At 43.4% G+C, this 121,896-nt stretch overlaps 1 protein-coding gene across 2 annotated transcripts; it reads right to left on the reverse strand.

The window, feature by feature from the left end:
* Positions 1-54,204: 54,204 nt before the first annotated feature.
* On the reverse strand, positions 54,205-118,672 carry epha4l (eph receptor A4, like). 2 transcript variants are annotated; one of them, XM_033631287.2, is made up of 17 exons: positions 118,437-118,672; positions 116,635-116,702; positions 113,472-114,135; positions 90,068-90,223; positions 80,784-81,119; positions 73,891-74,015; positions 73,598-73,757; positions 71,771-71,882; positions 66,724-66,779; positions 66,130-66,243; positions 65,311-65,496; positions 61,684-61,745; positions 59,722-59,931; positions 59,454-59,603; positions 58,821-59,017; positions 56,246-56,404; positions 54,205-54,480 (listed from the first exon to the last, which is right to left on the reverse strand). In XM_033631287.2, the coding sequence occupies exons 1-17, from the start codon at positions 118,531-118,533 to the stop codon at positions 54,366-54,368; spliced, it is 2,967 nt and encodes a 988-aa protein (XP_033487178.1). In that variant the 5' UTR covers positions 118,534-118,672; the 3' UTR covers positions 54,205-54,365. The 2 variants fall into 2 exon arrangements, with proteins under 2 accessions (XP_033487178.1, XP_033487177.1); XM_033631286.2 differs by having other exon boundaries at positions 66,724-66,782; positions 118,437-118,630.
* Positions 118,673-121,896: the final 3,224 nt, after the last annotated feature.

The raw sequence follows: 121,896 nt of genomic DNA on the forward strand, positions 1-121,896 counted from the left end.
CAAAATCATGACTGTCGCATGAAAGAATGTGACGTCACCTTTGTCCGACTCAGCCTTCAAACTGGTGAGAAGAGCTCAGACAAAACACAGTTATGTGAAGTAACCAAACTGTTCTAACTTTCTTATATCAGGACCAAATTCCTGGTTTGTGTTACAGTCGCTCTGTCACAGCTCACAGCAAGAAAACACTCTTTGAAGCACAGCTTTGGAAGATATCCACTTGTTTTGTCTAGCTTTGAAGCCTCGTATTAGCTCCAGCTGAACTTTGAATTCATTTTTAATCAGAATGAGAACTGTATACTTGTGAAAAAAAATCTCAGTGAAAAAGATCCAAAGTTTACTGAGCTCCTCTTCTTCCTGCTATCTCAAGCAAACCTGGAAAAACATAACCTGCAGATGACCTCTTCCTTGAAAAGGAAAAAAAAGTTGAGCCCACACTGCAGCATTGTTTTTCCTGACCTGGGACACACATTGTTGGTTGTAAATCTGTAGGCTTTGACTACCAAAGTTGAATACTGAAATCACAATGCAAGGGTCTGTGATCCAAGATTTTTATAGTTAAGTAAAACTTAAGTGGTTGCCTCACAGCAAAAGGGAGCCCTTCTGTGTGGAGTTTGCATGTTCTCCCCGTGTCAGCGTGGGTTTCCTCCAGGTGCTCCAGCTTCCTCCCACAGTCCAAAGACATGCAGGTTAATTGGTGACTCTAAATTGTCCCTAGGTGTGAATGTGAATGTGAATGGTTGTCTGTCTCCATGTGTCAGCCCTGTGATAGTCTGGCCACCTGTCCAACATGTTTGTATTGTAAAAGCCTACCTATTCTGAACTTCTTAAATCATGCCAGTGACAAATACCCCTCACTGTAGCTGTCTCAATTTTAGTGGGTTTTTTTTCCAATTCAAAAAAAGTCTTGTTAAGCATTTGGATGTACTGAAAGACACTCTGAGACATCTGATGTTCAGCTTTTCTGGTAAGTACATTTTGTTTTACTGGTTTTAAGCCTGTTTATTGCAACCAAAAATTAGCATTTGCATGATCACAGGTAACTATAAGCTGTACATGCACGGTGCTAACCAAACTAGCAGCTAGCATTAGGGTTAGCTACACTCTTTCGTCTAAATATGGTCACTCCTGGCTCCAAAAAAAATCCAAGATGGCGACAGCCAAAATGCAAAATCCAAAGCTTCAGAACAGAAGTCCACAAAACCAATGTGTGACGTCACAGTGGCTGTATCCATTATTTCATAGCATCTAAGGTGACAGAAAGGGAAAGGAGACCAAGTTTAGAGCTGAAATGATTAGTCAATTAATTAATCAGTCAATCAAAAGAAAAACACATGGCAACAATTTTGACTGTTTAATGGTTTAAGTCAAATGCATGAGGAAAAAAAAACAAGAAAAGAAAGAAAGAAACAAGAAAAAAATCAATACTGAAACTAATAAAAACTAAACATTTTTTAAACACTAAAGCACCTGGTCAGGGGATTAACCAACAATACTACAGCTTGCTATCAAAAGTCAAGAATCTAACTGTCCCAGGAGTGTGTCACTGATATCTTGCCATAGCTCAGTGTGTATGTGTTCACTACATATGTTCAAAAAGTTATTGCATGCCTCTTAACATCCTCCGTGCTTGCAGTGTAGACACTGATAACTTGGCCCATTAGCATTAGCCTCGACCAGCTTCCTCAGGGAGTACACAGTATGGGGGACGATCCTTCTTGTTCTACCAACTCTGCCGCCCACAACTTGGCTCTTTAGTGTTTACCTATATATTTTACTCTGACGGAAGGAACAAATTAATCAGCAAGTGCTCTCTGTAGCACAGTGCAAATGTGCTGTTTGTGACTAATGATAGTTTGAGGTTAATTTGTACACCTCCAAATGTGCCTCCTGTGGAATGAGAATGTGTGTGTGTGTGTGTGTGCGTGTGTGTGTGTGTGTGTGTGTGTGTGGGTACACACACTTGCTTATGTTACATTTACTGCACTCCCCTGGGCTAAGAAAGTGCCGTTCCTCTGGAGGTATTAATGAATCACTTAGCTAGCAGTTACAGCTGCTTTAGCCCATATAAATAGATACTGCAGCCTGTTTTACATTTTAATACGCATCATTTACCCTTCTTTTACCTTCCTCACGCTCACATGAAAGCACATAAGGGCCCTTATCCCCCCATATTAGTTGCAAATGATTGAGGATCAAACATCTTTTTACTACAACTACTCTTTTTGGCTTCATGACTCAGCATGTGTGTGTGCGTGTGTGTGTGTGTGTGTGTGTGTAGTGTGTCAGAAAAAGTGGGTTGCATGAAGAGTAAATTGCTGCATGGAAAGGTCACTCAAGTTACTTTATTTCACAAGTATGAGACAAGGAAAGAATAAAATGGATAAAAGACAAGAAGAGAAAATATTCGAAAAATACATGTTTACACATAAAGATACAAATATTTACAAACTCGCAAATAAAAAATGATAAAAAACGAAGGAATAGTTTGATATTTTGGGAAAGTTAGATAAGAAAACAATACCACTCTCATATCTGTATGGTAAATATGAAGCTAGAGGCAACAGTCGGTTAGCATAGCTTAGCATAAAGACTCAGGGGGGAACTGTGCTAGCCTAGCTTCACCAAAAGTTAACATTATCTGCGTTCCAGCATCTCACCAAAGCTCACTTACTAACTTGTTATCCCTTTTCTTTGACCCATAAACACATTAATTACAGTGGGCAATGTGCTACTATTATTTTAACACTATTCCGTGTATTAAAGGTCCAGTGTGTGAGATTTAGTGGGGTTAAGTGACATCTAGCTTCTCCTGGTTAGAATTCCTTCAGTGTTCACAGGAGGTTTTTACTGGGAGCTGAATTATCCACAGAGGTCTCTTCTTCTCCAAAACAAACTGACTAGGTGATTAAAACTAGTAGAAATACTAAATAAAGCAGTTTCATGTTATGAATCAGTTGTTTTCCTATGATGTTTGGCACATAGCAGATGGGACTCTAGCCCAGCACCTTTCTCAGATGACGTAAGATCAGACGTTCAGGAGGTTTTTACAGTAAGACAATGTATCAGCAGAGGTCTCCTCCACTCCAACACAAATGGACCTGCGAATTTAGACAGGTAAAAACACTGGATCTAATTGCTTTAAGTGAGAAAAAAAGTAAAAATTCTGTCTTTTTCCAAGGACTGTTAACTAAGGTGACAGACATGAAGACGTCAATGGCTCTATCTAGAGTCAGTAGCCCCTTTTACTCTGCCAGATTTTCCGTGAATGTTGGGCCGATTTGCCGGCCAGCTGCAAGCGTTTAGACACACAGAGCCAGATTGGCGAGTTGATCCGAGGTGCCCAATTTTCCGCCTTGTAGGGTAGTCATATTGGCGGAACCCTTTAAGATTCAGCAGATCGAGATGGCCTCCTGCAACGGGAGGGGCTGTTGATGACGTGGCACGTATGACCCACTCGCGGTGGATAAACAGGAAACAGCTGATAGCAGGAATTAGCGAGCAGCTAGTAGCAAGAGGGAAACGCAAACCTGACAGACACTGTAAAGATGAGCAACTGGGGAGACAAGGAATTGCATGACCTCCTTGTCCTCGCAAACAAAGAGGCCATTAACCGTCAGATGATGGGGACAGTGAAGAACAGGACGATTTATGAGAGAATCGCCGCCTGACCAGCCGCAGCTTCCCTCCCATGTCACTGTTTCCGTCACATGCTGAGCTACACGTTTTGTTACTTGCTCACGCCCCCCATTGCCCCGAAAAAAGGCACATTCTGTATGAACAAAAGTAGGTAGGCGGCATTTTGCTGCACTCCCCGATTTTGGTTTTATACTGCCAATGCTGAAAAAAGACTGATTGGGCTTTCCTGCAAATTTGCACAAATCCTATCTAAAAAGGGCTAATGTTTGGTTAATCTGCTCTGGGCTACTGCAGAAACATGGCAGTGCAACACTGCAATCTCCATGGACAAGGGCCAGCTCCCTATTTAGGTATAAACCACTAAGGAAGTGTTTCTCAAATGGTGTGCCACGGTGTGCTGCAATGCCAATCCAGGGGTGCTGTGGGATTTTGTGATAACCACACATTAGCCTATTACTGCAGTGTTCAACTGGGCCTATACAAAAAGTTATGGATGTATTTTTAATTGACTGTATCCGTATGTTGTGCACACACATTTCCTAATAAAAAGGCAAAGACTACCTAAAAAATGTAATTTGATTTAAGTTAATTTAAAAAACCTTCACAGGGAACCTATTTGTGGCCGTTTGCACATGGGAATTATAAGTGTGTGACACATCAGAGGCCCTGATTGGCAGCCAGTGTGAGGGATGATAACATTTAAAAGGTGAAAGCTGTATGTGGGACAATGGATCGCTTTATTGTGTGGAGCAAATTACAACCAAGCACCAGCAAAGATGACCTACCACCAAAGAAAAGAGAAAAAACTGTCTCATTTATAATAAGAGTGATAACAGATTATATTCCATTTCTGCCAATATATCCTCCTCCTACACACTTGACCTTTGATTAATGCTAACTAGCTGCTAGCTCCGGCTATGTTCACTTACAGACACCGGGGTGGCATCTATTGCCTTACTGGCAAATAAGTGAATAAGCATAAGATGTCAAAACAAAATGTGAAACTGCTCCTTTAAAATTCTGCAGCCTTCTGTTTGTATATGTGTGTTTGCATTTTAGTATGCAAGGTGGGGTTCAAAGCTCAGCATTAGATCATCACCTCTCCTTGAAAGTGGCACGGTGGCACAGTGGTTTGCATTTTAGAGCGGCGCTAGATTTATGACGGCAGATCCCGGCACCCAGCGTGACACACCGCTGAGCTCATTATGCAGGCAAAGCTCCATTTAATAAGCATAAATCTGCATACGAGTTAAAGGAAACTTTCACTTGTGTGACCTCATCGTATATCACCTTTCCAGGAGCGTCTGACTGGATTTAGTCAGCTGAATGACATTATGTGTGCCTCTGTAAAATAGTCATCGTTATGTCATATGATCTTGACCGGTACAGTGGGACGGTGTTAAAAGTCTGTAGGCGTTTTATGGCAGGACAATGACGTAGCGCTACTGTACCGAAAAGTCACGCTGAGTGCATCTGTCGCAAACTTTAAAAGAATCAAGCAGAAAGAGAGAGACAAGTAAACGTCTAAGCCGCTTATTTTCACAGACAAAGAAAAGACATTTGAGAAATGATACATTATGAAGGATTTGATTTTCTCCCTGAACAATTCCAGCCCAGATTGCTGAAACTAACCAGAAGAAAATAAAGTGGTCTCGTGGTTGTCTCTGAGACATTTCCCACAGCTTTGTTGTCTTTCCAGACGTTTTCCCCCAAAATGATTTTCCCCATTATAATGCACCCCTGGGTTCTGCTGTGGATTCAGTGCGTAAGATGTTTTCATGTGTCCCCTGCCAAACGCTCGCTCTCCGCTGAGCATGTTAACGACCACCCCAGATGGACTGCATCACTTCCTCTGAAGGCAGCCTGTGACTGCTCAAAGTGAGAGAGAAGGACGGGTAGACAGACAGAAAAGTGAGAGCAGTGCCTGCCAGGGGGAAAGAAGAGAGAAGATCACTGGAGAGTTTTCCATTTTACATCACAGCGCTGCAGGATGTTGACGAAAAGTGACGTGCGGGAGGTGGCCAAGTTCAACACCAACCCTCCAGAAAGTAAATTTTCAGAATAATGACATTATGACATTAACACATACTGCCAAACACGGCAACCAGCGGAAGAAACAGTGATGAACTGATATCAGTGAGAAAGACATGACTGGGTGCTCTGTATCCTCAAACGCTGATCAAAACATAAGGCTGGGTGCTCATGGGAAACCGAGAACAACAGGATACACAGGACAGCAATCCAAGCACTCCAAAATATATAAAAGGAGGAAGGAAATATAAAAAGCCTTAATTAGAGTGGCTAAATCTATGCCCATAGGCTGAGGCACAAAAACCAGTTGGTTGTGGTCTGGACAAGTTCATGTTTGTGCTTCAAAACCCAGATCTGGCTGTAGAAGTAGAAGATAAGTAGTCAAAGAAACTGTTAGTGGCTAGAAAGCCACAGGAAACACAGAGATGACTCCCTAAAAACCAGCCGTGTTTTTTTGTTTGTTGGTCTTGAGCAGTACTCTGCAGTGGTCTGCAGCTTGGCAGGTGTCTTACCTTGGTATCACGCCATCCATCATTCCATTACCCCAATGACAAAGTCAGTTCATATACTGCGTAACTTTAGAAACGTTGATATATAGATAGATGCCAGTGCCAACATTTTCTTCTGGCAACCGGCTGGGTATTTCTTCAACTGGACTGATCAGAGCTGGTGAAAGTGTTCTGCAGGGAGGCAGACTGAAACATAGCCTGGAAATCCAGGCCCAAATCTAGAAAGATTTAGGGTCTGGCTATGACTAATGAAAATGTCCCAACTCGAGGGGCGGCACCAAGCATGCATTTGAAAATATCACTGCACACAATTGGATAACACCTCTCAGTGGAGACACGGCGGTTGAGAGGGCAGAACGAGAGGACGTTCCTGTAAAGTTCCTGCCCCCCAAATAGTATCAGTGGAAACGGGCCTATTGACAACCCCATATAGGGTCCATTTTTCAGCCAATTTACTACCCACGAGGGCCCAACATACAAATGTTGGCTGAATGCTAATGTCAGAATGCTAACATGCTCCCAAGGACAGTGCTAAAATGTCAGTGTTTAGCAGATAAGTGTTTCGTTTCGTTTCGTTTCGTTTCGAAGGGACAGTGCAAATTAATAATTACACTTGGTATAAAAATGCCAGAATTAGCCAAATTGCTCTTTTTCATCTGTTGTTCCTTGGCCAAGATGTTACACAAGGCTACCTAAAATACAACAAAGCGCAAATGAACAAATGAAAAAACAGCACAAAAAGAAAAACATCACTTTGAACACATCAACACAAAGGGATTTTAACATGATATTTTTGGTCACAAGAATGAAATGATCATCAAATTTGTGATTCAGTGCTGAAACTTGAGGCAAAATTGATGCAACATATAAGAGCATACAATTACATTTTTTAACCATGTTCACCATCTTAATTAAGTGTGTTAGCATGCTAATATTAGCTAATTAGCACTAAATACAAAGTACAGCTGAGACTAATGGGAATATCTTTAGTTTTGCAGGTGTTTTGGTCCCAAACCAAAGTATTGGAGGAGTGAAAGTTTGACCTGATGATGGCGCTATATAAAAAGTTAGGGCATCACTAAGTTATTACAGTTCATCCAGTGGGGAGCAAGAATCTCTGACGTCGTAGTGATGCTATAAGTTCGGTACAGTCAGTGGAAGAGGATTTGCTGCTTTTCTTTGAATTTTGGACCTTAAATTAGAAGTTGAGGGTGGCACGGTGGTGTGGTGGTTAGCACTGTCGCCTCAGAGCAAGAGGGTTGCTGGTTCGATCCCGGGTGTGGGAGCCCTTCTGTGTGGAGTTTGCATGTTCTCTCCGTGTCTGCGTGGGTTTCCTCCAGGTACTCCAGCTTCCTTCCACAGTCCAAAGACACGCAGGTTAATTGGTGACTCTAAATTGTCCGTAGGTGTGAATGTGAGTGTGAATGGTTGTCTGTCTCTATGTGTCAGCCCTGTGATAGTCTGGTGACCTGTCCAGGGTTAACCCTGCCTCTTGCCCAATGTCAGATGGGATAGGCTCCAACCCCCCTGTGACCCCAACAGGATCAGCAGTTACGGAAAATGAATGACTTAATGAATCCAATGAACCATATGGATTGTGCTAAAGTCCACTGTTGCTAGGCAGAATACAACATAGCCCCTGCAGATCAGACTAGGACACCCCGCCTACTAACGGAGTGAAACTTGTCACCCTTTCTTTAGTAGTTATTAGATTTATGTCAACTGGGGAAACATTACTCAGAATTTATGTTTAAGCCAGTGTGTAATTTGATATCATTTCTGTACATTATTTCACTAAATCCTGTATGTTGTTTGTAATTTCTGTTTATTTCAGACCACTGGTAACACTACTCATTCCACCATCAGTAAAAAGACATTACTGCATCAGACGCCTCGACCTAGGTTGTTTCCTAAGTCTCCACCATACTCTCTAACCAGAGTGATATCTAAAGGGTTACTCAGCCAGCCAAAGTAACATCCAGGAGGCAGCCTTTCCCTCTGTTACATGGATGCAACCCAAACATTGCAAGAAGCATGCACGTACATCAGTTTCCTCAAATATGCTGAACTGCTTCATTTAGAAACAGATGAGTTTTCAGTCTGCGATAGAAGATGTGTAGAGTTTCTGCTGTTCTGATGTCATAGGGGAGCTTGTTCCAACATTAAAGGAGCCAGGACAGCAAACAGTCATGACGACTCTGTTGAGCAGTAGCTGAACCTCCCATGTAGGGAGGGAATATCAAGCCAGCGGCAGTAGCAGAGTGTAGCTGACAAGCTGGGGTGGACGGTTCGACTACGCTCTGGATGTAGGATGGACCTGAGTCATTCACAGCATGATAGGGAAGTACCAGTGTCTTGGATTGGGTTCAAGCAACTTGGGTTGGTTGAAGACCAGCCGGGCTGCTGCGATCTCAATGAGCTGCAGAGGCTTTTTGCATGCGCAGGCACACCAGCCAAGAACGCATCGCAGTAGTCTTGAACTTCCTGGTTCCTGGAGCTTTTCTGTCCAATTAGGACACACTACAACATTTTGGGTGAGCTCATGTTTACTTTACCAGGAAATAACGTGGTTTAGATCATCTAGATTTTGGCTTAATGTTGGAGTGTTTACAGCCTCACTGATCACCTCACCGCTTGTATCTTGGCCTGTCAGACTTTATTGTAGTGATGCATCAGTGTCCCAGATCTCAGCACGTATTGTGGTGTGTGTAATGGAAAAGTAGCTAAAACTATGGAAACAAGACCAAAGCTGCAATAAACCGGAATAAACTTTTAATTTTGGCATCACATTCTGTGTATAGAACATGCTCCCATACACTTACATAAACACACCCTCGTCATTGTTCTGCCTCCCTAGAACCCCTGAGAGTAAAAGTGAACAGTGTAGAACCAGACCCTCTCTGAACCATCATCAACTCACCTCCACCTCCAGACACTCCTATTGTTCCCAGCTGTCGCACCCAGAGGGACAGACCTAAATTTGGCCCCGCACACTCAGGCCTGAGTCCTTGCCTGTGGGCCTCCGACCTTACTTATCACTCTGATGTCCAAGCCAGGGTGCAGTTGGATGTCTGTCAAGGTGGAGGAAGGCCAGCCTCCAACTCCCTGCTCCTCTCTTATGTCCCAGGAACTTTCTGGATGGATATCCGCCCCCAAACAACTCCCTCTTCCTCATCCTCCTTCGTCCCGGTCCTCATATTTCGCTTCTCACATGTGGGAAACCCCTCCATCTCTCACCCAGAAACCTCATCTCTATAGGACCTGCTCTCTCCTGTTAGCGTTGCGGTGGTTGCGGTCCATTTTGTCTAAATCAATAATTGTAAAATGGAGAATAGATTGGATCATTTTGACATTTGGATCTGTTTTTTGTTTTTTTCAGGATGGCTCTCCAGAAGGTCAGAGAGAGAAAGAGAGATGTGGTTCCATGTTTAGTTTGGATCCGCTCTGACAGTGATTTGCTCGGCTTCTGCTCAATCTCACATTGTTGTAAGGTAATGGGATGTGAGTCACAAGGTCAGTTTGTTCAGCACATGTGTGTATGTTTTCTCTATTTTTGTGTATCCTTGTATGTGTATGTGTTTATGTTTTTACATGTTTGCGTTGCTTTCTCACTTTGCCTCCCCGTCCCTGTGTGTCTGTTACTGTGTTAGAGCGCTCGTGTTTGTGTGTGGTTAGTTGAGGTTGATGAGAAACCCAGCGTTTGGCAGGGGAGCCATTGTGGCCGCTGCTCTGTTTATACAAGTTTCTGGCACGGTCTTTGTGTAAAGCATACCGTCCTCCTCTGGCCTTACAAACAGCAGCATACACACACACACACTCCTCTGTAGCTTTCATTTTCACATCATTCACCATTGTACGAATCTGCTGTAAAACCAGAGTTAAAAGCCAGTCGGATCAGGGTGAAGGAATTAGAATTAATCAATCTTGTAAAACCGCTTATGCTTCACACAGCCGCAGGCCTTACTCAGCGAATGAGTCACTCAATTGTTTGTTTGATTCCACGTAAGCTTTACTGAAAGACCGAAGCTGGAGAACAATTTAACATCTCCTACATAATAAATTACAGTATACCTAGCTAATTAAGTAATGGTAAAGTTTGAGTTGTGCAGGAATCAGCGTGACTCACTTGAAAGATTTTAAAGACCCACTTTGAGTTTTGGACGAAGAGGAATGTTTGGCCTCAGATGAAGTGGGGATCAAAAAATAAAAACTTTGCTATTATGTTTTCCATAAAAAATGATTGCTGTGCTTTCCATAGTAATGTAAGTGAATCGAAAAAAGAAATAAATGTTAGGTAAACAGCACTAACCTGACTTAACCCTCTACTGTAGTTATTATGTCCAGTAAATGCAGTACGGCTGTGGCTCAGGAGATAGAGTGGTTTGATCCCCGACTTCTTCAGTCCGCACATCTTGCACAGGCAGGATACAGAACCCTAAATTCTTCCGATCTGTGTGTCAGTTTCTAAAAACTGAGCAGCTGGCACCTTGTATGGTAGCCTCAGCCACCAGTGTGTGAATGGGTAAATGTGACTGTTATACTGTTTTCTGTGTTGGATTGGGATCTTCTGATATTGTATCAATCACGAAAATGGATCATTCCTACCCTCCACTCAAGCGGGGTAGGAATGATTTTTTTAGCATAGCAATATGTTTATAAAAGCACCAAAAAAGAAGAAAGAAGATGGTTTCTGTAGAATATTTATTCAATAAAAACAAGTCACATATACATGATAAAAATTCGAACATGTATACAGTCCTTTGTCTCGTCTGTACAGTTCCAGATCATTAATTACAAATATGGTTCACGGTGAGCTCCACCATCTTTTTAGGAGCATATTTTAATCAGGAGAGACTCATCCTGATATTATTTAAATGTGCACAAAAGCACTTTGGCGATTAGACCCCATCGTGATGTCATATATTTTAATGGGGATGATGAAGCCGTCGAAGAACAGGGAACCCCGCAATTAAATGTAGACACGGCTGGTGGTGATGGTGGTGGTGATGAAATGAAGAGGGTGCTGAAGATCTGGATGTAATGAAGAGTGGACTTCTGATGAGCTCGACCTGGGCACTGGATGTGATTAATGGAGGTGAATGGGGTGAAGGAGAGCGTGACGATTAAAATGACCAGCTGATGGCAGAGAGGAGAGCGGGGGTGCGTTCAGAATCTCATAATTTTTCTTTTTACTGTACTGCAGCTGGCCCTAAAAAGCATGTACTGTTGCACGCAGTATGGACACAATCAAGACATATTACTTTCTTATAACATTACACCCTAAACTTTGACCCTCTCGCTCATATATCTGTTACCTTGGATATAAAACAAAATACTGTTCACTCGCTCAGCTCACTAGAGATGGAGATCAACCCAGAGAGGTCTGCAGCTGTTACTTTGCAATGTATGGAGTTTTACTTTTAGGTTATGCCTGCAGACACTGTAGATTCTTACATATTATATTCAGTGAAATTACATATGCATTTCTGTCATTGTTATCTTTATAGTTTTGTCTTTTTGTTTTTGGTTATATAAGATTATTTTGTTCATTTAAAGGAGCAATAAGCGAAATTCATCATTTCTAGATTGAAGGAATTAAAAAATTGCTATGTGAAGAACTAGAGGTGTAATTTCATCTGGAGTATAGCATGACCTCACACACCCTCTCTCTGTGTTGATCTCCAGCCCATTGTTTACAAGCCAGTCCGGCTGCGCGTTCATGTACGTTCATGTGAATCCCCAGTGAATAACCGGTGCTTCCTCCTCAGGCTCCACTTCACTCAGCTGCCCCACAGATCCGCTGCCTCTCCCACTTTAACCTCAATAACAATCCGGAGCTAACTGGGAGCGGCTGGCGAGGCATTAGCCGCAGCATGACCAGAGGGAAGCACAGCCAGTTAGCCTCCGCTAGCTTCCCAAATAGCCCCGGCTCTCTGTTTGGATCCAACCGGAGCACCAGTGTTGCCAACTTAGCGACTTTGTTGCTATATTTAGCGACTTTTCAGACCCCTCTAGCGACTCTTTTTCAAAAAAAGCGACTAGCGACAAATCTAGCGACTTTTTCTGATGTTATTGAAGACTTCTGGAGACTCTGTTGTGAGAGCACATATCATTCTTATTCTTCTCAACGGGCAGCGGATGCTACCGCGGGCTCCTCTCTCGACCCAAAGCACTCACAGACGGCCCAGTCCTCCCTCCCAGCAGAAGCAGTCAGAGCAGGAGACGTTAACCCCTCCATGTCCAGACTGCAAGTGAATCGCGCATGCGCGGAACCACCGCTGGCTGATCTATCGCTCTGATCCCGACCTGGTTTACAGTCAGGGCGAGATGTAAATGTAAAATTTTCTTTGTCTAATATAAATCACTGAAAGACGGTTCATTTGTTGTTCTAAACATATTCAGGGTGTTTTTTTACTCAGTTTTTGTCTCTCCCACGACGTTATTCCTCTCTCCTACAGCAGCCATTACAATCACATGCATATGGACAGTTATGCAAATTAGGCGATGACATCATTTAGCGACTTCTAGCGACTTTTAGGACAGCCAATAGCTACTTTTCTTACTGAGGAGTTGGCAACAGTGTGGAGCACCGAGCCCTGGTTTGTTATTGAGGTTAATGTGGGAAGAAGCAGCGGGTTTATTGGGCAGCTGAGTGAAGCTGGGTGAAGTGGAGGTTGTGGAGGAAACACCGGGATGGGTTAATGTCTGGAGCTTGAGTTATTAGCGGCTCGGTCCCAGCAATGGGTCAGGCCTTACGGTTGTGTTAAGTGAGTAAGTTAGCCCGGCAGCCCAGCTAACATTTTCAATTAGCATTGTACTGGTGAGCCAGGTGTGCAGTCCTTGAGGCTACATTTTTGTAATATATTTGCTGAGATGGAGGCGAGGCTCAGACATCGCTTCAGGTTAAAGTGGGAAGAAGCAGCGGGTTTATCGGGCAGCTGCAGCTGGGTGAAGTGGAGGCTGCGGAGGAAACACCGGGATGGGTTAATTTCCGGAGCTTGAGCAGCCCGCGAGCCAGGCAGCTCAAGCTCCAGACATTAAAACATCGCTCTCACTCACGGAGAAGAGGAGGAACGTTAGCGTTAGCTCCCGGTGTTAGCACTAGCCGAGTCGGCTGCCACCGGCTACTGGAGTAACTTACAGCTATGGATCGCTTCTACCAGCTCTTCTAGTCACTGAGCCTCGCCTCCATCTCAGCAAATATATTACATTTATTACAGGTACCATCATCATTGAAGTAGGCAGGGGAATAGCTAAACACAGCAGAGACCGAGACATCGCTAACTGCTAGACGAGGCGAGTGGGGGTGGGGGGTGGAGAGCAGAGGTAGAGGGAGGAGTGGCTCATGACACACTTTGTTTTGGTCTACAGGCAGTGCACAACAGCAAACCTAGCGGTGAAACGATTTCGCTTTTTGCCCCTTTAAACAATTAATATTATTACTATTCAACTATTTATCAGTCACTTTAAATGCTGTCATCCATCATTGTGACTTCTGAGAGCTGTCAATCTGTTGTCCAGCTGTCATTCGTTTGCTGCTCAGTCGATGTGACGCATCTTCTGCTGCGATTGTGGGTCTGAATAATTAGGAAAGCATGCTGGCGTGCATACTGCAAAATACAACTGGATGTAGTAGAACTTCCTGGTATTTTTGGGATATTTAATTTGACATACTATGCATTGGGACATAAATCCTTTTTTGTCGTACTATATAATATGGTAGTATGGGTACTGGAACGCACAGCACATTTAAATGTTTGACAGCAGCAACATGATTGACTGATAGAGATCTTAACAAAATTTGAGGGGGCACAAACAAGACAAGATGTCCCCCCATCCTCAGTGAAATTATACCCCTGCTTATAGAGCTACGCTGTTCTCTGTCTGCATCATGGATGTTAGACTGTAATATACTGCCTTCACATATGTGAATCGACTGAACTCTTGCTCCTGATTCAGAACACTTCAGGTTCCTTCCTGAGAGTTGGCTCCCTCTCCATCTGGCGTGAACACACATCTTGCACTGTATCTGGTTAGTGTCTAGCTAAGCTGAATTACATTTTCATTTGACATTCAAATCTGCCTCCAACATAGTCCGATTGGATTTTCTCTTCCTTTGCCAAAACACAGATTGCTGTTTATGTCTTTCCCTCTTCTGATATTTACATGCTGTACAAGCGCCAGTAAACGCCCTGTCTTGATTGTTGCATTATCCCAACAATCCATTACTGACGAGGATGTTTTGCTTACTAAGCTGCCTGTCACCTGGTCGGATCCACACGACAAAGCTTATTTCCATTTACACCATGACACCAAATGCATCAATGTTGTGCTCAGCAGCTGATTTGGTTGATGAGATGTTGGGTGCATCTTACGTTTGGATTTCATGTCATGTTTGTCTTGAGGTCTGAACGCAGTCCAAAACCAAAATAAACTGTTTTTCCATTCTTTAGCAGTAAATGTCTCGTTCCTGGCTGGGAGCGCTGAGAGGAATATGATGTACATCTTTCTTCAGCTTACTGCCCCAATTTGGCCATCACAAACAATTTCCTAGATTAGACAATGATGGTGCTAGTTTGACCCGGTTACAGTTAACATTTGGAAGCACTGGTTATGATAAAGAGATTGTTCAGAAATTTTGAAGTGAGGCACTTATCTATAGTCAGTGTATTACCTACAGTAGATGGTAATAGGCATGCCCCACTTTGGTGGATGGGATCAGCAACAAAACGTATTTAAGCCGCCTAAAAAACATCAATAATAGCTTATGTGTACTCTATATTAAGAGTGTTTTTAAGGTTTTACCTTGCCCATCTATGCTCTTGTCATAGCCACCAGACTCCACTGACAAACACAGTAATTTTGGCTTGCTAAACACTGGAGCTGGTGGGCTTTTTCAAATGCCAAAGTCACAAAATGACAAACAAACTAACTGATTGAGGCTGCACTAGACCAGCAGCTTCAGTGGTGTTAAATCACTGTTTTTGTTAATGGAGTCTGGCTTTGAAGAGAGTGATATAACGGTTTCAGTTACGTCGGAAATTGTTGTCTGACACTAAAGTTAAGTGGTAAAAAATGTTCTAAATATAGTGTACATTTAAATTACTTTTCAATTTTTCAGATGGGACTTTTTAAGGCAACCCGGTCTCACTCCAAAGTCAACGAAAACCAGCGCTTGGTCAGTGACTTCTGGCATCAGACACTAACAAAAAAAGCCGTCCTTTCATGTCAGTATGCTGGTCGCCATTATTGTTTGATGGTTCCTGGCAGCATCAGGGGGAAATGCAGCGGGACGATGACGAAAGTTAAGGCGTAAGAAGTACAAATAGAGTGGGAGGGAAGTTGGAAGGGTGACAGATGGATCCAACAACCACCGACTTTTACCCAGGAGGCCGGTGTTTGCTTCCTGTAGGAGTGTAAAGCCAAATCCTGTCAATGTCAATTTGTGGTTTTGTTCCAACGAAGTTCATTTATTTTGAAAGAGACTGCATGCAAACTGTACATTTCCTGTGAAAACTGAAGTGTATTTTGAAAACAACACATGTAACAGGCTGAAGTTGACACAGCATCCCAACACACCCAGTGTACGTTGCACATCATATCTGGATGTTGAAAGTCCATGACCAAACATTGATATGTGACAAGGTCGGAGTGAAAATGTGTTTTTAAGGTGACTAAAATATATTTTGCTGCCGACCGTCCACAGCAGTACACTCCTTAGCTTTCATGGCGGTACTCCTGATTCTCGAATCTGGAGGGCATGCCAACTGACATCTACTGTATGTGATATACTGATTATGGATAAGCACTTCATACAACCACATTTGATCCAAATTGTCCCTTTGAAATAATTCATATTTGATTTGTACAATGTCTGACATCTCTGTGCCTCTCAGTGACCCAAGTCCCAACACGAGACTAGCAACAGTCAATGAGAATACAGCTTAATAAGTAGACGTGTGAGGAGAGAGAAATGCTTGTTTTGCATGTTACACCAACATAAAGATTGGTGTTTTCAAAATGATGGACATTTGTGTCATGTGTCAGTTCAAGGAGGACCCAAATGCAGGCTAACAGGCTGATGGAGGTTTTAACATAAAGTGAGCTTTAATAGAGCTGATACATAACACCCAGATACAGCAGGTAACTGAAAGTCCAAATGAAAGCAGAACAAAAAATAAACAGAAAACCAATGGGGCAAAATATGATGAACTCAGGTTAAAAAAACCCAAACACAAGACATCAGGCAGGATATGGAGCGCGGACGACATCAAGAACACAAGGACAAGCACAGAGACGGACACAGACAAACTGACCAGCAACAAAGGGAAACACACAGGTATATACACAGAAAACTAATCACAAGAACGAGACACAGCTGGAGTAGGAAGACACCGGCAAGAGGAGGGAAATGGAGACTGGCTAACAACAAGGGTGTGGTGAGAACACTAGGGTGGAGCAAACAAGACTAACACAGAACAGGTGTGAAGGGAAGACTCTGGGAACAGGGAAGGACTAACTAGACAGGTGTGACAGAAAACACACAAAGACAGGAAGTAAAAGCAGACATGACACATGAGGAGAGAATCTACAAAATAAAACAGGAAGCAGATTAAACATGAATGAATAACATGAAACAAGGGACACAAACAGAACACTCCTGACTCTTACTTTGTTAAACTGTCAGACAGTCATTGTCAGTCTTAATATTTTGTGATTGGTGAGTGAACTCTTTGGCCTCTACCTCTTTCCTCTGCATTATGATGTTGTACAACACAAAGAAGAACAGAGAGGACGGCTGAGGAAGGCCTTCTAATTCAAAGTGGAGGGTACGAGAGACACACTGATGAAAGTCGAGTCTTCTACAGTTTAATGCTGATGTAATGTGCTACTGCAATTTGAAAGCTCACAGCAGGAATACATCATTCAAATCATCAGTGACACAAACTGCCAAAAGCACACATTGTCACCTTAATGACTGCAGAACAAATGAACTGATAATGCAGTTTCATAAATATTCCACAACCAAGAACGACAGATGCATTATATCTTAATCAACAGGAAGCAGCCTGACAGTCAGTTGTCGAATACTGTACATCAAATCAGACGGCAGGCTTAGGCTACACACTAAGGCAGCATTTGCTGAAAAGGAACGATCTGATTAGGCTGCGAGACAGAGTGCCGACTCCACTGTATGTAAATAAATGTGTCTCCATCCACCTGTTTTTATGTGCGTGTTCGACTTCCGCCTAAAAATAACAGTGGAAATGTGGAAGGACTGGATGGAAGTCAAAATATTGAGAAAAGTTTTCACACTTGACTGTGATGGAAAAGTTGGTGCATAAAGATATAAAACAAAATGAGAGAGATTTCAAAAGAAACAGAGAAATAAATCATCAAAGATGTGACTTAATTATCTACTAAAGCTTCTACTGAAGAGACAAAGAATAGCAGCAGACAAAAACATCAGTCCTGGTCACAAGCCTGTAATCTTTCTCCATATATGAAACAAACATAAATCCCATATTTCCGTCATTTCTTCCACATAATTTTTATTTGTTTGAGGTTTGACTGGCACTCCTTTAACTGCAACATTTTATTGCACGCTCTTCCTTTGCGATGGTTCATTGGCACCTGATTTTATATTCATGCATTCCACTCCCAATATTCACATTACAGGTTGTAAATGTGGATTAAATCGAATTTTCTTCTTGCAGATTCCTGGAAATTTGATAAAAAATTGTGCAACACTTGGAAACCTGACTTGTGTTATCAGTATACATTTTGACACCTAAGATTAATTTTAGTCGTTCAGTGCAAATGCATGTAGTGTTTTTTTTTTTTACTCACAACATTGTGATCAGTGTATTTTCGTTCTTCTTTTGTCGATATTCAGTATCATTTATGTAAACCCATTATTTCCATACTGTGAACATTCTAAGTGGGAGTACAGAGATATTTGTTGTGTAGTATCACTGTGGTTGCAGGTGGCCTCATGAAAGGCATTGTTTAATTTTTTAATTGCATCATTTTACAGTGCTATTTTAACATGTTTAGTTCATAGATTTGTCACTTTTTTCTTTCTATATATTACATATATTACGAGTTCCCTTCATTTGAAAGTAATAAGTTACTTACAATATTATTCTCAGTGTAGAGTAATACGTTACTTATTACACTTCTTTCGCGTAACTTTCACCTCAGAGGAGCTAATGTTGATTATAAATGGATGAGGCTCATGTTCACAGCAGCTCCAGTTTATTACAGTTCATTTCAAATCCAGTGCTGCAGGTCCGACCCATTCATGCATTCACATACAGTGGTTACACCTTTGAATAAGAATCCTCTGCTTATATTTATTATAGCATAATTAAATATAGCAATATGATGATATAGAATAATTAGATGGCCTATTCCTTTTAAAATGAATGAATAACCTTGGACAGAGGGAGGGTCAGACAGAAAATTATGAGATATGTACAAATATGTTTGGCCCTAAAATATAAAAACACAATTAACAAATATTGAAGCTAGCACAAACAGAATGGTGTGCGATTAAGTCACAATGATGAGTGCAAATTAATACACCTGAGCTGGAAGACCGACCTTAGTGTACCGGTCAGCTACAGCAGCACCAGCGTGAGAGCTATGCATAAGAACGGGACTGTGTGCTGGTGTTGCTCTGCAGTTGTAGGTGTGAATGGAAACACATCCAACATACTAACATCACCCAGATGTGCCGATCACCAGGACAAGCGAAAAATAAACCGGAGGCCAGCTTCTTTATCCCTGCCGCAGAACGGGATACATTGTAGACGTTGCAGGTTTATTAATAGAAACACACTGAACATGATAACGCAGCATATGGCTTTACCCAGATGTGCCAATCACCAACACTATTCTATAATGTAGCGTATAATGACACACAACAACCTTTGGGGGATAGTTTTTCTGTTGCCGCACTGGTGGAAGCGAGGCAGTGTGGATCAGTGTGGATGAATGAAAAAGGAAAAAACGATAAACAGTTTATTTTGGTTGGTAACACGTTACTTGACATTGTAAATGTCACAATATTTCCCAAAATCCTGTTGGTAATGTGTTATATTTGTTCGTTACTGCTAAAACGTAATATATTATGTTACTTTTGTGACGTGTTACCCCCAACAGACTAAAACAGCTAATACAGAGGAATCACAATAATGCAGGTTCATGTCCAGTTTGAGACCTCTGTTGCAATAAGGAAAGACAGAAATATCTGAACTGAAATATACCTGACGTGTCCTTGTCTTCACAGATCTCTAGCTACATTATTCACCACAGTTGAAAGGTTCAAACGTGTTCATGAATTAAAGAAAAACAAGCACATTTGCAATGTGACTGATGTTGAGCTGACAGGACCAATCAGTTGCCTTTAATTCCTCATTAATGATGTTGAGTTGCAGCAACAGCAAAGTGACTCCGCCACCTAAAATCTGACCCCGACCACTTTTAGATTAAAGCAGAAGTTACAGTGGTAATTGAACTGGCGTCCACCCAGCCTTGCTTTGTAAAAGGGAAATAAGCTGAACTTATTAAAATGAGTCAGTTCGCTCCATGAAACACCCCCATGTGTGCTCAGTCATGTAACGATCCCCTGCCTCAGAAGCTGCTGGCTCCTTTTTTTTTTTTTTTTTTTTTAGAAAGTCACCTTTCCTGCCCATGCTGCTGACACACCTGTTTGTAATTGGCTCTTATTAGGGGAGTAATGTTTTGCACCTGTGCCACTCAGCGACACTCACTCATCCAGCCAATGAGCAGCAAAAGTTGTAAAAGTCAGCCTATGAGGGACGGGGCTTGTAAAAGTCGATTAGACATGAAAGAGGAGCTGGGATTGATGCCGGCCCTTCAGGGGAGGATTTCGGTGAAAGGCTCTCGGAGCAGAACAGCTTGGATTTATTCTAGTGGTGAAAAAGATACGCAAGATGGGACAGATAAGTGTTTTGTCAGATGGATGTAGCTGAAAACATGATACTTGGCTGATATAATATTTCATATCAGAGAGTTCATGTTTATTTCTCTCTTTTTCTGTGAGTAACTTTCAGATACTGGCGGCTTCTGTGTCTGTCCTTTCTTTCTTTCCTTTGTGTGTGTGTGTGTGTGTGTGTGTGTGTCTGTGCGTGTTATTGTCTGAAGCAATGACAGCTTGGTGACAAGACTCAGTTTGACTCATCCAACTCTCACTGTGATCAGCAGACATTGTAAAATACACACACAGAACAGATACTTTATCATCATACTTCAATGGACCTTCACCCACACAGATAAAAAGGGAATGTCTCCCACACACACACACACACACACACACACACACTCCCTCCCTTGATACCATGCAGAGTTCTAGCCCCTTCCCTCCCCCTCTTTTCTCTTCTTTCCTCCCTTTCCTATTCCTCCCTCGTTCCCAGTCTTCCCCCTCAGGACAGGTTCAGGGTAAGGGCAGCAGAGAGAGGGGCGAGGATGGAGGGATGGAGGAAGTGAAAGTATGGAAGGAGGTGCAGCAGCAGCAGCAGCAGCTGTCTGCTAATGAAGTGCCTGGCTCCCACTATAAACCAGTACCGACAGATATAGCCAGAGGACGGCCGCGCTGCCTGTGAGTTTGATAGTGGAGCTGCATCAGTGTGTGTGTGTAGGGAAGAGTTTACATGTGCATGAGTGGATGCATCAGCAGAGAGGGAGGAACATGGGGAACTGCACAGTAACAGTGTGGTCGAATGTTCTGGGTTAGAGAAACGTGTGTTGTCATGCAAGTATTTTCTGCTCTAATGATGATAACATGTCGAGCGTGAAGGTTCATTCTTGACCTCGGCATCAGTACTTCATGTCACTTATATCCTTTTATTTTATCCTTTTTCAGAACCATGTTTCACAGTCGTCATCAGCTCCGATGTCTAAATCATAAAATGCTGCCGGCAGACTGATGAACAATAATATCTCAGTAATAACTGATAATTCAAGGATTCTTCAACTTTTAAGATTTTTGTGTTCCTGTCAGAAATAAGAAAAACAACACATTTTCTAATTTTTATTTTTGTCACACTCATTTGTCACCAAAAGAAACTTACAAAAAATTAAATAATAGATCAACCACTGCCCTTATCATATAAAAAGAGGCCTTTAATATTTGGTTTTTGATTTACTTTTTTGCCCAGATTTGGGACATTCAACCCTGCTTAATTTTTTTATATAATATATATCTAATAAACTTTTAAAACAAATGACACATAAATAGCCATTTTAATGAAATGTATTTTGTTTTGTAAGATATATGAATACTTTGTGTTTTTTCTTAATAAGAACACCTGTCCCTTGAGGTTACTGTCATTTCCACCACACGCTACAAAATGTAAATTCAAGGAATTTTTGTTTTATTTTATTTTATTTTATGTTGTTTTATTTTATTTTATTTCAGGTTGAATTTGAGTTTGTGTACTTGGTGCATAGATTTTTCATAACACCTAGATACCAGATGCCAAGATGGTGCCTGTTCATTCTAAAGGAGTTGCTCGCCTGGCGCATACACCAAAAAAGTTTCTAACTTCTGTGTTTACTTAAGTGGTATGCGGCCCACTGAATATGCGCAGTAGTGCAAGTTTCCACTCGGTCAATAGACTTTAAATTATGCTAACGTTATTGATTTTTAAAAACCTTTTCTCGGATCAAGGAAATTTTTACAAATATAAAACCTCAATGGATCAAAAGTTCATAATAGAAAGAGTCATAGTTGACCTTGTTTGCAATTTGAGGTGTCCTGTCAACAGTGTAACCGATGTCTCTTTTATAGTGGTGGCCAATGGGGAAAATGCTTTTTGGGCCATAGATTTTTTTTTGTTGCAATACCGTGAATGAGCACTGGGAAAAATTGTCCGCAAGGCTGAGCAGCGATCCTGGGGCCTCACATGGTGACCACAGCAACAGTCCTTCAGCACATGGCTGAAGGACAGTAAGCTCCATGAAGGGAACTGAAATAAGAAGAAATCAGGGTAAATTTTGTTAAATCAAGAATATGTTTATTGCCTGTCATTTCCAAACTGCTCATATTTCCTTTAAATGTATAAATAATACAAAAAACAACATTTTTTATCATGTAGTTTGTGTATATTTAATGCTAATGCTAAAGCTGATGTTAACAAGCTCATATATCATGAGATTTCTTTAAAAATGTGTCAAAATGTCATTCCATAACATCCATTTCTGTCACTGTGATAAAATACATATGGTAATGGAAATAACAATGGCAGTGTTATATTACTAAAAGTATCAAGACATTTCTCTAAAGCTGTGTTATATTATCCTAAAGTACTCTGACCAACCAATTCAACCATAAAGAAACTTTTATATTTAATGTGTTGTCTTGAATTTCTGTTTATTTGTGTGAAACCTGCCAGTGGGACCACACACACACACACACACACACACACACACACACACACACACAAAAAAAAAATCCTGGGCAGTTGGACTGAAATCGTTATCTTTCTAACAGTGAACAGATGCAGAGACAGAGGATAGAGGGCAGAGAGCAGAGGCACTGTTCTTACATTTGTGATTTCACTTCTTATCGTATCCTGGCAAAATTGAAGGCTAATGGAACAGGCCCGGAACAAAAAATTTGGACCACTTGAAGCGCGTTTGACTTGCCAGATGCCTGAATGGCCTCCAAAGTGGACCCACAGTTTGAAAGATTTGTTCTTCTTGTGTGTTCAAGAATGAAATAGATTCATTTTCTCAGGCCTGCTCCTGATCAGAGAAGAAAGGGGGGAAGTCTCGTTGGAAACATGACCACAGAAACAGAAAATTTAATTTTAGGTCTTTACACGACTGATGTTTTTTAAAACTGTTCCAGGGAAGAAAAGGTCACACGGAGAGTCAAGGAGTTGAACAAAATAAATAACAAAAAAGATCATCTGCTCCTGTGTAAATAAAGAGAAGCACAGGAGCTGATTCTGCATATTTTCTCCCCTCACAACGTGAAGGAAAAGACCCAGAAGGGAGGTGATGGAAGGCAGAGTGAGGCAGACGGAGAAAGGGGAGTCACATACTAGTGGAAGGGTGTATCTCACAGCACTAGGTGCACTTGAAATTTACAGCGTGTGGTCTCCGGCTCTAAATGCAGATATTAAAATCATTACCGCTGTGTGTTAGCATAAGCTCTCCTTTGCTAGAGCCAAAGGGCTGTGTTTTATGGCTCTTTTATTTAGTAATCCACAGCGGTTTCTATGAGACGCAGTTTCCCCTCTCAGCCTCCTGTTCTGACTGCATTCCTCTTATCAAAGAAGGCCACTGTGTACTTATTATTGAGCCTCTAATCCAGTTATCAATCCTGGCAGCAAGGGAAAAAGTACATACAGCTAGTTGTGAAGGTCGGCTCACATGTGAATTGATTTAGAGACAATAGCAGACAGAAAGAGATAAAGATAAAGGTTAAAACAAATATTTCCAGAGAAGCAGGCAAAGTTACAGACATATACAATATGTACAGAGCAAAAACACACCCATATGTACACTCACATGCCCAGACTACTTGTCCTCCATTTAACAGCCTTGTAAAGATTATAAATAAAATGTGACAAATTTAAAAGCTCTTATTGCCGTGTGTGTGTGTGTGTGTGCTGGTGTGAGATGGCAGTCATCCGATATAAGCAGCGGCACAGACTCAGGGAGAGAGCGGCTCTGTGTATCTGGCATTCCAGCGCAGGGTAAACACTGAGTCAATGCTATGTTTTATGTCAGGCCAGAGAAATTCATTACGTCTTATCACACATTCAGGTTTCAGGGTCAGTAGCAGAGCATAAACCCACACATGTACTCAATGTTTATTATTGTGCACTTACATTTATTACACTCCTACGTTTTCATAACTCGCGTACGGGGCAAAGGCCCAGGCTGAAATTCAGTGTTTATTAAATGGGCTGCTATGCTGGAGTCTGCATGGAAAACTCATTGCTGACATTTTCGGTGCATAAACAGAAGTAAAGCAGAGCAGGGAGAGAAGAGAGAAAAGGCAGAGGAAAGTAGTAGTAAAAATGAAAAGGGTCTTTTTTTTACCAAACTACATGAAAAATAACACGGCACACATATTGTCTCTTTCCATTAGTGGTATCGACTGAAGCCCTGCACATCAGTTTGGGCTCTTTTCCACAGGTTTTTAGATATCCATCTCAGAAAATTCAGCCTCCACCCTGACATGAGGTGGGATGAAGGGAATTGCCAGCAACTGTCAATCAGTAAGATAGGGTGAAACCAGCGGTGGGTCATGTATTGCATTACCTGTGTGCTCACACAGATACAGAATGTACACTCTCTTGCGCATTCAAGAAGCAAACAAAACAGTGACTCACTCTTAGAAACACGGCTCTGTAGCACTACTAGCAGTAAAAACTTCTGCTGGGTACCTCCAGTGTTTGGTTAGGGTTAAGGAAAGATGCTGGTTTGGATTAAAATAACTCTTTGGATAAGATTAGGGAGCGATCATGTTCAAGGTTTTTGGAAACCAACATTGGGCCTCACATATTAATTGTTCACACGTGAAGACATGATCTGAAATTGTGTTTGCAAACAATACTTTTGTGGCATTCGTCAGTACTTGTGTACTTCCTGCTTGTTCTTGGGTAAGATAAAATTTAAGGGTTCCTCAGACCAGTACTGCCCTGGACCACATCTAATCTGTAAGGCACCCTATGGCCAGACTCTGATGCGCACTTCTTTTCATTTATTGTCTGATGCTGTGTCTCAAATCGCGTACTTCTGTACTTACACTTAATATTTTGAGTGCATAAGTGCGTTCAAACTGAGAAGTATGGAAAAATGCAGTGCACTATGAGTACCCGGATGGTGCACTCAAAACGGTCAAGAAGATGAGTGTGGAACTATGGACACTTCTCTTCCTCAATGGTCGCCATCTTGGCTACGTAGCGGAAGGGGAGGGGCCACTTTTCAAACTGGAAATGGCGGCTGAGGGCTGTGTGACCGTGAACGTTGCTGCATTTTACAAATACATGTGTTTTTTGCGCTAAGAACCACTATACTGTTATTGGGTATAAGCCAGCAGTATGTTTGTTGGGTTAATTTAGCAGTCTGTAATGATTTGGTACCGCAAACGATAACACGAATGCTAATGCTAGTTTGCTAACTAGCTAATTTGCAGTCATTCGGTGAGTGCACAACGGCCGTGTTTGGTTTGAGACACTACCCTATTGAAATTGAAATTCGCGCACTATGCCAATAGTGCACAGAGTATACTACATGGAAGTGTACTGACGGAAGTATGTGATTTGAGACACACCATGAGTTTAATGGTATCTGTCAAATGTCTGTAGCTTCTTGGTTTGTGGTTTACACACAGCACTTAAATCTGCTGCTGTTATTGGGTTTATTTGGGTGTTTTCTTATGCAAGTTGCCTGCCACGCACATCCAATTTACTGTTAGATCAAACACAATTCATCAACGTTCTCAGGTGGGTTGGTTGTCGACGCATGTTAAATGACTCTAGCATAGGATTTTCTAATTTTCCTCTTGTTGCTTAGTGCAAGGCCCATTGACTTTCGGTGGGAAACAAACAGTTGACTCCTTTGCAGCTTTGTCGTAACTTCCATGATGGACATGGAAGGCACCAACAAGAATCATAAGACCTACCCCTGCTAGACATTTTTGTCCTTAGAACATAAAATGTCGGCACTCACTGGAACAGCTGATACCTGGCAGGCTAAAGCGACACATTTGCCAAGCTATGTCTTGATTTCCCTCTTCCTCTGGGCATTGTGTACCCACCACTTGCAACTTATGAAAAACATGGGCGATCAGTGGAGTCTGAGAGAAACTGAAAACAAGTGAAACTTGTCCCAAAACCTGATACTTTGATGACCTTTCAGGATAGAGTTGAGCAGTAGAACTCCTGCAGGGACAACAATTCTGGAATAAACCTGCTGCTTTTGGAGGTCTTACATGTTTTGTTTTCAATGTTGTGGACACCACAAACTAAGTTCCAGTAACTCCTATCGCAAGGCAACAGAGGCAGATCTTACAGAGATGGATATCTCAAAACCTCGGCAAATAAATCAAAAACTATCTGCATGAGTGGACTCCACTCCATGTAAGTAAGAAAATAGTTTTGTAATTTGGGTTCCCTGAGCCTTCAGGGAAGGAAAAAAGAGAGAGTGGGAATGTGAGATGTTGAGAATGTAAAAGACAGAGATCGTTTACAGAGAGTTTATTTCCCAGAGCATTCCAGACGTACCTATCTGCTACCGTCTGCCCTGCTTCTCTTTATTGTTGCCTACAAATGGTATGCTTTTGATAATGGCGAGGCTTTCAAGGCCACCGGAAGAAAAGACAATCCTCAGACTACATCTCCCTTCCATTCGGCCTTAGCATTTTTTATTTGCTTTAATGATCAAAGGATGCCTGCGAGCTCCTTGACCGGTTGGTTTAGCACAGCCTTGTCTTCTCTGGGTTGAAATACTTTTGAGATATCCTGCATTGATGTAATGGATTCAGGCCTTGGAAGTTTGAAGGCCAAGGAAAAATAATGTATATTCAGATTTACTGCATTATTTGTTTGGACTGGCTGTTGCATGAGCTAATTACCCCTCAAACCACACATTACAACCTTCCCACCCTCGCACTAACACACACATTATTGATATAAACTCTTTACCTTTCTGTCTCACTGCCTGCACGCCAAAGCTTCCTCTGTTTCAATTTCCCTTGCACACACCGATAACTTTCTTGACCTAGAAATTAGTTTGCTCTTCTGCGCATAGAGGCTCCCTTGTGTACAGGATGGCTTTTCATCTGACTGTAGCAGATACCCTTGGCCCAGTTCATCCGCAGCTCATCACACGCACGTCAACATGGCAGTTGTGTCGGCCATTTCACGTGCTGTTGAACATTACTGACTCACTCGCTCGCCGGAAAAAAGACCAACGTTTCAGACTGTTAAATCACTCTGTAGTAGTGGTGTTGAATGAAAAGCTTGATAACTTGCACAGTTCAATGCTAGTGACCTCCTTGATGTATTCGTTAGCTGCTAATTAGTCGTTATGCATTTTACACTGCAGTGCATCAGTTACTAGAAGAGCTGAGTGTTACAGGGAGTGGAATTGGCAGAGATCTGAAGCCGCAGAGGAAGACAGAGATGAGGTAGGGAGTATTTCTGTGAGAGTGCATGACTGTGCATGTGTGCACATGCTCCTCAATGTGTGTAACTGTGTGTTCGGTGTGCTGCGTTGTGCGGTTTGCAGCTTCGGTGACTGATGTTCTGTTCTTCCTGTCTGCCGGCATGGATTGATGTGCCCGACTGCACCATACTCAAGGCCGACACTGCTCTCCCCCAAGCCCCTCCCTGACCCTCCCTCAGCCTGGCTCAGCTCTCATTAGCCCGACCTGACCCTCCTCCGCTCTGGTTGACACTTGCCGGCCTGGTTTGGCTCTCCTCAGCCGAACCCGACCCTCCTCAACCTGGCCAGGAACAATGCAGCTTTCCTCGGCCCGGCAGCTCTCACGGAGGGGAACAGGGGAAGGCTGGACCTTGGGGGGCCAGCAGATATACGAGCCCTAACTGCATTTTCATTAAGCTGACTGTCAGTATGAAAAAGCTCTTTCTTTTACCTTGTTTTCTTTCTCCCATCTTCTCTCCTCCTCCTCCTCCTCCTCCTCCTCCTCCTACTCCCATGACCTGTCTGTCTCCCTAATACTTTTACGTTCAAGGACGGAGCAGTCGTTTGATGCTTTATGGAGGAGAGGAGCCGGGCTGAAATGAAGGTTTGTTCTACTTTGTGTGTGTGTTCGTGTGATAAAGTGCACTTCGTGCGGAGGAGTCGCAGAGCTTGAGGAGATAGATGACGAGAGGGGGATGGCCATTGTGAGGTGATGACCTCAGTGGTGTGGAGATTTAGTGAAGTTTATAAGGGCAACGCGCTCTTTTGACAAATGGAGCGGTGTGCATTTCAAGTCATTAGACAGCACCCGCTCCACCACCACAGAGGTAGAACAGAGTGTGTATTGTGTTGAAAGGAGACTCCTTGATTCATACTTTGCTCTTTTTCAAAAGTGCACAAGCAGCCTTGCTTCACTTTCAGTAACTCCATCCTCTGCATTCCCCATTCCAGCAAAGCTGATGATTTTCAGCTCAAATATTTGATTCAGAGTCGTGTGCATGTGTGTTTGCTTGATTTATTCATCGATCTAATTGGATGTAATGATGGTTTGATGAAAACCACACACGTGCAACGGCATCCGCCGCAAACGCACACCTCCTCATCTCCGGTCAGTCCCCTCTAAATTCACCACACATGCGAGGCAGACAATCCTCCTTGACATTTCTGACATGCTGCGGCTGTATAGCATTTTTATTTTCCTTCTGTCCCAAACAAAGCCCATAACTCAAGAACCCTTTCCACTCCAGATCGTAAAGGCGGGGTGGAGGGAATGAAAGGCGAGTGGCTGTTTTACAGCGGGAAGCGGGATGTAAATCCTTTGGGTCGTCAAAGCGGGGGCGGCTAGGCAAAAGAAGGCCTCCACAACTCTGGGGTACAACTCTGAACAAAAGACGTCTAGCCGTCATTAAGACCCCCGCAGGTACACCTTTATTAAAGGGCGGATCACACCCACATATGGTGCACAAGCAAGCATCTGCACCGAATGTGAATGTACGCAGTCTAGTGGCGACACAGCAAAAACATTATATCATCCTAATCTTTGCTTCAAGTGCATCTTCTCTTCCTCCTCATCCCAGCTTCTCCCCACTTCCTCTGCTAACTAGCCGTGTTGGGTGACCGTAAGTGCTGAGAGTGTGCTATGCTGACGAGCAGAGTGACTGTATTTATGGCTCTTTCATAGGTCCCGCATGAATTATGCATGAGGTCTCATTGTGGCGCACAGAGGAGCGCTGGATGTAAATCGATAGGTGTTCACTTCGACTGACACAAATGATATCTCCCCTAAGCAGCTCCCTCATCTCTCTCTTTCCCTGTGTCTCGCTGTCATTTTACACCTCGTCCTGGGATAATAATGTTTACCAATGCAACATCACTCGCGCTTACAAAAACACATGTGAGCAAAACACAGGATTAGGGTGGCTTTGATGAATGCATTCATGTGTCGCTTGGAACGGATAAACAGATGAATAAGTAAATTCTATTCATTGCTTGAAAGGGAAAGAAGGGAACAAGCAGTGACTGGAGCTCTCTCTCACTATGAAAGTGGAGTGTCTCTTCTGAAAGGGGCAAAACTGATGTAATGGCATGTAACAACACTACAATCTCTGGATGACAACAAAGACTAAACGTTGTGCCTCAGAAGCTAATAACAGTTAAAAGCACTCACACGTTATCATTTATAGAATATTTTTTTAAAGACGTTGTCTCTTATATCTTGACCTCTGGTATTCTCCACAGGCCTACAGCTCGTGGCAACATCTAAAGTGACTTGATGTCTTCTTCCTGCTCCACAGTCTTCCTCTCATGCACATAGGCTATAAACTTGTTTGAGTCTCTTATAACACTTAAAGCCACGTGTCAATTTTTAATGTGATTTATGTAGTGTCTTTCAAAGTGCTCTGATTCAGAACAAACAGTTCTGGAGACTCCCAGAGGAGCGCTGAAGGGACGTACTTGTAAGCCAACTGACGGCTGGTGTAGCAATGTTACTTTTGCTTTGATGAGTCAAAATCGCAGATATGCTCAGTTGGGCCTGGACCTCACTGTCGGTCTATTTTCTTCAGGGTTTTTTTCATTACAAGCTGTTTGTTTTACTATTTTGTGTTGTCTGTTGTTTACCCCACTAATGTTGTGCACATGTAAAGTCAAAGTAAAGACATGATTAGATGTGAATTCCTGCTGGGCAGCACGATGGATGCCAATGACGTGACACGAATGATGCAAAATACAGGAACTGACCTATGGCTAAGCCCCGCCCTCAAATGCAATGAGCCAATCACAGTACGTATAGCCATTCCAATATACTCAGACATTCTCTGCCTGGACGTCCATTGAAATGCATTCCAGAAAGTCAGTTTTGTTCGGTTTTATGTGCTTTTTCTGAGATTTGAATAAGATTAGATGCCGTTAGATTAAGACGTGAATAAGATTAACAATGATGTCTACATCTGTTCTAAGGTAAGTCAACATTGTGTTTGAGGCAACATATTGTCACTTTGCTGGAAAGAAATATAAAGTTATCTTTAACATCTCTAGCTAACGTTAGCTAAAGTTAGCCTAACGTTAGCTCCTAGCTGCGTTGTTCATCATGTCACCTTGTTTGCTGGGAGTTCATTAGCCTATTTTGTTCTAGTTTTGTACTTTGGTGATCGTACATCATTGTTAGCTGTTGTCCAAAGGGCTCTAGTTAAGCTAACGTTAACTTCTGGAGCTTAGCTTCATTAACTTATCTGTAATGGCAGAGATAACAAAGGTTGGCAAACGTTATGCTGAATGATTCAGTGTAAATACTGTAGCACCAAACTAACGGAGAGACACTCTTGGTAAAGATGGTAAAAAGGCCGTTATCCTTTTCTCATATTCTGAGCCAAAAACCTTAACTTCAGTGGCACTTTAACTTGTTGTCTTTGATGGTAACAGCAATGAGATGCGGTTCACAAGCGTACACTGTGACGTGTAAATTTTGTCTTGTGATTTAAGCTTTTTCTCTTCTTTTTTTCTCAACAATAAAATGATGAATATATCCCTCCAATGTGTAGTTTAGGCCCTTTTGGTGACATCTGATCATTATGTCCCCAAAAATCATCAGTTGCCTCCTGTGAAATGCCGTGTACTGTGACACCTGCCATAGCGCCGGTCACTGAATGTTGATAGTTTGTCTGAGTGAGTGCAGGGGGGTGTGGCTTAGCCATAGGTCAATTAAGTGGCACGAATGAAGCAAGTAGCGCAATTTTGTGTTATTCCCATTTTCACAAGAGATAAAACTTCTGAACTTCAGCGACCAATTGCACCACGATAGCCAATCAGCATTGAGATCCTCCGGGGACATATGACGCAGAGGACGGGCCGGCGGAAGTTTATTCACATGTATTTAAAAAAAAAATGGCGGTTACAGGTGCTGCATTGGCTCATATGTTTTCTTGTGCTGTGGACACAATAAACAGGGTGGTTCGAAAATGCCTTCTGATCCAACTGTGTTGAGTGTGCTGACCTTTAAGGGAATGTAGACCCAATGAATATCCATCTTTATATAACAGTTTAAATACTGCACTTTTGGGGAGCAGTTTATATTGTATGGTTTGTAGACCAAACTCTCAAGTGAACTGTGTTAACCTCCTGATTTTCTCTCCCCAGGATGACAAAGCATGACCTGCCCTTTTCTGCCTGTGACTGGCTAGTCATTGCCTTCGTTGGTTGTGTTTGTTATGTTTTGGCAAAAGGGATGAGATTGGTTAGGGTTTGGGTAAGAATGTTAAGGTAAGCCAATCAGAATTAGAGTACAGCAGATCATGCATTCTTCATCCTATGAAAAATAAGTTTGCATCCAGTTAGCTACCGAATTAGTTAGCCTGCTCATTTAGCAAGCTATTTTCTTTTCACAGTAGCTTGCCAAAAAGCCACACAACTTGCTATGTTAGCAAGCTTCCAACACCACCCATATAAAGAGGACGCATACATGAATCAGTGTCACATGTTAGTGTGACCAGGGCTTTTGGCTGTCCAAGTAATTTCCAAGTATTTCTTTCAAGATCAGAGAAACATTTTCTATTCTATTTTAAATGTGATGTTGTTTAGGACCTAGATCTTTCAGCAGTTTCTTCTACTGGCAAGGAGATTGTTAATAAACTAATGCACTTATTCAATTGCTGAACAAGACTTAGGGTATGTTTAAAGGGCCTGTTGGAATTTAAATGAATACTGCTGGATTTCTCAACATGTTTACAGCATGTCCCCACTGCCCAAGCATCGGACTGGGGTGGTGCCTCTTGTGATTGGTCTTAGATTATTGACTATAGCAACAATTCAACAGTGTTTGCACAACAAAAAAAGTAGGAGTCAGGAAATGTTCAGTTAGCAGGTCTACTGTAGTTCATGGGATTACATAAAGTAATCCTCCGCTGAATGTTCTCAGGTCAATCTTTCTTCAGTTTACTCAATGGAAACTTCTTTTCCACTCCACTGCCATTAGCGTCCTGTCCTTTTCTTGAGATTGCAGTATGTGTTTCTTAGTGTCATCTGCCTCTACCACACAAAGGAACTCTGTAAGGCCTTGCTGACACACCTGTTTTGGAGGTCAGATAGGTCATGACCTCAGTGAAGGGGCAGAGGAAGTGTGTATCTGTGAGTTTAGTGCCTCAAACCAGACCTCAGACCGTGTAGCCACTGTTTAGTTCCTCTGGGTTCGTTTTTCTCAGGATGATTGAGTCACATTTTATTTTTCACGTTTTATTTTCCGTGCAGTGCCAGTGGTTTGCCGTCTTTATTTTTCTTTCTTTTGTTTAAGGCGGCTTTTTTATAACTCTGCTTTTGTTGTGTATTTCTATTCTGCCTCACACACACACACACACACACAGACACTCCTACTTCCTTAAACCCATTTTGAGCATTCTCACAGAGGCGAGTTGTCCTAATCCACCTGGCTTTGGCTCTCAACTTCCCAAATGCCGACATGAGAGCTGGTCATAACTCATCATACACACACACACACACACACACACACACAGTCACACAGCGGCTGCTACTCCAGAGGCTTTCTTTGGTGAGCCATCGGCGCCGTATTACATTAAAGGTCAGTTACTGAGTTTCCATTTCAGCTTTGCCTTCCGCCGGTAGCACGCTGTGAGCCAAATAAATTGGAGGATTGTCTGTCAGGCTGCCTGTTTGATTTCCTCAGATGACTCCGATTGTTTGGCTTGGAGGTAACCACTTCTGCCACCACCCACCCCCCTCCCGCTGAAGTTACATTTTAACGCCTGGCATGGAGAAAGTGTCATTATGTACGGCAGCTTAGCTTTTAAGTGTGATCGTGTCAGTGAGTATGTGAGGAGTGAAATATGGCCACACTGATGAGATGCTGTGTCTACATACAGTATGTGGTGCTGGTTACAAATGAAACATCCGCTGCGTAGTAGCTACTTTCCATCTGCGACATCAGGGATGCCGTTAACTTGAAAAATACTTTTGCCGTAGAATTAATCAACACTTGGCTGGTTGTCTACGAGTCAGCATCAAGATGAATTCATTAGGATTTATTATGAGGCAGATTTTAATGGAATTATGCTAAAAATGGTCCAAAAATACTTAAGTTATTTAGTACTTGAAATTAATTATGATAATGCAGAATGCAGTTATTGCAGAAATCATTAGTTGATTAGCCGAGGCTACAGTAATGCTAGCAGCTGTGTGAAGCTGTACTGCACAACACCAGCCAACATTTGTATGTGGAGCCTATGTGGGTAGTACATGGGCTGAAAATGGTCCCTATATGAGACTGTCCACAGGTTCCATAGTGGCCCATGCCAATTGCCCACAAGGGTCAGGTTTACCAAAGTGGGCCACATATAGGTTATACTAGGGCTACCTTAGTATGGGCCCAAAATGGGCATCTTATCTGGGGCCCACTTGGGTAAAACGACCCCATGTGGGCAACTGGCATGAAGCCATTCTGCAACCCATGAGGCCCATTTCCACTGCATGAACTTCGGGGTAATTTTATGGGGCCGGGGCCATTGGTGCGTGTCTCCACTGCAGGAACCACCCCCGAAGGAACTTTTACAGGGGCTAAACAAGTCCCTGCCTCGGAGTAGGTACTCAGAACAGCCCCGATAAACTCCTGGGTGGGGCTTGGGGTTTACTTGGTGCTGATTGGATATACTCAAGGCGGGATGTGACGTCAACAGAAAGCGACAAAATAGCCAGCATATTTAAAACTCAGCAGATGAGGAGTCGCATTTTTAAAAGGAGTCATAAGAAGATTCCACCCTCTCAGTGGAGACACGGCGGTTGAGAGGGCAGAACAAGAGGACGTTCCTGTAAAGTTCCTGCCCCCCAAATAGTACCAGGAACTTCTTCAGTGGAAACGGGCCTATTGACAACCCCATATAGGGTCCATTTTTCAGCCAATTTACTATCCACGAGGGCCCAACATACAAATGTTGGCTGAATGCTAATGTCAGAATGCTAACATGCTCCCAAGGACAGTGCTAAAATGCCAGTGTTTAGCAGATAAGTGTTTCGTTTCGTTTTGTTTTGTTTCGTTTCGTTTCGTTTCGAAGGGACAGTGCAAATTAATAATTACACTTGGTATAAAAATGCCAGAATTAGCCAAATTGCTATTTTTCATCTGTTGTTCCTTGGCCAAGATGTTACACAAGGCTACCTAAAATACAACAAAGCACAAAAGAACAAATGAAAAAACAGCACAAAAAGAAAAACATCACTTTGAACACATCAACACAAAGGGATTTTAACATGATATTTTTGGTCACAAGAATGAAATGATCATCAAATTTGTGATTCAGTGCTGAAACTTGAGGCAAAATTGATGCAACATATAAGAGCATACATTTACATACATACATACATTTTTTAGCCATGTTCACCATCTTAATTAAGTGTGTTAGCATGCTAATATTAGCTAATTAGCAGTAAATACAAAGTACAGCTGAGACTAATGGGAAAATCTTTAGTTTTGCAGGTGTTTTGGTCCCAAACCAAAGTATTGGAGGAGTGAAAGTTTGACCTGATGATGGCGCTATATAAAAAGTTAGGGCATCACTAAGTTATTACAGTTCATCCAGTGGGGAGCAAGAATCTCTGACGTCGTAGTGATGCTATAAGTTCGGTACAGTCAGTGGAAGAGGATTTGCTGCTTTTCTTTGAATTTTGGACCTTAAATTAGAAGTTGAGGGTGGCACGGTGGTGTGGTGGTTAGCACTGTCGCCTCACAGCAAGAGGGTTGCTGGTTCGATCCCGGGTGTGGGAGCCCTTCTGTGCGGAGTTTGCATGTTTTCCCCGTGTCAGCGTGGGTTCTCTCCGGGCACTCTGGCTTCCTCCCGCAGTCCAAAGACATGCAGATTGGGGACTAGGTTAATTGATAACTCTAAATTGTCCGTTGGTGTGAATGTGAGCGTGAATGGTTGTCTGTCTCTATGTGTCAGCCCTGCGATAGTCTGGCGACCTGTCCAGGGTGTACCCTGCCTCTCGCCCGATGTCAGCTGGGATAGGCTCCAGCCCCCCCGCGACCCTCAAGAGGATGAAGCGGTTAGAAGATGAATGAATGAATGAATGAAATTAGAAGTTGGCTCTGGCAATATAAATACTTACTTTCAGTCTGACTTTTTTGACTTAATAATTTACTAGATAATAAAAAAGGTAGTAGCAAAAACATTATGGATTGATAGTTTCATTGTTGGGATGCAGTCGTAGTTCTTAAACCACAGGGCTGCTCTGTTTTGCCCCTCAACTGAAAATGTTGACAGAAAAGCCAGAGGTCTATTTTTAAGTGAACTGAATTCCACACAGTGAGCACACTCTCTTCTTCTCTTTCTCCCTCTACTCACTGTTGTCCCCAACGGCCATGTTAATCTCCACTGTTTCGGGGACTGAGTTACCCCTGCAGACACTTTATTTAGACTGGAGAGGGAGGGAGAGGGAATAAGCGAGGAGGTTGAAGGGAGGAGGGCGTTGTGAGTGGGGGAGGTGAATGTGAACTAAAATTTGCTTAAAATTCATCACACTGATTGATCGATGTATGTCAGGTGTCGGCAAGTTTTTAACAACTTCAGAAAAACATGTTTGTTTTAGTCAAGTGTATCCAACATGGTTTTTTGTGTGTGTGTGTGTGTTTCATCAGCTGAAAGGTCAGAGACTGTTCTTGACCCACAGAGGAACCACGTAATCCTTCAGATGAAGTGAAAACCTGAGAATCACCAGAGCCTCAGCGACAAGGTTTTCACATGACAACAGAAACATACACAACCTTACACAGTGAGCCATTAACAGTTTTACTGTAGATCCAGCCTGTTACCCCGGCTGAACCCAGGCCTGATTGTAAATTAACATGTAAAGTCAACATTAACTGTTGTGTGGTAACTAGTGGTGGTAACACTCTAAACATGCCACTGAATAGAATTTTAAAAAGAAAAAAAAAACTATGCAGGAGTATTTGGAGACAAAATTGCAAATATGGTTTTAAATAGTAAAAACCTTGGCAACAGTCTGTGGAAAACTTCCATCTTGGGGAAAACATTCTGCTGAACTCAACACCACAACAGTACAGCATGATTCTTTTACAGGCAACAAAGTGGTGTCAGCAGCAATTCCCATCTCAAGTGAATGCAGCAAAATTATTCTTGCACACTGTCTACTCCAGCCAAAGCACAACAGGGAGCATGCATGTCAGGGTCATCATATAACCCTGACATGCATAAAGGGATGTAGTCTGTCACAGGTAATGTAATGCCAGTGTAAATAAGGTGATGTAGATATGATTTCTTCTATGATGAGTCTCTACTGTCTTTCCAACCATTCTGACCTGACAACAGGAATTATTTCCACTTGCTCAGGGAGGTGTAAATATTAAGTCGCATCTTAACTCTATATTGGAACCAATTTGTATGGTGCAGCCTGTTTTTGCTGGCTGAGGTACATTTGAATTTACAAATTTATATTCAGAAGTGTGTGATGGATGTGTGTTTGCAGCCCATTCTCATTCAGAACTCATCAAATAACACCACATTGGGTGCGGTTACATGATGGCTTCTCATTCAGAATGAAATAAATCTGAATGAAATCACTCGGAATTAAAGTTTTTCCAGGTAGTTTACATGGGAAATATTCATTCTGAATGAGGGTTTACACAGGAGATCAGTTTAATCGCCTTTTAATTGCCTTTATTTGGGTCCACGCAAGGTTTGGGGCAGGGAAGGTTTCTGATTGGATAGGGGGCGGGGTGGATGTTACGTGTTTACGTTTACCAGAAGAAAACACTGTAGTCTTCGCTCCGGATAACAAGATGCTTGACGACGCTGTTCTTAGAGCCTTTTTCGGTAACAACCATACTTATCTTACGCCAAGCCATGATGGGTTTTTTTCTAAAGCGAACCATGTGCTTTTGTTGCCTAAACTTCAGGAAACAAACGTAAAACGAGCTAGTTTACCTACGTCATGAGTATATTTAGAAAAACGAGCAGAAAGTGTTTATTTCCTATGAAAATGGAAGTGTATTTTGGAAAGACACGATGCATGCAACAAGTGGAACGAGTGGAACACCAACAACAGACACAGGAGGGTACCTTGCACGTTATTTTAAGACGTGGAAGTCCACTGACAAAATGGCGATATTTGACAAATTGGGATGAGAACATATTAGTGTGTGTGTGTGTGTGTGTGTGCATTTGTTGGAGGTAAAAAAGTACGTGTGAAGGGCCTCCAGACTGGAGTGATGCTGTTTTTGACTCCCATTAATTTGCAACATCCTTTAGTTTATCTGTCCTCTGTAATGAAGGATCTGGAATACTGTGTGTGCGTGTGAGAAAGAGACGGGTTGGGTTGGGTAAAATTCTGATTTATATTTTTTCTACCATCTTTCTGTCCCCACTTGAACCCTTCCTCAGAGTTTTCGTTTGAAATCCAACCCTCGTCCTCACACTTCATTGGCAAGCTGCAGTTAACTAGCCTGTTCTTTAGGAAACATCATGAATGTCCCTGAGACAGAGCGTGGCCTTTGGATGAGAAGGAAATCTGTTATTGAACCTCCATGATTTGTTAAAACAGGTTCCTTGACCCAGTTTAATTGCCAATTAATAAGAGGCAAGACTTGGGTTTCCATGGTGATAGTCTAGCCATATGTTCCCCAGATAGGTCCATCCAGTAATGATGGTCGAGATACAGCAATAATAGTTATTAATAGGTACTGAGCTTCGGGGTTAACAAGGACCGAAGATGAAGGATTCCCTTCTGATAATCAAACTTTAAATCTTCAGGGATGGTGGATTTCACTTGGACTGATTTGGCTCCATATATTTTGAGGTAAAGCTTTTTTTTTCTGTACTTGTTGTGTAACCCATGCCATGTTTGCTGTTGGCCTTTTATAGCTACTTAATGGACTGTACGATTAGGTCAGGGGTTCAAAATACGTTAGCGGGCTGACCGGTGAACCGAAGCACGCAGCACTTCATTCAATTAGCATAACTGTAACCTTATTAGGACCAAGCCCTGACTCGGTCAGTACGTGCTGTGTGGTCCCACTCAATTTCAGTCAACCGGTCAAATTTATATGCAAAAACACACACACATATTCCCACACTAAAAAGCTCATGTAATGTACTGTCGGGATTTGAGGGCAAACATGAAAGCAATGCTGAGCTAAGCCTTACATAAACACACACTCACTGGAAATACACAAACACACACTCCCCAGTATGTACACCTTAACTACTCAAAAGGCTTGCTATTTTAAACTTTTATACCTGCAAGCACATTTTCTCACAAACATACACAAACACACTCTGAGTCATTCCTGCACACATATTTTTACTGAGTCTCCTGGGCTGATTATACATGCGCACACACACACACGCACACACACGCTGCAGCCGACTGGCCAGTCAGCCTGAGTTGTTTTTGGACTCAGGAGTCTAGTTAGCAAAGGCTAGTATCAATCATTTAGCCAGTGGAGAGCGGCTCAGTCGATGGGGTCGTGTATGGGTGAGGAACCCGGACCAGCCCCAGAATCCCTCACTCCGAGGGGGGCTGAGGAGCCGGGGCGGTGGGGGCCGGAGTTCAGAGATTGAATGATGTCTTAAATAGCATGTAAGGAGGCACGCTGAGCAAGGCTGGATGAAAGGGCTGCAAATAAATATGCAGGGAAATACCAGCCCTGCTTATTACACGGCTTTATTAAGTACTCAATTTTCACTGTCCAAAGAATGCATGCTGAGCTTTGTTATTTCTGAAAAACACACTCCTGTTTCACATCGAATTATATCACTCTGTGTGATCTCTACTTCAGTGGTTCTTGTTGATTTCTAATCAGCAGAAAATGGTGAGGAACATGGCAGGAAATGCCAATTTATTAAGCCATTAATTTCCAATCATTTCACATGCTAATTTAGAACCGCTAAGGAGCTGGAGCCAATCCCAGCATGCATTGTGCAGCTGGAATGAAAACACCCTTGAGAGGTCAGCAGTTTGTCACATAGTTTAGACAGACACTGTAAAAATGAGTTATTTAGACTCCCTAGTTAATGTAACCTGCACATTTTTTGGATTGCCGAGGGGCCTGACAGCAGCAGAATCCAAACCCCAGTAAAATGGATTGGTAACCACATTAAAAGCTCCATTAAAATATAGGCTTTATTGGTAATGATTCAGCCAACACTGGTCTGCCTCAGGCAAAACTTTTTGCTTAAGGGCGACCAGTAGTTTCAAAGCTAACACTCAGCATCGTTTCGTAGGAGGAGAGAAAATGCTAATTGATTGACCTGAATATGGCCTCTGATGAACATGTAGGAAAGCTCGGCCTAATATGGAAAAGCAAGACGAGCTGATTTTGTATACAGCGCATTTCATACACACAGGCAATTAAAGTGCTTTATGTGTTTAATATGCAGTTAAAAACAATGGAGACACAAAAGGTTTTAACCTGCTTTTAATATGTGGTTGAAAATGGAAAAGCATATTGTATTATCTATTGATGTGAAGCACTGAAGTACATGGAGTAAAATAGCTGCCAAAATATAACACTGGTCCACAGCTGTGACAATATATGACCAACAGGACAGTGGCCATGTAGCAGAGGTAGATTCAGACGGTCAAAAGTAATAATAAATAACAGAAAAGCCTTAAAGTGTGAGAGAGTGGAGTCGTCACAGTGGGTGGTGGTGGTCAGGAGCTTGTGCAGATGGCAGTCTACTTGGTGTGGAGGTTAGTTCCACATGGGATAGGAGGAGGGGGCTGGGATCAGACTGGAGTTTAGTAGTCAAACAGTCTAATATATGAAGTTGGCCCCAGCTGCAGGGCACTGCAGGCACCTGCCAGAGGGCAGCCATTCAAAGGCGCTATATAGGACATGGGTGGAGTCCTTTAAAATGGATTAAGCTTTGGTGATCGTACAGAGAGCTCAAAGACTGGAGGGGTGTCATATGATTTTAGAGCAGGTGTTCACTGTGTTCTGGGGGGCTTATTTTCATTGTTTGTGATAGAATTGAACCAGCAGACGATTGAGAGGGTTATTGTGCTTTAGATGAAGTTCATTTGCCCCCTCAGTGCGGTTCGTTTGGGCAGGTGTGAACACAGCAATCACACTCAGGTGTGCACCAAAACAACCGGACCAAGACCTCCTTGAAGAGGTGGTCTCGGTCCGGTTACAAACAAACTCTGTGTGGTGAGAAGGTGTTCCGACCTGGATCTGAACCAACTGCAGTCACATGACACATTGTTTGGGTTAAACATGAGCATGTTACAGTCCTGGAGGATTATTAATGTGCACCTCCTCCTGTACTGCCTTGCAACTGTACTCTTCTTCAACGTTTGCTTTACTTCCTGGATTTTTCCCACATGGAAATTCGGACCAATCAAGAGCAGCTTTCTCACACAAGACGTTTAATCTGGTCCGCTTGTAAATGCTGCCGTGAGAACATGAACTAACTCTAGGCAATTATACAACTTCAATTCAGACCAAAGGAGACGACTCTAGGGCTGAAAGCACCCTAAGAAACATTTTCCACCAAGAAACAAACAAGTGACTTTATACTGCCACCTTTAAGTGAACCTCCCACCTGTTTTTATGCTATTTTAGTTCATTTTGTTTTTTCATTTTATATTTTGTTGTCATTTATTTATGTCCTATAGCAAGTGGGTTATGTGTATTTTGCTTAAAGACTCAATAAAACCAAACATATCCAATAGTAGTATTAGTATCGGAATTTCCAGTCATATTAATGTAGTAGTTGTAATACATTTTAATGTGAAATACAAGACCGCATTATCTCTTGTTAACAAAACTCAGCCAGGCATGAAATGTTACATACAGCCGAGCTGGGCTGCTTCATACTGTATTCCTCTATTCATGATCTTATCACACAATGTTGAACTATGATCCCCCGGCATGGGCGCTATTTTGATTCCATTCTCCGACCTGCTGAAAACTGAGGATTAGGATTGTGTGGATGGTGTGTGCATATACATGTCCACATGAGTGCGTGCGCTGGCTTTCATGTGTTGTAGCCCACATGTGAGCAGCGATAGGAATCTTATTGCTGTCAACAGTCCAAAGGCCAAAGCTGCTCTGAACAGAGAAAATCCCCGCGCTCGAATCTCTCCACGGCGTTACCGAGCTCTCTGTCTCCTTTAATCTACACTCCTTTTTCTCACCGTTGGGCTCAAACCAGCAGATGATGGATGGCCGTTGTGTCACAGGGTGCCTTTTGTTTCTTTCTTTCACTCAATCATTCCCTCTTTTTACTTTTTCTGTTCCAACTTTTTAAATAATATAAGGTTAAAAAAGGGCTTTTGGGGCCAATTGCAAAAAGTTTGAATTGAATCACCTGGCCGTCCCCCAACTTCTGCTTTCATCTACAGGTTTCTTTTCGTTTCTCTTTTCCACTTTTCCCCTCTGTCTCTCTATATATACATAGCTGTCCGTCCATCTCAGCCCATCAGGCAGTTATCAAGGGGATTTTGAACATTGCTTTCAGTGTGATAACCAGGTTTCTGCTTGAGCTGATAGCCTGCCGGACCTTCATCAGGCTGCCATCCAGACAGAGGGGGAGGAAGAGGAAGAAGAGGATGGGGGCTGACTCGATTTAACCTTCATCTTGCTGGCAGAGATGGAAGCCAAATCCACATCACCCACTCGCGCATGCACTTTCACTGCTTAACCTTCCAGTGTGTGAGCAGAGGAGTCCAAGACCTGGTGGCTCGGGAGAGTGGTTTGCACTAGAGATTAGCATGTTTGTGTTTGTGAGTGTGGATTTGGCTCTGGTGTGCATGAGTGTGCTCAGTGAGATCAAAGGTCAGCCTATCAGGTGGGACCAGCAGTGTGGTCGGCGAATCTGGATAAGGAGCAATTGAGTGGTCAAGTAGGTGACCTCCCATCGCCTTCATTTGGGAACGGGCCACCCGCCGGCACCCTTTGGCCCCGAGGTGAGATTAGTCTGGTGGGGCTGATAAAGCTCCACGTTCTCCCAACAGACCAACAGTCACTGGGGATTATGGTCCTGGAGAGGGATGGTTTCCAACACAAAGCAGGTGGGGAGAGATGCAAAGGCTTACTTAAAGGCTCTTCATGTTGTTGCTTTGGTGTCTACAGCCTTGAGCAGAAAAAAAACATAGCAATTTAGGTTTGCTGCAGTCGTCACTGTCAAACAATGGATTTTGTTTTTCCAGAGATGCAGCTGCAGAATGCGTTGAGTGTTCAACCAGCGCATAGTTTGGCTTCACCGCAAATGTCTTTCAGTTTTGTCCTCCTAACCTTTAGACAGATGTTCAGGACCATGACATGTTTGAAAACAGCCATGCTTTATGAGGTGTCGAATAGTCAGTCCATAAACAGAGGAAACCTCTCCAACACTTCATCCAGATCTCCCCCGAAATCCTTTTATCATCCCTCCATGTCCAACTTGCCATTGCAGAACAAGATGAAGAATCTGCAGCCATGGTAGCAGCTGTGAGGTCGTACACAGCTGTGTTTTGAGAAATACGGTCATAACCAAAATACTGAGCAAAATAAGAATTTGACCTGATGATGGTGGTACATGAAAGATCAGAGGATCACAAGGATTTTTTTTTAGATAATTTAGATTCATCCTCTGGGGACCATAGAATTCTGTTCAACATTTTTCAAATCCATTCAACAGTTTTAAGCCTATTTCAATTTCTTTTTAATTCAAGAAAAGTCAGTGTCTAACCAAATTCAGTAGGATTCATCCTGTTGAAAAAACAAATACTAAGTACTGAATTTAATGGCAGACATTCCCATAGTTGTCCCGACATCTCACTCAGCACCACAATTGTCACTAGTGGCATAAGAAGGAAAATCAGTGGATCACTTAAATCATGAGGACACATCATCTGGAAGCCATGAACATCAGTGCCAAAACTCATTGCACTCTATCTATGAGACCAAATCACACATTTGTTGACAATAAATTCTGGGTAGGAAGCTACCATGTCATGTACAATACCTCGTCTACAGCCAGATTTTGAAGCAGTATCAGATAAAGTACTCTATCATGTTGTTTTATTCTAGCAATCCTCACTGACTGCTATTCTACTTTTTTCCAAAGCCCCTTTTACACTGCCAGATTTTCGGTGGATGTTGGGCCATTTTGCCGGCAAGCTGCGAGCGTTTAGACACACAGAGCTGGATTGGCGAGTTGATCCGAGGTGCCCAATTTTCCACCTCGTTGGGTAGTCATATTGGCGGAACCTTTTTGGTTTAAACAGACCGAGGCGGCCTTCCGCAACAGGATGGGCTGTTGATGACTTGTGGGAGGGGCTGTTGATGACGCTGCATGTGCGAGCCACTGGCGGTGGATAAACAGGAAACAGCTGATAGCAGAAATTAGTGAGCATTAACTGACAGACACTGTAAAGATGAGCATCTGGGGAGACAAAGAATTGCGCGCCCTCCTTGTCCTCACAAACGAAGAGGCCATTAACCGTCAGATGACGAGGACGGTGAAGAACGGCCCGACTTATGAGAGAATCGCCGAAGGACTGACCAGCCGCAGCTTCCCTCTCACATCAATGTTTACGTCACACGCTGAGCTACAAGTTTTGTTACTTGCTCACGCCCCCCATTGCCCCGAAAAAGGCGCATTCTGTATTAACAAAAGTAGGTAGGCGGCATTTTGCTGCACTTCCAGATTTTGTTTTTATACTGCCAATGCTGAAAAAAGACTGATTGGGCTTTCCTGCAAATTTGCACAATTCCTGTTTAAAAATGTCTCAAGTTTCCTCATGGCATATTTTTCAAAGCTTTTATATATACACTTTATCTCTCCTAAAATGTACAAAATTCTTAAAATAAATATATAGAAATAAAGAAAGAAAAATCTAAACAGCAAGGGAAATTATACCATGTCTGTCCTGATGTATGTTTTGTAATATAAACTGTCGTACAAAACATAAAGAATTAAAAAAAGACACCTAAAAAGAGGTCCTACAATGAATAAATAAATAAATTTAAAATAAAGTAAATTTAGATTTAAATTTAGAGGATTTTCACAGCTTTACCTTGCCATTGTACAGCCTTTTCCAACTGGGAAGTGAACCTATGTCAAAGCCAGACTCCATTGACAAAATCCCTAATTTTACTCCAGCTTCTGATCTACTGCTGCCTCAATTGGTTAGGCTGTAAAGTAAAGCAGAGAAAATTCTCCCAATATAGCATACACTAAAAATTATCCTTTCTTTCTTTCTTCATTTTTCTAAGGTGGCTAAAATGTCCAAAGAAAAACACAGCAGAGACTTTAGATAGGTCAGACCTCTGTGTGTAACAATATATCTTTTTACATATGGCTGAACATCAACAGAAATAAACAAGGTTGCAAATTACACGACTCCGCAATTGAAATGAATTGCCAGTTGTTGAACTGGAAATTATTATTGTTGGTAGCGCAGTGTCACAGTGATTCACTCTATAGTTATTTCTGTCTGGACAAAAAGGATAGACAGACTAACTGACCAACCATCAGGCCTATGTTGTTATTCAAAGTGCTATGCTGCTAGTGTGAGTAGAAAAGTTTGAAAGGCAAGAAATAAAAAAAAAAAAAAAATCTTGACTTATCAATACCAAAAAATCCTGGAGGACATATTTGCTTCTGTCTTTTATTTATTTCTCAAAGTTACCCTTGTAAAAGAAAACAGAATCTCCTCCGCTTTCTTTGAAAATTTTTCACTGAAGATTCTCATATAGACATCTGTTAGGTATGTATTTTTATTACTTTCAAGCATCCTCGGGTAAATGCTCTCAGATCTGCTGCCAATTACTTGTGAAAAATCTCAACTCAAACACGTTCTCGGCTTTGTCTCTAAAGTTGCCACCCATCAATCTTCACTCCCCTTCCTCTCTCCTTTATCTCCCTTTTCTCCTTCTCTTTGTCACGCCGACTCAGAGCTCTGTTTTCTTGTGTTTGTTTTGTTCTCTGATTCTCATTCGTCTCCCGTTTACTTCCATTACTCACAGGAGACTTGGAGGGGAGAGAAAAAGTTGCCTTTAGGCCGGGTTGCAACCAAGAGAGGGTGCTTCTCCCATAAGTGCTTTTTCATGTTGTCGGGTGTTTGGTCTGCGATAGTTTCTGCCTCTGGTGTTTGCTAAACCAAAGCTGCGTTTGACGGCTACACAAACGGCATTTGACTGTGAACTGATGGATTTCAAACACGGCTAAATTAAGACACATTCTGTCATGCTGCCAGAATTTGCTCCTGTTTTCTTCAGACGTAGGCATTTTAAAGGCCCTTTATGGGTATCGGTGCATACGTGTTGTCCATCAGAAGTCCTCAGAAGCAATACCTCGCAGAGCAGACACAAGGTCAACTCTATGCTGGAAGCCTCTCGATCAATATGCTCAGACGTTTGAGAGGCTCGGCCCAGTTATTTTCCCACTGATGCTTTCAGCTCTCGTTGTTTTCTTCCCCCAACTTTTCTTTTATTCCCCCCGTCAGATATTTCCCTGTACGTCATGACAGCACTCAGTTTTCCTCTTGAATTGGCCTTCACCACAACAAAAATGCCAACCAATCACCTGGAGACTCAAGAAAAGAAAACTCTAGACTCAGAATTTGCTTGAAGCATCTGGGGATTAAGATTGAAGTGTTTGGATTATGGATTATCATATTGTTTCGATTTAAGGACGTACTTAAGAACGACAACACAAAGGACAGAGTAATCATGATGTCAGTGTGAAGGGTGGCGCCCCATTGTGATTGACTTAGCGGACGGGCCAGGAGGGGTCTTATCTCTCGAATCAGGAAATTGAATTATGAAACAAAGTGACCCAATGAAAAGGGTTGCAGTGACAGTATGGAGCTGCGGGGGTTAAGCCAGTTTGAAGGGCTGGCACTTCACCTAAAGGTTTCTTAATTAGATTGGCTGACAAAAGCACCGAGGCTGCTTGCGGTGCATGTGAGTGTGTGAGAAAGAGAAAGTGGACGTGTAGTGGTAAGATCGCCCCATTTTGTGGCTATGAGAGAGTTAGTTTTGAAGTTATCTTAAAAAATGCTTCAAAAATGACCATTTCAATAACTTACTGCCTGTCAACTTGAATTCGGGGTTACAACTTTGTTGTTCTTGCACGTCTCCTCGGTGAATGGAAAATCAGAAAAAGACAAACATTCCTCATCAACTACATCAAAACATCCGTTTACAAACTCGCACACAACTCGTGCAGTATGATCCAAGTCTCATTTATCAAGTCATATGCTCAGCACTTCCCAAGTTCTTCCCCCAACAATTTTCACGAAACCATGACAATTTAAAACACATCAGTAGAAACAGTCTCAACCAGTGTGCCTGGGCACATTCCCAGGCACACTCAGGGCACGCCACACGTAGGTGGAAGTGTTTTATATTGTAACATTTGGCAAAACTGCATGTGTTAGGGAAGCTGAGCATACGGCTGGATAAATGAGACTTGGATTACACTGCACAAGTTGTGTGTGAGTTCGTAAACAGATGTTTTGATGTAGTTTTGCTGTTGTTAAATGTGGAGCCTGATCACTTCAAATCATGACGAACGTTTATTGGATTCTCTATCGCGGAGGCATGCAGGAAAAAAGTGTTCTTGACGAATTCAAGGTAACACACAGTGAGTAACAGATATACAAGTGGTTTTTCTGCAAGTGAAGGGTTCTTTTTAGGAGGCCACAAGTGCAAAAGTTTGTTCATTTCTACAAATAATAAGCACAAAGTTTTGGATGATTCTGTAAAACCTTGGATCGTGTTCACGGTCAGCGCCAATCTTTTTGAAAATCATGTTTTCTTGTACTTGGCAACTGTGGAATGGTTAAGGCTTGGGAAAAACTGCGGCAGCAGCAAATAAACTAGGGCTGAGGTGTGGTTAGAAGGGAATCCAATCAAATTTTGGGCCTTGATTACGACCCAAGTCTTATAATATTGGCTGTTTGCATGTGCTGAGTCCAGTCTCATTGCTGCCCAATGCATGTTTAAGCTACAACCTGAAAATATTATCAAATAGAACTTCATCCTGAAAGTTATTTTGATGATTTTATATGTGATTTTGCATCAAGATGCATGTAAAAATCTGAAATATATTCATTTCAGTGCCTATGTGTACATTTATTCTGCTTTTTCTTACTTTAAGAAAATTTTAAAAGCCTTCAGTTTGATCTCAAAAGTATGCAGATAACTTGTACATGAAGGACAAACTGCTTTCAGCACTAACTGTGAATGTTGGCACTGAAACTAAAATGGTCCAATATGGCTGTAATTCCTACAGTACCAGGCTAACATTACAAACATTTCTGTGGATCTGATTGTAGATCTGAAGCTTCACATTAATGGCAAGCTCAGCAATTATCCACATGCTGGAAAGTCTTTTTTTTCCACCATCTGTGCTGCATTTTGACCCCTACAAAGGATCGTGGGCTGGAATGCCTGCGAGACCACTTTCTTGGGCCATCTACCCGAGCAGTCGAAGTCAGAGGAGAGGCTTTACTGACAGAGGTGTTGGATTGTGCTGATTTTGTTAATAGAGAGGCCGCATTCCAGACAAATCGTGGCCACTACCTGAACTTTCAACGTGACTCTGCTTACATAGGTGAGCCAAGTCCAGCAGACAGCCAGCTTTTCTTTTCCGTGTGACCTGCGCTCTCACACTCCCCCAGTCTGGCTTTCTTCTTCACACTTTTCTGTCCTCCTTTTTGCTTGAAGTCACAGCTGCATTCAGTTATTTGTCCTACTCACCCTCCCTGTTTATTTCAGCAACACACCCTCTTCTTTCACGCCATTTTAGCAGCGTCCACAGATGATGAATCCCAGCGGCTTTTGATCCCTTCCTTGATTTTCCTTTTAGCACCGCCATGAGGATGACATTTGTGAAATATCTTGAAAAGCTTAAGTTGTTTCCCGGGTCAAGAGTAAACATACATGCTTAAATAACACTTGTGTATATGTAAATGCATTATTTTTTAATATTCAAATACCATACCAAGTTTCAAAAATCTAAAAGAAACCCAACCGTTCTCAGACTGGGGCAAATTTATCAGACTTGTCCTCAGTAATCTTTTTTCATCTTCCCTTCTAAGCTTGCCAAAAATCTGCGAAGGAGGCACACTTTCCCTCTGAGGCCGATAAACATCTCCCACTGCAAACTTCAGAGCTTTAATGTATGCACGCCTTGTGCTGGTGATTTCTCAGGAAATGTGTAAAACGCCATTTGGCTTCAACATTGAGCTACAGCTCCGTTTCTAAAACTGTCCTTTCTCCCTCCCCTCTCTCCTGGGCCCTTATCAAAGACTCAGGACAATCAGTGGTTTATCGCTGCTGGAAGTGAGTGCAGGAAGCAGATGTTGTTCTGATTAAACACACACACACACACACATCCACACACACAACACAACGCGCCAAGTGAGCAGTGCTCGCTGCTGCTCCAAGGCCTGAGAGGAGTTGCGGGGCCAAGTGTTGGAGTCCACAGTCATGATATCTGCTGAGCATGTGCTGCAGAGGGGACACGCTGCCAACAGACTGGATTTAAAAAAAAAAAAAAATCATGTGTGTTTAGGGTACACAGAGCGACAGTGAAAGATAGAAAGCAAAAACGAGGCCAAGAAAGTGCTGGATGTGCTACCTTGGCCTCCTCCTTCTGTTACATAACCCCTCCATTATGTGCAATCATATAATGTAGTAATCAATGCATGATAGTTTGGTAATCAGCTCTCCTCTGCAGACATAATGACCGCAGTAACTGATGACAATGCCGATGGCCTTTGCATCAGACGCTGCCAGCGTCCGTGTGTGTGTGTGTGTGAATGAGAGGCGGGGAGATTTTCATATGGTTTCTACTTTATTAAGAATGCACTTTGGCACCCCTTTATTTTCTTCACTTTAGGCTATTATTTTACAAACTAGATATAAAAGGACATAAATAAATGACATAAGTTACATGTACCTAGAGCTCCTTGACATAAACAAAATAAAACAAGGCCAAAAAACAAGAAAAAAAAAACATGATCATGTCAAAAAAAAAATGTACAAAAGAAGATTGGGAGAATGTTAGATCTACATGGCTAGATCATATGGCATCGGAAGGCATACAATGACAAACATTAACTCTTGCGTTTTGTTAATTTTTTTTTTTTCTTTTTCTTTTCAAATCGTCCAACATTTAAGTAAAGGAAAAAAGTATTTTACAGTACATTCTGGTTTCCTTCTCCTTCCCAACATGTCTTGCATATTTCCAAACAGGTCCTTTTTTTCGATAGATAAAACCCAAAAGAACATTGCCAAAAAAGGAAAGAGCAGAAGAGCTGTATTAAGGACGGAGGTGTTTTTGTAGTATATGAAGCGTCATTTAGGAGTTCAAAAACATTCGCATAAGTATAGTTTAAAGAGATAAAGGAACAAAAGGAATATAGTCCATTGGGTTAAACCTGTAGCTGTATGATGTGCTCTGGAAAAAATAAAAATAATCAGTTTTCCCTTCTTAAACACCTTTTTCCTCACTTCTCTGATCCTTTGTAGTGTACAGGCGCGTCATTTCAAACTGCTCCCATTTCCACAGAGAGAGACGGTTCCCACATGTTCTCCTTAAATTGTCACAAGCTCGGAGAGTCCAAACTCTCGGCGTGTTTCTATGCACAGGAAGGTTTTAGTCACACTTGTCTGTGTCACCGTGTGTCCATTTTGCAGGCCGCTGTTACTGCCAAAGCAGAATTGCGTTGCATTCCAGAAAGCTGTTTAATAAATGCTGTTGCTGAGTAGCGGGGTCGCACAACGGGAGCAACACACCTCACATCGTTTTTTTAGACGACACAAAAGCAAAGAACAAAAATAAAAACAGGCTTTTTTCTTTTTCCATGTCAAAAACAATACATCTCTGTTATCTTCTCTTCCTCCACAGTGGCATGAAAACAGACACAATTACTGATAGTACTTCAAAGACGTCACTCATACAGCAACACACACACACACACACATTTGTGCACACACATCATCACATTCGCACGCTCAAATCAAACGTTTGTTACTTTACATGCAAACAAAACAATGATAAACCCCCCTCCAAAAAAAAAAAAAAAAAAAAAAAAAATCACAAAAGAAAAACAACTTTCAAAATAAAAGTACATTATCCGCTGGAGCAGGGCTTCTCGATTATATTACATTCTTCTTATTGTCTCTTTTGTGAGCTGTTAAATCATTCATAGTAATTCCAGTACATCGCTGGACGGCCACAAGAGCGTGGTGGCTAGTTTGTCAAGTTGACACGTCGTGACAGTGGACGTCCCAGACGCTCGGGGATGGACTTGTCGTCTCGGTGTTGGAGGAGACTCCAAGGAGAGGAGGGAAAAAGGAGGAGGAAGACAAAGAGGAAGAATTCTGGCTGTGGCGAGCAAGACCGGGATCCTGTTTGTGATGGACGGCAGCAGCTGGGGAGAAAGGAAAGGGGGAGGGAGAGAGGGGGCTGCATCAGTCATGGTGGTTTTGAATATAAACAATTTCTGCTTGGCATCCAGTCCTGACCAACAATACTGCTCTGCAGCTCCAGTCCCGATGGAACATTCGACTCATCTGCTAAACAAAGTCGAATGCCAGAGCCGGAGCATCCAGAGACTGCGAGCGGCCGCCCTACAGGGGGAAAATATGGATTCTGTGGCAACGATGTATTAACTTGTGTGCACCACATGCTGCTGCGTGTACAGAATATATGAAACATGCCCTTGACTTAATGGCACACATCAAACACACACCAACACACAGTTAACTAGCTTTTGTGTTGAGGAATGCTCTATGTATAGATTCAACAGCCAGTGTGACCGCACAGTGCTTTGTTATAATGCAGAAATATGACAGGAATATGATTAACTGTAGCACAGACACATGCAATATTCAATAAATCTATTGTTTCGTGTAAAAAAAAAAAAGAAAAAAAAACTGCATTTTTTAAATCTATTTTTGCATTAAAGGAAGACAATGCTTTATATACTGAAATATGTTCTGCTTTATATTGCTTTTATACTGTTTTATAATACTTATTCTGCCCACATTTATCAGAAAAAACATCAGAAACAACTCTCAGTATGATGAAAGGCTGCTTCATTAATTAGTCGATCAACAGAAAATTAATCTGCAACTATTTTGCTCATTGCGCCTTCCAAATAAGTTAAAAAATAGCTGCCCACAGATGGCAGAACGGGAGATATGATGAACTCATTGTCTTTGGTTTAGTTGCAAGATGACGCAATGAACTGATTGTCTCAACTGTCGCGTTAATAAAAAATTCAAACAAAAATCCCCAAACTAACATTCCCCAAATGAACAGGCCTTTACAAAAACAAAGTTCAAATCAATGGGGTAATAAACGACTTCATCAAACAATAAAAACTAAGATTAACCAAAAACACGGTGGTTAAAGACTGTAACCCTGTGGTGTCTAAAAAATAATGGGAAACTAGGACTTATAAGAAATGCCTCGAACATGATGGGCAACTATTTGTGTCGTTTGCAAGCTTCTTTAATGTGAGGATGTTATGCCTTTAGTTAAATCCGCCAATGTACATGATAAAGAAAAGTAGGCACAGATGGTGTAGGGTGCTACCCTGGTCCCCCTATTAATGTTAAAAAAAATAAAATACAATAAAACATTTGGGAAATGGTGGAATGGAGTACAGGTGAAGAGCATTAGAGCAGAAGAACATTAAAAGCCAAAAGCCATCCAGGACACAGTACAGAAAGATGGCAGCTAAATTTCTAAATTTGCATGTACCATATTCTCTAATTATTTGTTTTTTATCATCAGTTTGTTAGCTAAGTTGTATTTGTGTTATCATTAGCTCTTGTTGGGGGAGTTACCTTGGGCTCTAAATATGCTAGATCTAGCACTGATCATATTTGATAGTAAATTTATTATCTTTGGGTTTGGGACTCTTGGTCGGATCAAAAAAGCTAAGCCGTGGCTCCGGGATGTTACAGTGGGGGATTTCTTTTCACTATTTTCAGACATTTTGTGGAGGAAACAATGAAACAAGAGCATAATTAATAAGGCAGATTAATTTGGATAATTGTTAGTTGCAGCACTATTCAACACAGTCATAAACTAACAAATTACAGCCTCCAAAATAACACTCACATTCAATTTGAACCTCTGTAAACAACAGAAAAATAACCCTCATCAAGGTAGGATTCATTGCAAGTCTGCTGTAGACTGCATTAGCTGGTTATACAGAACCTAACTGCTGAAAATGTGCATAAAATAAATCAAATAAATCAGTGCCGTCACATAAATCAAACCAAAACTGTGTGTGTTAACTGAGAAACCTAAATCCACACTTTATTTACTTGTGATCATGTGTTCATTTGTGCACATCTTCTACTCGGGATATCCAAAAATGGAAATCCTATCCAATCTAAGAGAATATTAGTGTCTGATTTAATTTAAATAAATTAACATGAGAGCGTGCCTTCTACCATGTCAACATATTGGTGTCTTGGCTCAAGAGAAAGCGCCACCCCACAGCACCTTCCCCTCGTTCCTGGAAAGCGTTCCCGAGCTCTGGTGGGCTCTGTTTGGCTGATTGGGAGTCGGTGGCTGATTAATTCTTCTCATTAACATGCCAGCAGCATCAGGCCCGCAGACTGATCACAGACCAGTGGCTATTGATCTGCTCTGGCTGCCTGAGGTGGCGCGACCCACTTGTTAATTAACACAGCTTCTGGAGCTGAGGGGCCAATGATGAGAGAGATGGGGGGGTTTAATGGATCTTTTAGGCACTCTGTGGCGAGACATAGATGATATTAGCAGCATGCTGCAATAATAAATGGGGCTTTAATCCAATATCTTTATTTGTTTTATTTAATAGGGCTGTTTCTGCTGAGTCTTAGTGAGACAAAAAAAACAAGAACACTATCGATCCTCACCTTGATGACGGTTTGAGTAATCCTCCGTGTAGGCATTTGTTTGTTTTCTTGGCGATGATGATGCTGATGATTCTGATTCATTCTGCATCCATATTGCCTTTGTTACATCCTTTTGTCCAAATAGATCCTGGCAATGAGTTCCTTTATTCTCACATCCAATTTAACAAGCCAATTCAACTGGTCCAAACAGCTGTCCATCAGAAGTGGTGAGGAAGAGTCGGAGGCTCCGGCAGTAGCGGGGGGGCCCGGGGCTTTGATTAAGATGGGGAGATGAATGGAAGAATTCAAATTGTGTGTTTATCTGAGGTGTAGGAGGGCATTTTTGGGAAGACAGGGGAGTGGGAAGGCTCCTCTGGAACATCAAAGACATTCTCAGCAACGTCCTGAGGGCAACAAAATACAGCGTTCTGGGAGAAAAACAAGGCCAGAACAGAGCAAGAAACACAAAAAGCGCTCCGATATAAGCCCTCCCCTGCACCACCATCTCCCCTCGGAATCCAACCCTCAACCTCTCAGAGATTCACTGTTTACACATGATGGTCAGGATCTTCCATTTTGTCTGTGAGATACCAAACAGATCCAGCTGAGAGAGAACAATGGTGGCCGGGGCAGCCTGCGAGTCCCACAGAAACAATTCATGTACAATAAACACAGTCACAGGAAATCAAAAAAATCTGCTCCGCGGATTATTCCAGAAAGAAAGTTCCAGAAACAACACTCTGCCCAAGAGGAGGAAGAAAGGTACGGTTCCCCCTTCCCTCGCTTTTCCTTCCAGACCATTAAAGGCACTCCAGATTAGCCTCTCGGAAGCACTTTTCCAGCCGTCCCTCCATCTATCCGTAAATGCTGCAGACAGAAGCATTCTCCAAACAAACAAAAAAAGGGCAAGGTAAAGGTCTGATTTTTAAAAAAGTGCCATTTTCACCACTTTTTTTCTTCTTCATCAACATCTTTTCTTTTAGATCCAATTTAAAGTGCATGGATGAGGTAAACTATTTTTTCATAGTTTGTCTTTTTTTTTATATTTAATCTTTTTTGTTATTTATTTATTTTTTTCATAAGAAACGAAGTCGCTTTGCCTCCTTTTTCCATATTCTTTGTCTCAATCTCTCTCAGACGGGAACCATTCTGCCTTGCATCTGTTGCATTTGGGACAGCATTCCCTGGACGCTGGTCAGGATCTTGTTCTGGTGCGCTGCCGAGGAGATGCCTATGCGAGCCATGTCCCTGAAAAGGATGAGGGGAAAGAGGCCTTTTAGGACCGGGGACAACAATAACAAACACACGTAGGCCTGATCCACATGATGGATTTTACAGCCTTCCAGTGGAAACTGGCCTGACAGTTTAACTGCTGTATAAGGAATTACACTTGCCAACACAGCAATCCTAATCCTGTAATCTCAACGGCTGAAAAATGAAAACAGTACAGACAAGTGACAGAGACTGAGAAACATTTAACACATGTAGACTTGGGGAACGAGGTCACAGATTGATTCTGCTGGAATCATAAAGGAATAGTTTGACATTTTGGGGAATACACTGAGCCTAGTTGCTTTCTTGCTGACAGTTAGATCAGGAGATTGGTCCCACTCTCATATCTGTACTCTGAATATGAAGCTACATCCAGCAGAATAGAATAGAGTGCTCCAGGAATGCGCATTTTACAACTGCTGGTTCCCTCGTCTTGAAATCAATGGGGTTTTTTTTAATTCTTTTTTGCCTGAAGAAAGTCTGTGGTTAACACAAGTTTAAGAGACTTTTACGCTTTGTTCTACGAGACAAAGTACATCAGTAAATACCCATCTCCTGAATTTTGAAGCTTTTACATATCTTAAAAAGACGGTTACTAACAAGTGGCTAAGAACTTCATCATGCCGAACATGGCATTACAGCCTCGTTGTGGTGGCGACGTTAAGACATGTGACTGTAGTGTAGTTTGTTTGTAGCCTAATGTTAGCTTTTCACTTCTAGCGGTTGCATTTACGCTTCAAAAATAATCAAAGTGGTGATCATTTGTGAAGATTATCCTGCTGAACAAAATGTGAAGGTGTCAAATTTGTTTGCCACCGAGTTTATTTTCTGTAATCAACCAAAATTCAATGGAAAAATCCCACATGGCTTTTTGACAAGGGAGCCAGGGCGACGCTAACTTCCGTGTCAGCCTACAGAAATACATCATACCAGCAACACTGTAGCGTAGCTTGACTAAAGATTTGAAGCAGGGGTAAGCAGCTAGCTTCATGCTACAACCTCATGTATAAACAAAACTTGATGTTTTTACCTTTTTATTTGTGTATGATTTAAACAAATGAGATTAAAATATGTTCTTTTGTTAAAAATTAGAGAGCTGCTGATGCAGATTATTTACCACAGGACAGAGCCAGGCTAGCTTTTTCCTTCTGTTTCTAGTTTTAATGCTAAGCTAAGCTAACCTGCAGCAGGATGTAGCCTTATATTGAACAACCAGAGTGGTATCAATGTTCTCATCTACGTTTCTGCAAGACAATAAATGTGTATTCCTCAAAATACTCCTTTAATGAGTTTCAATTTATTCAAAATTCAAAATGGTGTTGTTTTAAAATTGAATTACTAATTGTCTTGAAAAAGTCAAGAATCAAGTGTTACCCACTATTATTTTCAAACATGTAAGTAAAATTTTATTGTAACTCTTTGTTCATAGCTGGAATATTATTTTAGCTACTGAGTCATATTCTTCGAGTAGGTGTAAAAAATCAGCCTATAAATTATGACAAACGTTAAATAGATACAGATATAGACATACTCATCAATTTTCTGGACTCAGAGAGAACTAGAGCCCAATTCTTTCTTTAACTGACACTTGTTAAAGTTTTAAGTGAGACTACAGTAAAGAAAATGTTCAACTCTATTCAATGAAATTCACTTTTTGAGAAAAGTTTCTTGTTGCCTAGCTTGCACCTTCTCTCTGTTTACTTCTTGTTTCTGTCTCTCATCTTCTCCCCTCCCTACTCACTCTTGTGTCATGTGGACCACGGCCTCTGGAGTGGTGTAGCCGGCGGCGGTGAAGTTGTCGCTGTATCTCTCCATGCCAATGGCCTGCAGCCAATCCTCCACTGTGCCCATGGCCGAAGATGCCTCGGGGCTCCCTGGCTCCAGCAGGGTGGTGTTAGGCCTGGTGGTGGGTGGAAGGGAGGAAGAGGAAAATTAGTTTCACGAGCTCAAGTTCTTTTAGTATCTACAGATGTTGTCTTTACTGTCAGTGCAGTTCTGCATTTACAGTCAGTGTTTGATGCTGCTGTACTTCAGTCCAACATGTAAGCTGTAGCCTAAAATCATGATGTGTGCAACTGTGTGTGCAGACAGACAATAAAAGTTACATTCTGTTTAAGTGCTTTTGACTTGAAAGGTAATGATAAGCTTTCTTACACAGCCTGGAACGCCACTGATTCATGACAACAGGAGCATCAGCATTACAGGAATTGGAGTTTCCTTAATCCTGTCCATGATGCTGTTGTATCAAAAGGCGTGACGCATTAACCTTGTGCGATGACAGCGAGCTACTCACACGCTGTAAAATGCACCATGCTACATTTCTCCTGAGCTCGTCTGTTGGGTTCAGATCTGTTTTGTTTCCCTGTTTTGTGGGTCCTACCCGAAACAGAGCCAAGCCAAACACGGTTCCTCCTGGGTGTGACCGACACACTTAGTTAATCCTTATTTTACAGAAAACACACACCCCCGGCACACCTCGGTGAATTTTACCACACGGTGGAATTCCCTCTCACATTCAGATATTCATCAGTGGAATTACCTCCTTCTTTTTTCACCTCTTACTCTCCCTGTTTTTCCTATCTTTCCTTTCTGTTGAGCGTTGCAGCAGCGCCGTCGGCCATGAAACATTTACATGGGACCGGTGAGTCGGTGGCGGTCTCGTCACGCTCTGGTAACTCTCTTACGCAAACACACACACACACACACACACACACCATCTGTCTTTATCACTCTCTTCTTTAAAAAGGATGCTGAGTTGAAGTGTGAGAACAGGATGTCAGACTCTTTAATAAGTCATCTCTACTCAGTAGATGGAAAAGATTATGCATAGGGATCCCCTTTCAAACACACACACACACACACACACACACACTCTATTTTCCCCTTCCCTCTTGTAACTGTAAAAGCTGCATTTATAGGATTCTGTACCGCTAATTACTCCACGAGGACTCCCCTCTCACTCTCGCTGTGTCCCATTAGGTGATTGTGTGTGTGTGTGTGTGTGTGTGAGAGACTCGCTTGCACGAGCTCACACACTCATTAAACTCAAACAGACTCCCAGCGACCTGCGTCGAGTCTGTAAACACACGTAGGTCATTCTTAACACATTTAGCCGCTCAAGAGTAATGGTGTTGGAGCTGAGGGGTCATGTTTGTTTTTAACTCGCCGTTACATCGTAATTCCCCCCCCCCGTTAGAGCGCCTACATTCCTGAGTGTACAGCACCATTAAAACTAGTTTGCAGAGAAATCCATTACGGAGGGTGTTTGCGGTGAAAAGAGCCACACGTTGCTGGTAGATAATGTTTAATGGTGAATGTAAACACCGGCTAGAGAATAGGAGAGTACGTGTGTGTGGGTGTGTGTGTGTGTGTGTGTGTGTGTGTGGGTGTTTTCATGCTGGTGTGAGAGGTAGAAAACTGCAGGTGATGCATTGTGCATTAAATTAAATAGGCTGCATATGTTTTTTTTAATGCACATTAGTGTTTTTTAACACAACATATTTGTGGTTGCTGCTGTGAGCTTAATGTGAAATTCCACAACTTTTCCATACTTTTAAAGACAGGTGGAGCGTTCAGTGGTGGAGCCGTGCAGCGGTTATGAAGTGTTATTTTTAGTTTAGTTTACAGTAGTTCAGTCAGGCTAAAATCACACATAGTGATGCAAAGAATGTGTGAAATAAATTTGTGTAATAGTCATAATCCTGAATAATGTGACCCCTCATATGATGAAAATACTCAGAGAATTTATCACATTAATAAAGTGTCACAAATTGGCTCAGTAAATGTGACAACTTGGGAGTCCACACCAAATATTTACTTAAAACAAGCAGAATTTATCAAACTAAACTCAACCAATGGAGTGTGCCGGTCAGCAAAGTCAGTTAGCTGCAGGAAGGGAGAGACCGAGTGAACACATGAGGCAGCTTTTATAGCCTGGAGGACCAGGTGAGCCTAATCAATGCAACGACCCTCCCCTGCAGCCAATTACCTGATGAGGCTGGCTGGAGCATTCTCAGAGACAGTGGGAGGGACGTCACAAATGTTTGTCACAGTTGCAACACAAGATATTTTCCTGTGTTATTAACTGTAGTGGTATAACCAGTTTTATAGACACAATTTCTTCAGTCAAAAGTATTTTTTAATAAAATATTTATAGTGTTTTCTGTGGGCTGCGACTGGAATTTGGCGCTGGGATGCAGCAAATAGAAACCAAAGCTTTATGCATGTGAAGTGAGACAATATGTTTCCATGATCTGTGTGAACCAACCCTTTAACACCACATCTATCTGGCGTCTGTGTGCGTCATGCCCTCTCACCTGACAGCGGTCTCTCCCCCAGTCCTCTTCAGAGTGTTTGGGTTGCGGATCAGCTTATCCAGCATGTTGACGATCTGTCCAAACTTTGGCCGGTCGGCCCTCTCTCGCTGCCAGCAGTCCAGCATGAGCTGGTGGAGCGCCACAGGGCAGTCCATGGGTGGGGGCAGCCGATAGCCCTCGTCAATAGCCTTGATCACCTAGACAGTGGATCAATGGTGCTTTAAGTCACTTTGTGTGGAAAGAGTTGAACTGACTTAAAAACTGGAGGCAGTTTGATTACAGCAATGTTGTTTTCCCCCCTAATTTTATACCCATAGCAGTTTTTAGTCACCTTAATTTAAGCACCTACGCCAGACATTTGGTTACGAATAAATTAAATTCTTTATCATCATTAGTGCCACTAGAATTGTGAATTTAACACGTAATGAGAAAAGGGAATATACTGCTGCTGTTCTATCACCCCAGCAGGTAATTTGATTATATAACCAAGTTAAAATGATGAAGTGTCTTTTAAAAATATTTGACAGTACGCATGCAACTGGGAATTATTGCTCAGCCTCCAATATTCACACAAATCATTCAAGCTGTATATTATTGATGTTTCACTGCATTTAATTAAATTTCTTCACTTACATCTTGGTTGCTCATGTCCCAGTATGGTCGCTCGCCGTATGACATCACCTCCCACATGACGATGCCATAGCTCCACACGTCGCTGGCCGAGGTGAACTTCCTGTAAGCGATGGCCTCGGGGGCCGTCCAGCGGATGGGGATCTTCCCTCCCTGTAATTGAAAGATGGGCTGATTAATGAAAGCTGACAAAGCAGACAAGCAAGGTGACACACGGGCAGACCACCGAGTCAGTCGGACACATGCTCGCCCACGCACACACACGACTCACCCTGGTGGTGTACGCAGCCTCGGGGTCGTCCTCCAGCACTCGGGACATGCCGAAGTCGGACACCTTGCACACCAGGTTGCTGTTGACCAGGATGTTGCGAGCCGCCAGGTCGCGGTGGACGTAGCTCATGTCTGACAGGTACTTCATGCCTGATGCGATGCCGCGCAGGATGCCGACCAGCTGGATCACGGTGAAGCGGCCGTCGTTCTTCTGCAGAGTAAGAAAGGGAAAATGTTTCAACATTGTGTCTCATTTCATTTCACTGACATCTTAAATGTTTTTGAATGTGTTTAACATTTAACTGAGCCTTTTTCCAGTGGCAATAATGCCCAATACTGCTCAGTTATGCATGAGCAAATTCAGTCTCATATTAATAAATGGTTTTATAACACACTATAAAACACTACAATGGGGCTATAAAAAAATATGGAGACATTTCTTCACTTATATTACAGCTTAGGTTGTTTTGTTTCATACAGGTCGAAGTGTTTATTAATGTATTTTTAAATAATTATATAAAATGTTAAAGAACGTTTGATAACACAGTATAACTGAGCCATATGGATACACAAACACATCCTTATAATGTGCTGTGAGACATTTACTAATATTGTAGTTGGTAATTTTCATAACTAAATAACTTTTGTCATATTTTCTGAAACTGATGCTATATTCACACAGCACTTAAGGGTCCACACGGTGTTTTTTCTCTCAGCGTTGCCGTCTTTTTTCAATTGTTCTCAATAAAGAGCGATCGTATGGGCTGCATGGGGCCATCGAGAGAAAGCGTTGCGGCCAGCGTCTGCGGCTGCTCTGAGCACTTCAACTTGAAATTAACCGGCAATGTCTCTGCTGTTTCTTTAGCAAGGTTACTGTCTCCATAAGTTGACTGTGTAGTCAACCCTCTGTGTAGTCAAAAAAGTGCCCAAAACAGCCAATCTGAGCCGTGGAGTCTCTATCACAGCTGTCAATTATGTCAATCACTCGTGACCTGCGGTTGGAGTGTCAAACTAGGCAGCGCTGATCAAATGTGAAGTAAGATTCTGTTACTGCATAACCTATTTCTCTCCTCAGATGTTTTCAGAAACATATTTTAGTGCACTGTTTAGCTGTAAAATGAGAAAAACAGTTTCCAACATGGCTGCTGTCACAGTCACAGTCCTTCTCAAAGTATGTTTCTGAAAACACTTGAGGGGAAAAACAGGCAATGCGATAACATAATCTTATCTTTTAAAGATTATTTTTTGACAGTTTCCCTTTATTGATAGTGCAACTCAAGATAGATAGGAAATGTGTGTGTATGTGTGTGTGTGTGTGTGTGTGTGTGTGAGTGGGTGGATAGGTTGGTGGCAGGGGGGCATGCGGTAAAGGCCCACCGGTTGGAATCGAGCTCAAGCCACTGCAAAAGCCTCGATCTACATGAGACGTACACTCTACCAGGGGAGCTAAAAGTCACTCGACAGTAACAGAATCTATACTGTAAATGCGTTTGGAACTCAAGACATATTGTTATGTAAGATTAAAACTATATTACAGTGTGTTATTAAGCATTTGTTAACTGTTTATACACCAGTGATGAATGTGTCATAAATGGACGTATGGTCACTGGTACAAACACTTGTATACAAACTACTATTGTGCAACATAATTTAGCACCACATGTTCCCTTTTAACGTTCCTGTGTTGCTCTAACACTGCGTAGATTCCCTGGATAAAGTCGCTAAGCGTCATCTAAAACCCAAAGTGTAGTGAACCCTGGAAACACCGAGGTAAAACCTGCGCCAACCTCCTTGTCGGAAAAACAGTAAGTCGATCGAGGGGGGGATAAAGATTAGGGCGAATGTTTGTGAGTGAACGCTTGTAATTTTGGGGGATGACATTACACAGATAAGATGGGATCAGCACGCTACGGTCGTATCGCACGCTCACACACACGTGTGCAGACAGAAACGCATGACTGACCCTCAGGAATGCATCCAGCGATCCGTTCTCCATGTACTCCGTGATAATCATCACTGGCTTACCTAGAGAGAGAGAGAACGAGAGAGAGAATGAAAGTCAGATGATTATAGAGGTAAACGATGCACATCACAGCCCGATACAGCTGGGGGGGGGGGGGGGTCTCGAGGGAATGTGTGTATGTGTGTGTGAGTGTGTATTAGGCCATCCATCTCTGTCCCGTAGTGATTTAATTAGCTCAGTGTTACGGTTGCCCCGACGTTCCCCTTCTTTCCCTGCACATGCAAAGGCATCTCCACTGAAACACAACACCCCGACACACACACACACACACACACACACACACACACACACCATCTTGTGTTTATGCAAATATGAACTGACGTTGGACACATTATCCAAAGTCTCATCACAGCCACTCACCCAGAATCCCTCTGACTAGCTATTTATGTCACTCACTGTCCCTTTGCCCTCTTTCTCCTCTGCCAACTTTCGACGCATCTGTCACTCTCCTGCTAGCTCCTCTCTGTTGCTTTCTTTTTTCCTCCCTCTGTCTCACTCTCTTTCCCCCCGATCCCTGCCACTCCTCTCTGGCCTTTTTCACCTCATCCCTCTGTCTTCCTCTCTCCGTCTCTCTTGGGGGAGCGTCTGTGTCTTTATCTGAGCCGGGGCAGGCGGTGGGGAGGGTGGACATTCCCTGGTGGGTCTCTGTCTGTCTTTGTCTCTCAGGATGAGGGGGGATAGCGGTCATGAGGAGAGGAGAGGAGAGGAGAGGAGAGAAAGAGAGAGGGGGAAAAAAGGAATGGAAGGGAGGGTGGCTTGTTTTTGTCCCGAAATGGCAGCAAGCTGGTGCCTAACCAGCCATGGCAACAACACATGCTGAAAAGTGCTGCCACGAATTCCTCCAAGAACGGCGCTGCTCTTTGCGTTCCATTTCAAGTGGCACAGTTAAGGTGGACTTAAAAGCTTATTGCGTTGAAGAGAAGTGCTGACTTAAAGCTAATGCCTAGCGGGGAGGTTGTGTGAAATCTCTTGTGCGCTCCAGCAGAATGCCGAAAGCAGCAGAGAGCCGGCCGAGTGGTTGGCAGCTGAGGTCTTGAAGGTGAAGTTCCTCCACTCCACAGCAGGCCTCTCAGGCTGCCAAGAGGCCGTCAGTCACCGCCTTACCCGCCGCGTGATTGGCACTCCATTAATTACGGGGCGCTCCGGCAATGCCCCAAAAAGAGGAAGTGGAGTTAAAGTTGGGGGAGAGCGGGGGCCTTCTTTGTCAGCCATCTTTGTTCCCTTTGTTGCTTGCCTCTGCCCTGGGGCCGCCGGTGATTGACAGCTCCCCAATCAAGTCTGAGGAGCGTCTGACCTGCGACCTTAAACTCTCGCCTTCCCAGCCCCGCCCTCTTCCTCCCTTCCCATTTGCATGCTAATTCCTTGTTTACTGAATACGCCCTGCCGCCTTTGGCAATGAACTCTGGGCAAGGGCCCCGCCAGTGGGCCGATTATCACCTGCCAACAAAACAGGGGAAGGGGAGAAACGCAACAGGGGGACAATATTGGGGGGACGTTGGGCAAACGCTCCACGGAGGCCCTGGCGTTTGCAGCGGACAAAGATGTGGCTTTTAAACGCGGATCTTTTTTAAATTAGCACGCTCTTACTTTATGTAAATCAGCTGTTGAACATATCACGTCTGATTCCGAGCTCTAATGGAGGCTGGACTTTAATTACACACTAGCATGATAGAAACATTAAGTCTATACGGGCTTCAAGATGGTGGACTACAGCCAGCAAGTCCTCAGTGAGAGATTTTTGCACATTTATGTATTTCAGTGTCTATTTGGAGTTCCTCCATAATTAATAAGGCTTAATTGGCTCAGTTGGACATGCCAGCAAACTGAGGCCAGATTGAGAATTCCTTTTAACTTGATTGTAATGGAGAGGGGGGTGCAATTCAAATAATGGATTTTTAATAGATTCCTCTGACACACTCAAGTGTAAAGGACTAATTTGCCCAAACCTTGTGTCAAGCTCTCAAAAGTAAGAGTGGATGGAGGTGGAGTGGGAGTTCTCGTGTTGATCTTCTTACTTTGGCTCGCCGTCCTTTCATGTCGGCTCCTGTCACTGCTGCGTGGCTCATCTGCTTTCTTCATCGCTCTCCCTCCGTCTCGCTCGCTGTCTTTCTCTTTCAGCCTCCGGTTCAGTAGTCCTACCACCCTCTCCTTTCTCTCTCTGTCGTTCCCACTGTTGTTTTCCATCTTTCATCTAATCCATCAGCTCCTAACCGCCTTCCTGTCTCTCTCTCTTTCTCCCTGCATCTCTATTTGCGCCTTCCCTGCGTGCTACTTGTCTCCAGTTTCTTTTCCTTCCTCTCGTCCATCTGTCCGCCTCTTCTCTGTCTTTCTCACTCCGTCTCTGCGAGGTCTGAGAGGTCATCCCTCATGGTGAGAGGTGTGAGAGGTGATAAGCAATTCTGCCTGTGCTGCTGTTCACTTTCAGCTCCGGCTGGGCTAAGTGTGTACGTGTGCATCTATCTGTATGTGTGTGTGTGTGTGTGTGTGTGTGTGTGTGTGTGTGTGTGGAGTGTGTAGATGGTGTACGACAGTGGGAGAGACGGTGTTATCTAGCTCGGATAGGGCCAGGCTGTTGTGTCACGACACATTAAGGCACTTCATCCATCTAACCCGAGCCGAGGCTGGCCATCAGCTGTGGTAACACTCACGCACACATGCGTGCAATCAAAGGTGCACAGATGCCGACATGTGCTGACAAGACATTCACACACACACACACACACACACACATACGCCTCCAGCCTAACAAATAACACCGGGGGAAGGTGTAAAAGGTGGGGAGAAACAGAGAGACGGAGAGGGGAGAGTGCCAAGGGCAGAGGGAGGGAGATTTGGCCAGTGTTTTGTGGCCATGCAGCAGCAGATAGAGGAGGGATAGGGTATCACTCCCTAACCCCAAACACATTTACAGCTGACACCATGATTAATGAGCCTGGTGCCGCGCTACAGGGCCTGTTCCTGGACCCATTAGACCCCCTCCCAACTGCCCAGCTACATCTAACTCCCCCTCCCCACCGATGCTGGACCCCTTCCATCTGGACAAAGCCCACCTGGGGATACCCCGGATGACACCCATGTGCACAATACAAACACGTACATGTGCGAAAACAGGTCGCCTAAAACAGATGCAACAATAAGTGGTCGTATACCTTTAGATACTGAAGGTATGTAAACATTTAAGCACCCAACGCTAAAGATTGGTTTGTCCCTACACTCACCTTTCCCCAAAGTCACCCAAAACCGCAGACGTAGTTTGTAGTGATTTATTGTTACGTTTTTTTTTTTTAAGGGAGAAAAAGGGGACAGCAGAAATGAATGTCCTTTCTGTGTTATTAGAATATAAAAGTCATTGTGTGTGTAACTGGGTGTGTGTGTGTATATATGTGTGTGAGAGAGGTGAGTATTATTGCAATTTCCTGCAGCAATTTCATTTTTCCAAAATAGTTTAAGGTCTCCCCAAACCAAATTACATCCACCCCATCATTTGAAAATGGAGCAACTCTCATCCTACACTTATGTGTGTTAAAAAAAAAAAAAAAAGTAAACAGAATAACATGCTTGACATACATTTGGTGACCACGCCCTCCAGGTGGATGATGTTCGGGTGGTCGAACTGGCCCATGATGCTGGCCTCGGACAGGAAGTCCCTCCTCTGCTTGTCGGTGTAGCCGGCCTTCAGCGTCTTGATGGCCACGCAGATCTCCCTCTTGCCCGGCATCTTCAGGCGGCCGCTGCAGACCTCGCCGAACTCCCCTGCAAACACACGCTCAGGTTGAAAATGTGGAATGATGATACACAAGCACTCTGATACTACAGTGTGCGGATTATAAATCATATCAAGAGCACGCATGTGTGTGTGTGTGTGTGTGTGTGTGTGCAGGTTAGAAGGGGTCCACTTTAAACATTGATCAGGGTCTCTAATCCCTCACTCCCCTCCTCCCCTCACCCACTGGAGCAGAGAGAGAGGGGAAATGGATATTGATTCTTTCTCTTTATTATTTTGTCATTGGATGACTTTTCTGTGGCCACAGCAATGGAACCGACAACATATTTAGCCTCCTCTGATTTTCATTTATTTATTTTTTTACTCGCTGACCTCTCTGGAGACACACCAAATGTTACTGTCTGGACAAACAATGTTTTTTATTCACAAGGAGCGCACATGAGAGCGGCCGCGCACAGACACGAATCACTGAGAGAGATATGCCGGCTGCAAAATATTTGCATGAAATGAATACCAAATATACTATTATCCCATTAGGCGGATGCTTTTATCCAAAGTGTGTTACAACATGCCTTACTGTCATAACACTGCATTTATAGTAATTGATGAAAAATGACAATGAACTGAGGTCACTGGATTGAAAACAAAACGCAGCTCCTCACCGATGCCAATGACTTTCTCGATCTTGATACAGGAGGCGTCGATCTCTTTGGCGAACTCACGGACAGCTTGGTTTGGGTCCTCATAGGTAAAGGGGTCAACGTATATCCTTACTCCTGTGGAAAAAAAAAGTTTGGGAATAAAGGAAGGAAAGAAGAAAAAAAAGGCAGTGAAAAATGAAGGTTAATTCATTCCGGCAAGTAGACTCCATCTGTTCTTTATTTCCATCATGCTGCAGGCTACACCGCCTTCCTCTGTGGAACCTCCTCCTCCTCTTTTCTTCTCCCCACAGCTCGCTCCACACTCTGACTCCATTGCTTTTCATGTCACTATGGCTGACTCCAGTGAAGATGGAGCTCATTAACTTGAATTTTTTTTTTGTGGGGCACAAATAACAATGCTGATGACTTGATAATGAGGTGTTTGGAACATGTTAGGATGCAAGAACATTAACTTCAAAATAGTTTGTTTTTCTCTCCCCCCCTCATTCTATGGGCTTCATTTGCGGTTTTAGAGTGCATGCACATGAGCGCACCTGACAGCGCTAATGTTTTTCAATTATAGAGTGTGTAGGTGGAGTGTTAACTGTGAGTTACCTTGATGTAAGTGCTTCTCTTCATCAGAGTCCTGCTTGGCCTTGCTGTATTTACTCCTTCTGGGGGCAAAGACAGCAGGACGGTCAGTTGCAGTGACAACAACACATGGAGAACTTTAAGTTTAAAACATCAGGGAGGATGTGTCAGGGGGAAAAAGCATTTGCATGTCGTGTAAGAACAAAATATATATATATATATATATTAGTATTAATAATAATAGAACACAAGTGTCAATTCAGTAAACCCTAATTAAAACTTAAACTGGGACTCCAACCCACTTATACATCAATTAAATTAAGTAAAGTGGCGACACAATCACTGATTACTGATCAGACATTGATATTCATGTTTGATATTAATTATTCATTAGAGGGGAGCTCATTACAAAGACAGAAACTGCTCTTGAATGCCAACCCAATGTTATTTTTAGATATGGTTTGCGACTCTTAATTGCTCTCAGTAGGAGGATAAAAGACTCAAAAGAACAGTTTAACATTTTGGGAAGAAAGCATAAAAGCTTCCTTGTTTTATGAGAAGAATCAGAATAAGAAGACTGATAACACTTTAATGTTTGTCTGTTAAATATGTTATACTGTCCTCATGCACTGTTCATAAGTACACCTAGAAAAAGTAATGCAACACAGTTCTTATATAACCCACGTTATTGGGAGGGTTATGATCACATGAACAATGTGCTGGCGGAAATAAAGAAGGAGGTAGTATAATGATTGAAAGTCAGCCTGAGGACACAGGTTGGGGTGGTGGACGGGTTTTAAGGTACATTGTCGTCATGTTTCTTTTCCTAAACCTAACCTATGCCACTCTACTTGCCTAAACCACTCATAACTTTACTTGCCTACACCTAACCTACGTAAGTTACTTGCCTGGACCTAATCTTTGTTTCTTAACTTGCCTAAACCACTCATAACATTACCTGCCTAAACCTAACCTACATAACTTTACTTCACAAAACCTAACCTACATAAGTTACTTGCCTAAACCTAACCTATGTAACTTTACTTGACAAAACCTAACCTACATAAGTTACTTGCCTAAACCTAACCTATGTAACTTTACTTGACAAAACTTAACCTACGTAAGTTACTTGCCTAATACAAACCTATGTAACTTTACTTGCCTAAACCTAACCTACGTAAGTTACTTGCCTAATACAAACCTATGTAACTTTACTTGCCTAAACCTAACCTACGTAAGTTACTAGACTAAACCTAACCTACGTAAGTTACTTGCCTAATACAAACCTATGTAACTTTACTTGACAAAACTCAACCTACGTAAGTTACTTGCCTAATACAAACCTATGTAACTTTACTTGCCTAAACCTAACCTACGTAAGTTACTTGCCTAATACAAACCTATGTAACTTTACTTGCCTAAACCTAACCTACGTAAGTTACTTGCCTAATACAAACCTATGTAACTTTACTTGCCTAAACCTAACCTACGTATGTTACTTGCCTAATACAAACCTATGTAACTTTACTTGACAAAACCTAACCTACGTATGTTACTTGCCTAAACCTAACCTACGTAAGTTACTTGACAAAACCTAACCTACGTATGTTACTTGCCTAATACAAACCTATGTAACTTTACTTGCATAAACCTAACCTACGTAAGTTACTTGCCTAAACCTAACCTATGTAACTTTACTTGACAAAACCTAACCTACGTATGTTACTTGCCTAAACCTAACCTACGTAAGTTACTTGACAAAACCTAACCTACGTATGTTACTTGCCTAAACCTAACCTATGTAACTTTACTTTCCTAAACCTAACCTACGTAAGTTACTTGACAAAACCTAACCTACGTATGTTACTTGCCTAATACAAACCTATGTAACTTTACTTGCATAAACCTAACCTACGTAAGTTACTTGACAAAACCTAACCTACGTATGTTACTTGCCTAAACCTAACCTATGTAACTTTACTTGACAAAACCTAACCTACGTATGTTACTTGCCTAATACAAACCTATGTAACTTTACTTGCCTAAACCTAACCTACGTAAGTTACTTGCCTAAATCTAACCTACGTAAGTTACTTGCCTAATACAAACCTATGTAACTTTACTTGCCTAAACCTAACCTACGTAAGTTACTAGACTAAACCTAACCTACGTAAGTTACTTGCCTAATACAAACCTATGTAACTTTACTTGACAAAACTCAACCTACGTAAGTTACTTGCCTAAACCTAACCTACGTAAGTTACTTGCCTAATACAAACCTATGTAACTTTACTTGCCTAAACCTAACCTACGTAAGTTACTTGCCTAATACAAACCTATGTAACTTTACTTGCCTAAACCTAACCTACGTATGTTACTTGCCTAATACAAACCTATGTAACTTTACTTGACAAAACCTAACCTACGTATGTTACTTGCCTAAACCTAACCTACGTAAGTTACTTGACAAAACCTAACCTACGTATGTTACTTGCCTAATACAAACCTATGTAACTTTACTTGCATAAACCTAACCTACGTAAGTTACTTGCCTAAACCTAACCTATGTAACTTTACTTGACAAAACCTAACCTACGTATGTTACTTGCCTAAACCTAACCTACGTAAGTTACTTGACAAAACCTAACCTACGTATGTTACTTGCCTAAACCTAACCTATGTAACTTTACTTGCCTAAACCTAACCTACGTAAGTTACTTGACAAAACCTAACCTACGTATGTTACTTGCCTAATACAAACCTATCTAACTTTACTTGCATAAACCTAACCTACGTAAGTTACTTGACAAAACCTAACCTACGTATGTTACTTGCCTAAACCTAACCTATGTAACTTTACTTGACAAAACCTAACCTACGTATGTTACTTGCCTAATACAAACCTATGTAACTTTACTTGACAAAACCTAACCTTTGTAAGTTACTTGCCTAAACCTAACCTATGTAACTTTACTTGACAAAACCTAACCTACGTATGTTACTTGCCTAATACAAACCTATGTAACTTTACTTGCATAAACCTAACCTACGTAAGTTACTTGCCCAAACCACTCATAACTTTACCTGTCTAAACCTAACCTATATTACTTTACTTGCCTAACCTAACCTATGCAACTTTACTTGCCTAACCCTAACCCTCAAAACTTTACTTGCCTAAACCTGGCCAATGTAAAGTACTCGCCTAAATCTAACTTCATTTGCCTGAACCTAACCTACATAGATTTACTTGCCTAAACCTAACCTACATAAGTTACTTGCCTAAACCTAACCCAGGTGACTTTACTTGTCTAATCCAAACCTATGTAAATTACTTGCCTAAAGCTAATCTACATAAATTCTTTGCCTAATCCTAATCTACATCACTTCACTTGCCTAATCTAACCTATGTAAATTACTTGCCTAAAGCTAATCTACATAAGTTACTTGTCTAAACCTAACCTGCGTAACTTTACTTGCCTAAACTTAACCTATGTAAATTACTTGCCTATACCCAGCCAGGGTAACTTGTATAAACCTAACTAACTAAAACTAAAGATGCCCAAACATGTTTTTTTTTTCTAGACCTAACCTTCACAACTTCACGTTAAGTATTTAGTGGCATATTTGGAGTGCTAATTTGTTAAACAGCACACAAGCCATTGTATGAGGATATGTTAAATATGAAGCTACAACCAGGAAGGAGTACATTCTGATGATTGTGTACATTTATTTAAATAAACTGAATGACTTTAATTGTAATGGGGTGTTTTTTACATTGTGGTATTATTGCTTTGAGCCAAAAGTGTCCTGCAGCACTGAAGGTTTCTGAAGGGCACTGACTGAGCATATAGCAGCAAATCAATCTGGGAGAAGATGCACTTAAATCCCTTTCGAATCCCTCAGGCAGCCTGACACCTGTGCTTATATTGATGTGTTGGGTCAGTGGTGGAAATGACCAGATGTGCGAGACATTGTCCTCCTCTATGGTTGTGTAATGATGGTAAACGGCTACGTGATTACAGTCCCTCCCTACAATCACAGGATGGCCGCAGCAGCACAATGACAGTGGCCGTCACATGCATATAAAAAAGGCTGAGACAACCACCTGCTTGGCTGGGGAGAGAGGCAATCACACGGAAAAGAGAGGACACACACACACACACACACACACACACATATACACGCATACACAATCAACATCCCCCTTCAGTCCCCATCATTCTCAACACCAGTACACACATGCAAACAATGATTTGCTTTCCATATAAAGAGGCACACTCACACATAAAGGGATCATCACATGCCCATAAAAGGTACACACACACATACCATTAACATCCCCCTTCCCCCAGTGCCACCACACACATGAAAACAATACTTTTTTTCCACAGAAGGACGTGCACACGCATATACGTCCCCGCCACACACACACACACACACACACATAGGGGGGTGTGTGGTTAACACCCTGAGGTGAGGCAGCCCCATCTGCATGTAATCCCATCTGTGTGACGGCGCTTTGTCCTGCTCGCTGGTTAACACCCTGAGATTGGGTCACTGCAAATCCACCTGATGCCTCTCAGTCTCACTCTGTCTGTATTCTATCTCCTACTTTTCACTGCCCGCTTATCTCATTGTCCACCCTCCTATCCCGCTCCCTCTCTCTTTTTTCCTCCTCTTCTCTCTGTCTCTCTCATTCTCTGCACGGCGGTCAGCAAGGCGCAGCAGGAGAAAATAACTAGCGGGCGGGATTACAGCCAATAGCTGAGAGATAGAGGGAGAAGGATGGGAGGATGGATGCAGAGGACAGGGAGCGAGGGGTCGCTGATTGCATCTCTTCAGCTGTCGAGGCTGTCAATCACGTCTCCGGTGTGGCGAGTCATCACTCATCCGACGTTAGCGAGTTGCACTGGCTGTCTGGCTTGGCGCATGTGTGTTTGTGTGTTTTTTTCAAGTGGCGTCCATCTCCTGACAGCTACTTTTCCCCCGCCATAAGCAAGACATCCCTCATCTGGGAGGAAAGAGGGACAGACAGGAAGCAGAAGGGACAGAACAGAAGGACGACGCTCACCTTCGGCTGATGACGAAAGCGCTGATGAGGATGATGAGGAGGACCACGCTGCCCACCACTGACACCAGCAACACTGTGGAATTGGCCCCATCGCCAATAATGGGAGCTGGAACTGAGGAAAAAGGGGGAAAAGATGGGAGAAAAGAAAAGAGAAAGAGAGGACGGGTGGACAAAGACAAAGGGCAAAGTCAATATCCCCACGCTGAGTCGAGTCGCCGCACATGAAAGAGCCCGTATACACTCTGTGTTTGTCCGAGTCACTGACCCCCCTCACACTTCCTCCCTGTGTGTCTCTTCCTTTTCCACTGAGACAATGACGGCCCATTAGGATGTGTGCTTGACCATGTCATTATCATGCGCTGCTGTCTCCATCTGCATTACAAAGGGGACACCTGGGCTTATAGTGCACCTCTGCAGCCGTCTGTGTCATCATCTCCCAGGAGCGGTTCATATCACACAGTATTTGTTTATTTATTTACTGTAAAAAATCAAGTAAAACTGTGAAGCTTAGGCTTGTTTGATTACATGTTATTAATGAACTGATGAATTGTTGAGGCTCTTTACCTGCATTTACTCCTTAGCATTCAGTTTTCCTTTCTTTCCCCTTAAGTAGCTTTAAAGTTGTTAAATCACGTTATGCTACACTGTCTGATAAGGCTGCTTGATTATGGTAAAAATCATTATCAAGATTACTTGGTCAATAATGGGACCACGATACATTAAACATAAAAAACATGTCTTTTTAACAGTGGATTTTCTTGAACATTAAAAAAAAATTCAACAGTAGGTGTCTCATCAGCCCTTATTCGTATTGTAGCAGTTAAAGCACTCATTTATATGCATTAAGAAAAATAAATAATATGAATATCAACAATGTAACTCTCCATCATAAGGCTATGACCTATTATAATAATAATCCACATAATTGGGTGATGCCATGGTAAATTAATAGTCAGCAGCCATCCTGAGAGCTCCACCACGTAATCTAATGAGAGCTCAACAGGCTGCACCTGCAGTGGCCATGACACAGTGGATTATTTTCAGAAATGGAGCAGCTAGAGGGTCTGAAAAGTTGCTAAATCGAGCAACAAAGTCACTAAGTTGGCAACACTGAGGCCACTGCTGTAATGGATTTACAACACAAGACAAAGACAGAACCGGCACAATAATTGTTTCATCTCAAGTAACTTGTTTTAATATTTGTTGTAGCCAAATTGTAATTCAAAACAAAATTTGATTAATCGCTCGGCCCTACATTCTGATAGCATTATCTATATATTGTATCTGAGCCTGTCCCAAGATGTTGTGTTGTTTGTGGGCTGCTCCATTGTGTTGAAAGGAAACATTTGGAAACTTTGGCATCTCCAATAGAATTTATATTAAATCCTGTGTGTTTTGGTTGGCACTGTTACTGTTGTTATCTTTAGGTTTCTGGTGTAAGTACTCATTCTTTTGCTTTAAAATAATAACATTTAAAGCTACAAGCAAGAAGCAAAAAGTAGCTATCAGCAGTTGCCAACTAAGAATATCAGAAATTGTATCATTCTTTAAAAACACATAGGTTGAACCCTGGCTGGTGCATCCACTGAGGCTCATTGCAACGTGAATAATGGAAACTACTCAAGTTGCCAGTCAGATGCTGGAGCACAATATGGTTTATCTTTTATAGACGACAGCTATTTTGATTAATGACTCCACAATGAAAGAGACAAACTCGTAAAGGATGCTATCATTACAGGATTACGCAGAAGCTGGCTGTGACAGAGCTGGCATCGAGCCTCTCTGGCCCTGCAGAGCACTGATATCATCAAAGCACGCTGAACTCACCGGAGTTAGTCATGAACTCAAACGGGCCGCTGAATTCTCCATAGCCGGCTGCCGTGCGAGCACGCACGTGGAAGACATAGGAGGTGAGGGGGGTGAGACCCTTGATGTCAGTGTTCCTCGATGAGGTTTTTATGATTCTGTAGCTTCTTTCATTTTGGTCCTGAGGGATGACAGATTATGGTGAGACAGAGAAAGGAAGAGAGAACAAGCAGATGTGGTTTTCCTACAGCCTGCTGAAACATTGCTATTTTGGAGATTCATCAGCAGACTACATCACCCATGGGACCCCTCACCTTCTCATAGTACTTGACCTCATACTCCAGGATGACCCCGTTGGCTCTATCCGGTGGCTGCCAGGCCAGCGAGATGGTGTGTCTCGTGATATCCTTCGCCTGGATGGAAGTCACTGGAGAGGGAGCTGGTGAGATGATCAAAGAGAGGACAGAAAAAAAAGAGAGAACAATTTTAGCCCACTGCTTTCTCCCAGTCCTCCATGTTTTTTCAGCCTTGGAGACATCAAGTCTGTTTTATGTTGCTCTCCTGAATCCCCCACTCTTTGCTCCTGCTGAGAAAGTCAAACAGCGGGCCAGGCCACAAGGCAATCACTTCCATTTGTCTTTGAATTTGGCCTCCGTTCAAAATCAGAGGCGTTACAGAGCTGTATGGCTACACAGCTGAATTGCCAAAGCTAGAGTGTATGGCAATACTCTTCTTCTGAACTAATGGTTGGCATCAATAAAACTGATCCAATTTCCCCTCGGCTGATGCTAGCGTCTCAGCCACTTTTCCTACAAGCTGGCAAAATAATGCCTAACTTCATTTTCTGCGGATACCCAGGTCACCCTGGGAAACCTCCCACTGCTAGTAAGTCCGTCTCGGAAAGCTCAGAATGAGCTCAACGCCTTTGCTTCTTTCTTTTTTTTTTGTCTTCAATAGAGCAAATCAATTGGTTTTCATTAAAGCTCCAGTGAGCGATCTTATCTCAAGCCCTTTCTGCTGCAGCTGATAATGAGGCCATATTTCAAGCAGCCGTGCTATCTGCGTTCAGACGCCTTTAACATGTGAAGGTTAAAGCACAGATAATGGCTTACACTCATCCCCTCCCTCCAGTGTGTCACCGCTGCACAAATCAAACCTCTATCTTCGGGGAGTGTGACAATGCTAAAATTGGGTCATACACACTCTTGACGCTACAAAGAGAAATCCATCGGCATAAAAGAGATAGTGTTGTAAACAGCAAAACACTCATGTACAGATTGAGTTTTGAGCACACGGGAGGATATGTTCTCGAGCAGGTGGAGTTACAGACCAAGGAACAATAGGAGACATGGATGAACACACAACTCAAGGTATAAAAAGACCTAGAACACAAACATGTATACGCACTTTGGCAGTTTGGGGGTTCTAGCATCTGCAGAGCTTAAACCAACATTCACACAAGCACCCTTGACAACCAAACAACCTCACACATCTATTCATCTCAGAGCCAGAACAAAGCAACACACACACACGCACACAACACATTTCCTCTGATGCCCAGGTAGCATTTCACTGTGGCGTCTGCTCTTACAAGTTCACAAGGAGTGAATCTTTGACCTCTGGTCCTCAGTGATACTGTAACCTTACTCGTTCCAGACCATCTGCCTTTTAAAAAATTACAGTGGGATGATTAATGAGGGGTTCGCGGTCCACCGATTATGATTGGATTATCTATGACATTATAGACATTCTCATCACTTTGACCAGGGGCTCCAGGGAGCGTAGCCTTCGAGCTAAGGCTAACAAAACCTTGCTTTTAGCCGGAGATTGAGTTCAAACGGGCCTGGAATTCAAGCACCAGCCTCGGATAGAGTTTCAGCGGGGTGAGCAGTCGGAGGGAGGGCGGAGGGTTTGTGACTGGTGGGGGTCTTGATGGAGATGGAGAGGGATGGGATTGCAGACATCTCTTGGTAAATAGATTAACCCAAGGTTGTGTAATCCTGTTGGCCTAATGTGTTGCGTCTCCGTTAAACAATTAGATGGCGGCCATTTGTATCCCTCCGATCAATCTTACCCGGCAGCGAGAGCCAATTTGAAGGCCCTCCTGGGGCCGAGCGGGGACGCTCTGGCTCGGAAAGAAAACCCCTGAGGGGTCGCCGGCCTCCGTGCCCCCAAGGTAATCCACACATCCATCTTTCCTCCAAAGATGACAGATATGGTAGTTTAATCGCATTCGCCTCCTCTTGTTGCGTTTTTATTTTTCCCCCGACTAATGTGAGGATAAAGATGAGTGATTTTCTGAGTGGTCCCTTCTGAGATTCCCTACGTGAGACTGCAAGGTTAAAAACAGCCAGACTCAAGATAGGTGATCCATCAAGGCCAAGTCTTTTTTCTTTCTTTTAAAGATAAATTAGTCAGTGGAATGCCGAAAAAGCAGGCTGAGAGAGAGAGATGCAAAATATTGTCAAACCCTGCTTGTACAAAGTGTACAGAGCCGATGCAAGACTAAACCTGACATGTCTATCCTGAACAGAGAAAAGTTTAACCTGAGGCTGCGACATGGGCAGACCACGCTAGACTAGCTGGCACCTCTGTAGATGAATTTAAATATGTGGGGCAGATCTGTAATTTCTTACTGCCTCCTGAACGCGTGGGCTAAAAATGCTGGCGGAATAATAAGTGTTAGACGCAATGAATATTCAGATCTCATTTCAGAATCGTGCCTTCCAAAAAAACTCTTTCACAGCCTGCGACACTTGTACACACACACACGTACAGAACACACACACACACACACACACACACACACACACAAAGGACCTCATTACACCAACAGAAAGATAGAAATTCACTTAGAAAAACACACACCTAGTCCCATTATCTCACACAGACAGCAAAAAACTCAATCATGCCACCTATGCATACACTATAATGAGTAAAAACCTGGCAGGGGCACATAGAGTTCTGGGTTTGGTTTGGAAAATCACTCCACGGGGACAATGGTGGAGGCTGCGTGTCTTTTTTTGCAGACATTTGTGAGGTTTTCCCTCTGCATGGGACACAGTTTGTCAAGTGAGCGAGTTTGTCTTCGCCAGCGTGTTCATCACAAAGTATTTGTGTTGCGAGGAGCAGCTGTGGTCGGCGCGAGCAGTTGCAAGAATATGCGGTCGATTACAGTTTGACATTAAAAGAGACAGGGGCCGGGGTGCACATGTGGTTGCCAGATTGGAGACTGGTTGCCAGATTGGAGTCACTCGATTTTGCTGCCGCCAAGGAAAAATAGCCGCGGAGGGAGCCGTTTTTCAGGGTGTCGAGAAAATGGCTCCTGCGTACAAGATCCTTCCCCCCCGCCTGTGAAGCCCGCTTCCATCTCCCCGAACACATTTCCACATGTACGTCTGTCCGATTTTGCCAGAGAGATGGAAACTCACACACATGTGCGCTGACAGACATGCCCACACACACTCACTCTCATGCACTAATTCACTTTTAGTCACCTAAGCCTGCCAAGTATTTTGTATCGAGACGTAAACACCTCTCTCTCTGACTCTCTCTTTCCCTCTTTCTCACACATACACACATGCACAAAGTGCTTGATCCCATAAAGGGGAAAAAACATCCATTTACAGCCAGGGGTCAGTTCAAAGCTTGGACGTCCCCCCTTCTCTCCCCTCCCTTTCCTCATGCAGTCCGGGTGAAAGGGTTACACCCCGGCTGATTTACGACAGTGGAATTGTTCATGGCGAGACGCGGAATCTGACCTCTCCGTACACACACACGCCTGGTCACAGATGCATGCACAAGCAATCAGCAAACACTCATGTCTTAATTTTTGACTCGCGGCATATTTCTCCGCCGCACCTTCATCCATTTTCCTCTCACGCAAAAATACATAAGCGCTCCTCCCGTCCAACCTGCCTGCCTCACTTCTTCCTCTCTAGCCGAAATGTGAACTTTTATGGAAAAGGCGGTGGCAGGGGTGTCTTTTCCACAGCACTTATAAATCCTAATAAAGCTATCATAATAAATGTGTAATCCACGGTGTCTGGATGAGGGGAGGCGATACAGAGAGAGGGACAGCCACAGATGACTGGCTGGATTACCAGCGGCTGAAACCAGAGCTTCCAAAGCCCCTACCGAGCATTAGCAGGAAGAAATCCAATCAGTCTGGAGCTATTCTCTTTAACACACACACACACACACATACGCACACAAATTAGAAGAGACATGCACGCTCGGAGACACATAGAGGACATTGTTTGAGAGGCAAATGTAGATCATCTCCATCCACGAGCGTACAAACATTCTGCGTAACACATTTTCTCACTTTTGGCAAAGCATGCAGTCAGTTCTGCACATGTCCAAACACACACACACACACACACACACACACACCATAATAGAGCTTCCAGCTGCAAGCTTCATATAGCTAATCCTGGGGAACAGTTGTGAAACATGCACCAGTGACGAGCCAAAGGCAACATCATCTATATCTTACAACTTGAAGTCAGCAGATTAGCCTCGAGCAACCTCAGGGGGACATCACTGCGTGTGTGTGTGTGTTATGTCTTTGTTTGAATCCAAGTGTGAGAGTGTGCACTTTGGAGTTTTTGCGCAACTCTGCGTCCGTGCGACCATGCCGACATGCTGTCACGAGCCCTCGGCCTGGACTCCAGAGTGTGCTCCATTACAGCTCCCACACATGCCTGTCTGGCAGGACTCGTAGCTCTCCCACAGGCAGCACATCCATTCATCTCTATCTTCCTGACCCCAGCTGATAAATCAAGTCACTGTGTCCTTAGATTGCCAGTCCGAGCCCTATTCAAGATATTCTCTTTTCCCAAGGATGGAAATTAGCGATAAAAAGACAACACAAAAAGGCACTTAGCTTGCCACCCAAGAGCAGAGCAGTAAAGAAGACCTAGGTAATGATCGGCTATAAGTAGAGGAAAGCTGGGAGGGGATGAAGAGAAAGGGCCAGGGTCGTAAAATCCATTTGCACAACAACCAGTTACAAAATGGCTAAATGACAAAACAACGGGAGGCTTTGAACGCACCCCCAGGCTAGAGGGCTCTTCTCCAGCTCTGGAGGAGAGGCTGTATTCATGTTTTCTACTAGAATAATTACACACACACACACACACACACACACAATCCAACAGCATTTGTAATGAAGCCTCCACAGATCGATACAACTCATCTAATTCATTAGCTCGCGAGCTAAATATAGCACGTTGCCCCTATCTTCAGCCTAGGCTTCTCATGCCTAATTATGCAAAAACTCAAGTGAAATATTGCAGAAAATAATTTGCCACTGCAGAGAATCCATCATCCTCCTCGGTAATCATCCAGCCTTAACCCAAATTATTTACAGCTTTAATAAACATGTTGTGGCACGCACATTGCCCCCAAAAAAGTATTTCAAGCGCTCAGTGTAACGAACCTGTGCTCTGCATCAAATATAAGCCCCCCACACACACAGCAACCAACATACACTTCTCATTGCATCCTCACACAGACAAGTCAAGAAACTAACTTGGAGTAGCAAGTAAATCATGGGAGATGTCAATAATTAAGTCAAGTAAAGCCTGATATACGGCACGGAGCTCAACACTTTTAATCACCCAAAAGACATGACATACTTTACATAGAAAAAAGTGTTGCTTGACATGTTGCTTTCATGTTGAGCGCCTGCAGTAACTTTCAGGCTGTTATCATGCACTGTTTGTACGTATACCTAGGTTAAGTAATGCATCAAAATTTGTACATATTCCTTTTAATTATGAGCCAGAAATTTTTGTATAAGCCACGTATTTGGGAAGGCCGCGATCACGTGACCAGCGTGCTTACGAAAATAAAGAAGAAAGCAGTGTGTGTAAGGAAGCAGGTTGTTCGAAAAGGTGTGCAACCAAGTGAACTTGGAGTCATTTTAAGGTACGTTATTACCATGTTTCTTTTCCTTAATCTTACCAAAAGGTTTCATTACTTGCCTAAACCTAACCTACGTAACGTTACGTTAACAATGTAACCTTTCGTGAGGTACGTAACCTCATTCACGGGGCGCTAACTTGTTAGATATCATCCGAACTGTTATGAGGGGACCTTGTAACTCTACATAACGTCTAGACATTTGAAAATACCAAAATTGCATCTCCTCCTCCATGTCCCACATTTGTTGGACCAAAATATATTAACCCTGTAGCTCCCTTGTTTGGTTCAATGGATGCATTGACCACTTCCTTTTCTTGCGCTCCCGTTGTCTTCCCAGCACAAGTAGGTTTAAAAACTTCAATTTACTCACTGATTTCATCAAATCCTTCCATTATCAAAATGCAAAGGGATACAAATACAAAACAAACAGCTGTCAGAAGGATATATGCTCCGATTAGAATGATATACTGAAACCAAACAAGCCAACTGGAGGTAAGTGTTTGGTTAGCGTGAAGACGACTGGAACCTCTCGCCAAAGCATGAATTAAAACCATTGCGTGACTCTATAAATTCTGTCGAGCGACATTCATCAACAGCGTAGAGCGCCCGATCATAAATCAGGGAAGATTTTACAAACAACAGCTCCAACACAGCTACTGGGTGGAACTTGTATTCGTCAGCTGTTGTTTCTATTGTCAAGAACGTTCAATTCAAATTTGCTTGGGTTTGTTTCACTTACAGGAGTTAACTAACATCTTTAGCGACAGGTAACCATGGTCATTATAGTGTGATATAGCTTGTGCGCTAACGCTGACTGAAATGTTGATGTGTCCCAGTAAAGGGGCAGTTATGTTTAGTTAGTTATAACATTTTACATAACTGTAATTGTACGGTAATTGTTGGCCTGATATAAAGCCATATCCATAAATCTTGCATATGTTCAGCAGGGTTTAAAAATATATCGCTATGTCAATATATTGGGCCAATCAGTGTTGCCCCCTCTTACTCAGATTGACATAACACTTACTTATCCTTGGATTAATCAATGCTACACTGGTCACTCTTGGGAGGCCATTAACCTTCTTTGATTAGCTCTTGGATTATTGCATAAATATAAACTAACTAAAGCTGCACTTCAGGGCAAAATGTATTGATCCTGATGGCTACTGGCAGTCTGTCACAAAATCTTTGACTTTCTTTAGCTGTTGGAACTTTTTCCACTATCATTTCCTTGCCACGAACACAACCTACAGCACTCAAACACTGGGCGTCTTACCGGCCTGGTTGGTGGTGACGGTCACGGACACGGCCTGTTCCGGCCCGGGGCTCTGAGGCGAGACTCCGTTCACCGCCCACACCTCGAAGGTGTAGTTGGTGTGGGCCTGCAGCTCGTTAATGGACACCCTGGTTCCCTTCAGGCTCAGCTGCTGGGGGCTGAAATGGATGCCGTTACCGCAGGGCTGACAGCGCCGGCCGTCGGGCCCACAGCGCTTACACACCACGTTGTACGTCAAGTCCTGGCGTCCTCCTGAGCTCCGTGGAGCGCTCCACTCCAGGTTTACCGAGGTCTCGTTCACTTTTGAGATGAGGTTAGCGGGTGCCGACGGAGGGCCTGTGGAAGAGGAAGAAAGAAGGAAGAGTTGATGATGTTAGCAGCAGAGGATGGAAATGCTGAGCAGGTACAGAGTTACACTAATATCTATTATAGTAGCAGAGAGTGGGAGACATTTATTTCTGTGATCACATTAAACAATAAAGAACACATTAATGGTCGTAATATTAACAAAAAGCATTTGGTGAATACTGCAAAGAAACTCTGCTCAGTCGGGGAACTGATTCTTTCCACGCATACATATAAGAATGATGTAAATGTGTAATTGACTGGGTTGTCCCTTTATTGAGAGCTGAGGCTTCTTGAATTCCCTTTTAATGTCTTGTCCATTACAGCAAGGGAGGATCCAATTTCACCTCAGTTAATTCAGCACGTTAACTGAAATCCAATAGGCCCGCAGCTTTCTTTCCCATTCATATGTCGAATCAGCTGGAGGTGGCAGAGCGCCCGAGCCCGCTGCTAACAGTGGGGCTTTATGGCACCCACTCAATAACTTTAGACAAAGTTTGCTTTGGACCCTGTTATTAAGTTCCGGCTTTGATGTACTGCTGCAGTTTTATATGAAGAACAGCGCCACAGATATGCGACACAAACTCCCCTGCTCATCAGTTTCAATTTACATGTCAGCTCTATTGTAATTAATGTGTTTTTTTGCATTGCTTTCAAACATAAGCGACGGTAATTGACTTAACTCTCCCCCCTTTCTCCCTCTGCCTCTGTTTTCCCTGTCTCCCCCGCTCTCTCTCTCACTGACTAATGAAGCGCACACGAGCGGGCTGGGGGGATCGATGCCGGGTGAAATATGAAAGCTAGTCAGTCCACAGACGAATCATTTCACAACGGAAATTAATTATCAGTGTTATTTTTGGAGGAGCCGAGTGGCAATGAGTGATTTCACAGAGACACAGAGAGCAGCGGAGGGGACAGTGTGTGGGAGTGTGTGCACGTGGTCGCCCAGGGAGGAATAAGTGCGCTTTTGTTGGCGCATTAATGGAGACGTGGAAGTACAATTTTATCCATGATGCATGCGTCTTTACAGAGCGCTCATGCTGAATGTGTACGGACTGGACTCGCGTGTGTCGGCATTAGTCTGGCAGATAGTGGGGAGAATGCTGACGGGAAGCTGAGGCTGTGAGGAGGGAGATGGAGAAGGACAGGAGGAGAAGACAAACACCGTCTGTTCATCCAGGAAGCACAAAGTCACTGATTAGTATGGAAGGAGCAGGTCTGGATGGATGGAGGGAGAGAGGGGACAGAAATGGATGGTGGAGGAGTGTCTGTTTAACTGAAAATGACCTGAAGTGTCACTAACAACACTAGCAGGGAGATTAAAGGATGCAGAGTGTGTAGCATCACTTGACTTCCTCTTACCATCCGCAGCCTTCGATGAGAACCTATTAATAAATTCTCATTAAAAATGATGATAAAGCTCTGTCTCCCCTCCTTTCCCCCGCTTTTTTTCCCCTACACCCACTTTTCCTCCCTTGCTCTTTCACCTCATTCACTCCGTTTGCTTCTGAGACAATGAGAACAAGTTACAGATGGGGTTTCTAAATTAAGGTGCCTACACCCAACCGTCATTATAATAGTGCCTTTGTCAGTGCGCTAGGTTGAACCAACCTCGACTCCCATTCAACACTCAATAATGCGCTGTCTGAGATGCACCATAAAGCTATTACCTGGCTGTTATCTGGACTCATGGAGCCATAAACTTAACAGGACAAAGGTAATATAAATGCTTCCAGTCAGTGTCCGAGAATGTGTGTGCTTTTGTTCTTCTGTTCTTTTCTCGCAAAGATAAAAAGATGAAAATGTCCGCCCGATTGAAGAGATTTGTTAATTCACACTGCTGTGTGTTCACTGGCCGCCTCTGGTCATTTATATGAGGGGAAGGTGGCAGAGGGGAAGCAGCTTCGAACACGATGGTAGGGGTATGACGCTGTTGCCCTCCATGCGAACGTGCGATTTTGCTGTGTCGTTAAACTTCCCAGCCAACATTTGTATGGAGGGTCCATGTGGGTACTACATGGGCTGAAAAATGGGCCCTATATGGGATTGTCCATGGGTTCTACATTGCCCCATGCCAATTGCACCCATGGGTGGGTTTACCCAAGTGGGCTCCACATGTGTTATGCTAGGGCTACCCGGGTAGCAACTGTGTACGGGCCCAAAATGGGCACTGTATCTGGGGCTCACTTGGGTAAACCCACCCTTGTGGGCAACTGGCATGGGGTCAACATGGAACCCATGAACAATCCCGCATACGGCCCATTTACTACCCACATGGGCCCTTCATACAAATGTTGGCTGGGTTCTGGTGGTTGTCGCCTTGCTTTGGCCAATCAAATAATTGGCATCACGGAAACAGAAATAAAACAAGATGGAGGAGCTGATAACATTGGTGTCTGAATACTTCAAGTATTTCATTTGACTAGTAAATTGTCCAACTATGTAGAAACCCCTGGTAATTTCAGTTATTTCCATTGTCGTGCCACAGTTTGCAGCTATAAGCTAGCTTGCCCTTCTGCCAGTGTTATTGGACACACACTTCTCTGTCATCGCAGCCATTAGTGACCGTAGCAACCGCTTTTTAAAATGCTTTGCTTTTTTAGGGGACGCTCTTGCAGGTAGGCATTCGTCAGGGCGGTTACCATGACATGTTGGGAAACTGGCCTACTTGCTTTCTCGCTGAGAATTCAATGACCCTGATTCAAAACCTTTGTATGTTGAATGCTTTGTTTCTGTTTATTTATATATGTATAACAAATAATATTCATGTTGTGCATTCAAACTTGTAAAATGATAAAATCCATGTAGCCTGTTTGTCTGTGTCTGCTTGTCTGTCTGTCTATTCATGTCCGTTTGTTGGTCTGTCTTCCTGCCTCGTCCAATCTCATCTGTCTCATCCGCCTTTTCTATCTCGTCTATTTGTCTATCAGCCCATGTTCCTTCCTGTCTGATGGTCATGTTGCCGAGTAACACGATACACGCGCAGGTGCGGGGTGGGGGCTTGGGTGACTAAATCTGTTTTTGATTTTTGTTAGTTTGCTCTGGTTTTGTTTACGTTTTTTGTTTGTCTGCTTACACATTGTCTTGGTTTTGGAGTGGTGATCCCTGTCTGTAAATACATAAATTGAATAAAGAGGAAAAAGGACAACAAAAAAGAGAATTTGATGAGAGAATTGACACCATTCACATGTCAGTACACTAAATATGAAGCTATAGAGCCAGGAGACGATTACCTGAGCAAAACACTGACAGTACAGAGAAACACTTTGCACTTGTACTTTCGTGCAGCTTCAACAAAGAGACGGCGCATGTAAATTAGTGAGTTTTAGAGGAATTTTGGAGGCATATTTTTACTTCCTTCAGACGGAGCCAGGCTAGCTGTTCCCCTTCTCTTCCTAACCAGCTAAGCTCACTGTCTCCTGGCTCCAGCTTCACAGTTAGCACACAGACATAAGAGTTGTATTGATCTACTGAGCTAACTCCTGGCAAGAAAGCAAACAAGTGTTAAAGTGTTCTTTTTACATAACAGCATTGTCCTCAATAATATACTAAGATAAGTGTGTCAGCATGTGTGTGTGTGTGTGTGTGTGTGTGTGTGTGTGTAAAATCACCTCAGGAAGATTACTTTGTTTGTTTGTTGCTATGACAAAAGTTGCAACAGCGCTCTCTAACTTTATGACTGTATAAAGTCTTAAACACATTCCACCATATGTCAGTATTCCCCCCTGCATTTCACACACATACACACACATACACATACACACACACACATATACACAAACTACCTTTGGCTATACCTGTCGCTCTCCCAGAATGCACCAGTGGGAGCAAGGGAGCGTGGGAGAGCCATCAGCTGTGACTGACACCCGGTAATTAATCCTAGGAGAGAGAGCGGCGGGGGGAGACGGGAGCGCAACGCTCACACAACCTTCGTACAACGTTAGCTCAACATGGCCTTAAAATTCACACTCCTTACGGGTGGATTCCAGAGGGAGAAAGTTTCTCCTGAAGAAAGTTAGTGATTTCTTTTCCCCTCCTCTCCTTTTCCGTTCATTTATGGCCTCGCAATTTGCTACAGGCCTTATTTCTCCCGTTCCTGTCGCTCCCTCGCTTCCATCTCCCCCTTCTTTAATCTGTCTTTCTCATTTTTACTCCACTCGCATCCTCCGCCTTTCTTCTCTGCATGCTCCCGCCCTCTCTTCCACCACTCCTCTTTCATCCCTCTCTCCTTCTGTCTCTTTCTATCAGTAATTGTTAGCCGAGTGTTGTGCACGGCCGAGGTAGAGAGCAGGCTAAATTGGCCAGAACATCGACCCCGCTATTACGATCCGGCTGGGATTCATTCAATGCCCCCCTCGAGTCCTCCCCTGACCCGCGTTCATTCCTCACTCCATCCCTCCCTCTTCCTCCACCAAACCGCCGCTAAGAAAACTGGGCAAAATCTGAGAAACACATCAAGGGTGAGCAGAAACCCCAAAATGGAGAACACCGCCTCTATATAACCTGAACACAGTGGAGCAACCAGCTCCCACGGGTGTCTGTCCCTGGTCCTCATTACTGCCCTGTGTGTGTATTTATACTCACCCACATTTATTCATGTGTATTTCCTTTTTTTGCCCTGAACATATTTTAATATTAAACTGTATGCTTATGAACAGACTGAGCTCCAAACTGTGTTTCAGCAGTAGTTTCTACCTTCTCGACTTCATTAAAACAAATTTAATGTTGTATGTTATGTTAAAACCTTCCTATAAACTAAATGGACTATGCACATTTTTATACAGTTGCCTAAGGATCTCATGAGACGTAACATTCTTGACCCAAAAAAAGTGGTCCACAAAGAAGTGCAAAAGCAACAAATGCAACAAAAGTAAGAGAGCAAGCCAGGAAACACAGAAATAAACCACAAAAAGTGGTCAAAAAATATTGTTACAGCAAAGATTGTCTAATAATACGACTGTAATATGAGTCATTTATCCTGCCAAAATCCTCAGGCAGATTGATTCAAAGTGTGGGAAGTAAGTGTCCCCTGTTTCTAATCCCGACAGCAATTGTTTCGATCAAATGCAGCAAATGTTAATTGCCGATCAAAAGAACAACTGCTGCAAACAAGCGAAGATGCGAGCGAGACGCTGACGGATAGAACGGAGCGGGAATAACAGGACTGCAAACAAACAGCCGCACAATGACGAAATTACACAACATCCAGTTTTAATCATCATCTTGCATCGCTAGACTCCGAGCTAAGAGGGGGGAAAAGCGTTTTCAATTACCCATACACACACACACACACACACACACACACACACATACACACAGACCCAATTACCAGAGATGCTGGCTCTTTCCCAGCCTGACCTTCAGCAAGGCAAACTGGGAAATGACTTTAAGAAGGCCGTTTTTTTTCCCTTCATCTGCTCTGTTCGTGACTCTGAGTGGGTTTTTAGAGACGGAGAGGGAGAGAGAGTGAAAACAAGATGTGGATGAGGAGGGATGTGTGAGTGACAGCTGTAATTACAGAGCTCTAACATGTGGGTGAGAAGTAAAAAAAAAAAAAAATGCACGAGGAAGGAAAACAGCAGACGACAGACGGGGTGAGGGTTCAAAGATCAGATGTTGACCGGCTGACGAGGCGGGGCAAAGGTCAGCGAGGGAGTCCAGCTAATGTTTAGTTCCTAACTGTGGAGTCGGGGACGTAGAGGAGACGGCATAGCTCGGCCCTGTAAAATAAGCCAACTAATGAGCTTTGACAGCTGTTGCTTGCAGCAGCCGTGCTCAAATGCCACACTGACTAACAGGACAATAGGGATGAGCTCTAAGATCATGCATTAAAACAGGAGTAGTAACTTAATATATTAGTGATGGGAAAGAACAGTAAGGTGAGACACGTGTCATATCGTAGTATGTAGAATATGATTTTATTTTAATTCAAAAATATATGTTGGGATTCAATATTTATTAAAGCTAAACAAGTTTGTGGTGTTGTGTTTTGTAACCTGTATGTTTCATGTTCTATACGACGACCACTCAAGCTACAATTACAGTTTACGACCATGTCTAGCCACAGTTATGTGCAGTCATAATAGTTAACAATACTTTAAATAAGGATGTTGCTGCAAGCTGCATGTTCTAAAACATGGATGCTTCACACACATCTTCAACCTGACAGCACAGAGGATCTGTACAATCAGCAATTTCAAGATGGACACCCAAGATTAGTGTCACTCATCAGTTTCTGAGCAAATGTCTTCCCTTCTGTTCCTAAATTATGATGCTGAATAATGGCCAGAGCAGCAGGACGTAATTATGTCACAGTGAAGCTGACCTTTGACCTCTTGAATATAAGATGTCTCACTTCAGCATTTTATCCTGTGAAACATTTGTATCAAATTCTGTCATAATTAGTGCATGAATTCTTAAGTTATGGCCGAAAATGTGTTTTGTGAGGTCACAATAATCTTCACCTTTGACCTTTGACCATCAAAGTAAGTAAACAAATCGGTTCATTTGGTGAATCCAGGTGGATGCTTGTACCAAATTTGAGAAAATTCCCTTAAGGCTTTCTTAAGAATTGCATTCACGAGACTGAGATGGACACAAGTTCACCTTGACCTTTTACCACCAAAGTCTGATCAAGTTATCCCTGAGTCCAGGTGGACATTTGTGCCAAATTGGAGAAAATCTCTTTGGGTAGGCCTACTCTTGAGAAATTGTATTCAAAAGAGTAAGGAGGATGAGGTCACAGCAATTTTAACCTTTTACCATGAAAATATAATCAGTTCATCCTTGAGTTCAAGTGGATGTTTGTGCCAAATTTGAAGAAAATCTCTTGGAGTATTCTTGAGAAATTGTGGTAAAAAGTATAAGAAGGACGAGGTCAAATCGATTTTGATCTTTTACCATGAAAATATAATCAGTTCATTCTTGAGTTCAAGCGGATGTTTGTGCCAAATTTGAGTTCCTGAGAATGGGATAGATGGGCTAACAGACAGACAACCCCAAAACATAATGCCTCCTGCCATGGCTGTTGCCCGCACAGAGGGATATAAATAGGTAAAAATTGTACGTAAGGTCAAACAATACAAACATTTTTTCAATTAAATATTAGAATTGCAAAACATGCCCATCACAACTTCTTACAGTCTGAGGTGATGTCATCAAATGTCTGACTTTGCCCAACAAACGGTTGAAAAGCCAAATACGTTACTTTTTTTTTAATGTAAAACCAAAAAGCTGCAATTCCATACATTTGAAAAGCCAGAGCCATTAAATATTTGGAATTCATGTACCCCCCCTTTTTGGTATGTACTTCTTTTCTTTGTTTTAAATGTAAAGCGTCTTTGAGAGCTGTAAAAGCGCTATATAAATAAAATGTATTATTATTATTATTATTATTATTATTATTATTAAAACTGACTTTAATTAATAATTTAATTTAATTTAATTGACTGATTCATTTTCTGTCTAATTTATAAGTCTACTAATTGTTGCAAATCTACAATGTTGTTTTAGTGTGTTCTCATGTAAAACAATGCTCATTTTGCTGCTTTATATTGCCAGTTTATAAGACACAAGTCCAATGAGTTACAACAGATTAATTAAAGTGTTTTTATTTGCTGGCCAAGGTGAACTATTTTAGACTTTAGTTACACTGTGCAAAAATAACCTTGCAATCAGCACTTAGCACCAAAGATGCAGCCAAAATTTAACAATCAGTGGTGTTGCAGATTACCATCTTGTTCAAGTAGGACTCATATTCCTGATGATGAAAATATTCCACAATAGACATTGTTTATGATGTTGCATAGAGGCCGTGCAGCGGGGGAATAATTAGAGGCCGTTCAGTTTTGTTGCTGCCTAGACAGTTAAGTGTTATGCAGGAGGGGCTCGGCTGCTCGTCTGATTCAATAAACTGTTTTGCTGAGTGATGAATCCACAGGAACTTGACAGATCATTGGGGCCAAACGGCGAGCCAACTATGAGCTAAGCAACTTAACAGATGTTTTGGTTGTTAAAATTGCTTTATGACACATACTCACTCACACACGAATGTCTGTCATGTATAAGTATGAGCGCCGTGATTGTCCTGGGAAACGAGCACGTAGGGCTTTGTGTGTTATGCGGGGTTTTTTTTCTGTTTGTTTTAAGTTTGTGTATATTTCTCCCAGTATGAACTCCCAGTTCCGTGACTCACTGAGGGAATGAAGTCTAAAAAAGGAAGAGGTATCATTAGACAGTGAGATTGTTAACAATATTTGTTATCACAGGCATGGTGAGTCAGGGGGGGAGATTGGAGGAACAAGATTCACTGGCGGTTGACTCACATCCGAATGGAGCAAAGTGCAATCACACACTGAAAAATAAAACTCAGGTTCCTGCATTTAATTCTCCTTTCTTTCTCCTTGGTACCTTACCCTCTTTCTCCATAACATCTTATTCATTCACTGCATACATCTCCAGCTTTCAGTCTGCCCTTGTTTTTCCACCTTCTTCCTCACCTCCCTGCGTCTCCACTAACATTTTATCTCTATTTGTCTTTCTCTACCATTCTCGCCCTCCTCTATTGTTTTGCAGTCTCTCTGTGGAAGACTGAATCTGGGATGCAGCGGTTTATACCCTCATTAGTTCTCTGTCACCGTGACTGATCACTAAGTACCACCTGGAATCAAAAGACACCTATTAAACCAGCAGCCGTCTGCTTTATGTGTGTGCAGAAAGGCTGTCTCTGCGTGTGTGAGGGGGTAATTCAGGTTGACATTGCAAGAGGGAGAGAAAGAGAGAATCCATGACCATGTTTAGGCAAAGGCAATCACTCTGTGTGTTCTCTTTCACAGCAATATGTTGACTTGTATACAGTATACAGCAGCATACTTTACAAAATCACAGCTAGTCATGTGCATGTGCTGTATGTTATACACTTCACATGTGGGTGTACTTACGGGTGCAAGGCATGGATGCTGGGTCTGTTTCAGAGCGGAAGTATCCCTTGTCGCAGGCGCAGGAGGTGGATCCCTCCCTGACGGAGTAGCTGTGGAGCGGACACTTGGAACAGGAGCCATCAGTGGCCAGAGCGCGGTAGTAACCAATCTTGCAGGCTGAAAGATAACAGACACAGAGGAGGGTAAGCTTGGTTAGATGTGACATCAACATGAAAAACAATTATATTATGCACAGTTCTTTTATAGAGACGAAGGTTCTAGAGACTGCTGACATGCTGGAGTCAGGGAATCACCATATCCATTAGGCTCTGATCGGGCAGAGGGAGGGGAACAGAGATCTGTGGGGGTACGTGAGACCCTCAGAAAGAGATGAAATCCCAGGGAGTACCACCAGCTGGTGCTACATGAGCTTTACCTGGATGATGCAATTCAAGGCTTATTTTAGGATGAGTCGGGGACAACTTGACAAACTGTTGTTAATCATTGGGCCTAATTACGGTTAATAAAATGCTACAAAGTACTTGACAGTTTGTTCAGATATGTCTTGTAGCTTGTTAGCATCACACAAACTATGCACACTGCTACTTGTTGTTATTGCCACTACAATAGGCATCTCAGTTTACCTAATTGGACGATGTGAGAAAAACACAGATGACAATGAGAATTTTTTTCTGCTCTGACTTGAAGTTTTTTTAACTTGAGGTGTTCAGGGCGCTCTTACAAAAAAACGCAAGGTTCATAGAGTGGGAAAATGTGACCTGCTCAGCCATGCAAAAGCAGTGACGGAAATGCTTCACTCTCATTGAAAACCATTACAAACTTGGTTCTTTTAAGGGTACCAACCAAATTACGTCAATACTACCAAGTACCAATTCACATTAAATCAATCAGTGATAAATTTCGGTACTTAAAAGTGTATCTGGGTGAGCACGCCGGGTTCAGACAGGAAGCAGAAGCACTGCAAAGCATCTTGAACTTGGGAGGCCACCTGCGGAGCATTGTGACCAGCTTCCTTGCTGTGGGGTGCTTTGCGGCAGTGAAAATGGAGGTCCACCAGGCTGCTCTGTTTAGAAAGGAAGTGGAAGCACTGCAAAATGCCCTGAAGCCAGGAAGCCAGCCATGGAGCTCCGTTGCTTATTAACTGCAGCTTGTTCAAAAATTACAATTTTGTTACTACAGAAAGAGTTAAGTGCCTGGAAAAAGTACTGGTACAAAGTTCCAGGTACAAGCACCGGTTCAAATGTAAATGGTTGCCAACCCTACTGATCGGATCCTGAGAGTACTTCTTCTAGGAACCATGAATATCTCTAATAAAAATCCCTGGAAATTTGGACACTGCTTACATCCAGAATATGTATCAAACATGAAGTTGATGTAAGTGGCTGTTTCGTGCTTTGGTGTTATGACGATGTTGCCATAGTGTCGCACTTGACATAAAATAGTTGTTTTCCAATGGAACATAAGAAGAGAACGCTGTGATCTTCCCCATTTTCACCCAATTAGCAACAAGAAAACAATACGCTGCCCAGAGGCTTGTATGTCTCTCTCCCTTTGTCTTCACTCTCCATCTTCAGTGCTTTCTCCCCTTTCTCCTCTCTCACAAACCTGCATTCTATTATCAAAAACAACAGAGCAGGAGTAAAGGGCACTATTTCCTCTGACAAAAAAAGAGAAGATCAAATAACTACCTCTGGTTTTTCTCACAAATATAAGCTATGCTCAATTGGCAAGACTCGGAGCCGCAATGAAACCAGAGCCATTGGCATTTCAGACCATTTAACAAACAAATGCCACCACACTTGGCACACCGGGAGCTCTGTCACTCTCTCAGGGCTGTTTCTGCCTAACACACACACACACACACACACACACACACCTATACACACACACCTTAGTCTGAAATGGTAACCTAAGTGACACTTTTCCTACTTTTGGCGACAGTGCTCGCCTTTCTTTTGAGTGACAGTTTGATTGGAGGGCTCGTGTTTCAAGGAGTTTCTCCCTCGTCTATCGGTTTCTATAATGACCAGGGAACCCTAGCAGGGTTACGTTTCACCCTCTGAGCACTGAACCAGAAGAGGAGGACAAAAGAACAATTCTCTGAGAGGTGCGGCGCAGACAGTCACAACACCGATTGGACCAAATAACCTGTCAGTCAATGAGGCTGCCATGTGCTTGGCAGTGGGCGGTGAATGGTATTGAGGCCGGAGGGTCGGTGGTTTGGGTTTTGGTAGAGTGGGTGTGTGAATGTGCATGTGTGTCTGTCTTGTTATTATGTGAAAAGACCCATTGGAGACAGATGGGTGAATTCATACCCAATATAAATCAGATAATTACACACTTATAGTCTGCGGGGGTAAATTGGACTCCCCCACTTACACACAAACACACTCACACATAGTCTTGCGATCCTCTCAGGCACATACACAACCCAGATCTAAAAGTGCATTTGAGAGGCATGGATTCCGATGCCACAGTCTTAAATACATCAGGGGATCCTACATACAAAAGAGCAGTCACATAAACAAACTCCCACATGTGTTCACCACACTAGAAACCAAATCAATGCCTATCCACACACACACACACACACACACCGCAGTGTGGAGGAAGTCCATCTTCCAACAAAAACACACATTCCACCAACCGCCCGACACGCTTACACGTACAAACAGAAAAAGAAATCCACAAACCCCCTAAAATACCGGGAAATCCTTCTCTCAGAGGCGTAATAAAGTCAGGCTCTTTGCCCCACAGCCGCTCCTCTCTAGCAGCTGGATTAGGGTAGCGTGGCGTTAACTGAGCCAGGCTAGCTGCTACCTGCTGAGCCATTCTTTGCCCTTTCCCACTCAGTCAGTCAGGGCTAAATCTCTGCCGCTTCACTCGCTAACGCTAAGCTAAGGGTCTCTTTGATTGTGGCCTGCAGGGGTGCGTGAAGCCTCCGTTCCTTTTCTTCATGGTTGCCAAAAAAGGGGGGGGGGGGGGGGGGGGGATTAGTCGGGAGGCGCTTTGTGTTATCTCTCTATCTTTAAAGCAATCTTTCAGTGCCCAGTCTCATCGCTGGAGACAGAAGGACACCGGGATTTGTGGGTATTGTTTAAGAGGCTGTGACCGCTTCAGGTGACAAAACACAAAGTTGCTGTTAGGGTTTGTACATGTGCGCTGACCAGGAAAAGTGTCCAGAGTTGAGAGAGGGGTCAACCAGCTGTTAGAGACGATGCCCCCTTGCTAAAAGCTGAAGGGAGAGTTAATTGAGTCCCATGCTTCACAGCCTTTGGGCCTGAGCCTCTTTAAAGAGACACAGTCTAAGAGGGCTACCTCAAACTGTGCACGCTTGATGAGTTTTTCGCTCGTCAATTATTAAGCTGTCCCAGGCTGAACCCAGAGTCCCCACAGGCTGTCCCAGAATTCCTTGCCCAATCCTAAATCCCTGTCTGCCATAGACATCGCTCTAGCATCTTCATCTGAGGTTTGAAACTCCACATTTCAGAAATTGTGTTTGAATATGTGATGTCAACATATGAGGCCTTGTTTATAGCAGCGACTGCCCCACAGAAAGGAACAGAGGAGGGAAAAGAGAAGTCGATATCCAAGTAAAGCCGGGGAATTTGCTTCCTATTAGGAGTGTGTCTGTGTGTGAGGGACGAGACCACAGTAGTGGGTGGTCCAAGAGACCGTGGCTTCAGAGAGGAATCTCCCTTAAGACTTACTGGATTTATCACTGTCCGAGCCAGCTCTGGCAAACCCACATACAGACGCAAATACAGACACACATGAACACACATGTATTTAGTTTTATGGGATGTGAGCTGAGAAGCCCTCATCATATCCTCTCATACAGCTCTCAAAAGTCTAACCCAATTTTTCCACACCGTCTTTTTTATACTGTCTCCTTTCTCGCCCCGTCGCTCTCTCACTCTCCTGTATTATTTTTTTCTCTCTCTCATTCGCCCTCTATCTCTCTCTCCCACTCTCCTAGGCTTTCGCTCGGCAGGCCTCCTTTCAGACAGAGAGGGGTTTGTCAGGTGCCAAATCCCTGAGCTGAGAGATCAAAGGCAGACAAAGAGACTGGTGACTTACTGTTCTATTCTGGAAAGGCAAAAAATGGAATCCCTCATAGACCAGGACATCGCATTCTTCCCCCTTTTCTCCCCCAGCAGCTCTTTCACTCATTCAATCCTCCTCTCGGGCTTTAGTCTTTTTTTCCCTTTTGTCAGTCTCTCCCCCGCCCCATCGCCATTCCTGTTGTCTCTAAGCTGAAGCACGTTTGGAGGAAAGGGGGCAACTAGGGTGGAGGGAGAAGGTTGTGGGAGTTAATGAGTAGTTTTGTCCGTGTGGTGGGGATTCTGCTGGCTGAATTGGTTGCACCGCGTGAGTGGAGGGGAAAAAGGGAACTTCTGTTCAAGACAAAATCGTCCACTCAGCCATCTGCAAAAAATAGGAGTGCACAAAAGCTAATGATACAATGATAGCTACCCACACGTGAGCCAACTAAAACCCAGCTAAGTTTTCCTCTGAGTGGCAAAAACCTACACGCCAGGCTTTGAACAGCCGAGGATGCTCCCTACGCTGCCGCCAAATAAAACCACATCTACCCACACACCCACCCACTGCAGCCCACCTTGAGTGACCCGCATGCAAAGCCTGATAGGCAAGCTATTCTGTAGCCTACACAACAAAGTATCCAATCCACTCGGGACTGAAAGCATGAGAGCAAACTTGCGCTACAATAGCCGTCCAAAAACCCCAGGAATATAACACCCAGCACACGGCGCACAATAACTAGGCCTGCCCAGGCAGAACAATTGCCTCTCTTATAATCAGAAAAAAGAGAATTAAGTTCAAACTACGGCATTTTCCCTCCTTTCAAGCCTGCGCTTTATCTTCTTTGGGTGATGAAAACTCGGTCACTCTTTCTTAGTCATAACAGACAGTGAGCGCTCTTCAGAGGAGCAGTCAGAGGCGTCCTCACAAAGACACTCTTTCAAAAAACGAAGCGATCAGCTTTCAGGACCTGAGGGCAAGGAGAGTCTCTCCTTCTCCTGCACCTTGAGGAGCCAGCGATCTCTATTCAACCTGCCTTTCTGACATATCCCTCTGCCTTTGTGTTTCTCCTATCTCTTTTTTTCTCTTTCTCTCCCTGTGGAAAGCAGTGCGTTGCTCAGGTGAGACTCCTGCTAGAAAGGATTACTATTCCAAGAGTGCTTTGTTTACCCCCCAGCTGCAGCCTGAACTGGGTTTTTAAAAAAAACCAATCACTCAAAGTCTCGGATGTATATACTGTCTACCCACCCAGACACGCATATAGATAATAAAGCCCATCCACATCAATACACCTGAGCCACTGGCATATTAGCAGGGATAACTAGCTGCTGACCGTTAGCATCTGTCGCTGGAACAGCAGGAGAGTGGAGCAGGTTAACTCATTAATTCCGTCACTGGGGGTTATTAATTACCTCCGGCCCTGACTGCGACACACAGCCACACGGCCAGCGAAACCCATCAGCGTGATGGATGAGGGACACACGGCCACCGAAACTGATCACAATGATTGATGACATACACTCATCTCACATCTTGACCTTGACCCGGGGGGAAAAGGTCCCATACTTGCGGTACCGTCCTTTAAAATACAAAAACCAAGAAAAAGCCGGGTAGTGACATCTGGGTTGACATCCTTACTAGTGTTAATGAAGGCCAAGAACAAAAGGCAGCGAGGCTAACGATGTTAATAACACACAAGCCAACCTTGCTGACAATCACGGCGGCTTTACTAACGGTGGCCGGTGCCAGGGGGTGCGAGAGTTGCCAGCAGTTTGTCTGTCAAATGCCGGATGATTTATAACTGTATTTTCAGCAGCACCGATCCATCACGCAAGAGCCACCCACAACACTGCCCTAATTAAAATGTCCGTACCTGACACATAGGAGCACCAGCCAAAGAAGCAGATGAGCAAAACATGTTGTAAAAATGAGAATTATAACACAAGTAGACCCTGAGAGCAAGACATTGTTATATCCAGTAACATCTCAAAGCCATCAAAATGACACCAACGGTTCCTTTATGCTGATTTCTTGCCATTTTGATCCAAGTTTAACACCAGCGTGCAGCTTGAAATGTTATAATTAACAGCATTTTATATGTTTAAGTAATTTCTGAAACAGTTTTTTAATAGAAAGTTTTCTGTTAACACACAAGCCTGTTCCTGCTCAAATGTGTTTTTGTTAAAGAGATACTTGAGATCTTTTGAATAGGGGCTGTTTGAGTTACTTATCCAAAGCTGGAGTACTACACACAATAGATGTCAGTCAACACGCCTTCAGTTAGGAGAAGCTAAGCAATGTACTGCTGTGGACGGACAGCAGCAAAATGTATTTTAACCACCTTAAAAAAAGCCCATCTCAAAAAAGTGTATGCTATATTAAGAATATTTCGACTGCTTTACCTTACGGTCAGACTTGCCGATTTCCAATGGGGAACTGAAGCCATTACGTCACCCTCTTCAAGCCAGACTCCATAGAGAAAAACAGTGATTTAACATTGCTGAACAGAGAAGCTGCTGGTCTACTACTGCCTCAATCTGTTATTTTGTTTGTCTTATTGTGTGACTTTGAAATTTAAAGAAGGTAGTTTAGATTCACCAAAGATGCACAATAACACAAACTAACTAACTGATGTAGGCAGCAGTAGCCCAGCAGCTCCAGTGTAAGGCAAAACAAAATTACAGTTTTTGTCAATGGGGTCTGGTGGCTTTGACAAGAGCATAGATGTGGCACTGAGGCCTTTAACACCTTCCCCGTCAGGCTGTTTGATGGAAAGGTGAAGTGGTCAAAATATTCTCAACAGATTGTACGCTTTAACAGTTAAAGATTTTTTTCAGGTGGTTAAAATTCATTTTGCTGCTGCGCCCCATCCACAGCAGCACATTGCTTAGTTTCTTTGTCAGCACTCCTGCCACTTCTCCAAACTGCGGGCACACCACAAAACATCTACTGTAAGTAATAAACTGGCTATGGATCAGTACTCCATACAACCTCTCTTCAAAAAATCCAAACTATCCCTTTAAGAGTTCACTGCGGTGCCACCTATATTGTTACTGTTTAGATTGCATAACTGAAAAAATCTGAAATATTGTTCTGAAGACTTCCTGAGGACCAAGGTCTCCGCGTTCTTATTGACACGTAGGCCTCAACTTCCTCCCTAATTCCTAGAGCCTGGCCTTAACAAGGAATATTAGCACAATGGTTATATCGCAGAAATCTAAAGTATTCCACCCAGCCACTTCAGAACGGACAAGACCACTCCTTAACAAATGGGACCAGGGTACCGAAGGTGTATGTGAGGAAAAGAGTGAGACAGTAAAGAAAGCGAAAGAGATGGATGGAACAGGGAGAGGCAGCAAATAGATCCAGTTTTGTTTGGTGAAACACTGTTTGACTTGGCCAAGCTGGGTGGGGGCCACTCAGATTCCACTTTTGCACCCATGCCAGATCCGCAAGGGTGGACCCACCCAAAGCCGGGCATAGTGCCAACCCACGAAGGACCTTTTGTGACCTAAGATTTGCACAGCAGGTGGGTAATGGACTATAATTCAAGGCAAACAAGACAGAGATGTACACACAAACAGAGGCTTACAAACCTCTGCACACCTGCACACTTTCAGGTATGCACACAAAGCCCTTCAAAGGCCCTCCGGACTACACAGATGCATTTTGCCATGCCATGCATGCATGCAAACACACCCACCAAACGGGCTTTGTGTAAGCCAGGTAAGCACGGGGACACGAGCACAGCAGGGACGACGGGAGGTAAACAAACTCAGTCAAGGTATTGTCTTGGTCCAATTTCCCCAAGGTCTCCGGGGGCTTGAGTCTCATGCTGGACATGTGTGTGTGTCTCCATATGTGTGTGCGTGAGCAGGCGGTGTATCTAGCATGCTTTCCTGACATTGTTTACAATGAAAAGAGCTGCATTTCAATTCAATTATAAAAAAAAAAGGGCAGAGAAGTGGGAGGTGGGGGAGTATGCTAATGTTGTTGTGTGAGGGGACGCTCACATCGGCACACACCGCTAAACAATTGGGAGAGCTAAACTATTCTACTCGCGGCGAGTCAAGGAGAATGGGGCAGGAAAAGGGAGGATGTGTGAGGAAAACACACACAAACACACACTAAGAATAGGTGAAGAGGAAGAGGAAGCGATAGGGAAGCAGTCTCAATGGGGCCTCATATCCAATTCTGTAAACAAGTGTAAACCACGTGTCGCGCTGTAGCACAAATACATAACAAATCACTAAAATCCCCCACAATGCAACAGCTTTGTCAAGTTAATGTGTGTTAAATGTAGTATTATTTACGTTTGCTTGTGTTGTACAAATTGTAGAGGTGGGAAATAAATCAATCTCACAACCATACTGTGATACAACATCATGTGAGATTCAGTTATTGTACACTGGGACATGTTGTATCTTATATAATGTGTTTAAGGCTTTATCTTATTTGAGTGTCATAGCTCAGTAAAATGAACAATCACCCGACCTCTCTGGTCATTATATTCACAAATACAAAATATTAGAGCAGATCCTCACATGGTATCATTAATATCACCCTGTGCTAGTTTTTAATCTCATCATCTAATAAATCAAACTGACATTTTATCTACAAAAACCAACACTTTTGGTTTGCCCTCAAAGAACACAAAGGAAGAAGCAAATTCACAGCTGGGTGTCACTACTAAATTTAAAAATAAACTATTAATCCTAAAACTATAATCAAATACCTGCTGAGTATTTTTACTTTTATCAGATCTAATCAGAAAGATTTAATCAAGATTATTAGAATAACCAACTAAGCAGTTCCTGGAACATATTTTTTTAAATACATTTTCATGCATCACTGAAGCATTTCTGTTCTCATGTTGCCTCACTTAATTAAAGAATGACATGTTAATGATACTACACTGTTTGGCTGAATAGTGTCAGTTTATTAGCAGTTATTGAAAATGGAGACACACGTAAATTTACATTAATTCATAATGTCTATAATTGGCAGTGTTGTGTTACCGCAATAAAGAGCGCATGTTCACTGAACAGGCTCATATTTTTGGTAAATGGTGAAGTGAATGCATCAGTTTGCAAGTTATGAACTGGAACATGAGCGTTGTTTACTCTCACCACAGTAAAAGATGCTCCTTTAAGGGGCACCTGAGGATTTACAGCGCCCGGCAACACAGCTACTGGTACTACTGAAGCCAGTTCACATGGATATGTAAAGGACACAAATGAGCAAGTTGGAGATTCCATCGGGAGAAAAAGTCTCGTATTTATATGCAACTCAGTCACATCCACTTCTTATCTGAAACAAAGAAATATCTGCAAGATTTTATTTTATTTAAAAAAATGAAGATCGTGAATTCAAAATTCAAATTGTGAACTATGAACGTGAACTAGTTCATTTCAGTCTGTGTGAACTAAACTCTGAGCTAGTTGCTGTGAAGTGTGAACATGCACAGCACTGATAACTGGATGATTTCACTATTTTAATAAGTATTAAAATGCCTCCAGGGGCGTCATAGTGGGGGGGGAGTGGAACTAATTACCTGGGGACCCAATGGAAGGTGGCCCTCAAAAAGCCTGGAATAAAAAGTTTAGATTTATTTGCATTTATTTTTTTCTAAGTAGTTAATGCCAGAACTTAATTAAAACTGGTTCATCAAGTGAAAGGCTGAATTTTGTTTAAAAAATAAGAAGCTCTCTGAGGCCCCTCTTACCCCTTAAAGAGGCTAAATGGTTTAGTCCGCCCCTGCACTAGGTTTCATCTCTAAACACAGCTTCAGCCAAGTGACTGACTGCTTCTGCTGCTCATCACCAACGTACAATGTTGTGTCTTTCCCCGAGAAAAGGCAATGAGGGTGCCAAAAAGACAAAATAAATAATGAAAAGAAAGCAGACTGACTTTGTGAAGGGACAAAATGGATCCAGAGGAGAAGAGCAGGGGCCCCACAGAGACTGCTCATGCATAGGACTCAGAATCTGGTGCTAAGCCGCTGAACACCTCTCAGTGTTTCCACCCTTTCTGATCTGCTTCCCACAGGTGTGTGACCACAGGTGGCTGTGATGGTATGATGTCATTACCACAAAGCCATATCACATACACCTTAAAGTGAAAATACGCCTTTACTTCCATATCACATAGACAGATAAATGTGGATACACAACCATAAATAAACAATGGCCTGCAGATGGGAATGTACCTAAGGCAAACACACCAAAATGAAAATCAGTTGCATTGCCTGCTGGTCAAAGTGAGTTTCTGTGGCTCTGCTACGTCCCTGTAGTAAATAAAATCACAAAGCAAAGCACATTCAAACCCACCTCACATACACCAGACATAGCGTACGTCACATTGGAGTGCGCACACGTGTCAACACTTAGCTGTGCAGAAACATGCATGCAAAAACTTTAATTGCCTAGTCGTCTGCGGGCTCGGGGGCAAGTTTAACATCAACCTTGCCGGTTTCTCAGAAGCGGCTTGGTGGGTTATGAGGAGGGGCTGGAAAGGGTCGACTTACGGGTGAAAAGGAAGGTATTTTTAGGTTGTTTGTTTAGGTAATCTACTTGTAGCTCCCAGACGACAGCCTGTCTGGGGCCTCAAAGCACCTTCCATTGTGTGTGTGTGTGCGTGTGAGGGTGTGTGTCCCTGAGAGCACCGCGCACACCACAGTGTCTCTGCATTGTTTGTGTGAATACATGCAGTCATATGCGCTGTGTGTGTGTGTGTGTGTGTGTGTGTGTATGTGTGTGTGTGTGTGTTCAGTCAGGGTACATAAAAACTTTCCTGGGTCACTAGCTCTTCAACAGCTCATGTCAGCCCAATGACGGTCTGCTGGTCTCCACTGTGGCTGTCACTGCTTTGACCCTTGACCTCTCCAGTGTCACTCAGGCCTCACTCTCTCCAGACCACTTTCCCCTCCTCGCTCTCTCTCAAAACAGGATCGAGGTCACTGCTGTCGTTGAAGTGACACCCCCTCCGACTTGAAACTGTGTCAGCTCCCGTTCGCACGGACACGGCGTTGCATGACGTGTGCGTGCATTCCAAAGTTAGTAGCATGTGTCCACAAACTTTGCAGTTGGGCGTATGCGTTGCCCTCCCTAACCTCGGGCTAGTTGAACCTGGCCTTGCGGGGGGGCTGGGGGGCCACAGGGAGTGTAACAGGAGCCTGGGGTTAATGGCTGCTGCTTAGACAGGGTTACTCTGCTAATGTGTAACGTTCTAGCCTTTAGCTTTGATGTGAGGACAGACATGCAGGCACGGCGATGATGGGAAGAGGCAAACAAAGGGCAGCGAGATTCAAATGCACAGTGAGCTTTGAAGCAAGTGTGTGGGCACCACTGAAAGAGGGCCAGAGTTGAGTTTCTGGGTTATGTTTTGTATTTCTTGGACTCCTCGCCTCCTTTCACTCCGAGTATGTCTACTGCTCTCTTCCTGCCTTTTCTGTTATCTCTCCTTATCTTTCACCACTTAGGGTGATGCTTCTTACTTGGCAGCTTTGTCGGTGATTCAAGCAGTCCTTGCTGCCCTGTAGAGCTGCCAAAAATATGTTCACGATTGCCTTTATTCTCTGGCTAAATACTACCATTGTTGTATCTTTATACACCAAGCAAAAAGAATCTACATCACACCAACAATTTTTGTGATTTAAATTCCTTAAAGGTGGGACCATTCATTTTGGCTGGTTGCACATGTTGATAGGTTACACAGTAAACAGTTTAACGGACTGCACACCAACCACATCAGGTGGGAACAAGCTGGTGGTGCCGCTCATTCGGCACTTACCGCTAGTGATGCCTGTGATAACACTGTAGGCTACCCACAGTTGGCATTGTGAGCTAGCACCATTAGCAGCATCAGCACAGCTAGTGGTGCTAACATAGTTTACAATGCTAAAGGGGTTTTGTGGCTCAGAATAAAGCCGCTTGCTCACCAAGGCTACCTGGCCAGAAACTGGAGGGTGGCCACTGTGTTCGGAGAGCATCGTTTGACCAGCGGTAATTGCTAAATGAGCATCGCTGTTAGCTAGCTCCCACCTTACGCAGGTGGCTCTCAGTGCAGAGCGGCTAAGGGTAGCTAACTAGTGAAGACTGGAGGGGGCAGTGGGTGCCATCTTTCTGCATGTTAACATAGCCAACCAGCTGTCTGTCAGCAAAGCCAACATAAACACATTTACATCCAATATTAAACACATAAACATCCAACATTAAAATTTCACCACCGCATAATGGATAGCACTGTGACACCCAGTGCTAAAGGTGACTCAGTCAATGTAGCACTGTACTAAAAGAATGGGCCTCTCGTATTGTAAATCATTTTGCTTTTCTTTTTTCTCAAAAATCAACTGATTGGGTGTCGAGCTGCTGAAAACAAAATTAACCACAACTGACCTAAGGTTAATTCTGTGTACCGGAGTCATGGATAGTGCGCTCTCAACACTTTACCTCAGGACTCTTTCTTCCGGAGAAAGCAGTTCCAACAAGAACAGTTCAAAGTCAGGTGAAACAACCCCACAATACACAGCAGGTAGTTATATTGACGGTAATATCTACCGCAGCTGGCAGAGGTCATGACACGACCACGCTAGGCTTGTTCAAAGAGCGATCACCGTCTGTACCCATAACCCCCCACTTCACCTTTCACATCTCCAGCCGTTTATCAGGGCCACTAGACAGGAGTCAATTCATCTTCCTCTCTCCTTTACTCTATTCACACACTCTCCCTCTGTCACACACATTCATGCTCTACTTAGATACCTACGTGCCTCCTTTTCATTTCAATCACTTCCTTTTATCTCAATCTCTATCCTCTCCGTCTTTCTCTGTTTTCTCCTGTTTCTTCTTCCCCTCACATTCCTCCGTGATGTGAGCCTTCAAGGGATAGCGTCTCTTTATTTATTTTTTTCTTCCCCCCCTTCCAGCAGTATTTGACAGCTCGCTGCGGATCAGGGGAGATCAAGGTTTCTAATCCCAGAGACGTGCCCTAGCATGGACACACCTCCGCCTTTGGCTGGAGATCTGCAGCTTCGGATCCCCGGTGCTGCGAGGCCTCCACATCCCCAAATTACACTTCCCACAGAGAGGTTACACCTCACAGGCAACCCCATGGTGCGTCGGATACACATGTAGTTTGCATGCCGGTGCGCATACACATGTATTCACAGCAAGGGGTCAGCTACCTGATCTCAAAGCTCTGGCCTGAAACCAGCCATAGGTGCATGTATGTGTTGGAGTTTGTTGCCAAGCAGTTCCCACTGTGAATTCCCATTTCAAAGATTTCATTTAAGGGAAAAGTTCCCTCTCATGTCTGTATGCTAAATATAAAGCTGGAGCCAGCAGCTGGTTAACTTATAAGCTCAAAGATTGAAAGCAGCAGAAAACACCTAGCCTGGCTCTGTCTGTCACAAAATCTGCCTAACAGCAGCTCTGAAGTTCACTGATTAACATCTTATCAGTAATTGATTTTGATCTGACCAAAACTGAAGTTTAAAAATGGCAAGTTGTGGTTTTACGGAGAGTTATGTACCCTAAGTTATATAGGTATAAGTAATAGTCCATTGTCAGGAATTGCAGATAGTAAAGATGTCACAAGAACAGAGTCTTCGGCACCAAGTAGATGCCAAAATTCTGAAAACATAACAGTACTCCATTATCTCCTGTATCCTAGGCACTGTAGGTACTGGGGATACAGTTCTTCCTAACCTGACGGGGCAACATACGCCAACATGTGTTCTAGTCTGTCGTTAAATGCCTAAGAAAGAACGCCTACTTGCAACAACAACAGCAGTAAGTGCAGCTGCAGCACCAGCTCCTCATCGACTCTTCATAAAGGAAAATGTTTTTTTTTTGTTGTTTGTTTTTTATTTTGTTTCCTGAGGCCAGCATATTTTCTAACTTTTTGCAATGGGAGTGCAACGTTTTTACACTACGCTACAAACGCCAGCAGCATGACGAGGCACTAAGCGTCTATCCTGCACTGAGCGCTGCATAGGAGGATTTTTCAGAAAGGTTCAACTGTAGTTACAATGCTCGTACCCAGCTTTTAAATCACAGTGGAGGAGGGTTGGTCTACGACAAAGAACAACCGTCACATCTTACATGAACATGAACAACAACAACAACAATGGAGGAGAAATATGTTCCTATACTGTAGCTGTGTGTCCTACAACAAAATTTTCATGAACCACGTAGACTAGTACTTTGAAGCGGATCATCGGGGATTCATACATATCATTATTTATTATATCATATATTATATTTATATTATATTTAATTTCATTTGAATGTTTTTTAATAAAGGAGTTAAGTTCACTGGATTTATTGTTTTGAATTTGTTTTTTTACCGCGTTATCAAATTAGGTATTGAGAGTCATGATATTTTACTGGTATTGGTATTGACTACTAAATTTCTTGTAGGGATGCACGATAATTTCGACACATCATTGGATCAGTATCGACCTATATTGGCTTTCAGTTAAATATCGGAATTGGCCAACATGCTTTTTCTTTATTTGCACAATGAATGATTATCACACAGACTGAAAAGTATTGTATTTCATGTTTCCATCTGTTGGTGGGCCATCATGATAAGAGTATGCATCCATAATATGATTTTAATTCCACGATAGAAGAGACTTGATGATCACCAAAATTACGTAGGGAGAAAAATGGATATATTAATATCGGTATCACTTATCAGTCAAATGAATTGTTACATATTCGATCGGTTAAAAATCCAATATCGTGCATCCCTAATTTCTTGTATATCGACATGCCTAGCAGAGAGGTCTAAATACTATAATGCCCACGAGCTATGAGCACTGTTGCTACTGAGAAGTAGCCAGTGAGCTAATGAACAAGTGCGCTAATTTAAAAAGCTGAATATATTTTCATGTTTCTGCAAAGCAAAAACATGAGCGGCACACCCAACAGAGTTTCAACCTCTGCGGCTGGATGTTTCTTCCCTAAAATGCAACTTAAAAGTCAACTTCTGTCCTTTTGTTTTTGTGTGCACAGCCCTGTACCTTCAACTCTTCATCAACGAATAAGTTATTTCACAATACAGTTGTTCATGCATCTTCTGTGGTGATGATTCATCCGGGAGAAGCCCTGAACTGCTCCAGACTCATCTACCACTGTCAGGCAGGTAATGAACAGGACTTTTCCTCCAGCACCCTAGATACCCAAAATACCTTCTCCCACTTCGCAACTCTATTGCAATGACAGATGTTGTCCACAAAATTATGTTTCCTCACAACACACTGCCTGTATTCCTCATTCTTCTTCCTACACACAGATCACACTCTCTAAGTCTGTGTGTGTCTTTCGAGGAAGAATGAGCCAGTGTGCCATTTCCTCCACCACTGTGATTAGAAAAGGGGGATCTCTGCTCATTAAAATGGGTATAGCGTCCAGTCTCAGGGCACATCAGATTACAGAGCGGCCCTTTATTGCAAGGCTTTTTGTCATAACCCCTAACTGATTGCCACGGAGCAGCCTTTGATTTGGCCACTGAACTCTGCGCCCCCTGAGAAAAAGGATGACGAAGAAAGAGAAGAAAAGACCACCTACCATCGGCTCGGCAGGATGGAGGGAGCTTAAGATAGAAATCAGCAGGAAAAGAGAGAGAGAGAGTGGGAGAGATAAAACATTTTCAAGGTGTTTGCAATCAGCCTGCCATTGTGGGATGCTGAGGGAGAGTTGGCCGTCCATCTGAAGAGCTGCTGGGCTGCTTTGTCTCCGGGCTCAGATCGCGCAACGCGATTGGAACGTTAATAGAAGTTTATGATACAGCATGTGATACGCCGGCCGCGACAGATGCACGGAATAAATATAGGACAGATAATAGTTCAGACACACACAGGCACACTCTGTCTGTCCGCACACACACCCAGTCCTTGCGATCAGTAACACATTGCCCCAGATCAAAGGGATTTCCGTGCAATGGTGAACCGACGGATGAAGTGTAGAAAAAGCACGGTTGCCAGACTGGAACTAAATCTCTTTCCACTTCACTTCCCCCCATGTTTTTGTCTCTTTTTCTCTCTCTACCTCCCTCCCTGCCTCCTCATCTCCATCTCCTCCGCTTTTCTTGGCGAGAGAGGTCTGTCCTCCCTCCCTGTCAGCACAAAGAGGGTGGCAGAGACCCTCTTTCTCTTTCATAACCTCTCTCTCCGAAACAGTCCACCCATGCCCACTTGATCGCTGTCCACTTCTCCCTCTGTCCGTCTTTCTCTGCCTATACATCCGTCCATCTCTCTTTACAAACTCGGCCTCTTCTCTCGCTCCGTCAGCTGAGGGAGCGACAACGGCTTTTGGAGGAAAGAGGGGGAAGAAAAAATTTTAAGTGAGTGGAAGAGAAAGAGAGGGGCAAGAGAGCAAGAGGGAGAGTGTGCAGGAGTGCGGGAGAAAATGGAGGGAGAAGAAGGGAAACAGCCGGAGGAATGGGGGAACGTCAGGGATGGATAGAGGGAGAGGGGGGTGAAAGGACTGCAGGGTTGTGTTGGTAGAGAGCTGGGGTATTGATTCAGGGCCTTTTGACATGCTAATTTGCTTGCTGACTGCTTTAATCGCTCCCTCTTCCCATCGCAGGCTTCAAAGAGAGGATGCTTTTCAAAAAGATGAGAGAGGAGAGGAGAGGAGAGAGACATTTTATCATCCTTTTAAACCCCTTTTTGACACTTGCACAGCTATATGTTCCCGACGCCAGCTGACAACCATGTTAGAGGAACTATAACAGATCATGTAAGCTGTCCTTACTCCACATTAACCAACAACAGCACATCTCAACTGTCTTCGGCAGAGCATACTGTTTAGAAGGTGGAGTGACCGTGCTGTCTGACAGAGGTGTAGCATTTGGCGGACGGCGCAGGGGACACGTCCCCCTCAATATTTAGAATGTATGCATTTGCCACCCCCCATGGTAGTAACAGAGGACTTTTATTTTGACAAAATTAGACATTTACACCATAAACCGGTGCATAAAATTCACCAGAATGCAGGACATGAAGTGTTTGATGCTCAAAATTTTCTGGTTGAGGACCCCCTAAAACGAAATCTATGCTCCTGCTGTCCAGGGACAACATCCAATTTTTGATATTTTGGATTTTTAACATGAACTGAAAGCTGTCCTTTTACATGGATACAAAACATATCTAAAAATCCATTAGATTATCTCAAAAATGCATCATCAAAAAGCGAAAAACGTCTGTTTTCCATTGCTCATCAAAAGCAGACATTTTGGAGATAAACAGTTTTCAACAGACAGTGACAGGAAATTAAATTAGTGTATTTACTTTGCTGCTTTCGATTAAAAAAATGCACCAATACAGTCAGGCTGCAGCTGTGGAACACTGGTGCGCTATCAATTTGGAAACAGAACAAAAATATTTCACTGATATCTTTTTTAAGCTCACTGGCATCTTTTTAAATTCTCAAATAAACTACTAAAAGACAAAATCAAAAGCTGCTTTGTAAATGAGGCTAGGACACAGCTTGATTTCTCTTCTCAATAAAAAAAATAAAAGCCAGCTATTAGTAAGCCAGTTTATTTAGGATCATTCACAATCAATATCAACTGAATTCAATAATCTAAATGACACTTGTTGCCCTTTAACTACGTCTGAAACTAATGACATGATCTCACGCCACTGACAGTTTGGTCACTTAGTGGGCAGATTATAAAGTTTTCATCCTAACATATTATTTACTCTCACATCCAGAACCGAAATCTTATTTTCCCAAAAAAACATTTGAGGCTGGGATAATTCTACTTATTTCTGATGAAGTTTGACATGCTTCTGGCACTTCCTTGAAACCAGTGTCAGTTTCTTGTAGCAACGCAAAACAAAGCACACTGCTTCAGAAAGTGCACAAAGGGAACTTGATTTTCAGAGGAAAAAATGAGCTTTAAAACTCAATCGGAGATAAATGACTTAAAGATGTATATACGTGGCAGCGTGTTCGTACGCTCTGGCGCTGTGGGAGCACTGCGGCCACCAGCCCCGGGTCATGCTCGATCACCGGTGGCTTCCTGCCCTGAACAGGGCACAGTGAGGGGAAGGAGAGAGGGCTGATGAGTGTTGAGAACTGCAAAGGGAACAAACACTGAAGCAGGACGGCAGCCCGGGCAGGAAAAACATTTCAGCACCTCAGCTAATGACGGCTGAATTACCACTCTCCCCCTCACCTCCCTCCTCCACCCATCCAAGGGAGGATTTGTGCGTGTTGAGAGGACTCTTTTTTTTTGCATCAATTGAGGAGCAAAACAGGAACTGAATATAAAAAAAATGCTTTAAGCAATTATTGCAGCAGGAAGGGGAGGGTGGCGGAGCATTGCTCATGAGACATTTTGTCCTCCCTTTCTGTATCTGTTGTTCTTTCCTGCTCTCCGTTGGTAATAGATTCCTCGTCTCTATTCAGCAGCACAAAATGAGCCTCTCTGGTGGCAGGGAGAGAGATGAGTACATTCACCTCCATTCTGCCATGCTCTGCTCAGCTCTGAGTGTGTGTCTGTGTGTCCATAGTGCTAAAGCTTGTGTGTGTGTGTGCATTTGCTATACATATTTGTGAATGTGTCTGTGTACTTGAGTCTATTACTTAATATGTCCTTTTGTACACGTGTGTGCCTGGATTTTTGTGTGAGCCTGCGTGCACGGCTCTACACGTGGGTGCGTACATGCACGTATTGATTGCTGTCACTTCCTTCCCTGCATGTGTGATTTTTATTATGCAGGTCTGTGTGCACACTCACACACTCGTGCACGCGCCCGCATGTGCGCGTTTGTGGGAACAATGATAGGTGATGATGTTCCGTGTGCTGCTCCTCGCTGCCTCCCTCCCCAACAGTGAAGGTAATCTCATTATTCAGCCCACTTCCTGCTGCTGCCACCAGAGACAGGCTGACGAACACTAACCACCTCGACGGCCGGAGCGGAGAGAGGGAGGAAAAAAAGAGAGGGGGATAAAAAAGACGGGTGAAAATTGCTAACAGAAACTCTACAGAAAAATGGAGGGGGATAAAAGGAGAACGAGATGTATGATAAAAAGGAAAAACGCTCATAAAGAGTCACTGAAGCAACAGGAAATATGAAGAGACACAAGACACGGATAGAAAAAAAAAAAACAAGCAAGCGACCGAGAAGAAGATGCAAATGCTTAATTTGTGTGTACGCAGAAGAGGCAGAGGAGATGGAGGAAAACAAGGGAGGGAAAGGAAGAGCAAGGGACTGAGTCTGTGTGTTTAAAGCCATCGGGGACCGGCGGGCTAAATAGAATTACGTGGTGAATTTAGAATGATGCTCCCAAGCGCATATTTAACACTGTCAACAGAGGGAGGGAGAGAGAATGGAAGACCCAGATACACACACACACACACACACACACAGTGAGTGGCACACAGGAGAGAAACTTCATCCTTAAAACCTCTTAATCCAACATGAATGAGAGTTTCCAGCTCAGCAAAGACTGCTGGGAATAGAGAGGGCGGCGGGGGGTCTCAGGTGAGAAAATGCCACGATCACACACTGACATCACAAGCAGGCTAAGCCGTTATCCACATACATGCAAACAGGTATGGGGGGGAAAATGCAAAGTGGTGCTCTCTTCAGGGGAAACTTAATACAGCAAAACAGGAATGCATTAGTGTTTTTATTAAATAAATGGGAGCAAAATGTGCAGGTAAAGCACTATGAAACTTTAGTCTTAACTTGGTTCTTGTTTTTAAGGCAATGTTATCCCTCTTTGCACCAAAATTAGTATGCAGATTTTTTTAAACATGGGTAAACCCCCTAAAAATATGCTATAGACTCCTGTCCCATTGCCAGTAGGCCAGAGCTGTGTACCCGGCTCTGCTGCTCACGAGTGTGCCTTTCTGTGTGCCTGTTAAAACTTACTATCTATTACTTATTCTTAGTCGTAGTCTCTTAGTTACTTAGTCTCTCTTTCAAACTTGGTTCAGACTCATTTGGATCGATGTTAAAGTGCTGCTTGAGTGGAGACAGGTGGTATTTTGTGGTGGCGCGTCATTGCATCTCACCGCTAAAGGAGCTTAATTTGTGCATTCACCCAGGTGTTGTGTTTCCATCAATGCCACTCGGACCTGGAGCCGATAAATACCTGTGACTACTGCAGAGTCATTTGACCCAGGTGTGAATGCTGATTGTGACCTTTTCCATTACATTTAAAAGCCAGAAGGTAGAAGATGTTAGCAGGTTTTTTTGTGCAGTTGAAAAGGGGCTATAGCTACTATGAAAGAGAGAGAGAGGGTGTGTGTGTGTGTGTGTGTGTGTGTGTGTGTGTGTGTGTGTGTTGATTGGTGGTGATGATGGGTTGTAGGGTGCCGGTTCACAGCTCAACCATGAACCAGCATTCTTAAGTGTTAAAATGTCTGTCACCTTCACGCCTCAACCGAGCCGTTTCCGCAACAAACACACACGCCAACAAATTTAACTTGGAGGATACACACACATCTTGAGATCTGCTGATTTACCTGAAATCACACATCATTGCTTTTTGCAGAGGTTAAAATCCTGCCATCGTTCAAAAAAAAAAAGTTGAGGTAATTATCATTTCCCCGTAATGACGTACGTAGTTTTCACTAATCTCTCCCTCCCACCTCCTCATCAACACCCCCACCCCTCCAGCAGTAGGGACCCCCTCACCAGATGAGGAGCGAAGGGACTCCCTGACCCCCACCCTTCATCAACAAAACGTGTGGGGGGAGGTGGTTAACAGGGAAAGGGATCCCAAATGCAAACAGACAGAGTCCCCTCTCCTTAAACCAGAGGCCCCCTTGGCCCTCAGTGCCCTGGTAGCCCCTCTTGCCTTGGCCCTGGGTATACACCCTGGCCACCCTTGGCCCACCTCGATCACAGACACACATACACACACCCCCGCCGCAGCTGTCAAAATCCTGATGTCTTAATCAATCCTGGATCCACGACCCTGTCAGGCGCAGCAGCAAGATGGATGCAGAAGGGGATGACCCCTGACCTCTGCCAGGGGTGGAGAATACAATCCCTACGTGCCCCATCAGCCCCCCCTTCTACCTCCCCCCCCCCCGAACATCGCCAGCCTCAGTCGGCTCCGCTGCTGCCCCAAACAATGATGGAGGAGAGCCCATTCATCCTGGGCTGGGAACCAGGGGCCAAGGTGCCCTTGTAACCCCGCACGCACACAAGACAAGCACAGACGCACAACTATGCGAACACACACACACAATTGGGCTTGTGTGCAGCATAGAAAAGCTTTAAAAAGGAAGGCTTCGAAACAGATCAAGCCGTATAGTGTGAGCGAGGGCTGATTCACTCTCGTACACTTGTTTAAACTTTTTAAAACGCCAAAAAACTGTTAACACACACCTTAAACCACAACTCTGCCTAGATACTCACCCCCCTACCCCGAAAACCAGCTAAAGTCCTTTGGTCAACATGGTCATATAGGAGCAGAGCCCCTCTCCTATAGAGCCTGTCACATGGAGGAATATTAACCAGCTCATCAGTGCACTTGAAGAGTGACAGTGGCCAGCACCTTTTAACCCTTCAGTCACTGGATCTGACCCATGCTGACGCCTCAGGCAGCCGTGCAGCGTCAAACCCAATGTGCATTATCCAGTTTCCAATTGCAAGTGAAATGCTGAGAAACTCTTTAAACTATGTAATTGAAGCTAAAAGTGAATGGCGTGGATGCATTGGCACTGTAAACTTAAACAAACCAAAGCAGATGCAGTGATATGTAAACTAAATGGATATATTGGCCTGAAAAGTAATACTGCCAGCTCAGAGGCTGGCAGACGCTACGAGACTGCATTAGTCATCTAAAAGCAAGGTTTCCAAGTCCTTTGTTGCCTTCTTTGGAGAGTCAGAGCCATTTATCTCAACTGGAATTAAAGGGAAGCGATAAGGAGTCAGTTTCAATGTTTGAGGAAAATTAAAACTATACAGTATGAGATCAGGGTTCTCATTCTGGTTGAAACAAGAGAGGTTATTATAGTAAATTGCATAATACAAAGCCAATCTAAGATTACACAGCTCTGTCACTAACTACTTTCTGGTCTCCCCCCAGCTCACTTGTACCCCTTTGCCTCCCCACCCCCAGGCAGCCAACAGCACCCCTAAATCACCAGACCTGTTTGTCACGCAATTAGTCCTCCAAGATAAAGGCTCCCTCGTAAATTAAGAGAGGTGTAGTGGTCCGTCCCCCCTGTTAATCACCCGTGCCCAGCCTCTGACCCCTCACTGCTGTGACTCGCTGCTTTTTGTGTGCGATGGTGGTGGGTGGCGGGTGGGGTACACCAATAAACCATCGTGGCAGAATTGGCATCCCCTCGCCTGGCCAGCTGACAACTGCGAGCCTCGGCTTGGCAAAATGCTGCATGTGTTCCACAAAACAGCTGCTGGATACTACGAGATGCTATCCACAATACACTGCTGCATACCATAAACTACAACCTACTGCGTGCAATGAAACAAGCGAGCTGAATTAGGGCGGCATATATCAAGTGGCATTTCTCCTAAGAGCCTGAGCTGGGAACATCTGAAGGCAAAATTCTGCAAAGTTCTATTGGCATCGTTTAATGGGCAATTCTAGGCAATGTTCTGTATTCAGCAACATGCTGAAGGCTCTATCATGCTCCTGATTTTAAAAAAAATCTGAAAGGAGGCTCTCTGCACTGACCTTAAAACCTCATCAAACAGCCTGGTATAGGATCACGGCAAGCTGAGACTAGAATAATCGTCCACGAAGGGCTATTCCCCCCTTCCAAATAGCACTATTTCAACCCCATCTCACAGCTGTGTATTTTCACTCTTCTCATACCTGCTTGGAATGATAAACTCTTTCTCTCTCCTTCCCTCCCTCTAAAGCTGTCTATCTCTTTTTCCCAGCTTCGGTTTCCATTGGGAATAAGAGAAAGAGCGGGTGGGGGTGAAAGACACAGCGGTGGTGCGAACCAGTTGGAGCTCTACCCTCCTCTCCCGGTGTCACCTATTCTCCAGGGATGCATCCCATTGCACAACACCTCCCAGTGGGTCCGCTAATTACTCCATTTACAATCATCATTGCTTCTATCACCCAACCAGGCACTGGAAAGAAGACTGTAGAGAGAAGGATAGCGAGGAGTAAAAAATATCCAACAGAGTGCGGGGTGGGTGAATCGAGGGAGGGAGGGGAGGGAAGGACAAAGAGAACGAAACATGGGGGATAAAGACAAAGAGGCAGAGCAAGAGGATGGGGGGAAATTAAAGAGTTGGGATACTGTAGGGACTGGCAGGGTTTGAGGGGAGAGAGTGATCTATAAATAGAGAGCGGAAAAATAGTCAGCCCCAAAAAACACATGACAAATGTCAGTTCTTTACCTTGGCATTCTGCATTGCGCTCCTCGTATCCGGGGTTACACAGGCAATTCCCAATGGGCACCAGCCACTCTCCATCAGCCCCGCAGTACATCTTTGGAACCTCCTTCTCCTCCGAATTATCCACGCATGAGCCACGAACTTCCACAAGTGAGGACGTATCCGCTCCAGTGATGGTATCAGGAAACTGGGCCAAGTTACGCACCGCTAGAGGACATTTCTTGTAGAAGACCCTGACGGACACAAGCGCAATGCACGCTCCAACATCCTGGAAGGCCAAATAGAAGCCCTTGCGGGTCAAGGCGCCCACGTCCCGGACCTCTGTGTTCAGCTTCATGATGCGATCGCCGATGTCCACCTGAGTGAAGCTCTCGTCTGCAGCAATGGTGTCGATCTTGCCAAACTGGTTCTCGCGGATGTAGCGCTCCTTGTCGTTGTTGGACTCGTAGTAGTAAAGATTGAAGGTTTCCTTGCAGGTTCCCATTACCCCCGGGAGGCTGTTGCAGTCCCGCAGGGTGAACTTGATCTCAATGTAGACACGCTGGGCACCGCCTCGGGGGATCCAGTCAGTGCGGAGCCAGTTGTTCTGGTTTGGCTCCATGACGTTACACACCTGGTACGTCCGGATGGGAATGTTCTTTTCATCCATAATACTCACTTCCTCCCACTGGGGAAAAGACACAACAATAAAAATGTTACAGGGATATTCTTAAACCTCTGAGGTTCAATCAGCAGCTTAATTACCTTTGTTGAGTTCCAAACCAGTTTGAGGACATTCAGAACGGTGGGAAAATGCTACAGCAGTGTCACGGCTGAACTGTTAAAGGTTAAGGACATCAGAGAAATATAAAAACTAAACGCTCTCTTAATTAAAATGGACCATGTAAGTATCACACATGACTGGGGGCCAGTCTGTGCAAAGAATGAGAGATACTGTGCAAAAGAGCATGCGGGGAAGATTAGTCAATATTTGAGTCTCTGCAGAGCAATTAATTGATGGCTAAACTTAATGCATATTTTATGAATGGCACCTAATAGACTTGTTAGGTCCTAATATAGAATCACAAAGATATTAATATTCATGGCTTCCCCTCAACTGCGAGAAAGGAAATTTGCAATTAGTTCTATGCTTCTGTAATGCCTACACTTCAATTACTTGGGGAGTGGTATACAAAATCACACACACACATACTGAGAGACCAGTATGTCTTGAGGTATCAGAGAAGAAAGGAGAGAATAAAAACACCGGATCATGTGGATGCAAAAACTCAAGTTCTGGAATCAATGCTAATGATCTAATGTGCGCCTGCTTTACATCAACATACATGATGGGGAGTGGGAGACAGGCACACATGTTCGCTGCTGCTGTTAGTATGAACTCATGGGAGAGAGAGAGAGAGAGAAAGAGGGAGACGCTGACGTGGGGTGCATGGATTACGTTATCCGAGCTTATTTTTGCCAGGAGGGAATGTTTGTTTTACATATGATAAAGTTCCCCTCTCAACAGATCACCGCGGAGCAAATACAAGCATGTCTTTAGAGGCTCAAAGCGGTGTGTTCCCTTAAGTTTCCTCGCCGTGTGTTTTAAATAGAGTCTTTGACTGAGCTGGGCTGTAAACAAGAGCAGACAGGCCTTTGGCTGCCGTAGCTTCAACCATTTAGAAAACTGTATTAAAAAAAAGTCATAATGGAACAGTGGAAGATACGGGTTATACTGCCAGATTTGATTTGACGCCTTATCATAAACAATCTGGTTTAAAGCTTTATTTCCCCGGAGGAGGGTGGGATAATGCTAAACATAGCTGCGGCTGCATGATTCGAGAAAATGTCTATCATTCCCCGCTGTTCCATTCCACTCTGCTCTCTTCCTTTAGCCCCCCTTTTGTTGTGGAAATCAAGCGGCGCTGAGATAAGGCCGCACCTTTCCCCGATAGCGGGGAAGAGGGAGAATAAGGCCAATTGGTCGTAATGAGAGGGTGAATGCAGGCTTGCCGGGGCTGCCGGGACCCTGTCAATCACTTGTTTGTGATAAAATGGCCGAGGGGAGGACCTGAGCACGGCGCCGGCCAAGTTCATTGAGCAGAGCTTGCGATCAGAGCCTGGAACAGCTGCACAAGGTGAAATTCTCCTCCCTTGGGTGCCTATTCATTAGTTGACACGACTGTTGCTAATTTGTATTAATTTTCATGAAACATTAAAAGGGTCGCTTGTGCTCATCATCACATTTCTGTGAGTAGAACAAATGAAGGGGTTAATGCTGACTGGCAAACACTGTAATTTGTTTATCATCAACAATTATTCATGTAGCTCAACACTGACTTTCAAATGCATTTTAGGCCGTGATCAAATTGAGACTTGGTTAAGGCATGGCATGTGCCTTACCTTCCCTTAACCACCAATGCCCGTGGCCACTGTGGGGCCCCTATTCTTCCTCTTATCAGGGCCACTGTAGATATCCCAATTAGACTGAGGGATCGTGCATTTGGTCGACCCTATTCCCCGCTGCTTTACAGCGAGATCCAGTCATCCTGCGGCAAGAGCTAAACCCCTCTGCACTTTCCCCCTTATTCATCCATTCCAGAGGACCCTCTCTCAGCTGCCAAGTTCCTCTCTCTCTCCCTCTCTTCGACTCAATGGTGGAAAGGGATATAAAGTTTCTCCACAAAGACCGATTCAATCCACCGTCTATTCAGGAAACCTGACGCCCGCTGCAGTATCGGTCCCTGCATCTGACCATTACAGAGTGGTTAGAGAGAAGGGAAGCGAGGAGAAAGGGGAGCAGGGGTTGGGGGGTTGAGGGGGGTGCCTATAGACTGGTGGTTCTCAAAGTGGATTCCGGGGACCCCATGGGGCCCTGGAGGGTGTTCCACAGGGCCTCTATCCACAACAAAATTCTAATTTACCCATATTTTCGTGTAGGATACTGGAAATTACGCCTTGATCTCACCCTGCGCCCAATGCTCCTACAGTGCAGACAGCTGCACAATAAATCATCAACAATGATGCCATAAAGGGCTCACCAGGACTAAATCTTATCAAAGAGGGCTGTGTATCTGTTTGGCGGTACACTCCGGAGCTCTTGCCAATAATGGATATTATCTCTCCATTTTTTGCTCAATAGGGGACCATGCGTCCTAACAAGGGGACACTTCTTTGCACTACTTACCCCTCCTTCTGTCGGGTTGGCGACCCATCCCAGCTCCCCCTGTACAGATCTGGAGTCCAATAACGTGACTGGAAAACAAGAATGGGAGAAGTGAGCACGCAGCCTCAGCCCGACCATACAACATCAGCATTGGCATGTATAATCCACTTAGGTCTGACACGCCGAGAAGGGAAAATGGGTTCCTGTTTTTCCCACAAACAAAAGCTAAATGAATGGGCTTTACTGTTAAAGCCATTTATGGAGGAGGAAAACGCTCTCATGATGAATGTCAGAGCACTCAGAGAATAAAAACTGTAGGCCAACGAGTCCTGTAAATGTTTTGCTATGTGCAATTCCCTGCTGCGCCTGACGCATGTCGTTGTGATTGATTTTCGTTAACATAGAGAATTTCTGCGAATGACAAATCTATTTCCCCAGTGCCTTTAAAGTAGTAATACTTCATTTTCCTCAGCGTCGGCCCGAAGCATGTCTGATGTGATCGGAATCAATTAGGGAGCCGTGTGCATAAACTTGGAAGAAAAAACGCATTTAAAATGTCTCCGACACACAGACACACTGTTTTAAACAATATTTAATCGAGGAAAAGGTGAAACATTATGTCTGTTAAAGAAATATGTTCGATTAAATTAAATTGCTTTGATTATTTTATTTATTTTTAGGGGTTTGAATTCGGTGTGAGTAAAATGCCCAATCGGCTGCTCAGCATAAATTAATTACAAAGCCTGTTATGTAAGTCCACAGTATAAATTATTAGGCACAATACAGACTGAACCATTTTAAAATTTGGATCATTTTTTACATATTCAACTTCACACAGCCCGGGGTGCGTCTTTGTGGACTTGTTGTGTCGTACAGCTTTGCAGAACAGACACAGAGACATGATTCTGCAGGGGACAGACTCAGTGTATCCGATGGGATTGTTTGAAATATAATAAAGTACTTTATTTATTTGTGTTTGCACTGGAAAGTAGGCTTTAACCTGTACTGGGCCTAACATTTTGAAACTGGATACGCTGCGCCCCGGGACCCGAGCTGGCAACTCCAGTCCCGAAACCTCCCGAGCTCTCGTTTTGTGCAGAACACGCCGTGCTCGATTTAAACATCTCGCAATTTACTGTGTCTGTAAACCTAAACCTTGCAGCGCACAGAACCGATGGCATGTTATATATCACTGGGGGCTTTTCTTTAATTCTGCGTGCATTTATTACACCGAGCTGCACAATTTAACTTTCGCAAATGGCTTATATGTCATCTCCATAATCACCGTCTACCAAAACCCCGCTGTGACAGCAGGAGCGATCACTGTGAGCAATTCTGAAATTGATAAATAAAGAGCTGCTTGTGCCGATCTGCGAGTCTCCCACTGACTCGTCTGTGCACTTCATTTCGGTTCTACAAGACGTCCGTCTACAAGATGCTGCGCAACATTTAACTTCTTTTTTAGGGAAAGAGTGTCTTGACCTTCTCTCTAACAGAGAAACCAGCACGTATCGGAGCTGGAAGTATCCCTGCTCGGAGGCTCTACGGCAGCAAGCACGATCCCCAGCCCGAGCCGACACCAAAACAGCCGATGCGCATTTGGACAGCTACTTCTCATTCCACTTGCGTTCTCGTAAAACCCCGCAAAAGTCGCTGCGTAAAGGTGACCGTCGGTGTTTTCCACCGTTAAACTCATCGCGGCTCCACGCACTCGCAACTAGGGGCCACGGAGTGAGGCTCCGCGGCGCAAACACGCAGAGACAAGGAGCGGGGATGAAGTCACAAGTCCGCGGCATTTATTTTTTTCTCCCCAACAACCTTACCTTCATTTGGGGGGTATATCCGTGCCGGCGAAACAAATGTAGAAATCCCAAAAACAAGGAAGGTGGCCGTGAACAAAATCCCTGCCATGAGTGCCATTTGTGTCGTTGTTCCGTTTCTCTCTCCTCTTTTTCTTTCGTTGCTCTTCTCCCAGGTCCTGCTCTCTCTCACTCCCTCTCTCTCCCCCTTTCTCTCTTTCCCAGTGGAATATGGGTTTGAAGCGGACAGTGGGAGAGAGACGCAACGAGCGCACCACAGCCAGGAGGCGGGTCTACTCCGTGCGCTCTGACGCGGACCCCGTCAATCCATATAGGAAACGTGGTGGACGGGAGGGGGGAGAATAATCATTAACTAGCCCCCCTGCACCCCCCCCCAAACAACTCACTCTCCCATTTACCAGTGGACACTCTAGTTAGGGACACGAGGAGATGGTGCCATGGTGAGGTGGCGCTTCTCCTCATGCAGGTAAACGCGATGTAAAACTCCTGGAGACTGCGAGTCACCGATTGACATTACACGAATAAACTACGGGGTGAAATGCCCTTTTGGTCAACAGGGGAAACAAATGGGAAGTGTGCATGTGTGTGCGCGCGCTGTCTAGATTTCAAGTAGTTTGTTAAGGGGCTGAAGTCTGCCTCAACCGCTGCTTCCTCAACTCTAAATGCAAAATAGAAACTGCTTCTCAACTATATATTAACTTGAGTCAAATGCAATGCGTCAGTGTGTGTCCTCTGTGTTCCTCAGCGCGCACACTGTGCTGCTGATCCTGCATGTAGTCTGGCTCCAGTCAAGCGCAGCGCTGTCCAAGGTGAGCCGCACCAGACCAAGGTCGCCACCTAGCGGAGATACTCACGCCTGTTCTGCCTCCGAAATTGGATTAAAGAACAAGCATGAGCATGACCTCCCTAACATTACATGGTATTGCACTTTGTGAAATTGACAATGCCTGTTTTGTGATCGGTGGCGAGCTTGTATTGGATTATTGTCACTTGCTATTATTCTAATATTATCAAGGCTTTATGGGTATTTATGATGAAATGTGCACAGAGATTCATCCATCACTACAGGGTACAGAGCAGACCTGGTGTTGTGGAGCTGCAGAGGTGAGTTTTGTGCAGGAATTGATGTTACTTCTGCTGTTCTTTCTTCAAACAAAGGCTGCATTGTCCGCGTTTGAGAAAGGCCAGCTGTGCCCAGGTTTGGGGTTTTGCCCAGGGTGCTCTCACTCTTTTATGTCCTCCTACACAGGTCCTCTATTGCTCCCATGAGATGTGCCCGTAGCACCGGCAAGCAGGCAACCTTTCAATGATCTGCAGGGGAGATTGTCACTGTGTGGGCAGGTTAGGGCGTTCTGCATCACCACACACTGCGACCAGTGACCACAGAGCTCTCCACAACCACAAGCAGCACCTTTATAATATTATGTCTTCTTTAGAGTCCTTAGAAGTCACAACAGAACTCAATCGTGATTATTTCTGATATGTGAAATCTATAATTAGTATTAAATGAAGCAGCTGCTATTTGAATTTAGACGGCTTCATTGCTCAAATTCCTGTTTGTGATGGTGAGGCAGTGCAGGCTATAAGAAGTTTTCCTCACACTCAGCAGGTGCCTGAATGCCCCTCTTCCCCTCATCTCATCACAGAGCCATAAGACACACATGAATGTGTCTTTGTGTGAAAATATTGTCTGTAGCCTCTAGCATTCACGTTTGGCAGATTCCAAGCACTCCAGTTCCCATGCCTTTTTGTAGCTGTCACACCAACCTCAGGCTTCCAAGACTTGGCTACGATAAATTTATTTCTGCCCATACAAGGAAACATCTAGTAGTTTTCTCATCGGGGTGATCTCACTGTGAATAGACCTGCCATTGTCTCAAATGCTTCTACAGACATAGTGTGGCTTTGTTTTTTCCCTCGCAGATGCCGCTCGAAGAACGAGGGAGTACAGTGGGAGAGTTTTCTTTATGTATAACTGGTCTGAGAGGGCAGCTATGGAGTCCTGATCTTGGATTGCTCACGGAAATGATGTTAGCTCCAGAAGAATGAGGCTGATTTAGAAATAGGAGAGGTGTGTGTGGGTTTATGAGAGTCTCCTGGGACGGGATATTGTGCCTTTGTGGGGTTATGGTCCGTCCGGTGGACGTATCTTTACCAGCGTAATGAAGCAGACAAAGCACCTGGTGCTCTACAGAAATTGTCCAATTTACCCCCAAACATTGATTGTGCAAAACGACATCTCCTGATGAAGGCCGCTTTCCTTCGCTTTCTCCCCTGACGACGAGCCTGGCAACCTTAAAAAGCCAGAGGGGCACCTGGAGGGCCGCTTTTGATCTTTTCAGCCAATGGCAAAAAAAAAGTTTTGCAGACCGACAATGGCGGACGACGATGGTGGTCAGGACAGGGTGGGAGTGGGCGGATTGTGTCTCTTGTCTTTCTTTATTTGTGTCACAGTGTTTTTGATTGATTACACTCCCATCGTTTCCTTTATCTTCCTGTCAAACCATCGGCTTTTTTGTTTTTTTAGAGGTGGGGAAAGTGGCGTAGCAACCCCTCCCTCTCCCCATCCCCTTCCTCTAGCAGCCCACTCCGCTTTCTCCAGATGGCATCTGCTGCCCACACATCTGCATTGTGTGCCAATCAAGCACACCGACTCTAAATCCTTTGCTTAACACACACACACACACACACACACACGCACAAGCTCACTGAAATAAACACACACAAACTTGTGTTATAGCCTGATGTGCTGATATTTGGGACTCCTATCGCCTTTGATATAAACTGGATATGAATCTGTTGTGTCCCGCTCTGACACAGTGAACGTTCTAACTTTTTCACTCAGGGTGTCAGTCTGTGAAATCGTGTCTGAGGCTGTTATTAACCGGCACTTTAACATTTTTTTTTTTCTAATTTTACAAACATTGTTATAGCTGGAGGAAAATGAGAGGCTGTCTCTTACAGCAGCCTGACAAACACCCGCTGCTATTAGTCATAGCTGCACTGAATAGATCAGTTCTTTTGATCAGATAGTTTTATTGTTATTTTTGTTAACGGACATTGACTGGTCTGAACGTGCTAGTATTTGTGTTTTTCTAATGTGCACTGTCATTAGTATCCATTTGATATAGCAACAAAGAATTTGCTCCCAGAGCCAGAGTAGTCAGACACAATTTCATGCAAGATAAGTGGAAAAAAACGCGAGAAGCAGGAATAAGTGCCATATTTACAGTTAACAACAGTTTCTAAGCATAAACACTGACACTTAGGAGAATCACACCAAGAGGATGAATTCAAGAATAGGAAATACATTATTGGAAAATAAGATTTGCCAAATTAAGACATATTGTTGCTATGACTTCTTGTTGATTACGGAGTAGTCATGCGTAACAAAGAACACCATGTCTTTGAAAGTCTGTCCGTCCTGGAAGAGGGATCCCTCCTCAGTTGCTCTCCCTGAGGT

This window comes from Epinephelus lanceolatus, chromosome 4 (genome assembly GCF_041903045.1).
Source record: "Epinephelus lanceolatus isolate andai-2023 chromosome 4, ASM4190304v1, whole genome shotgun sequence".
Lineage (NCBI taxonomy): Eukaryota > Metazoa > Chordata > Actinopteri > Perciformes > Serranidae > Epinephelus > Epinephelus lanceolatus.

What these genes read in the sequence shown, in the direction of transcription:
- epha4l (XM_033631286.2), bottom strand. Translation starts at nt 118,533, where the DNA reads ATGGCACTCATGGCAGGGATTTTGTTCACGGCCACCTTCCTTGTTTTT. An exon ending in AGGTCAAGTACTATGAGAAG is followed by an intron (nt 73,758 to 73,890) that starts GTGAGGGGTCCC and finishes GTCATCCCTCAG; the next exon opens with GACCAAAATGAAAGAAGCTA. An exon ending in GGGACATGAGCAACCAAGAT is followed by an intron (nt 59,018 to 59,453) that starts GTAAGTGAAGAA and finishes TCCACTGTCTAG; the next exon opens with GTGATCAAGGCTATTGACGA.